Source organism: Myotis yumanensis, unplaced genomic scaffold (assembly GCF_028538775.1).
Source record: "Myotis yumanensis isolate MYYU_CA2020_CCGP unplaced genomic scaffold, mMyoYum1.0.hap1 SCAF_4, whole genome shotgun sequence".
Classification (NCBI taxonomy): domain Eukaryota; kingdom Metazoa; phylum Chordata; class Mammalia; order Chiroptera; family Vespertilionidae; genus Myotis; species Myotis yumanensis.
The window spans coordinates 87104676-87248854 of NW_027223755.1; the positions used below are offsets into that span (position 1 = coordinate 87104676).

Sequence of the window (144179 nt, forward strand, 5' to 3'; positions counted from 1 at the left end):
ACATCCACACAGCCAATGAGCGGCGTCTCAAGGTATGACCCATCCTCTCTCCTCTCTCTCCCACCCCCTGCCCCCGCCTTCCCTCTCCACTTGCCCTGGGCCACTTTGAGCATAAGCACCAAATGTCTGTTCACTTGTCATTGGCAGAGTTTGGGCGGGACTTCAGAACAGAAGGCCTTGGCAGAGAGGGCAGAGACTAGGGCGGGACCCGGGGCCGCTGGGGCAGGGAGGGAGGACTCCAGGGCAGGGAGGAAGCATGACCACCTGGGTGGACCCCACTGGGCGTGAGCAGCAGACCCTGACCCATGCCTCCTCCACCCCTAGGAGCTCATTGGTGAAACTGCAGGGAAACTGCACACAGGACGAAGTCGGAACGACCAGGTGCCGCCAGCCCCTCCACCTCCACCCTGTGCTGCGCAAACTTGGGGAGCTCAGACAGCAGCGTTGGGGCTCAGCAGCTGTCCTGGCTCCCCAGGGGAGTCACCCATCAGTCTCCCTGAGTGCCGCCTCCCCTCCACAGGTGGTCACAGATCTCAGGCTGTGGATGCGGCAGAACTGCTCGACGCTCTCTGCCCTCCTCCGGGAGCTCATCAGAACCATGGTGGACCGGGCAGAGGCGTGAGTCCCCTGGGGACGCCTAGGTGCAGAGAAGGGCATGAAGGCAGCCAGGTCTTCTTCTCCCCTGAGACAGGCAGCTTGAATACCAGCCCTAGGAGGCAGGGGTGAAGAGGGTAGGGGAGCCAGGCCTTGGGGCGCAGGGGGTCCCAGAGCTCCTGGACTGAGTGAGCAGAGCAGCAGGAGTGGGGTGTTTCTTGCAGTATGCTTTACCCCACGGCAGGCGGGGCAAGCTCACGCGGCAAGCTCACGCTTTGAGGCTTCACAAGCAGGAAGCTAAAGCACTGGGCAGATGCCCTGAAGCCCGAGGAAGGGGGCTGGCTGTGCCTGGGGCAGACAGAGCCGCTCCCCAGCTGCCTGTGCCCCTCGTCCCCATTTCTGCCCAGCACGCTGGCAAAGGACAGAGCCAAAGGCTGCCTCCCACCGGCCTCATCCCCAAGCTTTGGCTTCTGTGCCTTGGCTACTGAGAAGTCCCTATTTGGTGTCAGGGACAGGGTTGACCCCTCCTTTTCCCCAACTCCCTGTGACCTCTGTTTCACAGACCGCATCACCTGGGGGCACACCAGGGCACAAGCACCATCACCCTTGGGGGCCGGAGGAGTAAAGAGGGCCTGCTGAGGAGCGCTGGCCTTCTCTTTTGGGGTAGTGAAAGGTTCTAAGATTGATGTGGTGATGGTTGTACACTTCAAATGAGAGGATTGTATGTGAGTCATCACCTCAGTAATGTTTACTAAAAAAAACAAACCAGAACCAGCGCCCACAGCACTCGGCCTCTGTCCCGCCCACTCTGAAGGGCCCCCGGCTCTCTGGGCTCCTGGGGAGCTTCTCACTCACAGACATGGCTCCCACTGCCAGGTGGTACCCGCTGTGCTGTGAGTAGCAAAGACCCGAGCTGAGGGTCTAATCCACGCTTGGTCTTGGGTCTGTTCCCTTACAATGATTTATCCCCAGGAGGTCACTCGACTCCTCGTGCAGGGAGGTCCCGGTAGACCTGCCCTGCTGTTTTCTGGAGGGGCCAGGCCGGCAGGCCCTCAGGCACCCTGCCCCTACTCTTCCCCCACAGGGAACGGGACATCCTCTTCCCAGGGTACACACACCTGCAGAGGGCTCAGCCCATCCGCTGGAGCCACTGGATCCTGAGGTGAGTGGGACAGTGATCGAGGGGCCATGATGGAGGGGAGGCCCCCTGGCTGCCCTGACCTTCCGTTCCCTGGCTTCCCACAGCCACGCCGTGGCACTGACCAGAGACTCTGAGAGGCTGCTGGAGGTGCAGAAGCGGATCAATGTCCTGCCCCTGGGGAGGTGAGTGAGGTCCCAGTGCTCCGAGGGTGGGGACAGGGCTGCTGCCACATAGTTAGCATGGCCATTGGGGACTGACAGAAGAGGAGGAGCCAGCAAGGACCGAGGGGACTGGCCTTCCCATCCAGAGTTCTTCCTACATAGGCAGGCGGGATCTTGCAGGGACACCCAGTTCTCTCAGGGTGTGGACAACCAAGCTAGCAAGTGTGTCAGGGCAGGGCCAGAGCTCTCCAGAGAAGCCCCTGAGAGCCAGCCAGTTACCCACAGCCTGCCATTCCCTGCCCGGGGACAAGTGTCAGGCACCAAGCTGACTGGCCGTAGCCCTGGCAACCAGGACGCAACTCTGGGTGTGTATGTGCCAGGGCCTGCTTTCCAGGAGCCCTGGTCACTCAGAATCCCCTGCCCCTGCAGTGGGGCCATTGCAGGCAATCCTCTGGGTGTGGACCGGGAGCTGCTCCGAACAGGTAAGCCCTCCGCCCACCCTCAGGAGATCACCATCAGCTTCTGCCGGGGTCTTGCAGAGAGAGGGCAGGGGTCTGGGTGACTCCTGTTACCTACGGACACTGAAGTTAGAGAGGCAAGAGAAGGCCTGTGACAGAGGTGCATGGCCCTGGGTACACTCAGGGCTCCTGCCTCCCTCTGGGACCCGTACAAGAGGCCCTCCTCACCTCCCGTCCCTCCCTACTCCTCCCCTCTGAAAGGGGGCCACGGGGAGGTGGCTGGGCAGCCTGGTTTAGGGTGGAGGAAGCCCATCCTTGTCCACTAGCCCAGCCCTATTGCCTTCCCCTTCTCCCCCTTGTCCAGAACTCAAATTTGGGGCCATCACTCTCAACAGCATGGATGCTACCAGTGAGCGAGACTTTGTGGGTGAGTCCTGGGGGCCAGCCCACTCATCCCCTGCACGGTGCCCCGCCTCTGTGCCCCAGACCCCGTCCTCTCCAGCTGCCGCCCCCTCCCATATGGTCCACCTGAAGCTTCTCCAGGCGGGTGGAGAGCAAGGGAGGCCTGGTGACCCGAGAGCCTGCCTTCCCTCCCCTCCCACAAGCCGAGTTCCTGTTCTGGGCCTCGCTGTGCATGACCCATCTCAGCAGGATGGCTGAGGATCTCATCCTCTACGGCACCAAGGAATTCAGCTTTGTGCAGCTCTCCGATGCCTACAGGTAAGGCCACGCGCTGCCCTGCCCCGCTCTGCGCCCCCACATGCCTTCCTTCCTCTCCGCCCCAGCCAGCAGAGCAGCCTGGGGCAGAGGAGCCCCTTCAGCCCCAGCATCTCTGTCCCTAGCACTGGAAGCAGCCTGATGCCCCAGAAGAAAAACCCAGACAGCCTGGAGCTGATCCGGAGCAAGGCGGGCCGAGTGTTTGGACGGGTGAGACGGGCAGGGAGCAGGGCAAAGCCTCTGGCTGACCCGGGGGGGGGGGGGGGGGGGGGGGGGTGTCCTGGGGAAGCTTCCAGGGCGGGCTCCAAGGTCCCGCCTCCTGACCCTCACTCTGCCCTCAGTGTGCTGGGCTCCTGATGACCCTCAAGGGACTTCCGAGCACCTACAACAAGGACTTACAGGTGTGAGGCTGCGGGCGGTGGGGGAGGGGCCCCTCTGCATATACGCCACGTACCGGTTCGCAGCGCCCTGGCACTTCCAGGCAGGGGCCCCACAGAATTGCCACGCTCCATCCCGTGCTCCCAGACCCTGACCACCCTGAGAGCTCTCTCCTCTCCCTCGGTGTGGGGTGTAGGGGGTGCTGAGTGGTCCCAGTGGAAAGCAGTGGGGACGCCTCCGTGAGGGACGGGGCTGCTGAGCCCTCACCTCCTGCCACGTGCCTCCCTCTCAGGAGGACAAGGAAGCCGTGTTTGAAGTGTCAGACACCATGGGTGCCGTCCTCCAGGTGGCCACTGGCGTCATCTCTACGTTGCAGGTAAGACACGCATCTTCTCTCCCGGTCCCTAAACTCTGGGATGGGCAGAGGGTGATCATGAGAGGAGGCTAGGGTGGGTGGTCCAGAAGCCCTGGGGCAGGGGGAGGGGGCATGTGTTTGGTCCTGCCTTTGAGGGGCAAAACTATGGAAGTAGTTAGACTCAAGGAGTCCCATCACCTGGCCTGACCAGATTTCTTTTTATTATGGGAAATTCCATTATGCAACGGTTGGGAACATGTGTATGAACCCCTGTGTACCAACACCCGGCTTTAGCAATAACCACCTCATGGCCATTCTTGATTTGGCAGCTATCTTCACCCCACCCCCTTATTTGAACCAGATCCCCATCTGCGTATCATTTCAATCCTAACTAGTTCAGGATGTGTCTAAAGCAGTGGTTCTGGGACCAGCAGTGTCTGCATCACCTGGGAACTTGAGAGAGTGCAATTCTGGGCCTCATTCCAGTAACACTGGATCCGACTCCAGAGGTGGGGCCTGGCGGTCTGTATTTGTAATAAATCCTGCAGGTGATTCTGCTGTGCACTAAAGATAAGGACTCTGGAAACATAACAGCAACCCCTATAGCACACCTAAAAATTATCAATAATTATGAAAAGACAGCTCGAGCCGGAGAGAGCAAACAGGGTGGGAAAGAGTGGATATGCCCAGGGCAGGAGACATACTGGCTGAGGGGTAAGCTTGGAGCTGGCAGCTTCAGGCCTGGGGTCCCCAGGGCCCCAAGACTCACCACTTCCCCACCCACATCCCCAGATTCACCGTGAGAACATGGTGCAGGCTCTTAGTCCTGACATGCTGGCCACTGACCTCGCCTACTACCTGGTCCGCAAAGGGGTGAGTGTGGGGCGGCTGGGGTGGAGGGCCAGGGGTAGGGGTGGTTAGGGTGGCACAGGTACCCACAGCAGGGCAAGGAGCCAGGAAGCCTGCTTCAGTGCTGCCCTCTGCTCGGCACCTGCAGATGCCATTCCGCCAGGCCCACGAGGCCTCTGGGAAAGCAGTGTTCATGGCGGAGACCAAGGGGGTCGCCCTCAACCAGCTGTCGCTGCAGGAGCTACAGACCATCAGGTGCGGCCCCCTCCCCTCCCTCTGCTGCCTCCCAGGTCCCTGAGGCTGCGTGGCTGGGCTGCGCTAGCCCATCTCCTTCCTTTCCCCAGCCACCTGTTCTCGGGCGACGTGAGCCAGGTGTGGGACTACGGGCACAGCGTGGAGCAGTATTCTGCCCTGGGTGGCACCGCCCGCTCCAGCGTCGACTGGCAGATCAGCCAGGTGCGAGCGCTGCTTCGAGCCCAGCAGGCCTAGGTCCCCCACCCCGCTCCCCAATAAAGTTCGCCTCGAGGAGGCTGCTGCCTGTCTCCTGCTGAGCCTGACTCCTTCCCTGGGGCATGCTGGGGTCTGTTGGGAGGCAGTGGAGGTCATCAAGGAGGTGAAGAAACTGGACAAGGATGGCGAGTCACGGTGGGCATTGCATCTCATCAGAGCCTCTGCCCTGCTCAGACCCCTCTTCCCTTCACTGGGCAGGGCGGGTGGGGTGGGGGCATCACAGTGACCTCCTGTCCTGGGTGTCTTGGCAGGACTGGCCTCTCTGGAGCCCTGTTGGGACCTGAGGGCTTCATTCACCAGTCAGTCCCTGTCTATCTCCTTCCTTCCAGGGTCCCCGAGGCCCCCCTACTCCCATTCTTCCCGCTTAACCCACCTCCCCTGGGCCATCAGGCACAATTGCAGGGTATCGTTGTCCTGAGGGATAGTTGGTGTACGATGCCTGGCACTAGGTAAGCTTCAGACACAGGTTATAAGAAGGCACCTCCTCCAATGGGCAGAGATACTCTAGTCAATAAATGGTATTGGGAAAATTGGACAGATACATGCAAAAAAAATGTAATTAAAGCACCTTCTCACAGCATATACAAGAAAAAAACTCAAAATGGATTAGAGCTGTAAATGTAAGACCTGAAACCATGAAACTTCTAGAAGAAAACATAGGCAGTAAACTCTCACATTGCTCTTACTAATATTTTTTTCTGATCTATCTCCTGGGTTAAGGAGAACAAAAGAAAAAAACAAACAAATGGGACTACATCAAACTAAAAAGTTTTTGCACAGCAAAGGGAACCATCAACAAAACAAGAAGACAACCTACTGAGTGGGAGACTATATTCACCAACGATACATCTGATAAGGGGTGAACTGAATTTGGAGGGGACACCATTCAGCGCACTACACTGGGCTTTCGATTCCTTGACCAACATTTTTCCTTCCATTTCTAATCTGAAGAGCATGCTCCCCGGACAGTGGAGATGGGATTAAAACAAGCAGCAGGCATCTCGTCACTGTGTCCTTATTTCAAACCCAACTTCAGAAACTTATCATTTTAGCTCCTTTATGTGTTTTTCCTCTCCTGCCCTCTTCCTATAAGCCAGGTCTTCGTTTGATACTGGACCTTCGTTCCTGCCTCCTCTCTGCTCCCGCTCAGCCAGAGCACGTCCTCCCAACCCTCTGAACTCACTTAAAATTGTCCAAGGAGAATGTGGAGGTTTCCAGAGCCATCCTCTAACTTAGAGCATGAGGGGGGGGGGTGAAAGTTTACGATTGACACTACAACAGCTGCTCGCTTCTGGGTCAGGTCCTAGAGTTGTATGAGTCCCACCCAATATTTGAGACAAAGGATTTTTGCTGGGGAAAGGGATTCCTGGGAAAGTGGTTGGCCTCTAGATGTGAACTCAGAAGGAGTAGGTCAGGTTGACAAGCTTCCTCCTTCGGGTCAGACCCAAGGTAGAGCTTCCACATACCACCTTAGCAGATGCCTGTCCTGTGGCTGACCTTGCAGAATATCCCCACCTGAAGTACCTGTGGCTCCCTAGGCAGCCTCAAGAGCTTGCCTGGCCTGTTGGCAAGTGCCTCATCTATAGTAATAAAAGGGTAACATGCTAATTAGACCGGGTCAACCGGCCATCTTCCGGATGTCCGACTTCCTTCTGGACAAAGCCACGGTAGTGGAGGCCAAGGCAGAAGCAGTTAGGGGTGAGATCAGGTTGGCAGAGGAGAGCAATTAGGGGCAAGATCAGGCTGGCAGAGGGTTAGGGGCGATCAGGTCGGCAGTGTAGGGCAGTTGGGGGCAAGATCAGGCCGGCAGTGTAGGGCAGTTGGGGGCAAGATCAGGCCAGCAGTGTAGGGAAGTCGGGGGTGAGATCAGGCTGGCAGAGGAGAGCATTTGAGGGCGACCAGGCCAGCAGGGGAGGGCAGTTGGGGGCATTAGTGAGGCAGGCAGGTGAGTGGTTAGGAGCCAGTGGTCCTGGATTGCAGGATCGGTTTATGGGCCTAAACCGGCAGTCAGACATCCCCTGAGGGGTCCCAGATTGGAGAGGGTATAGGCCGGGCTGAGGGACCACCCCCCCGCTCATGAATTTCACCCCTCTCATGAATTTCATTCATATATACATATATATATATATATGAATTTTTTAAATTGATTTCAGAGAGGAAGGGAGAGGGGGAGATAGAAACATCAATGATGATAGAGAATCATTGATTGGCTGCCTCCTGCATGCCCCACACAGGATCAAGCCCACATGTGCCCTGACAGAGAATCAAACCATGACCTGGTTCATAGGTTGGTGTTCAACCACTGAGCCACACCAGCCAAGCAAATGCCTCATCTTTAGCCCTTGCTCCAATAACTGCTGCTTCCTCTAGCAGATGGGACATTCCTCTCTTTTCTTCACTCTTGCCCCTTTGAGTGACCTCTGGGTGTCCTCAGGCATCTTTCCTACTGACAGGGCAGCTCCACAGTCTGGAAATGGGCAGGAGACAGCCCTGACCCATCCGTCGCCCAGCCTTTTTCATCTCAAAGGTGAGCTCAGACCCCAGGGCAGGCAGGACCTGGGGATCAGGGGCCTAGATGGTAAAATCTTCAATAAAAGGTCCAAATGCCCTAACTCCCTCGGTGGCTATTTGTACTCCTTTTCATTTTGTTTCCTTGAGAAATAGAGCCTCTGGGCTTCTCTTTGGGGAAGGGGTGATAAAATTTAACTCTGGATTTGCTGTAATGTTCTGCTAATCTTTAAAAACGTATAAAATCACAGGGCTAAAAACACTGATTCCAACTAATTGTGGTACAAAGCAAAATTACAATGTAAACACACTTAATTTCAAAATATGTAAGAGGTGCCCTGACCGGTTTGGCTCAGTGGATAGAGCGTCGGCCTGCGGACTGAAGGGTCTCAGGTTCGATTCCAGTCAAGGGCATGTACCTTGGTTGCGGGCACATCCCCAGTGGGGGGTGTGCAGGAGGCAGCTGATCGATGTTTCTCTCTCATCGATGTTTCTAGCTCTCTATCCCTCTCTCTTCCTCTCTGTAAAAAATCAATAAAATATTTTTAAAAAAATATGTAAGAGGTAAGAGACCACATATTATATAATTTATTTATGTGAAACATCCATAAATGGCAAATTTATGCAGATAAAAAGATTAGTGGCTGCTTAGGGCTGGGTGTGAGGGATAGAAAGATAGCTAGTAGGTACAGAGTGGGGTTTTTTTTATCCTTATTGAGGAGTGAGAATATTTTTTTCATTGATTTTTGTAGCGTGGAAGGGAGGGAGAGGGGGGGAGAGAGAAACATCATTGGTTACCTCCCGCTTGTGCCCTGACCAGGGCCCGGGATGGAACCTGCAACCAAGGTGTGAGGTACGTACGTGCCCTTGACTGGGAATCAAACCCTCAGCCCTCCAAGGGTTGGTGCTCTAACCACTGCTCAACTGGCTTGGGCGGGTACAGAGTTCCTTGATGAGATCATTCTGCAAGGGACTTGGTCAATGTAGAACTCCGCCTCCTTGGAAATAAAAGGAAGAGGCTCCGAGTTGACAAACAGTGGGGAAGAGAAAGAAACTGGCCATAATTCACACAGTCTGGAGTCAAGGCACATGGTTGAGGGTGCTCCACTGGGCCTCCTTTACAGGATGAGGTCGGTGAATGCTCACTTCCGTATCAACGTCTCTGTTCAGGAGAGTGGGGCTCTTATTGAAATCTGATCATTTTTGTATAAAAAAAAAATCTACCTGTAGTGTTCATATGGGGCCAAACATTGTTCGTTCAATATCTCAAGTCCAGAAAGTTAGTGAAGTTAGTGGCATCGAACTTGTATCAAACTCAGCTGCTTAGATTCAACAAGCCACAGCAGTTAAACACAAGGATATCAGAAAAATGTTAGATGTTATCTATGTCTCTGAAAAAGAAACCAATCAGCTAGCCCATGAATAAGATCTAAGAGTTGTCTAGCTACAAAGAAGATGGTAGATGACCCTCAACCCCTACCTGTCATACTTTAAAAATGCAATAACATTTATCTATTGGGGGAAAAGTGTAAAAGGAAGTCTAAACTCGTCTTCCGATCAGCTGAGCGTCCTGTGACTTGCTTGTGCTCAAGGCAGTAACCCTCTCATCTTTGCCGGGACATTGTGTGTTGCTGCATCCCTCCACCAGGGGGAGCATAGTCTATTATTTCCTGTCCTAGACATCAGAAGGTCCTTTGAATGCAGGGCAATGTGGGAGAAGGAGTGATGTGCCATCAACAATGGTAAATGTAGTTTTGCATGTGTTACCTTAAGCAAGTCACTCCACCTCTCTAAGTTTCCTCATCTGTAGCAGAGGACGAATAACTCCATTGTATAGTCTTGGAGCTGTAAGAATCCCTTAGTACATGCTAGCTAATGCGGGCTACTGTTATTATTGTCATCAAGCAGTAGAAATCCAGTTGGCGCATCCACGTGCCCCAGATCACCTATACCCAAGTGATACCTTGTAGGGTGAGGGCCCACATCATTGTGGTTAGAGAACAAGGAGGTAGATCCGATGCCAGAGAGTCACAGTTTGGCTCAGGCCAGGCAGCCAGGATTCCAGCTCAGGCCCCTGCTACAAATATAGTAACAGCTGCTGAACCAGGAGGATGGAGAAGGGAGAGGTTCCTTCTGACTGAGGAAACAAAGAGCTGGCATCTGAACTAAGCTTAGAAAGATGGCTCAGAGAACGGGAGAAAGAGCATGGCAGCCTCCAAGATAAGCCTGGGAAAGTATTTCTGGGCCAGAGGAGCAGGTGCGCCAGTTAGAACCCCACTGAGGGATGGGGAAAGTATAGAGAAAAGTAGCTTAAGACAGACTTATATTGACATTAAGAACGTCCAAACCTGTAGAGAATTTGAACCAAAACTGATGACAATTGCCAGGAAGCAGGATCCCCAAAGCTCCAGGGAATGACAGTTTCGCAGTTTCTTCTATGCATTTGAAATTAAGGATGGAATGTAAGGAAAATTACATGAAGGTGGGAGAAGGCAAGAAGGAGATTGGATGACAGGATAATTAACAATTATGTGCTCTCTTGAGGGTGGTTATACTTATTTCAAAGGCGCGTTAGCCTACATGCACAAAACAATGGACAGGGCTTGCTTAAGGCAAAGATGAACCTTTTATTAAAAGTTGCATGCCTGGGGTGTGACTACCCACCATGACCTGGGTAGTTAGGAATTTATGATCAGATCACTTTGTGAGGTTACTTCCCATAGAACCTTGTTCCCATCCACACTTACTTAGAGTCAAATAGCAGCAAAGTGACTCCATCCTTCAAATCTCTCTATATAAATCTCTCTATATAAAAGGCTAATATGCTGTGTCCGACTGTCCAACCTTCCGCTATGATGCACACTGACCACCAGGGGGCAGACGCTCAACACAGGAGCTGCCATGACATGCACTGGCCCACAAAGCAACATTCAGCTTCCCCCAAGTGGGACAAAGGCCCCGCCACCACCCTGGAGCGACAGCCCACTAAATTGCAGCTGACGCTGACAAGACCCCATGGTGCAAACTGTGGCCCACAGCCCAGTCCAGCCTGGACACAGTGGCTGTGGACACCGGGTAATGATGTCACGTAGCAACACTTGGCTTCCTCTCCCTAGTGACTACCTCCTTGGAGTTTCTACAGCCCAGGAATATGACTTGCTTTATAGCCAGGTGGAAACATTTTACACTTTAACCAAATGTCTGTGAAGCATTTTCCCATGCCTCATCTCATTTGATTATCACAGAAGTCCTGGAGTAGGTAGATCGGAGACTCGGTGGAATCCTATTTTCTTTTCATTAGCTGGAAAATGAAGATTTAGAAAACTTAGAAACTTGACCTGACTGAAAAGAAGTAAGAAATGGTGGAACTTGAAAATCACTTCAGGTTTTCTCACTGCACAGAATATAGTCAAACACTGCTACAGTTAAATATTTTACCCTTTGTTCTCCTTGCGTGATCTACAATAATAATCTGCTTCGTGTTGATATTTACTGCTGTGTTGCTGACAATTACCTGAAAGAAAAGTTGGGGTGCTTCACTGGGCTGGAAGAAGTTTAGCTACATCAGAAAGCAGGTCTAATTAAGCAAGTTTACTCTCTCTATATAAAAGGCTATATATAAAAGGCTCCAACCAAAAGACATCGAGTGGCTGGATGGATAAAAAAAAACCTGACCCATACATTTGCTGTCTACAAGAGACCCAATCAGAAGAAGGGACTCACACAGACTGAAAGTGAAGGGATGGAAAAATCTTTCAGGCAAATGGAAATGAAAAAAAAAAGCTGGGGTAGCAATACTTATATCGGACAAAATAGACCTCAAAGTGAAGGCCAAAACAAGAGATAAGGAAGGCCACTTCATAATACTAAAGGGATCAATACAACAAGAAGATATAACCCTGATAAACATATATGCACCCAATGCAGGAGCACCCAAATACATAAAAAAAACTCCTGGAAGATATCAAAGGAGAGATCGACAACAATACAATCATAGTAGGGGACTTTAATACACCACTGACATCACTGGATAAATTCTCTAGACAAACAATCAGCAAAGAAACAGCAATCCTAAATGACTCACTAGATCAGATGAACTTAATTGACATCTTCAGAACACTTCACCCCAAAGCCACGGAATATACATTCTTCTCAAGGGCTCATGGAACATATTCAAAAATAGACCACACATTGGGTCACAAACAAAGTCTCCCCAAATTCAAGAAGATTGAAATCATACCAAGCATCTTCTCAGACCACAATGGCATAATATTAGAAATAAACTACAATAAATACAACCCAAAATACTAAAAAAAACCCACAAAAACAAATCAACAAACGACAAGTGCTGGAGAGGATGTAGAGAAAAAGGAACACTCCTGCACTGCTGGTGGGAATGCAGACTGGTGCAGCCACTATGGAAGACAGTATGAAGTTTCCTCAAAAAACTAAAAATGGAACTCCCATTTGACCCCGTGATCCCACTTCTAGGAATATATCCCAAGAAAAAAGAACACCAATCAGAAAGGATATATGAACCCCTATGTTCATAGCAGCACAATTCACCATAGCTAAGATCTGGAAACAGCCTAAGTGCCCACCAGTAGATGAGTGGATTAGAAAACTGTGGTACATCTACACGATGGAATACTATGCTGCTGTAAAAAAGAAGGAATGCTTACCATTTGCAAAAGGATGGATGGAACTGGAGAGCATTATGCTAAGTGAAATAAGCCAGTCAATGAAGAAAAAATACCACATGATCTCACTCATTTATGGATAATAAAGACCATTATAAACTTATGAACAAAAATAGATACAGAGGCAGAGCAGCCTCAAACACATAGTAAAATTACAGTGGGAAGGCCAGGGAGGGTTGGGGAGGGGGGTAAGAGATCAAGCGAAGGACTTGTATGCATGCATATAAGCATAACCAATGGACATAAGATACTGGGTGGTAGGGGAGGACAGGGGATTATCAAGGGTGGGGGAGGGGAAGGAGACATATGTAATACTCTTTGTAATTCTTTAAGCAATAAAACAATTAGAAAAACAAAAACAAATGACAAGTGCTGGAAAGGATGTGGAATAAAAGGAACCCTCTTGCACTGTTGGTGGGAATGGAGACTGGTGCAGCCACTGTGGAAAACAGTATGAAATTTCCTCAAAAAGTTAAAAATGGAAGTCCCATTAGACCCAGTGATCACACTTCTAGGACTATATCCCAAGACACCAGAAACACCAATCAGAAAGGATATATGCACTGCTATGTTCATAGCAGCACAATTTATAATAACTAAGATTTGGAAGCAACCTAAGTGCCCATCAGCAGATGATTGGATTAAAAAACTATGGTACATCTACACAATGGAATACTATGCCACAATAAAAAAAAGAAGGAACTTTTACCATTTGCAACAGCATGGATGGAACTGGAGAGCATTATGCTAAGCGAAATAAGCCAGTTGGAGAAAGGTAAATATCACATGATCTCACTCATATGTGGGATATAATGATCAACATAATTTGATGAATAAGAATAGATCCAGAGATAAATGGCAGGGGAGGGGGCTGTTAAAGAGCAACCAAAGGACTTGTATGCATGCATATTAGCATAACCAATGGACACAGACCCTAGGGCAGTGGGAGCTTGCCTGGGGTGGGAATGGTTGGGGCCTGGGGGGGGGGGGGGGGGGCGAGGTCAAACAGGAAAAAGGATACATATGTAAAACTTTAGACAATAAATAAATTTTTTTTAAAAAGAGAGAAAAGCAGATAGTTACCTACAAGGGAGTTTCCATAACACTGTCAGCTGATTTCTCACAGAAACTTTGCAGGCCAGCCGAAACCGGTTTGGCTCAGTGGATAGAGCGTCGGCCTGGGGACTGAAAGGTCCCAGGTTCGATTCCGGTCAAGGGCATGTACCTGGGTTGCAGGCACGTCCCCAGTAGGGGATGTGCAGGAGGCAGCTGATCGATGTTTCTCTCTCATCGATGTTTCTAACTCTCTATCTCTCTCCCTTCCTTTCTGTGGAAAATCAATAAAATATATTTAAAAAAAAAAAAAAAAAAAAAGAAACTTTGCAGGCCAAAAGGGATTGGCAATAAATATTCAAAGTGATGAAAAGGCAGGACCAACAACCAAGATCACTCTATCCAGCAAAGCTACCATTAGAATCAAAGGACAGATAAAAAGCTTCCCAGACAAAAAAAAAAAAAAAAAAAAGCTAAAGGAGTTCATCACCATCAAACCAGTATTATATGAAATGTTAAAGTGTCATTTTTAGAAGAAGAAGGCCCGCCCTGGCCAGGTAGTTCAGTTGGTTGCAGCGCCGGTCTAATAAACCAAAATTGTGGGTTCGATCCCTGATCTGGGGACAGCAGGAATCAACCACTGAATGCATGAATAGGTGGAAAAACAAATCAGTGTTTCTTTCGCCCTCTCTCTCTCTCTTTCTCTCTCTCTCTCTCTCTCTCTCTCTCTCTCTTTCTCTCTCCGCTTCTACTGTCTCTAAAGATAAATAAATAAGGGTTAAAATAAAGAAGAGCCCTAACTGGTTTGGCTCAGTGGATAGAGCGTTGGTCTGTGAACTGAAAGGTCCCAGATTCGATTCAGGTCAGGGGCATGTACCTTGGATGGGGGCACATCCCCAGTGGGGGGTGTGCAGGAGGCAGCTGATCGATGTTTCTCTCTCATTGATGTTTATAACTCTCTATCCCTCTCCCTTCCTCTCTGTAAAAAAATCAATAAAATATATTTTTAAAATAAAAAATATATAAAAAGAAGAAAAGGTAAGAAATATTAACAATAAAATGGCAATAAGTACATATCTATCAACAATTGAATTGAAAAAACAAAATAAAAGAACAAGCAGAACAGAAACAGACTCATAGTTATGGAGAATATTTTGACGGCTGCCAGATGGGAGGGTGTATTGGGAGATGGATGTAAAAGGTGAAGGGATTAAGAAGTACAAATTGGCGCTGACGGGTTTGGCTCAGTGGATAGAGTGTCGGCTTGCAGACTGAATGGTCCCAGGTTCGATTCCAGTCAAGGGCATGTACCTTGGTTGTGGGCACATCCCCAGTGGGGGGCGTGCAGGAGGCAGCTGATCGATGTTTCTCTCTCATCGATGTTTCTAGCTCTCTATCAATAAAATTAATAAAATATATTTAAAAAAAGAATTACAAATTGGTTGTCACAGAATAGTCAGGGTGATGTAATGTACCGCATGGGGAATATAGTCAATACTATTCTAATAATTATGCATGGCATCAAATGGGTGTGAGATTTATCAGGATGATCACTTAGTATTATAAGGTCTAATCAGTGGGTGTACACCTGAAACTAATACAGTAGTGTATATCAACGGTAATTGAACATTTAAAAAAAAGAGAGAGAGTTGAGGAAACTTCCAGGTGTGTATGTAATATGATCGATTCTAAATATCCTTCCCAGGACATTAAATTCCAGGTGACCCCACCCCAAGACAATAAACATCTTACCCACCTTTCTGTTCCCCAGCCTGGCCTGACATACTCAATCCGCTCCTTCCCACGTTTCCCCCTTTCTGTCAGTGCAGGTTATCCAGACCCTGCAGTTCTTTCATCGAGGGAGCTGTTTCCTCAGAGGGGGTCCTGTAGTCCCCTGTGCACGCTGTGCTGAGTCCTGGCCCAGTTTTTAATCTGGAGGAGAGGTGAGGAGGCGAGTTTGGATCTGGAGGAGGACATCTTTGTGAGCCAGCGTCCTCAGGTGACATCTTCACCTGTGGTTTCTGTCAAAAGGAGGCTACTTCCAAGGAGGTAGAGCGTCTTTAACACATCAGAGGATTCAGGTAAATCTGGGAGTTCAAAGTGTTCAGGTAGAACCATCAAATGTCCACATCCCAGTTCCTAGATCCGCACTCTAGCGGAACCGGCACCTTACGGTTCAGAGTACTTGACCCCATTTTCAATATGTCCTCCTGCAACTGCAGGATATGAATCTCTTTAAACAGTGCCAAGGAGCTGTTTGGTTTTGGCCGCAGAAGTGAGATAAGATAGGGACCATCATCATTCAGAAAGCATTGCAATAAGACACGTGTGTTGTGCCGCTGGTGTGGCCCTAACACCTACCCCCTTCAGAAGTCTCCCTGTGCCAAAGTGGCTACCCTGCCAATCAGAAGAGAAAGTATAGCCTTTGATCTGGTTGTTCAACATGCCCCTAGGCTTCCATGACCTTAGATGCTTTTGAATTTCCTACTACCTTATGAGTGCCAAGGCTAGAGATGAAATACCACCAGGACTGGTCAAATGAGGCACCTAAAAATTGTACACCGCAGATTCGGGCATGGATTCCACGAAGGAACAACACCTAAACCTGTAGGCAGCTGTTGCATCACCCAGTTCATCTTAGGATTTCAATGATTAGTCCTGCAATAAATGTTCTGATTTAAAAAACCAAAGAAGCCCTAGCCCGTTTGGCTCAGTGTATAGAGCGTTAGCCTGCGGACTGGAGGGTCCCAGGTTCAATTCTGGCCAAGGGCACATGCCCGGGTTGTGAGCTCGATCCCCAGTAGGGGGCGTTCAGGAGGCAGCCGATCAATGATTCTCTCTCATCATTGATGTTTCTGTCTCTCTCTCTCTCTCTCTCCCTCTCCCTTCCTCTCTGAAATCAATAAAAAACCAAAGAGACAACTCTAGCCTGTATGGCTCAGTGGATAGAGCATCGGCCTGTGGACTCCTCAAGGGTCTCAGGTTCAATTCCGGTCAAGGGCACATGCCTGGGGTTGCAGAGGCTTTTGCATATGAATGACCTGGCCCTTTGCAATCTGAAAATTACCTAACAAACTGCAGCTGGGTCGGAGAGACCCAGAACTTCCAAGAGAAGGCCCAAGGCAAAGGGAGCCGGGGAGCGTCTTGCGCTGCAGTTGTCGCTGCAACCCCAGTGCGGAGGTCGGGACTCTCTGGCCTGCTCTGGGCCGCCGCCTGCCTGGCGGTGCTGTGTGTGCTGATCGCGGCTCAGAACACCACCCGGCCCATCCCAGCGCCGCAGTAAGTCGCGCCGCTCACCACTGTCGTACCAGAAATCTGTGGAAAACACAACAGCTGTGTCTCCTGTGTTAATGCTAGCAATGATATCGCTAATATTTCCTTCTTTTGAATCAGTTTCACCTCCTCTCTTGATTTCTATCTTGAGGAGGAGCAAGAACCCCTTCGCGGGTGACATTTTCATCTGTTGTCTGCTTGCCTTCCTTCTTTCATCCATTCTCAATGCTGACAACTCCCACATTTACATCTCCAGACGCACATATTTGTACACAGCTGCAAACTCAGGTGGGGAAGGAAACTGGCTGGTGGACTTTACCCACCAGGGTCTGGTTTTCAGGTTCATAATTTTGGAAACTATTATATCAGTGCTCTATTCTCCTCCTCCCCCTTAGGCAGTAGTGTGGAACGAGCTCAGAAAGAGTCTGGAGGCTTTGGCTTGAAATACATGATAACGGTTTGTCAAGGGTTTAGGGTTTGTAAACCAGAAACACAACCAGGCAATACCCAGAGTGCTTTGAAGAAGAAAGAAAAGCCAAGAGTTCTTATAATAAAAAGTACATTCTTGAGAAGAATCAGTCCTCCATTCTTAGCCTCCAGATTGGTCTGGATCCTGGGTATCAGGTGGTCTGCATATGTGAATATTCGTTCCTCAGTCCAGGGGGGTAATCAGAGAGGTACCTGGAGGTCTTCTGTACATCCAGGCATTGACAGGACTGGAAAGTTCAAAAGTTTAAGTTCCCAGGCTAGTTAAAAAATCATCTTTAAAAAAAAATCATCTTGCACAGCCCTGGCTGGTTTGGCTCAGTGGGTGGAGTGTCGGCCTGTGGACTGGAGTGTCATCACAGGTTCTATTCTGGTCAAGGGCATGTACTTCAGTTGCAGGCTCTTTCCCTGGCCCCAGTTGAGGTGTGTGCAGATGCAACCAATCTATGCTTCTCTCTCTCTGTGTTGCTCCCCCTCCCTTCCTTCTACTCTCTCTAAAAGATCAACAACAACAACAAAATAAAATCAGCTTGTACAAACTAAATCTATAAAGGCTTGTGGGTAAATGAAAAATTAATTTATTCATATATAGGGACAGATAGACCTTTATTGGTTTATTTTGCCTATTTGTGGTTTTTAAATACCTATTGGCTTGATTCTGATTATGAAAATAATGCATGTTAGGTGCATTCTCTCTCCTGGGAGCATGCCCTTGCTCTTTCCTCCCAGCTCCTCTTCCCCCACAGGCGTGGATCCCCTAAACTCCAAGGGACCCCAAGAGACTTGCAACCAGGGGAGCAATGGGAAGTGGCAGCTCTCCGGGACTAACCCCCTGAGCCTGTCTTCAGGGCCCCCTTTTCTCTGACTTTCCAGTGAGCTGACAGCAGCCCAGCCTTGGCTGGCTTCTTTCTCTGTGACGTTTCTCAGTGAGCCCAAGCAGCCCCCCAGGCTCTCTCCTGTTGCTTCTCCTATCCTACGCCCTGTCCTGTCTTCCTTGTTTCACTGTCCCCAGATTTAATAAACATTCTCTCAAAATAATAATAGCCCAGCTGGCGTGGCTCAGTGGTTGAGCACCGACCTATGAACCAGGAGGTCACAGTTTGATTCCCAGTCAGGGCACATGCCCAGGTTGCGGGCTTGATTCCCAGTCGGGGGCTCACAGGAGGCAGCCAATCAATGATTCTCTCATCACTGATGTTTCTATCCCTCTCTCCCTCTCTTCCTTCCTCTCTCTGAAATCAGTAATAATGATGATGATGATGCATGTTCATTATAGATTTTAAGAAATCAGGAAAGTATGAAGAACAACATGGAAATAACCTATAAAACTTCAATAATAACCGATAATAACACTTCACATCTGTATTTGTGTGGGGACCATGCTGCATATACTTTTGCATCCTACTTTCTCTTATTTTTATATTGTAAGCATTTGGGGGAAAGCCTTTACATTTTGGCAGTTCCTAGAATATATTTTATTTTTACTGCCCTGGGATTCCATTTCTAGTATCAAGGTCCACTATCAGAAACTTGCTTAGGTAAGCATGAAATCAGAGCAAAAATGAAAAATATTTTTTAAAAAAGTCAGGTAATTGTAGGAGCAATGATATCCAGACTGGGCTCCTGGGGCCATCAGTCCCCTATCCTTGCAGTCTGGGCCCCCAGGGTAGGCCTATTTCCCTGGACTGGTGTCCCGGGGGCAGGACCCCACCAGGCACAATGAAGACTTCTTCTGGGCCCACTGGTGTCCAGTGAGCAGGCAAAAGCAATGGCGTCGCAGGCCGGCCTCTGAAGAAACAGATCCGGTGGGAGTTGGCGGAACCCCGCCTTTTTCCGGGGTCTCGCTCTGGCCTGCAGCCCTGGACCGGCCACCGGGGGCGGAGCAGTCCGGGAGGGCGGGGAGCAGGCAGTGTCCCCAGGAAGGTGGGGAGGGGTGGGGGGTGCGGGACGGACACCCTTCGAGGTTGGAGGCTCGGGGTCCCTCTTCCCTAGAGTCCAGCCTCGGGGTCCCCGCAGCCCTCGGGCAGACGGGGCGAGTCCACCGCAGCGGCCCGCTCGCCGGTCTCCTCCAGGCCGAGCACCACCTTAAGCCAAAACCCAAAACCGCGCCGGAGGCTGCAGGCGGGACCCGTGGCCCCGCCCCACAGGCCCCGCCCCCGGCCCATACAGGCCCCGCCCCCGGCCATACAGGCCCCGCCCCTACAGGCCCCGCCCCGCCCAGCCTCTCACGCAGCGGCCCGCCCGCCGGTCTCCTCCAGACCCGGCACCGCCTTAAGCCAAAATCCCGCCGGAGGCTGCGGGCGGGACCCGTGGCCCCGCCCATCCGGCCCCGGCCCCGCCTCCCACGCAGCGGCCCCTAAAGCCGCCCGCGAGCGGCTGGAGGGCGCGGAGACCATGTCGGGGCGGGCGGTCGCCGGGGCCGTGCTGGGGGCGCTCCTCTGGGGCTGCGGGCTGGCGCTGCAGGGCGGGATGCTGTACCCCCGGGAGAGCGCGTCGCGGGAGCGCAAGGACCTCGATGGCCTCTGGAAGTTCCGCGCCGACTTCTCCGAAAATCGGCGCCGGGGCTTCGAGCAGCAGTGGTACCGGTCGCCGCTGCGGGAGGTGCGGGAGCCGCGGGGCGGGAGGGGGCTGGGTGGCAAGTCCCTAGGAGTCCCGAGGGGTTGAAGGGGACCGGCTTGGCGGCGTGGGGGGCTCTGCTGTCGCGGAAGGAGCTGCCAAGCAGAGGGCGGATCAGGAACCGAAAGTCTGTGTGTGTCGGGGGTGGGGTAGGGGGGCGCCCACCCTCCCGGGCGGGGGAAGGGCCCTGGTGGAGCCCGGTCCGTGGGGTGGGCCGAGCGGGGCAGGAGCGGGAGGAGGGCGGGCGGCGGACCCCTCGGGGCCAGCTCTGCCCTGGCAGGCAGGACCGTGGGTCCCCGGTTCAGGTCGAGGCCCAGCCAGGGACCCCCAGGTCTCCCCTCTGCCTGGAGCCGGGGCTGGGACGGGCCTGTGTGCCATGCGCCGCTCGCCTCTCCCAGATGCTGTTTGGGGGGTTGCTGCCCAGCAGTCAGCAGGGGAGGAAAAAAGGAAGTGGTGGTGGGTGGGGTGCGGGTGCCGGGCATGTGCCGGACTCACAGTTTCCCCGGCCAAGCAGCCCCTGCGTGGCCCGCCTTCCTCCTGGGGCAGCCCGGCCACTATCTTCCTCTTCGTCTCTGGGCTCTGCCGATCGTCCCCTCCTGCTTTCATTCGGGCTGCGTGTGGCCCTCCCTGGGCTCACCTCTTTCCCTGGTGCCGGAGACCCTGGGCTGGTTGCCTTGAGAAAGAACTGGCCCGCCAGTCCTTGGACATAAACCATCCTAGCAGTCGATCCCTCATCTGCAAGTTACCCATCCATTCAGCCAGTATTTATCGGGTTCCAGGGCTTGTGTCAGACCCTGGGGATAGAGCTGTGAAAGACAGAGGAAATCCCCTCCTTACAGGTGCCACCTCCCCGCCCAGGCTCGCTGAGCGCTCTGCCTCACCCCTGCCCTGCCTTGGACCTGAGGTGTTCAGGAGATTCCCTGCCCGGCTCAGGTTCACCCAATTCTGCCAGGTTGGGCTGAGGCAGCATCCCATGGCCCTGGCCCTGGCCCCCAAAGACCTTCCCTGACTCCTGAGATAGTCCCCTGCCCCTATCGGCACAGAGGCCTGTTCACCGTTTACTCCTCGTGCCCAGAACAACATTGCAGGTGTTCCCTGCACTGTCCATTGAACGAGTGAGTGACTGATGTCTACATCATGGAGTTGTGCGAATTAAATGAACTCCATAGACATTGGCCAGTTGCTGGCAAAGAATTACAATGGGGAGGTGGCCTAGACCTCCAGGGTCTGGCGAAGGCTTCCTGAAGGCAGGGTTGCAGGGGAACCTAGCCTCTGGGGAAGGGGGCTGCCTGGGGCCTGGTCTTAGATTCCCAGGTGGTCTGGACCTGATCCTGGCCTTTCTTTCCCCAGTCGGGTCCCACCTTGGACATGCCTGTTCCCTCCAGCTTCAATGATGTGGGCCAGGATGGGCAGCTGCGTGGCTTTGTCGGCTGGGTGTGGTATGAACGAGAGGCAACACTGCCCCAGCGATGGACCCAGGACCTGAGCACAAGAGTGGTGCTGAGGATTGGCAGCGCCCACTACTATGCCATTGTGGTCAGTACAGCGAGCAGCAGGCAGGGCGAGCGGGCAGGTGCGGCTGCTGAGCACGCGTGGGTCTTCCTTGGGGTGCCTGGCTCCCAGCTGTCACCTGACAGCCTGCCTTCTGGGGTGGGTGGGGGGAAGAGCTCATGCCCCACACTGGGAAGGGCTGTCTAATTTCCATGGAGCTCCATTCCTCCCATCAGGCCGGTGAGGCAGGTAGAAGCTGTCAGGGCACCTCTGTGTGAGGGAGTACCTGAGATGTCAGTGGCCCTTCCTCATGCTCTGGCCCCCTCCCCTTATTTTCCTGTGTCTGCAGTGGGTGAATGGGGTCCATGTGGCAGAGCATGAGGGGGGCCACCTTCCGTTCGAGGCTGACATCAGCAAGCTGGTCCAGAGTGGGCCCCTGTCCTCCTGCCGCATCACCATCGCCATCAACAACACACTCGCCCCCCACACCCTGCCGCCAGGGACCATCCTCTACCGGACGGATACCTCCATGTGAGCAGAACCTGCTCCCCCATTCCAGTCCCCACCCTGCCCATGGTCTTCCCACCTGCCTTAGCAGCGGTGAGGTGAAGGCCGCAGGGCAAGACCCCAGTTGGCCACTGTCCTCCCTCTCTAGGTACCCCAACCATTACTTTGTCCAGAACACAAACTTTGACTTCTTCAACTACGCGGGGCTGCACCGGCCGGTGGTCCTCTATACCACGCCCACCACCTACATTGATGACATCGACGTCACCACCAGCGTGGACCAAAACACTGGTGAGGGCTCCCGGCAGGATCTTCCCTCCGCCAGGCCCAGAGTGGCTCTGTTCCCAGTTTTGAAAGATGCTCCAGGAGAAAGGCTCTCCCAGCATTTCTTAACCCTCACAGGTTCCCATTTACCTGAGGAGCTAAAATCCAGCCTGTGTAAGCTGGGAAGGGCCTCTGAAATACCCATCTGGTCTGACCACCTTTTGTGAGGAAATAAAGCCCAATGAGAAATGGGGCTTGTCTAAAATCATATCACTCAGGATACATGGGGATCCCATGTCCCTTCCGCACTGTGCTGCCCTCAATCCCCTCACTGCAGGTCAAGCTCAAAAAATAAACAGTTGTTGGCTGGAGTCTCAGGGCCTAAGAGGACTCCTCAGTGGTGGCTTCGGGGTCCCCTCATCTGTGTGACCCAGGTCACATCCTTCCTTCTCTCTTCTCTGATCTCTTGTCTCCCACAGGGCTGGTGCACTACCAGATTTCCATCCAGGGCAGTGAACACTTCCAACTGGAAGTGTACCTTCAGGATGAGGAAGGCAATATTGTGGCCCGGGGGACTGGAGGCCGCGGCCAGCTGCAGGTGCCCAATGCCCACTTCTGGTGGCCATACCTGATGCATGAGCACCCTGCCTACCTGTACTCATTGGAGGTAATGGTGGTTAAGACTGGGGCTGTGGGAGGCCTTTTGCCCCCTTCCAGCAACCCTACCTGGCTTTAGCAGGTGGACAGGCAGGCATGGGCCTCTGAGCTTCCTAGTCAATTGGATTGAAGCATTCCCAGCCCGAGTTTTTCTGGGCTGGGTGGGGCAGCCCAGATTTGAAGAGCAGGCTCGAGTGGCAGGGTGGGGAAAGTTTCCTCCTTGCTAACGGCAGAAGCCTGTAATTTCTCAATCTCTCTGCTTGTGTCCCAGAGGTAGGCTGCTGTGGTTTACACGGGGCCGTCCTGCTGCTGGGCGGCTGTGTGGGACTCAGGCCATTAAGGATGCCTCACTCCAGTGCTTGGCTTTCCTAGGTGAGGCTGACTGTTCAGACGGCAGCCGGGTCCATGTCTGACTTCTACACTCTCCCGGTGGGGATTCGCACCGTGGCTGTCACAAAGAACCAGTTCCTCATTAACGGGAAACCTTTCTATTTCCATGGGGTCAACAAGCATGAGGATTCAGACGTGAGTTGGGGCTCCTGGGTCTCTGTGGGGGCTGTTTCTCATCCTTACCTTCCCCATACCCCCTGCAGTGGCTGCGGGCAGCTCAGAGCAGTGAAGCAAACTGCTCAAAACTGCTGCCTGATGGGGTCCGTGCTTGGCTGGATAGAGGGCTGATGGGTCCAGCTCTAGAAGGAAGTGCATCAGGGACAGGGGGCAGGGGTCACTCTAGTCTGCTGTCCCCTAGATCCGAGGGAGGGGCTTCGACTGGCCACTGCTGATGAAGGACTTCAACTTGCTTCTCTGGCTTGGTGCCAACGCCTTCCGTACCAGCCACTACCCCTATGCGGAGGAGGTGATGCAGCTCTGTGACCAGTATGGGATCGTGGTCATTGATGAGAGCCCTGGCGTGGGCATCAAGCTAAGGTGAGTGCCCACTGCCCATGCTGCCCATGCTGCCCAACCTGTCAGGTGATGACACACTCCCTTTTCTTTCCACCCATAGCCAGAGCTACAGCAACCAGTCTCTGCAGCACCACCTTGAGGTGATGGAGGAGCTGGTGCGCAGGGACAAGAATCACCCAGCTGTTGTGATGTGGTCTGTGGCCAATGAGCCCACTTCCTTCCTGGAACCTGCAGGTTACTACTTCAAGTGAGTGCCCTCCTCTGCCCTGGCCTGGGCCGGGGGAGGGACCCTGCCTTCCAGCTCCCAGCCCAGACTTGAGTGCATCCAGACTTGGTTAGTTCAGGGGACCAGATCCATACCCACCTGTTGTAATTTCAACCCAGTGAGACTCAGTCTGCTTTTCACACCTGAAATGAAATCCAGAGGTAACTTAACCTACTTATACATATAACTTCAAGTTAAAAAAAAATAGTGGCATGGCCTGACTGTGATATCAAGGAGAGTCATTTATAAAATAATACATGAATACATGGGCCTGACTCCCCAGAAGACCCAGTGAAGGGGTCGATGCTTACTCCCTGATACAGAATTCCCTGAAAGCATAACTCCAAAAGCAAACAGTAGTGGTACCATGTTGGCACTGGTACCATGAGCAGTTCCCTTCAGTGCCATGCATTTCCAAAATGGTGAACCACTCCAGGTAAAGTTACACACAAAACCAAGTATAATCTTCCCTTACTTAAAAAAAAAAAAAAAAATATATATATATATATATATATATATATATATATATATATATACATACTTTATTGATTTCTGAGAGGAAGGGAGAAATAAAAACATCAGTGATGAGAGAGAATCATTGCTTGGCTGCCTCCTGCACGCCCCACACTGGGGATGGAGCCCGCAACCCCAGGCATATGCCCTTGACCGGAACCGAACCGGGGACCCTTCAGTCCACAGGCTGATGCTGTCCAAACAGGCTAGGGCTAATCTACCCTCACTTTTAATGGTGTCTCCATTCCTGGGAAATTTGGTGTGTGTTAAAACTCCAAAAAACCCAAACCCACTTTGTGATGTTTTGTGTTCATCTATGAAGTGGAGGTAGACTTCATTAAACCAGCTTAACTGCCCACATAATTATAAACAGGCTTTTCAACAACATGCATACTCTGAGTATTCTAAAGTTACATTTGGATAGGACCAGGCCATCTGGTTCATGGTTCCAGTAGCTCCTCCCTCCCTGCTCCCCTCTCCCTGCATTGCAATGGAAAGAACCACCACTTGGGGGCAGTGTTTCCTCAGTGGGAGGGGTCCTCTCCCCGTGTTCCTTGGTTCTGTCTCTCTTTTTAATCTTTATTGTTGAGGGTATTATAGATGTCCCCCTTTTTTCCCATTGTCACCTTCCACCCAGTTCCCACCCCACCCCAGACCTTCACTGCCCTGTTGTCTGTGTCCATAGGTAATGAATATATGTGTGTAAGATCTTTGGCTAATCTCCTCCCCGCCCCCACCCACCAGCTTCCCTCTGAGATTTGTCAGTTTGTTCCATGTTTCCATGCCTCTGATTCTATTTTATTCATCAGTTTATTTTGTTCATTAGATTTCTTGTTCATTTATTTTGACTTTTAGATTCAATTGTTGGTAGATATGTATTTATTGCCATTTGATTATTCAGATTTTTTATCTTTTTTTCTTATTCTTCCTCTTCATAAAGAATACCCTTTAAAATTTCATGTAGCCCTAACTGGTTTGGCTCAGTGGATAGAGCATCAGCCTGCGGACTCAAGGGTCCCAGGTTCGATTCCAGTCAAGGGCATGCTGTTCCTCTCTAGCACTAGCTAGAGAGGAACAGCAAATCCCCGGTGGGGAATGTGCAGGAGGCAGCTGATCGATGTTTCTCTCTCATCGATGTTTCTAACTCTCTGTCCCTCTCCCTTCCTCTCTGTAAAAATCAATAAAATATATATTTTAAAAAAAATTTCATGTAATACTGGTTTGGTGGGTGATGAACTCATTTAGGTATTTCTTGTATGTGAAGTTCTATATCTGACTTTCAGTTCTAAATGACTAGAGCAGCCGTGGGCAAACTACAGCCCGCGGGCCGGATCCGGCCCATTTGAAATGAATAAAACTTAAAAAAAAAAAGGCCGTACCCTTTTATGTAATGCTGTTTACTTTGAATTTATATTAGTTCACACAAACACTCCATCCATGCTTTTGTTCCGGCCCTCCGGTTCAGTTTAAGAACCCATTGTGGCCCTCAAGTCAAAAAGTTTGCCCACCCCTGGACTAGAGGCTCGGTGCACGAATCCGTGCACCAGTGTGGTCCCTCAGAATGGCCTGCGGGATCGAGCTGAAACCGGCTCTCCGACATCCCTGGAGGAGTCCCAGATTGTGAGAGGGCGCAGCACAACAGTGCTGGGGAGAGACGCAGGAGGTTGGCCAGCTGGGGAGGGACCTCGAGAGGGCTCCAGGGCATGTCCGGCCCATCTAGCTCAGTCCCAGATCGGCCAGACCCCAGCAGCAAGCTAACCTACCAGTTGGAGTGTCTGCCCCCTGGTGGTCAGTGCACGTCATAGTGAGTGGTTGAGCAGCCTTAGCAAATCATTAGCATATTACACTTTGGTTGAACGGACTACCAGATGACTGGACACTTAGCATATTAAGCTTTTATTATATAGAATAGCTTTGTTGTATAGAGTAGCTCCTTGCTATTCATCACTCTGAATATTTCTTGCCACTTCCTCTGGCCTGCAAAGTTTCTGTTGAGAAATCAGTTGACAAGTGTATGGGTGCTTCCTTGTAGTTGGGTAACTGCTTTTCTCTTGCTGCTTTTAAGATTCTCTCTTTGTCTTTCGCATTTTAATTATGATGTGTCTTGGTGGGGGCCTCTGGGTTCCTCTTGTTTGGGACTCTGTACTTCCTGGACTTGTAAGTCTATTTCTTTCACCAGGTAGGAGAAGTTTTCTGTCATTATTTCTTCAAATAGGTTTTCAGTATCTTCCTCTCTCTTCTCCTTCTGGCACCCCCATAATGCAAATGTTGGTATGCTTGACATCATCCCAAAGGCTTACACAATCTTCATATTTTTGGATTTTTCTTCTTCTGTTCTTTTGATTAGGTGTTTTTTGCTTCCTCATATTCCAAATCATTGATTGTATTCTCAGAATTCTCTACTCTACTGTTGAATCCCTGTAAATTATTCTTTATTTCAATTAGTATAGGCTTAACTTCTGACCAGTCCCTTTTCATGTCTTTGACATTCTCATTAAGATACTTAAAAGTCTCACTAAGTCCCTTGAAGTACTCTTTGAGTCCCTTGAAGGTCTCATTAAGATCCTTGAGTAACCTTAAAACCATGGTTTTGAACTCTGTATCCAGTAGTTTGCTTGCTTCCATTTCTTTTATTGGTGACATGTTTATTTGTTTCTACATTTTCGCTGCTTCCCTGTGTTTGTTTCTATGTATTGGGTAGAGCTGCTATGTCTCCTGGAATTGGTAGAGCGGCCTTGTGTAGTAGGTGTCCTGTAGGGCCCAGTGGCTCAGCCTCCCTAGTAACCTGAGCTGGGCACTCTAGGTGAGCCCTGATTGCTATTGGTGTCACTGGGAGGACTTGACCTCCAGCCCAATTGGCCATGAAGTCCAGCTACGACTACAGTGGAAGAGCAGCTGAGCAGATTTCCCTAGGAAGCAAGACTTGGCTTCAGTGGGGCTTTGGTGCTCACTGAGTCTCCCCTTGAGTGTGTCACTTGTGAATGTGCAGAATTGTAATCTGGTATAGGCTGAAGCTGCTCACCTGGTGCACTGGCTCTGGAGCCTCCCAGGAGGTGCAAAGTCAGCCACTGCCTGGGGCCACCTGGCAGGAGCTACAGAGAGATCTGTAGATGGCTGCTACTTGTATTGGGCTTGTGAAGTGCCCAGGCGAGGCCCAGCTGTGAAGCAAGGCAGGCTGGTGCTAGTGCCAGGACTTGGGTTCCTTCTCTTTCTTACATTCCTGCCGGTTACAACTTTGCCTGCACAGGAAAATTATTTCACTTGCTGCAAGAGGCTATCAAAACACTCCCTGAGGCACACTGCACGCCAGTTTCATGGATTGCTCTCAGCTGAGCCACATTGGAGAAGGCTCTGAGGAGTGACCCACCTGGGCAAGATGACTCACTGCTCTGAACACCAGGCCCTGCGTGCATGGGGCCCCGTGGTGTGTTGAGGCAGGGCTGGCGGACAGAATTTTTGTTGTGAGTGCGAAAGGATAGGCTCCCAGGAACGGGTGCCTAAAGTTCCAGATGGGCTTTTTTGGAGGTGGGAAGAGGGAGATGCATGATTTTTGGAGCAGCAGGATGGGGCAGGGTGTGGATAGAGCTGCCTGGGCTGGAGGAGCTCAGCTAGGCTTTGAACCTTCCCAGGTGACAAACAGGCCATTTCGGAGTGTGGATTTGAGGCTTGAGGGTAAGGGGTACAGTTCTGGCCTGTGGAAACCACAGCCTTCAAATGAGAAACGCAGTTATGGGGAGAGGGTGTAAAGGAAAGGAAAGCTGTGAGGAAAGAGTAGAGGAACATAGGCTTAAACAGTGAGGGCAGGTGACCTGCCCTGGGAGACCTGACAGGTTCCCCTGTTGGGAAGCCTCTCCTTGCCATTCAGCATTAATGCCATTTCTTCAGTTAGGCCGACACTGACCCCCACTGTCAGCATGTGCCCTGGGATTGTCTCCTAGCCCTCTTTCCTGCTACCGCTTGTAGTTGCAATTTCTCACACCTGCAAGTGCCCCTCTCCCACTGCTCCCCAAAGCGATGGCACAGCTGTGAGGTCCCCGTGAGTGCCCCGCACACAGCACACACCCTGCGTCCTAGCGCCACTCCCTAATTATTTGTTAAATTAACAGCCATCCAGTCCTGTTGTCAAGAGCTTTTTCAGAGATTCCAAACCCAGTTTGTGGCAGTGCCCAGCCCAAGGACCCAGCTCTCCCTGCGAGGTGGCCTCTTTGGAGGAGGGGAAGCTTGGATTTGGGGAGGGAGAAGGAATGATGTCAGGGAACATGATCTCAGACTAGCGGAACATGTTTGCATACCTAAAATACACTTAGAAGAAGGAGGGGAGCGGTGGGTTTGGCGGGGGGCAGGGGATGGGAGGGAGGGGTTGAGAGGTGGCTGATAGCCCTTCCCAGTTGACAGCAGCCCTGTCTTCTGCCCTCCACGACAGGACGCTGATTGCTCACACCAAAGCCTTGGACCCCTCCCGGCCCGTGACCTTTGTGACCAACTCCAAATATGACACAGACCTCGGGGTGAGCATGGGGGTTCCCCACACCTCTCATTTCCTCTGTCCTGTCCTCTAGTCCTTCCTCCTGATGTGGGCCCAGGTCATTAGGGGAACACCTTGTACAGCAGAATCCTTGAGGTTGGAGGGGGGCTCCTGGGCCACGTGAGCAGAAGAACCACGAACCGCCAGTCCAGCATTTTCATAGACAGGCTGTAGGTCAAAGATAACTACCTGCTATTCACTGGGCAGTGTGGCTTCCTACGTCCAAGGAGGCTGGGCCCAGGGAGATTTAATTTGTTCTCAGTCCAGAGTCTAGGTGCCTCAGTTTAGTTGTATGCACCTCAGTTCACTGTGCTCATACAACGGCAAAGGTTTAAGGGAACCTAAAGTCATCATTGTCCATTGTTTCTCAAACCTGGCTGATTAGCAGAACCACTAAGGTGTCTGGATGTTGAGATTGTGATTGAGTCAGTCCAGGGTGGGAATCTGAGTTGTAAAAAGCTCTGCAGTGAACTCCGGTCGTCAGCCAGCTTTGCGAACCATTAGCTAGATCTAGATTGAGGATCGAAGGGCAGGCTCCCACAGCTGGCTGGCCCAATGGCCTCCCTCACTGTGCCCAGCCACAAAGAAAATACTCCCCTGGAGAGCTGAAGGCCAGTACTTAGGAGGGAAGTGCTATAGAAAGAGAAATCATCTAAAGAAAGAATGGGTGGGAAAACACTCTATAGAAATGTAGATTGTGTTCACCATGGAAAGAAGCTCGGAGCCCTGGTGCTCCCCTGCCATCTGTCGAGACAACGCCCTTCCGAGAAGCACCAGCAGGGCCTCCTCTGGCTGCCAGACTCTCTGGTGGGATGTGTGATCCTTGTACATGTGTCCACCCAGCGGCCCCCAGCTTCCACTTCCTCTGCATTTCCCACCACAGTTTGGAAAGAGGCCATGGTCACTTGGGAAAAACAGGCCATACCAGTCCCGGTGCAGGGTCTGGAGGTGAGCTGGGCATTAGAGACTCGACAATGGGCTGTCTAGTCTTTTTTTTATTTTTTTTTTTTATTTTTATTTTTTTAAAAAATATATTTTATTGATTTTTTACAGAGAGGAAGGGAGAGAGATAGAGAGTCAGAAACATCGATGAGAGAGAAACATCGGTCAGCTGCCTCCTGCACATCTCCCACTGGGGATGTGCCCGCAACCCAGGTACATGCCCTTGACCGGAATCGAACCCGGGACCTTTCAGTCCACAGGCCGACGCTCTATCCACTGAGCCAAACCGGTTTCGGCTAGTCTTTTTTTTAAATATATATTTTATTGATTTTTTACAGAGAGGAAGGGAGAGGGATAGAGAGTTAGAAATATCGATGAGAGAGAAACATCGATCAGCTGCCTCCTGCACACTCCCTACTGGGGATTAGCCCGCAACCAAGATGCATGCCCTTGATCAGAATCGAACCCGGGACCCTTGAGTCCGCAGGCCGATGCTCTATCCACTGAGCCAAACCGGCCAGGGCGGGCTGTCTAGTCTTTGCTGCTGACTCCTGAGCTCTGTGTGGATTAGACTCCAGGCTGTTTCACTCCATCATCTTGGCTACCCTCCTAGGAGGGAATCTTCTAACCACTTTAAGGCCCACAGTACAAGCTCAGAAACAGTACGGGGAAAACGGCATCTCGGTTGGGAACATTTCTCCAGGGCCAGATGGGGGAGGACTAGTGACAGGAGCACTAGCTAGAGAGGAACAGAATCCAGTTGGATAGGCCCTGGGCTTCCACTGAGGGCAGCTCCCTGGGCGCCTGCTCAGCCTCAGCCCTCGCCAGAACCTTAGCCAGGTCAGGAGCGTCCGTTCGGGTCACTCCTTGACTACACATGTAAGCATCCAGCTCATTTTTCGTGTCCCCTTTTTACCTGCTCTGTCATAATGGCCCCCGACTGGTGCAGGGACTAGCTTTCATGCTCTTGTCCTAGGCACCGTACGTGGATGTCATCTGTGTGAACAGCTACTTGTCCTGGTATCATGACTACGGGCACCTGGAGGTGATTCAGCTGCAGCTGGCCACCCAGTTTGAGAACTGGTACAGGACCTATCAGAAGCCGATTATTCAGAGCGAGTATGGGGCGGGAGCCATCGCAGGGCTTCACCAGGTAAGTAGTGCAGAACATTCTGTTCCTTCTTCTCTGTTTTGGGCAGTGATGTCACTCATTGCCCCAGGTTAGAAATCATCTCCTTCCCGCCCTCACCTGTTCTGACGACCTCCCTGCAGTTCTCCAGCCTCACCCAGCCTGCCCTCCGCACGGCACGCACACTGCCCACCACGAAGGCCTCCCCTCACTTGGTCCTCAGACTCAGCCTCTTTAAAGCTATTGGCCTCCTTCTGCCTGGAATGCCCTTGTTAGCATCACAATCGCCAACCAGTGCATTCTTACCCTATGTTCAAGTCTCAGCTGAGATGTTCCCTCTTCAGTGGCCTGTACCCCATCTGCCGGCTGGTTTCCGTCTTGCTGTCTGTCACTGTGCACTATCATCATTTCTTTGGCTCTGCCTTGACCAGACTGTGAGCTCTAGGAGGGAGACTGAACCCTATTTATTGTTGCTTTGCCAGCACTAAGCAGTGGTCAGCACACCATGGGTGCTAACCACTGTTTGTTAAGGAAATGCATGAAATCTTGGAGCAAGTTTTTTATTTTTTTAATGTTTTTTTTTTTTTTTTTTTCGCTAAAAGTATTACAAAGGGTATTACATAAGTGTCCTTTTTTCCCCCCCACCCTTGACAAGCCCCTGCCCTCCCTTACCCCCCAGTGTCTTATGTCCATTAGTTATGGTTATATGGATGCATACAAGTCCTTCGGTTGATCTCTTACTAGCCTCCCTCCTGTCCCCCAACCCTCCCTGGCCTTACCACTGAAGTCCGACAATCGGTTTGAGGCAGCTCTGCCACTGTATTTATTATTGTTCAAAAGTTTGTAATGGTCTTAATTATCCAATGGAGCAAGTTTTTATCACTAGCTCTTTTCTCATTGTTTTGTCCATTTCCTCACCAGAGATATGCTGCTTTGTCTTGTGGGGACTTTCTTCATAGGGATTCTTGAACCACAGCCAGCCCTTCGTCTCCACCCTGGCCACCTCACACTCACATCACAGCTACTGGGAATCTATTGCCACACAATCCTTAGTAGGCTGATTCATGGTGTGTCGAACAGCTACCCATATGAACTGTATTATTCTGTTCACACCCTTAAATTCATCTTGCTTACACAGAATGCCACTTCTGCAAACTGGCAAAGGAGGGAACTAGCTCATGAAGACAGTGTCTATGCACATTTGTCCTCCCTCTTTGAAAAGGTGCCAACTCTGAATTTTTAGGAAACTCAGAGAGCCTAGGTTAGCACTGTCTGCTAGAGCCTTGGCAGCAATGGAAGTGTTCTGTATCTGCACTGCCCACAAGGGCAGCCATAGCCACACCTGGCCTTTGAGGACCTGAAATGTGACTAATTTGCCCGAGTTGATTTGGTTTAATTTAGATTTAAATTTAAATAGCCACGTGTGAGTAGTACTAGACGATGCAAGGTCATTTCCATTAAAGCAAAGTAAGAAAATCTACATCTTGCCCTGCCCTCAAATTCAACTTTGGACCTGAAACCAAACTGTGCCTCAGTTGTACAGTTGTATTTTCAGTGCTGCTTCTACAGCATTTTAATCCTTCTCACTGGAAGAGAAAGGCAAAGCCAGCAGGGCTTTGTTCTCTCACAAATGACTGGACTCCGCACCCCTCAGCATCTACCAGTGAGACTAGAGCCTCCCACCCCGGCCCCGACTGCCCACCGGCCCGGGTTCCCATGAGATGAAAACTCAGACCCAGGAACACCTGAAAGATCTCTATCTTAGGACAGGACACACAGGAGCTCTTCACCGAGGTTGGATGGCTCTGTGGACGTGGCCTTCTCCTCACCCGGCAGGTCTTGGCTTCAGTGTTCCCCAGGGAGCTCTCTGTGGCCCCTGAGTCCATTAGCTCCTTCAGCCAAACATCCCGGCTCCTTTGCTCTCCCCGCTCGCTCACCTCCTTACATTTCCCTGTGTCTTTCTTGCTGGATTGGAAAGCCTGTGAGGGCGGGGCCGCTTATCTTTCTTGCTTATCACTTTATCTCCAATGCCTGCCATATAAGCAGATACTAAATGATTATTTGTTGAATGGATGAATGTGCTAAACAGTGGCTACTTACCCAGACGAGATAAAGGTGAGTCTGAGGTGAGTAAACCTGAGTGAGTCACACTAGTTCTCAAATTATACGGTGGCAGCTGCTGAAGACTTGAGCTTTAAATTAGTCAAAGACATTTTTACTTCCAGTGTAGTTCAGCTGGTGAATAGAAATGGAAAAGATAAAGCAAGTATCAAATCCTGTTGATAAATAAAGTGGTTACTGATTAAGGGGTTGTTTTTTTTTGTTATTTTTAAATCTCTTTTTACTCTAGGCTCATCATACCCTGGCTGTCTCTACTCCGCCAGCGGCCCACCCTGAGGACAGATATTTTGGTCATCATCACATGGATCTTTATTTTTATCTGACATTTACAATTCTGCCAGTTCCGATTCTTAAGTTCTCTCTTTGCCTTGAATTCCAGGATCCACCTCTGATGTTCAGTGAAGAGTACCAGAAAAGTCTGCTCGAGCAGTATCATTTGGTTCTGGATCAAAAACGCAAAGAATATGTGGTTGGAGAGCTCATCTGGAATTTTGCCGATTTTATGACTGACCAATGTAGGTGGCAATTGGGTTTACGGAATGTACTGGTTCTTAATTTTTTCAGGTGGGCCTTTCAGTTCAGGGCATTTGGTGGTAGGAACACTGGAAACGAGAGGGGGAAAGCGGGTCTAATCCATGTAGGCCTCACAGAGCATTTCCTAGGAAAAGTAAGTTGCCTTTAGCAAGCAATAATTGCTTGCTTGCTTCCCCATTTTACAGTAAAAAAGCAAATGGGAGAGCCTACTCTCTTGAGGTAGAATGGCTAACTTGCCATGTCTATTTCAGAACAGTGTGAGGAAAAGTGGGCATTGTGGAATACATTCATTATTCCGGAGTACGGTACAAAGCCTGAGAAATTTAAGATGTTACTCACTTGTATGAGGCAGGTTGGCCAAATACAGGGAAGGGTCCAAGCATTTTTTTAAAAAATACATTCTTATTGATTTCAGAGATGAAGGGAGAGAGAGAGAGGGATAGAAACATCAGTGATGAAAGTGAATCATCGATCAGCTGCCTCCTGCACGCCCCACACTGGGATTGAGCCCACAGCTGGCATGTGCCCTGACTGGGAATTGAACTGTGACTTCCTGGTTCATTGGTTGACGCTCAACCACTGAGCCACGCCGGCCGGGCATGTCCAAGCATTTTGAGTGTGGGAGTGTTCAAACGTCTTCCAGAGAATACATCTGTACTCCTTTCACAAGTGGGACACATAGGGCTGCTCCAGACCATAAACTTAGGATGGCAGTTTGGGGGTGGAAAGGGTTTGGTAGTAGTGGGAATTACAGTGCATTACTTAAGGGGAAAGACAGGTCTTTGGAAGGTTAAAGTTTAATTAAAAGTTAGAATGGGAAGAGGCAAACAGAAGAATGAGAACATGAGCCTCTACTCTGCTTGGCTGATGAGATGAACGGCTTCTGGAAATACCCTGCGTGGCAGTCTGGTTTCCCGAGCAGGTGCCCCGGCTTCGTGTAGTGAGAGTGACCTTGGACAAGTTACCTAGTTTCATAAACCTGCACAGTGGGTCAGTGCCCAGCACTTTGCAGGTTGATGTAGGGATCCATTTGATGACGTGCTTGGTACAGTGCCTGCCATTTGCTTACTGTGTTAGAGATCCCTGTTGTTTGAACTTCTTGGTGGGAAAGATCTACTTTGGTTTTACGGAAACTGGTTTCACAAGGAGTGGAGAGGAGGTGTGCTGAGAGCGCAGCCCCGACTGGCTGTTGCCAGCTCCGCTCCCTTCCCAGCTTCAGCTCTGGCAGACCAGCCACCAGGAGAGGGAGCCCAGCTGGAAGGCGCCTGGAGGACATCTGCTAGGAGGTCCCACCCAGGCACCTGAGGCTGGTCAGGACTCTGGCTCCCACTAGGGAAGGGTAACTTTTCACCTCAGCTCCCTCCAGTTGGGTACCTTAATGTTTTAGACCTTAGTTTGCAAGTAAAAGATAAACAATTTTGGATAGTTTCCCCTAATAGATGAAAAATTGACACCGGTGAGCTAAGGTATTTTGGGGAGCAGTAGTAAATCTTTAACCCATTAAGTGGCCACATCAGACCAAACAACCCTGAACTATAAGGCTATTTCTTAGTGCCCAGTTGGGCTCCAGCTTGGCCCATTGGAGTCATCTGAAACATCTCTTGCTTGTTTTTAGCACCGGCGAGAGTAATAGGAAATAAAAAGGGGATCTTCACTCGCCAGAGACAACCAAAAGGTGCAGCATTCCTCTTGCGAGAGAGATACTGGAAACTTGCCAATGAGACTGGGTACCACCCGGCAGCTGAGAAGCCACCGTATCTGGTAAAGAGCCCGTTTACCTGGTAACGCAAGAACTGTCTCTTGGCTGACACCAGCTGTCAGCCCCTCCTTCCCAGGTGAGGGCAGTGGCTACCGCCGACAGACAAAGTGCCTCCTGGCCTATGTGTGGCATCAGGAGAGTTTCTGGTCTGGATTTTGTAGTCATTTGCTAGAAGGGAACATTAGAGGTGAAAATAAAGGATTTTCTAATACTGGGATTTAGAGTTGGCTCAGAAGTGACTATTCCATAAATTGAATGACGATCTGTACCGCTGAAAAGCATCTGAAGTTATTTTTGTGTCAAGCTGTTTACATAGCCTTAACTGGGTATAGACCAGGGGTGGGCAAACTTTTTGACTCGAGGGCCACAATGGGTTCTTAAACTGGACCGGAGGGCCGGAACAAAAGCATGGATGGAGTGTTTGTGTGAACTAATATAAATTCAAAGTAAACATCATTACATATAAGGGTACGGTCTTTTTTTTTTTAGTTTTATTCATTTCAAACGGGCCGGATCCGGCCCGCGGGCCGTAGTTTGCCCACGGCTGGTATAGACTTTTGAGAAACCTTTGCTTCAACACTCACACAAGTTCAGAGTTGCTGGTTACAGACTGCTTCGCAGGAGTAGCTCCCCTGCCTTAGGGCCGCCCTGCTCACCCTGTAAAACTCCACAGCTGAGCTGCAATCCTCACAGATTTACAGCAAGTGATATGCTGGAATAATGAACACGCATACTAGTTGCCACAGATAAGAGTTAAGGAATGTCAGAATTAGAAGGGAGCTCAGAAGTAACCAGCTGTTCCAGGACATTGCTCCACCCTGTCGAGGTTTTTTGTTTTTTGTTTTTTTAAGAACACTAGCGAGGTGGCTAACTTTGATCTGCATCTTTCTTCCCCTGGTAGAAAATTATGGCTCTGGAATTTCAGGGGTGCCCTCCCCCAGGACTGCTCAGATTGGGGCAAGAGGCTAACACATAAAACAGCCTTGTACCAAACCCCCAATCATTTACAGTGGACGAAATACCTACCTAGTTATGGTGGGGTTACAATACCCAGCACAGTGCCTTCTTGGTAAGAAACGTTTAATCGTAAATGAATGCCTGGCTGCTTTGCCAGCCTGGTATTCCACCGTTTTGTACCAAAGGAATAAAATTGCATACCTGATATTTGTTGCCTCTCAGGGATTTTTCTGTCTTTAACAAAAATAAAGGCAAAATAATGAATTAGATCTTTAAATCTTGTTGTTTTCTAAAAGCCCAAACAGACCATTACCCTTTGACTTTTGTCCTTTAGCACTGCCATTCACTGTCAATTCTCCCCATGTTATTCCTATTGTTGAGAGTGTCCACTTCCTCATACACCTGGTAGAACATTATTTTCATTCAAGGATGCCTCCAAATTACAGACAGGGCATGCCATTTTTTGTTTTCCTGCAGGCAGATCATTACATTTAGGTAAATTCTTGATATACTTCAATTCTTGGACCAAAGTATTTTTATCTTCCCCAAGCTAGGTGTCCCATTCACTTTTGATGCCTTATCACCATCACTTCTAATCAGAGTTTTAAGGTTCATTTTACTTTGGGGCTTTTAGTCATCCTTTATTTTGTATTTTCTGAAATGAATATCCAAATTGGGTCAAAGGAAACGCGTACATTTTGAAAAGATGGTTCTGGTTTTCAGACTATAATTCCCACACTGCCTTTCATGTAGAAGGGAATGTATCCTCACAAAGAACATTTCAATGATCAACACAAATGATCTGTCTGTCAGGCCCATTTCTTAAGTCCTAAGGTTCTAGCACAGAACGCATTTGTTCTAGTGACCCGTGGTCAGCAAACCGTGGCTCTCGAGCCACATGCGGCTCTTTGGCCCCTTGAGTGTGGCTCTTCCACAAAATACCATGTGCGGGCGCGCACGTACAGTGCGATTGAAACTTCGTGGCCCATGCGCAGAAGTTGGTATTTTGTGGAAGAGCCACACTCAAGGGGCCAAAGAGCCGCGGTTTGCCGAGCCGTAGTTTGCCGACCACTGTTCTAGTCAATAAAATATGGCTAAACTGTATTTCAAATTGATTCATCCTTCTTGCAGATGTGACTTTTAGATAATTGTAAAAATGGAGTATTCAAGGTGAACTAAAGTAGAGCAGTGGGAAAACAGTTGGCTCATACATTCTTTGTGCTTCTGGAACTTGCTAATGAGACAGGGTACCACCCACCAGCTGAGAAGCCATAGTATCTGGTAAAGAGCCTGTTTACCTGGTAAAGCAAGAACTACCACTTGGCTGTAACACCTTTTTCATTCTTAACCACATAAATTATAAACCTACAGAAATTCTAGGAACTAGAATCTCTAAGAATTCTGCTTGTGTATTCTGTAAGTTACATATCATTTACGAGAGAAAAAATCAACTCAGTACACCTGTACATGTGAGGTTCCAGTATGAGGTTACCTTAAGAGTTTATGAGTGGATTCGTTTCTGCTTCTTTTTTGACCTGTAATACTGCAGCATAAGAATGATGGCAGCACAACTTCCACAGGTAACTTCTACATTTATTTTATACCAAAAGAGTTATGTGCAACAAATAAACATTCTTACATATTTACATTTGTTTTTTTACCAGTTAACAAAACTGTCCTAAATCTCTGATAAAGAATATTCCTATCTAATATTAAAGGGGTATCTGCGCAGTGAACTCCATTTTAAATGAATGTTTACTCTGGAGTTTAAAGCACTAGTAATGAATATTTTTGATGGGACATACTATACAGATCATATACCTCATACTTCGGCCATGCTTAATAGTTTTATAAGAAAACATTTCATCTTTTCTGGGCTAATTTGTCAAAAACATGTTTACCCACATGGCCTGGGCTCCCACCACACCACACCCCTTTTGTTTTATTGAAGGGTAGTTCTCACAAATGAGGCGTCACAGTGCTGCCTAACATGTCTGAGTAGCAAGAGATTTTTCCAGTGTTTACATATTAGGTGCTCCTTCCCAAATAGGTTACCAAAAAAGGTAGTGGGTTTCTTGTTGGCATCTGTTTAATACTGATTTTCAAGATCTGTCAGCATTCCCTGGTGTCAGGTAGAGATACCAATCTAAGTCATGAAGTAAGTGCTGAAGGTAACCTTGCACTTTTGCTGATAGTCTTAAAAGGAAATATAAGCAAACTAAAGGCAACAAATCATTTTCATTTCACTATAGTCTTGGTCCTCTAACCTACCTCGTTGGTCCAAAGAACTTTGTGCCAAAAGATCTTTGTTGCTTAGAATGCAAATAGTCACTGCTTTCACCTCTTTAAAAGTAACGGATTTCAGGAGAGGCTACATACATCAAGTAAAAGTAATCCCCGGCACACAGCTAGTTAAACCTGAGTCATTTCACCAAAAGTTTACCCTTAGTGACAGCACCTAGCTGTAATGAAACACCAAATGAGGTTCTCCAAACCACCTAGCTTCCCTAATGTATCATCTAACCACAACTTCTCTTATTTCTTCAAATGATGTGACTGTCAAGTTAATAAGAGGCTGCATTTACAAGTCATTTAAAAAACCAAGAAGCCAAAAACAGGAATTCAGTTTTTTCCCCTACTCTGTTCTTCAATGTCGGTGGCTAGTACTTTTAAAATAGTCATAACAATACTGGAATTTTAAAACGTGGTATCTTTCTTCCCCCTCTTCCGGGGTGACATAGAGGATGTAGAGGGAGCCCACACTCTTCCAGGGCACAAGTACCCAATAGCACCCAGCAGGGCCCTGTTGCTTACTGAGACGTCGGCAGGCATTATGAGCTGTAGTGCAGGCAGCACGTGTTTATCTCTCAGTGAGAAAAAGGTGATTAGTTCTGGGTCATAGGAATGTGGCCATTTTTTAATACAACTGAACCAGTGGTGTTTCCCCCCAGGCGTAGGGCAACAAAGGAAAAACTTGAAGGGTCTGGCTGAACATTTTTACATTTTCTCTTTGAGTTGAAGACAAATATTTTCAAGAGGGCAATATCAAGACAAGCTTTAACTATACTCTGCTGATTGATACAAAATATGACGGTAAAAAAACCCACCACATTTTAAATTGGGACACGAGGAACTTTAGCACGACCAGTGTTGTATATACCACAGAAGTCTTAACCGTTGAGCCATTGCTACTGTAGCTGGGAAAAGAGAAGCAGTAAACGGCTCGTAGAACTGGAAGCACTGTGACGTGACCTCATTGTACAGTTCATTTCAATGTCAGGACTTGTTTCTCCATCCACACGAGGCAATGCTTTAACTACAGAAATAAGAACAATACATACATAATAAAACAGGCATTGAAATATTCACATTCATGGGAAAACATCAGCCTGGATGAAATCTGAATTAAGCTCTCTTTTTACAAAACTGGTTTAAATTCAATAGTTCATTACAATTCAGATTTTATACCTGCCTTGGACCAGAATACATTGCATCAATTATGACAGTTAGTTGGAAACAGTTGCTGACTCTACACATACGTTTACAGAGCAGAGCCTGTCCCCTCCTTCAAAAAGGCAAATACAGCACTTAAATTACTGGTCTATTTTTAATATAATGATTAATCAAATTGAAAGCAAAATTATTGCTACTAATTCTCAATCTAAGGACTAAAATGATCATACAGAACCTGTATATTGAATGCAAGTTATCTACTTCATGCTAAGAAAGGAAGGAAGGACACTTCTGCCCAAGTTCAACAGAAAATATTTGGTTTGCGATTTAAGACAGAAGGCACTTTTAACGTTTCGATATGTTAACCTTAGAAGCATACTGTCACAATTTTATTTGGGTTTATTCAAATCACTTTAAAAAATTCTGCCCTTGTATAGTTATTAGAAAGAGTAGTGACAACATTAGTATTTCACCTTCAGGTATTTCTACCTGAAGTACTCCCGATTAAGCAAACTGAGCAGCATATCAGCCCTAAAGTTTACATATCCAATATTTTACTCAAAAACAATTAAGTTAGAAATCCGATTAGTTAGTGCAGAAAGAAACAGGAAACACACAGAGCTACCCAAGAGCAATCCTACTCTGGAGCGACTGGGCTTATACTGATTATTTCAAAGCCATAATACTGTTTGGTTGGCACCAATGTTAAGGAAAAAGATCTAAATAAAATTCAACTGTTGTAAGAGACTTTACCTTAAAATTCCATATATTTCCAGCTTTTCTCCAAAGAAATGTACCCATTTCCCCATCTTTAGTGTCCTGAAGGCCTTGGACTTGATGGTTTGGTCACATGACTCACTCTGTAAGGTAGAACTGATCCAGTTTTATGACTAGACACAAGTTTGACTTGAATGTCCAAGGAGTTTCTTCCTTGAAGAGGAAGGAGATAAAAGGGAACCAACTACCCTATTATTTTTGCTGTCAATCCTGGACCCACAGCTCTCAGTACTTTTCACAAGACTCTGTATGCACTTAACTATTTTCACTTTTTCTTCAGTCAGTGTTGAGCTGACAACTCTTCGTGGTTACACTTCAACTCAACTGTACAGCAAGTTCTGCAGGGATGGATCCAATATTTCTACCTTTATTTACAAATATCACAGAAATGAATTCTAGTTGAATCTACATGTTTAAATCCATTGACTAAAAACATATTACATATTGTAAACATGGCAATACTTAATACAGTATCTATTCTAAAATATTTTCATGTCATGATCACATTTGTTATACCTGAAATTGAATTTATACACATTGTAGAGTTATTAGCAATGGTTGCTCACTTTACAACGGAGGGCTACATTTAATTATTTCAGAAACATCTTCAAAGTAAAGTTAAAGCTTGTCTTTGATTGGCTCGGCGTATGCTTTTTTTTGTATCCATATTTAAAATGAAGATTGACACAGAAAATACCCTTCTAATTTACAAGATTTTAAAAAATCAGTTTAAGATTCTTAGGGAAAGTGTCTGTTGTGAAGAATAAAAAAAATGCTGCGAAATTAACTTAATGGAAAAAGGGACTTGGGACTGTCAGGTAAGAGTTCATCAGGCTGTCAGTCCTGCTTGGGCTGCAGTTGCCGTTTCCAGGCCTCGTTCAAGTAAACTAGTCGTTTATAGTTGATGATAAGAAGAATGAAGTTCAGCACATATGTGATGACGCAGATGATGCAAAACTCCTTCAGCACAAAGTACAGAATGTAGGCCAGGTACAAAGACCCTACTACAGACACGATGGAGGATGTCATGAGGATTAAAGCTGCAACTGCACTTGCTGTCATGCCTGCAAGAGAGAGAGAGACCCTTGGCTCAATCAGACCTTGACAATGGAGAGAAAGGTTCTGAGTTAAAAGGTAACCTTTTGTGATTTGCTACTGTTGAAAATATTGATCTTACAGAAAACACTATGAAATTTGAGAACACTACCAGCCTATTTTGTGAAGATCATGCAGGCTGACTTTGCATAACATGGTAGCAGTTTTATAGCTGCAATGTTTTTGACTTGTCAATATTCTAGATCAGCGGTTGCCAACCTTTCAGACCTCACAGACCACCAGCGGACCGCTGGTTGGCGACCACTGTTCTAGATGACATGTTACTATTTCACAAATAAGCCTTAGTTATGGCACACAAAGAAAATATGTAATCTTGCAATCACATGCAATGAAGCTGACCTGTGAAACCACAGTGTCACCTTTCTTAATGAATAAAGTAACCTTAGGACCACAACCTTTCTTCCTAGCAGGACACATTTTCCCTGGCCTTCTCACTACACTCCTCATATGTGGGAAATAAAATTTGCTTTCCCATGTTTAGACCAAATTTATAAAAAATCCATAATGGGAGATAATTACACCAGCATGCTGAAGAAGGAAAAAAAAACATGCAGAAAGGGCTCAACCTGGAGGATAAGGAAACCACATTTGGCCAGTTGACCACATGTGGGTCAAACCAGATCAAGAAAAAAGGCAGTTACGTGTGCTAGGCTGGGGCCCTCCTGACAAAACCTTGCCTGAATTCTTGATGCCATCAGACATCTTTACATGTACTATTTTGTAATTTCCTATATCCAACAGTACTGAAAACATGTGCATTTATTTTTAAAGAAATAGCACAGAATATTAAACTACCCTCTTACCCAACAACTAATGAGTCAGAATAACAGAAACAGAAAAAACAAAAAAAGTGGTGGTAGGTTTGAAGAAGTTAGTTAAGGAGCTAAAATCCATGCTGCCTGTTAAAGAGAAGTGGCCTGTGGAACGCAGCCTAGCCACAGGGGCCTGACTTGCCCATGCCACCAGTTAGTACTAAAATATGACACTTGAAGAAGGCTCTTCAAGCCCTGGCCGGGGTGGTTCAGTTGGTTGAGCATTGCCCTGTGCACTGAAAGGTCGCCGGGTAGATTCCTGGTCAGGGTACATGCCCAGGTTGCAGGCTCAATCCCCAGTAGGGGTGGGTGCACGAGAAGCAGCCAATCAGTGTTTCTCTAAAATCAATAATATTTATCTATCTATCTATCTATCTATCTATCTATCTATCTATCTATTTATTTATTTGGAGCATTGTCACATATACCAAAAAGGTTGTGAGTTCAATCCCTGGTCAGAGCATGTACGGGAGGCAACAGTTCAATCTTTCTCTCTAAAATCAATAAACAATCCTTGGGTAAGCTTTTTTTTTTTTTTTTTTTATAAGGGGAAGCTTGCCCTAGCTGGTTTGGCTCAGTGGATAGAGTGTCAGCCTGCAAACTGAAGGGACCCAGTTTGATTCCAGTCAAGGGCACATGCTCGGGTGTTCAGGAGGCAGCCAATCAATGATTCTCTCTCATCATTGATGTTTCGATCTCTCTCTCTACTTTCCTCCCTGAAATCAATAGAAATATATTTTTAAAAAATAAAATAAGGGAAGCTTTCAGGACCAAGATGCTGTTGGATTATTTATGCCAGGGACTAGCAAATCTGACTGGCCACTTGATTTTGTAAATAAAGATTTACTGGAACCCTACTACACTAACTGATTGATGTAATGCCTAGTGCTGTTTTCACACTATAGTAGCTGAGTTGAGTAGTTGTGACAGTTAGCAAAGCCTCAATTATTTTCTTTTTTAATGTTTTTATTTATTTCAGAGGGAAGAAGGGAGAAGGAGAGAGAGAGAGAAAAACATCAGTGATGAGAGAGAATCATCAATTGGCTGCCTCTTGCACAACCCCCACTGGGGATCAAGCCCGCAACCCAGCCATAGCCCTGAGAATCATATCAGGATCTCCTGGTTCATGGGTCAGTGCTCAACCACTGAGCCACATGGGGCCAGGCGCCTCAATTATTTTCTTCCAGCTCTACGCTAAAAGAGTTTGGTATCTCATCTATACTAAACATCTAAAACTTCAAAAATTATGCTGCCACTTAATTTTAACCTAAGGAAGTTAGTTTCAAATAACATGGACAAGTTATTTTCTCCATGCCAATCGTTTCCTTACCTGTAAAATTGGGATAATAATCACGACTACATCCTAATATCATTGTGCAGATTAAAAGAGCTAATAAGTATAAATACTTAGAATTCGTTATAAACACTAGCTATTAGTTAAATACTATTGTACCAAACTTGTTCTAATGTAATGTATCGGTGGTTTGGGATAAACTCCCAGTGGAATTAAAATGTGCTGTAGCTCTAAATAGAGGATTGTACAATCAAGCAATGGAATATTCTGCAGCTGTGAAAAACAATGAAGACTTAATATTCTGCTATGGAAAGATCACCATGATATGTCGGTCAAGCAAAACAAAAAGTATGTAAAACAGTGTGTATAGTATTTGCCTTTTAAAAAGAAAATTAAGATTATATATCTGTATTTTCTTGTACCATATGGCTAAAGAAATTTTCTAACAACTGCAACAAGAAGCTACCAGTCAGGGATGAGAGGCAGTGGGAAGTGGGCAGAGGGGGAAAGGGTGAGACAGACTTTTCACTGTGTAGAATTTTATACATTTTTAAAAAAAACTTTTGAACCATGTGATTGCCTATGAATACATTACATTTAAAATGTTGTATCTCAAACAACTTAGAAGTGAAAATGATGTGCTCTGGAAACTGTAGATGAGTTCAAATGTGCCTCCAATGGTAAAGACCCTGACATTTAAAATGCATAAAATGTTGTCCTGGCCGGTGTTGCTAAATGGTTAGAGTGTCGGTCCCGCACCGAAACGTGGCAGGTTTGATTCCTGGTCAAGGACATTTACCTGTGTTACAAGTTCGTTCCCAGGCCCTGGTTGGGGTGTGTGCGAGAGGCAACAATTCATTGTGTCTTTTATATCGATATGTCTCTCTCCCTCCCTCCCCCTCTCTTTCCCTCCTCCCCTTCCATTCCTCCCCTTCCACTCTCACTAAAAATCAATGGGAAAAATATCCTTGGGTGAGGATTAAACAAACAAACAAACATAAAATGTGAATAGAAAAAAATACATATAATACATGATTTGAAATATCTATACATAATGATATTAAATATAATAAATAGAAATGTTCCACCTCTATCTCCAAAAACATTTCTTAGGCTATTTTAATTTGGGCTTAGAAATCCAAACAAAACCAATAAATGGAATAAAAAGTGAAAGTCTCAACCCTGACCCTTATGCATTTATATGTGTGTGTGCGTGTGTGTATAAACATTATACCACAGTTTGCTTTTTTCACTAAACTATGCCTTTATCTTTTCTCATATAGACCTACTTTCTCTACTTTCTCTTTTAATGGTTACACTGTTTTCTAGTATGGATGTAACTTAATTTATTCAACCATTATGTTTTGCTTAGCTGCTTCCAATTCTTTGCTATTTTAAACTATACTGCAATGAATATTCTTTTTTTAAAAATATATTTGATTGATTTTTTACAGAGAGGAAGGGAAAAGATAGAGAGTTAGATGAGAGGGAAAAGATAGAGAGTTGATGAGAGAGAAACATCAATCGGCTGCCTCCTGCACACCCCACTGGGGATATGCCCGCAACCAAGGTACATGCCCCTGACCGGAATCAAACCTGGGACCCCTGAGTCCGCAGGCTGACGCTCTATCCACTGAGCCAAACCGGTTAGGGCAGCAATGAATATTCTTGTGCATGTTTTTCTATTTCTACAGGATATATAAGTATGGAATTGAAAAACTTACTAGGACATTGAGAAAACTTTAGATTCACAATTTGCCTCATAACAAATCAACTTCAGTTAGAAGAGCACAGAAGAGCTGGCAGATAATAGGATGAAATAATAACAATTGAAATGCAAAGGCAAAAATAAAGGAATTTAACTTTAAACGTATGAAAACTTTTATACAATCAAAATTCACAAAGCTAAGATAAAAAAGGATAAAGAACAGGTTAAATATTTGTAACAACTATGAAAATGGGCTATAATCAGGATCCCAATAACTAAATTGAAAATAAAAGAAAGTTAAAATATAGTTAAAATAAAAATAATAGCTACTAATATGTAACTTATATTAGGTATTTTACAGAAAACAGTTTCTTAAAATGAAGGTGATGGAGCTTCTGGGAAACCTGACAATTGAGGGAAAAGCAGTTTGTTAATACCTATTAAACTCCATTTAAAAATCTTGTTTTTGACTTATTCATCCCACGTTTGGAAATTTATCCATGGAAATAATTCAAAAAAGGAAGGTAGTGTGTGTGTGTGTGTGTGTGTGTGTGTGGCGGGGGTAGGGTGGGGTGGGGAGGGGAGGCGGGGGGGGGGGGAGGGGAATGGGACTTAAAGTTGATCTGTGTTATTTAGACATAAAAAACTTTGAAACCTGATGTCAACAATAACAACATTTAAGAGGGTAGACAATATAAGAGTCTGTATAAAAATAAGTGAAAAAATCAGAAGACAATGGAAAATAGTGGGTAAGGTGGTATAATTATGAATATCATTAACCATCAATGTTTTCCCAAAGCATAGATTTAAAAATAGCTAACAAGTATATAAAATAGTAAGGAGAAAGGTTTAGAGGGAAGGCTGGAGTAATAATTTCTCTAAATAGGACTCGTTTTTACAGACAACATGGGATGTCACTATCCCTGACTAAATACCAACAGATACCAAGTTCAGCATTAGCTTCATCAAAATCATAGTGAACCAAGTCTCACAACACAAAATTGTGAAACTATAGGTTCTATCATTAACGTATGCTTTTATTTAAGATAAAGACACACACATCAGAGCAAAGACACAAAGTACTAAGAGGAATATAAATAAAAAACTTATTTTTGTATTGCTGTATAATACTTACCAAGTAATAACTGTAGTATATAAAATATAAGTCCAAAGACACTGTTTGGCTGGTTTAATGCACCATCCTTTCCAAAAATGGAACCCAAAAGACCAAATCCTCGGCCCCATCTGTAAAATAAGGAAAACCAGTAACCCTGTATTTGAATTTTCCTATTTTAAAAAGTGTGAAATTATTTGAGAATGTTATGCCAATATACCCATCCGAATCTCTAAATTGCCAGTTTCTATATAGCCTCTTTTCTAAAAGGTAGGACAAAGTATTCTTTTTCTGATGGCATTAGTATTTACAGAAGTACTCTCTCAAAAAATTGTTTTTATTTATTGATTTGAGAGACAGTGACACATTGATTTGATGTTCACTTATTTATGCACATTGGCTGATTCTTGTATGTGTCATGACCAAGGATGGAACCCTGCAACCTTGGCATTTTGGGATGACACTCTAACCAACTGAGCTACTCAACCAGGGCCCAGCTCTCTCAATTTCAGCTAGGGTTTCTTAGCAGTGGCACCATTGACATTTTGGACTAATTCTTTGTGGTAGGGGCAGTTCAGTGTACCACAGGGTGCTTAGCAACCATGGCCAAATGTCCTCTGGAGCAAAATATCCCCCAACTGAAAGCCATTAATGTAAGTTGTCCTATTTGTTCATTCAAAGTATGTAGACAGAGAGGCAGATCCAAAATGGTGGCATAGGAGGATGCTGAGCTTGCCCCTCCCAAGAACACATCCAACGTACACCTATATTTAGAGAAATTCCTCCTGAGAGACAACAGAACAGCTTCGGCACAACAAACAATAGAGACCACATGGAGAAGGTTGGGGAAACACAAGAACTCTTCAGAAGTTGCAGGAACCCTCCAGGAACAGAGAAGTCATCAGAGCCATTGTTTACTTTCCCTTGCACGTGGACAGCAGGTGGGAACTCTATCCAGGTTCTCTGGCCAACCTGCAGGGCTGTCTTGGCATGTACCCAGCAAGCTCTCCCAGAGCTAGCTCCAGCACAAGAGGGCAATGGAGCATTCATACAAGGAGCCCCACTACCCAGATTGAGCCAGCGGGTATGGCAGAGAGAGTGCAGAGCTAGCAAAATGCTGTGGTACCTGCTGCCTGTCCAAAGAAACTGCAGAGACAGTGGGGCACTGCTGCTCATGCATATGTCGTTGCCGCACTGGGAGAAAGTGTGCAGGTAGCAAAGACTTATGGTACGAGTGGGCACTGCTGCACACATGGGACTGCTCCATCCCGAGAAAGCTTGAAGCTAGTAGGACAATCTGATACACTCACTCAGAGTAGCCCTGCCCAGACCCAATCGGACTACAGACAAAACAATTCAGGCCCATACCAGACAGCCCACCCCTAAACCCACTCCTGGCCAGGCCACACATGAGGCACCACCCCCACCCCCCACTACAACCAGCCTGCCAAAACCAACTGGTATGCAGTCTACACTGAGGCTACTTTTCAGGACTGAGAGAGAAAGCTATTTTATCTAATTCATAGGAATAAACCCAGAGAGTAAAACAAAACAGGGAGACAGAGAACATACCCTGAAATTCATCCAATGAGGAGTTGATATCCAAAATACATAAGGAACTCATTTAAGAGAATAACCAAAAATATATAAACAATCCTATAAAAAATAGGCAGAAGACATACAGTTGACCAACAAACATATGAAAAGATACTAAACATGTTATATGTTGACATTTTGATAATAGCCATTCTGACTGGTGTGGGTGATTTGCATTTCCCTGATAATTAGTGATGTATAGAACCTATTTTTAATTTTTGGAGGAATCTCCATATTGTGTTCCATAGTGGCTGCACCAGGTTGCTCAACCACTGAGCCACACTGGCCAGCTGAATGAGTGTGTTTTTTAAAATACCAAAAAGAAAACCAGTCATCGTTTTAAGTCCATTACAAAGCACCCAATAAAACCCAAAATTTGCTTCTGAAGATAAACTACCTCCAAGAACAAGGATAAATGATTATTAGTCACACTATTTTAATAGTACTCAGTGTCCAAGAAATAGAGTGAAACCTCTTCATAAATGATATTGAGAGATCAGAATAACCTCACTTTTACAAGCAAGAGCCATGAATATTTTTATTGTACAGAAATATACATTTCAAGTAACACAGAATATCTCCACCATATTCACGTATTCTTTTGCACATCGAATACTTATTGAGAATGTTCTAGGTGCAGATAGAGTCAGGTGCTAGGGTCTAGGAGTGTACAAGTCAGACAAGGTAGTGCCCCTGCAAAGCTGGTTTCATTTGGGGAGAATAAACAGGTAAACAAATGACTAAGTTACCTTCAGAAACTGAGGAGCCTATTAGCAGATATGCAAAATGCTCTCAGGTGATGCTCATGCTTCTGGTCTGAGAACCACATGCAGCACCACTGCTCTGGATGGAGGAGTGGAGGGGGCTACTCTAGCTAGGTGGTCAGGTAAGGACTTTTAAAGGAATTAAGTCCTGAATGATGAAAAGCAGCCAGTCTCAGGAGGAATGGCAAGTTGAGGCAGGATTGAACTATGAGTGTGCAAAAGAAGGGCATTAAGGCTACCACAATGATGAGGAGACAGTGACAAAAGACTGGGCAGGAGCCCAATTATTTACATTATCTATGGCCTTATTTGTAGGCCATGATGAAGAGTTTGAAATTTATTCTAATTGTAATGGGAAGAGATTAAGTGGCTTTTAAATAGGAGAGTAACATAAGCTAGTCTATGATCACTCTTGACTACTGTGTAAAGAACAAACTGCAGGAGGGCAAGGTTACAGACAGAGTGAAATTATGAAATCAAACTGCTTAGCCTTAATCATCTGAAGTAGGAATTCAAATGTAAATCACCACCTGTGACAATGAAAATATAATTGGGCATACTGCCAAAATTATCATGGATAAACAGAATATTTACATATTCCAAGCACTGGTCTATGACTATTCACATAGGATCATGTGGATATTTTCCTCGAAAACAATGCAGTGATCCACAGAATGAATACATCATTTATCAAAGTAATACATGCATAACGTTTAAAAATCAAGTAACACTGAAAGCCTTATAAAACAAAACAGACTTTCCCTACTCTAGCCCTCTCCACACTCAGCTCTAATCGCCAGAGGCACACTGTATTTGCCTCCTATTTACTTCATTTCTAAATATGCTTTGCATTGCTAGTTCTTGATTTATTATTTCTATACTAGAGACCCGGTACACAAAAATTTGTGCACTTGGGGGTGGGGGGGAGTCCCTCAGCCCAGCCTGTGCCCTCTCATAGTCTGGGACCCCTTGGGGGATGAGCACCTGCTGGCTTAGGCCTTCTCCCCGGGGGATTGGGCCTAAGCTGGCAATCAGACATCCCTCTGGCAGCCCGGCAGCCGTCGGGGGATGTCCACTTGCCAGTGGGGAGCAGACCTAAGCTGCAGTTGGACATCCTTAGCGCTGCTGAGGAGGCCGGAGAGGCTCCCACCACCACCACTGTACTGGCAGCCATCAGCCTGGCTTGTGGCTGAGCAGAGCTCCCCCATGTGGGAGTGCACTGAACACCAGAGGGCAGCTCCTGCATTGAGCATCTGCCCCCTGGTGGTCAGTGTGTGTCATAGTGACCAATCATTCCCAGTCTTTCTGCTGTTAGGGTCAGTTTGCATATTACCCTTTTACTATATAGGATAGAGGCCTGGTGCATGGGTGGGGGCCAGCTGGTTTGCCCTGAAGGGTGTCCAGGATCAGGGTGGGGGTCCCGCTGGGGTGCCTGGCCAGCCTGGGTGAGGGGCTGATGGCTATTTGTAGGCTGGTCCCACCCCCTTCAGGGTGGGGGTCCCCACTGGGGTGCCTGGCCAGCCTGGGTGAGGGGCTGATGGCTATTTGTAGGCTGGTCCCACTCCCTTCAGGGTGGGGGTCCCCACTGGGGTGCCTGGCCAGCCTGGGTGAGGGGCTGAGGGCCATTTTCAGGCTGGCCAAGCCCCCCTGCGATGGAAACTCCCAGCCTCTCTTTTTTTTTAATTCTGGGATTTATTTACTTCTATAATGGAAACTTTGTGGCCTTGAGTGGAGCTCAGAGCCAGCCAGGGCGGGGTGGGAAGCTTGGCTTCCTCCATCACCAGGGGCAACCCAAGCCTCCTGCTCACTCCAGCTCCGTGGCCATGGCTGGCTGAAAACAGGTATCTGGGGTTTATTTATCTTCTATAATTGAAACTTTGTTGCCTTGAGTGGAGCTCAGAGCTGGCCGTGGCAGGAGGGAAGCTTGGCTTCCTCCATCACTAGGGCAACCAAGCCTCCTGCTCGCTTCAGCTCCGTGGCTGCTGGCCGCCATCTTGGTTGGGTTAATTTGCATATAGTCACTCTGATTGCCTGGTGGATGTGACTTAAGGCATAGCGAAGGCACGGTCAATTTGCATGTTTGTCTTTTTTTTTTTTAAAAATATTTTATTGATTTTTTACAGAGAAGAAGGGAGAGGGATAGAGAGTTAGAAACATCAATGAGAGAGATCTATCTGCTGCCTCCTGCACACCCCCTACTGGGGATGTGCCTGCAACCAAGGTACATGCCCTTGACCGGAATCGAACCTGGGACCCTTGAGTCCGCAGGCCGATGCTCTATCCACTGAGCCAAACCGGTTTGGCATGTTTGTCTTTTATTAGTGTAGATATCATATTTTGTCTTTCTAATATGGTAGACCAGAATGTCACTTAAAAAACAAACAAAAGAAAACCCACCACATTTTATTATGGAAGGCTTCAAATGTACGTATACGAAGTTGGAGGTATTACATGCCCAGATTTCAAACTATACTACAACTGTAACAATCAAACCAGTGTGATACTGCCCAGCTGATGTGGCTCAGTGATTGAGCATTGATCTATAAATCAGGAGGTCACGGTTCGATTCCAGTCAGAGCACATGCCTGGGTTAAAGGCTCAATCCCCAGTGTGGGGCATGCAGGAAGCAGCCAATCCATGATTCTCTCTCATCACTGATGTTTCTCTCTCTCTCTCTCCCTCCCTCCCTCCCTCCATCTCTGAAATCAATAAAAAAAAACAACAACAACCCAGTATGGTACTGTTTTGAACAGTGTTAATAATCTTATGTACCTATCACTCAGCTTAAAAGCTATGCCCTTCTTGTTTCATCTCCACCTCTATCCACTCACCACTAAATTATTTTTATTTTCTAAGGTAAAATGTACATACATTTAATGCACCTATCTTAACCGTATATTTTTTGACCACTGGAATACCTGAGTAATCCTAATACAGGCATACCTTGGAGCCACTGTAGGTCTGATTCCAGTCTACCAAAATAAAGCAAATATCGCCATCAAGTGAAACACATGAAGTTTTTGGTTCCCTAGTACATATAAGTGATTTCACTATGTAATATATTAAGTATGCACAGCATTGTCTAAAAAAAAGCAATGTACATACCTTAATTTAAAAACACTTAATTGCTAAAAAGATGCTAACCATCATCTGTTGGAAAAATGGCACTGACAGATTTGCTCGAAGCTGGATTACCACAAACCTTCAATTTATTAAAAACAAGCATTATCTGTGATGTGCAATAAAAGGAGATATAGTAATTGTGATCCATATATACTAATTCTGGAATACTTAGCAAGTGTGAAAGGAGAATTTAAGTACCTTTCACAAACAAACCCATTCCAACACCAGATTACAGTTCTTCTACCTCCCAAGTCAAAATCTGTTAATCACTTCCCACCAGTCCACACTCCCCTCCACCCAGGAGCAAGAAGTACGTGGCTGGCCAAGCCTGTAGGAATCCAGCCACAGAACCAAAGCTAGATCTCTCTGGTCTCCTGGGTTGCAGTGCTATACTCTTTCCTTCACATTGTTATGAAATGCAAATTCTAGCATTTTTTTAACAATATATTTTATTGATTTTTTTTTTAAAGAGAGAAAGGGAGAGGGATAGAGAGTTAGAGACATTGATGAGAGAGAAACATGGATCAGCTGCCTCCTGCACACCCACTACTGGGGATGTGCCCACAACCAAGGTACATGCCCTTGACTGGAATCAAACCTGGGACCCTTCAGTCCATAGGCCGACGCTCTATCCACTGAGCAACACCGGTCAGGGCAAATTCTAGCATTTTTAACCATCAGAATAATCACTTAATTCTTAATAAATATAATAAAGCATTAAAAGTTTAATAAACTTTGATAAAGTTGATGTAATAAGTGTTAACAAGTTAATTCACAAGTAAACTGAACTGGTATTACACATACAAGATTATTTTCCTTGGAAAGGTGAATAAGCAGATTTTCAAAAATGGCACTGTACTTTAAAATTGCTAAGGATGAGGTAATCCTATCGAATAAAGACGGAATCTGCAAATTGCCCATCACTTCTCGACAACGATGGCAGCGCCCACAGCCAATGAGGGAATATGCAAATTGATGTGACAAAGATGGCGGTGGCCAGGTCAGGACGCCTGCATTGTCGCCATGGCAACGAGGCAGGCGTTCCACCCCACCCCGGCCACTCTGGGCCTCTGGGCAGCTCACAAAGATGGAAGGTGGCTCCGGGCCAGAGCAAAGGTGGAAAGGCGGCTCCGGCCGGAGCAAAAGCAGTGCCAGCAGCCAGGGGAAGGAAGGCCTAGTCTTGCACGGATCTTCATGCATCAGGTCTCTAGTCTATATAATAAAAGACCAACGACCATTACAGTGGATGCTCTGGCCGCAGGGGCTGCCACCAGCACCACTGCCGACCCCAAGGGCTCCAGGGCCAGTTGCGGGGCTGGAGCCGGGGCTGCCAACGTGCTGGTAAAGAAGAACGAGAAGGTGGCCAGCGTGAGCGTGCAGCTTGAGATGAGGGCTCTGTGGGACAAATTCAATCAGCTGGGCACCAAGATGATCGTCACCAAGGTTAGCAGGTCAGGGCGACCCTCTCCCCACTGCAACCCTCCCCACATGGCTCCAATCTCGGGCAGCGGGCTTTGGCTGGATCCACGCAAGCGAGACTGAGACTGAGAAGCGAGGTGGGGGGCGCAGACTGGCCACCTGCGGGTCCCTCTCTGCACAGGCCAGCTCCTTCGCTCTCCAAGTCCTGGCTCTAGCAACAGCCTCCTGGTACGCGGGGCCAGAGGGTACTGCTAGGGATGCCAGGTAGGCAGTAGAGAGGAACCCTGTGGACCTGCTGCCTAACCAGCAGCCAAGGACCTGGCACCGCCAGAAACGGACCGGCTCAGAGCACACCGAGCTTGGGGGTAATGCAGCCACCTGTGAGGGGCCTTGCCACCAGCCAGCTCCCAGTGGATCCCATCTCAAAGGAAACTCGGGTCTTTGGTTCCTTAGATTAGTTTATCCCGTCTAAAGAGGAGCAGCTGGGCACATTTTAGGGGAGGATTAAGACTCTAAAACAGTGTGTTCTGTTCCATGGAGATTGCTACCAGTTAGTTGTCTTAGGCCTAAATTCCAGGTGATTGTGAGGCCTGGCTCTGTCACTGGAGCCCGCATCTTCCAATAGGCCTGTATTTGTTGTAAGGGCCCAAAGAGAAGGGAAACAAGTTTTTCGATGCAATGGATTTGACCAACAGACAAAGGCGAGTGCTGGGCTGTGTCTAATGTACACACAGAGACACCAGCTCTGAGTCTGCCTGGCCAAAGGGAGCTCAGGGCCTGTTTGCAGAGCCTTCTGGTGCTTTCTGTTTCTTTGCTGAGGCCATCCTCCCTGGGAAGCCTGAGACCCATGCTTAGCTCCAGCTCAGTGGGTCTTCTCCAGGTCCCTTCCCACTGGCAGGCCCCACCCCCAATTGCCTCCCCCCCGCCCTTCTCACGACCCCTACTCCCTAGCCTGCTCAGCCAATCGGCCCCAATCTGAGCAGGCCAGCCAGACCCCACCCATGCATGAATTGTGCACCGGGCCTCTAGTTTAAAATCATTTCAATAATTTTTTTTTCCGCATTGGAATATTTGTAAACACTGTAGTTTTCTCCCATTTCTAAAACCTATATGGAACTATATGGAATATACTAGAGGCCCGATGCACAAAATTCATGCAAGGGGCATGGCCCTTGCAGCCCCAGCTTTGTCTGGAAGGTCGTCTGGAAGGAAGTCTGGTCTAATTAGCATATTATGCTTTTATTATTATAGATTAGTAGCCCTGCGCACGAATCCGTGCACCAGTAGCTCTCTGCGGGACCTGGCTGCTCCGCGCCCGCTGCCCAGGGGCTCTCCACGGCCCAGAGGTGCAGAATGCTTTCCTTGTCACTGGGGCAACAACACAAGCGTTCTCCCCCACCCTGCCCGCTACCCAGAGGCCCTCCACAGCTGGGGTGGAACGCTCCTGCTTTACAGCCACCAGGGTGGAAGCATTCCGCCAGGCCGCTCACGCTGTCCACTCTCAGCGGCCGCTCCCCCCCCCCCCGGGCCCCAGGACGTGGGGACTCCGGCGGGGCTGAGAGGACTGGGCGCTGCCATCTTTGTGATAGAATGACAGTTAATTTGCATATTAACCTTTTATTAGATAGGATTTTATGTGCTACCTTTATGCCTGGCTTTATCTTAGTTTCTAACCATTTTCTTCTTGTCCCATCTGTATTAACCAATTGAGCAAAAAGAAATGTTTTCTTAAAATTGACATTATATAGATGTTTATTTTGCTTCAGTATAGTAACATCAATGAAGTGATTATACAAAAGAATTTCTTTTTCATCTTTGATTCTTAAAAAAGGTTCATCTTTGACCCAAATAGTACTTTCCTTGAATATTTTGTATTTGGGGGCACAAACAACCAACTCCACTTCCCTAAGGTATGAATGAGAAATTGTTAAAAGTTCACTCCTAATTTTGCCAGAAACAAATCATAAAACCAACATTTCTCCAACTCTGATCTCCTAGGTCCCAGAGAATAAATCTAAGACATTATTTGCCTCTTTCACTCCTATTCTCTCAGAAGTGCATAAGGAAGTTTCCCGAAGGCTACATGGATGACATGTGATAATGAGGATCTGATGTGAGAATACAACAGCCTTCTATTATGGCGGAAGTTAGAGAGATTTGTGCAAAGAGAAAATTATTCACCTTTTCATTATTTTGTATGTGTATGTGTTTGGGAAAAGTTATTTTTCATATTTCTGTTTTTAATTTCTAGTACAGTAAATACCAAAGATATAACACACATAAATACAAACTTTTATAGTATTTGTTCCTACAGTTTGTTCCTCTAGAAATATTAAAGGTATAAAGGGGTCCTGAGATCCAAAAGTTTGAAAATCACTGTTTTCAACCAATTTGCCCCCAAAGAACACATCAAACCACTTTTAAATATTGGGGAGGGATAAAGTAAGCAGAACATTTAAAAATAATTAACACATATGTGTTATAATAAATTATATTTTTAAAAGATTTCATGGCTGTAATATTATTTTTTAAAAGAACACAGAATAACAAAAGCTGGTGAGGATGTGGAGATATTGGAACCCTTGTACATTGCTGATGGGTAAAATGGTGCATTGCTGTGGAAAACAATTTAGTGGTTTCTCAAAAAGTTAAACATAGAATTACCATATGACCCAGCAATTGCACTCCTTGGTGTGTGCCCAAAAGAGCTGAAAGCAGGTATTCAAGCAAGTACAAATACTTGTTCACAGCAACATAATTCACAATAGGCAAAAGATGGAAACAACTCAGTATCCATCAACTGAAGAATGGATTAAGGAAATGTCACACACCAATACAACGCAATATTACTCAGCCATAAAAATGAAGTACTGATACATGACTGAACCTTGAAAACATTATGCTGAAATAAGCCAGACACAAAAGGTCACACACATCCTATGATTCCATTGATATGAAATGTCCGTAAGAGGCAAACCCAGAGACAGAAAGTAGATTAGTGGTTGCCAGGGGGTATGGAGGGGGAGTGAGGAGTGACTGCTTAGTGGGTACAGTATCACCTTTGGGGGTAATGCAAATACTTTGGAAATACACAGAGCAACAATGGTTGCAAGACACTGCAAGTGTACTACTAAATGGCACTGAATGTAAACTTTAAAATGTTTAATTTTCTAACAAATTTCTTTTAAGAAAAGGATCTGTGTAATGGGAGAACCGGTAATTTTTATTTTCATTATTGAACTTTTATATATTTTCTTAATTTTCTACGAAAGACATGTGTAACTAAGTAATCAGAAAAAAAGAATAAATTACTTTAAAGAAGAAAATAAATCCTATAAAATATCAATATTTTCTGAATGGTGGCTAAGAGTTTTCTTTGTTATATTTTGTAAATTTTCTTTAATGACAAAATATTACTTTTATAATTACAGCAGCAAAAAAGAATGCCTTATCAAGTTCATCAATCAGTTTAAATTAATTAATAATGACCCTTAATGTTTTCCCAACTCAACTCTCTTCCCCCTCAACCAAATTTAAATTTTACCGAAATCTGTTTCCTCATGGGAAAGCTACTACGGCCCTAATATCATGACTAAAACATTCAGGAATACAATATTAGTGAAGACAAGTTAATAATAATAGAGTTCTCTTGATATTTTCCTACTCGAAGGAAAAATTTATTGGGATGCTGGCTCATATATACCACTTACAAATATTCTTTTCACTTACAAATACATGTAAGATTGTTGGATTCTTTTTTTTTTCTTTTTTTAAAAAATATATATTTTATTGATTTTTTACAGAGAGGAAGGGAAAGAGATACAGAGTTAGAAACATTGATGAGAGAGAAACATCGATCAGCTGCCTCCTGCACGCGCTCCCCCCCCCCCCCCCAGGGATGTGCCTGCAACCAAGGCACATGCCCCCGACCGGAATCGAACCCGGGACCCTTGAGTCTGCAGGCCGATGCTCTATCCACTGAGCCAAATCAGTCAGGGCTACTGTTGGATTCTTAATTCTCTCTTTTTTCCCCCCTGTTAAGTTCAAACTTGGTCAAGAAAATACATTTTGCCTATAATTTTCTAATTTTGGATGAGCATTTTGTAATGGCCTACTGATATAATAAATTATTCAAACATTACTTTAAATCACATTGTGTTTAAAGATTATAAAATTCTGTGGAGTCCATTTTACTGAATAAGCAAACACACCTAAGTAAACTGCAATACAAATAAAGATCCAGTTGGCTTCCAAAGTTTGTTGGGGCATTTTAAAGGGGCCTACTAGATATGACAAAAAGTTTGACATCTTCAAGAAAAATACTAACCATGTAAATTACACAAAGGAAATGGCTACCCACCATGGACCATAGTTTCCTGCCATACAGAAACCCCAGTGCTAGAAGTGGTATGGGCTTAGAGTCAGACAATCTTAGTTCTGTTATTAACAGGCTGTGTGACTTGATCTTGGATTATGAATCCTCTCATTTGTAAAATGGAGACGATTATGGCACCTAATTCACAGTAGTGTTGTGAGAAATCACTGTTAAGAATAATGTAGTGATTTACTATAAAAATATAAGTAGCATGTATACACAAGACTGGCTATCTGGCATTCTCTCTTCAAGGCCCAATGGTTATGAAATAGCATACCTTTATATAAAGCTTTTTTTTTCTTTCACAAACATTTGTACACTTTATAAAAACACTAGAGTCCTGGTGCATGAAATTCGTACACTGGGAGGAGGAGGGTGGTGTCCCTCAGCCCAGCCTGTGCCCTCTCACAGTCCAGGACCCCTCAGGGGATAGCCAGCAGTCAGACGTCCCTCTCGCAGTCCCGGACCCCTTGCTCCTTAGCACTGCCTTGGAGGAGAGAGGGGCTCCCACCACTGCCACTGCACTCACCAGCCATGAGCCCGGCTTCTAGCTGAGCGGGACTCCCCCTGTGGGAGCACATTGACCACCAGGGGGGCAGCTCTTGCATTGAGCATCTGCCCCCTGGTGGTCAGTGCGCATCATAGTGACCAATTGTTCCGCCATGATGGTTGCTTATGCTTTTATTATATAGATTTTAAATTTGATCCTAAATGTTGTATTATGTTTTATACTTTATACTTTATAGAAATACTACAACTAACTGAAGATATTATTGGTGAATATTAGGCTGTTTCTATTTCTCATGATTATAAAGTAGGTGTGGGAAACCTTTTTTTCTGTCAAGAGCCATTTGAATATTTATAACATCAATCACGGGTCATACAAAATTATTAAATTAAAGTAGTCTGCTATATTTGGTCAAACATTTAATTAACTCACTTCTAATGCCTTGGCAGGGCCAGAATGAATGATTTCACAGGCCTCATACGGCCCATGAGCTGTACGTCCCCCACCCGTTATAAAGCATTAAATGAACATAGTGTGCAAAAGTCTGCTTGCATATTACACTATTCCCATAAGATGCATTACAAAAAGAGAAATGACCTGATCAACTGTCATAATCATCTTAAAAACTATTGTTAGAGTGCCCCTTCGGAACCGGAGCCGGCTGGGCCACAGCGCAAGATGGTGGACTACAGCGTGTGGGACCACATCGCGGTGTCTGACGATGAAGATGAGACGCACCCCAACATCGACACGGCCAGTTTCTTCCGCTGGCGGCACCAGGTAGAGCGCGCGTGCCCAGCACCTTCCCCCCTCCCAGGACTCCGCTCCAGAGTTCTGATCCCCTATACCTCTGGGGACCTGCCATTGACACCTGGGATCCCACCGCACAGTCTGGGCTTTTAATATCTTCCAGGGCTCAACTTCGTGACCCCAGAATTGCCAGGACCCCTAGGGCACCTTCCTCATAGTCTAGACTCCCAAGACAAGCTTTGGGGGTGCCCCTAGCCCTGTCTGGGACCTTCGACTTATATCCAGAACTCTGCCACAGAGTCTGGACCCTGAGCCTATTCCGGTACCCACTTCTGATCTTGGATATCCCATTCGCCCCTCCGCTCCCCAGTTCCTAGAGTCCCTAATCCTTGAATGAATCTATTCTGTGATATGACTCCCTGGGTTTGAGGATGATTCCCATTCAGATCCAGAGATCCCAGGCCTCAAAATAGAACAAGGAACTCTGCTTCCCCTGGGATTTCTGTTCCTGGCCTGGACACCAACCCATACCGGGGTCCTCAGTCCCACCTAAGACTGGAGTTTGGGAACCCGGTTCCCCTCCAGACCGAATTACCAGCTCTACCCTGATGGAGCCTCCAATTCTGTCTGCTCCGCTTTAGTCTCACCTGCTGTAGACCGCATATCCCACGACATCAGGAAACCCTACCTTAGTAGCTTCCCTCCTAGAGCCCCTGCTGCTTGCTTGGTATTGCAGACCCAGGCACCACCCACACCCCAAGACCAGATTCCTGTAGCACCTCTGCCAGCATTGGAACACCTCATCCAAACCCACCTGTCTTCCTCCTAACCCCAGCGTGGTCTGCTGCTCTCAGACACCCAAATTGTCTCTACTCTCACCAGGAACCCTCCCCCAGCCTGATTCCAATTTTATCTATTTGCCCCTAAATCCAAATCCCAGAATCCCAAGTCTGAGAGTACCCCTGCCTCTCTCCCTGTCCAACAGTGCTCACAGACCAATAGAATAGCTCTCATAAGACCTAATGTTCTAGCCCTAGCTGGTGGCTCAGTGGATAGAGCATCGGCCCGCAGACTGAAGGGTCCCAGGTTCAATTCCGGTCAAGGGCACATGCCTGGGTTTCGGGCTCCATTCCCAGTGGGGGGCATGCAGGAGGCAGCCAATCAATGATTCTCTCTCATCATTGATGTTTCTCTCTCTCCCTCTCCCTTCCACTCTGAAACAATAAAATCATATTTAAAAATGAAAAAAAAACTATTGTTATTGTGCAAAAAGTTATACCAATTTTTTTCTATTATCAGTCCCTGAAATGTCTTCTTTAACAATATAGCTACCTAACAAATGGTAAACCTGCTTTTACACTTAAATAGAAAAATATGCTCACAAGTTTATTTTTAATATAGTTTTATTGATTCTAGAAAGGAAGAGGGAGAGATAGAAGAAACATCAATGATGAGAGATAATCATTGATCAACTACCTCCTACATGCCCCCTACCAGGGACTGAGTCCACAACCTGGGCATGTGCTCTTGACCAGAATCGAATCCAGGAACCTTCAGTCCACAGGCTGACACTCTATCCGCTGAACCAAACCAGCTAGGGCTATGTTCATAAGTTTAAACTTCTGATTACCTTATTTTTTATTTATATTTTGGAAATCACATGCTTTTTGCCTTTGGCATTTAAGTTTTTGTTACCAATAAATGTATAGTTATCTTACTTTTACTGTTGGAAGCTAACCATTGTCCTCACTATCAGAGAAGTGTAAACAAGGAGCCCGGAAAGCTGGTGAACCTTGAGCCCTGGCAAGGGCCAGAGCTGTGCACTAATTGTTTAGTCGAGAATGGTAGCTCAAGCAATTTCCTGACCAAATAGTCTCAGAATAAATCTTTACCAACCTTCAAGATAGTCTGTTACCGAATTTCCTGCCTGACTAAGGGCTATATGTGTATCCAAAATTGAATAAACGGTTGGCAAGGCCTGGGCACCAGTGGAAGTCCTTCCCCTTGCGTTGGGCTTCCCGCCTGGCCCCCAATATTTCCAAATATTATTTCTTGTCTCATCTCTGTCATTTGCACGCAGCCCTTCTCCAGATCCTGAACTCTGAACCATGTGGGACGTGGCTCACACAAAGTTTTTACCAATAAATGTATAGTTATCCTACTTTTATTATTATATTTTAACATTATCAATATTTAGTCTTTGATAACAAAATAATTTTTAAATTTTTCTATATACACAAATATTTAAATTTTATGTGTGTATGTGTATAGTATTCCCTATTCCTCAAATTTTCATGTGGAGAGACCTTCCTTTGAACAATATCCCTAGCCTCTTTTCCTTCCCATTCACTTACTCCTCCCTAGGCCAATAGCAAAAACTTATTTGGTTAATCAATTTACAAGAAGGAACTGAGCATCTGTGGATAAGACTCTTCTCTAGTCCTCCTTTGGGATCTATCTGCCTAAATAAAGCTGCACTCTTAAGTAAACTTTTTTTTAAGTGTGGTTAAAATACATCAAATTTATCATGTTAACCATTTTTAAGTGTACAGTTCAAGAATATTAAATGTATTGTATTGTATTGTTGTGAAACAGGTCTCCAGAACCTCTCATTTTGCGAAACTGAAACTCTATACCCATTTTAAAAAACTTCTGTCCTGGCCAGTGTTGCTCGCTGGTTAGCACATCATTCTGTGCACTCAAGGGTTGCTAGTTTGATTTCTGGTCAGGGCAATTACCCAGGTTCTATCTATCCACAGTCAGAGTGGGTGCATGAGTCAACCAATTGATGTTTCTCTCGCTCTCTTTCTCTTGAATCAGTGAAAAACATATCCTTGGGTAAGGATTCTAAAAAAACAAAAAAATTCCCTTTTCTCCTGGTGTCCATCCCCTGATAAGCACCTTTTCATAATTTTCTGTTTCTATGAATTTGACTACTTTATTTTAGACACCTCTCATAAGTGGAATCATACACTTATCTTTTCTTTTTAAGTTTTTATTGATTTTAGAGGGAGAGATAAAAGGAGAGAGAGAGAGAGAGAGAGAGAGAGAGAGAGAGAGAGAGAGAGAAACATCGCTCGGTTGACTCCTGCACACCCTTTACTGGGAATCGAGCCCACAACCTGATTGGGAATAGAATGGTAACTTTAAAGCAAAGGCGATAACAAGAGACAACGAAGACCCAGCAATTTACAATGAAATGTGTGATTCAACCATAAAAAAGAAAAGAAACCTTGCCCTGGCCAGCATAGTTCAGCGGTTAGAGCATCAGCTTACTCACTGCAGGATCATGGGTTCAATTCCCAGTCAAGGGCATGTACCTGGGTTGCAGGTATGATGCGTAGCCCAAGTAGGGGCGAATGCAGGAGGCAACCTATTGATTTGTGTATCTCTCTCTGTATGTGTCTTTCCTCTCTCTTCTCTCTCCTTTCTCTCTCCCTTCCACTCTCTCTGAAAAATCAATGGAAAAAATAACCTCAGGTGAGGATTAACAACAACAAAAAAAGATACCTTGCCATATGCAACAACATGGGTGGACCTAGAGAATATTATGCTGAGTAAAATAAGCGAGACAGAGAAAACAAATGCCTTATGATTTCACTTTATGTGGAATCTAAAAAACAAAATAAACAAACAGGTAGGGCAGAAACAGACTTATAGGTATAATGACCATTTTGATGGTTGCCAGATGGGAGAGGTGTTCGGGAAATGTGTTAAAAAGGTGAAGGGATTAAGAAGTACAAATTGGTAGTTACAGAATCGTCATGGGAATGTAGAGAATGTAGAGAATAAGTTTTTGCTATTGGCATAGGGAATATAGTCAATAACTTAAAAGAATGGGTAGACATAGCTGTCAGTAACCACCTACAAAATTCATAAATAAAACTAAGCATTTGAATATTTGTCCGTTATAACATTTGCAAAAATTGCTAGACAGATTTACACAAAATGTGAAGATTATGTGGCATACAAAAAATTTACTATGAAGAACATTGTCAAAGTCTGGCAATTCCAGTGAAAAATACTCTGGAGGTTTTATTTGACCAGAGGTTGATAAACTACAATCCATGGGCCAAATTCCACTCACTGTCTGTTTCTATAAATAAAGTTTAATTGAAGCATGGCCACTCTCATTCACATTGTTTCTGGCTGCTGCCATACTATAATAGTATTGCCAAGTTAGTTGGGACAGAGATCATATGGCCTGCAAAACTAAAATATTTGGTATCTGGCCCTTTAAGAAAAAGTCAGCCAACACCTGTATCTAACCAGAATAAGGACACTATTGATAAAGGGTATGCAGTCACAGGATATAAAGACCGAGTGTCCAGATTAACAGAGGATAAAGACTAAGCCCCAAGCCACATTACTGCCCCCCCACCCCCGATTTTAGCTTGGTGCATTTACCATGGTCTAGCATTGAGCTGTAAAATCTCAAAAATTTAATAAAAACACAACAAAAAGTCTATGGGACATAGCAAAAGTAGTCCTAAGAGGAAAATTCATAGCCTTACAGGCCTACCTTAAGAAACAAGAAAAATCTCAAATAAACAATTTAACCTTACACTTAATGAGAAAAAGAACAAAGACCAAAGTGAGTACAGTAAATCCTTGATTTTACAGACACTGATTTAACAAATTTCAGATATAATGGACAAAATTTCCAGTCTGTATGTCATATGTGAAAAATAACACCTTGTTCATTTTTAAATGCTTTTAACCAAGATTTGCTTATAATTAATGAACAGGGGTTTTTTGGTATTAATTCACTATTAACTTTAAATTTTAGAAAATAAACCATATGCTGGAAAAAACACTGTAGTATTTTCGTCGACATAAATAAGTATTACATATCTACAACTACAGTCTACGTATTTAAATTCAAGTGTCACTGTTCATAAATAACATTTGGCGAATGATTAGCATGTGATCACACTGTATCATGCACGGTAATTAGTTCTGTTGTCCCATGGTGTAACTTTCTGCAGCAGTTTTTTTGTTGCTGTTTTGTTTTGTTCTTTTAGAGAGAGTAGAAGGGAGGGGAAGAGACAGAGAGAGAGAAAGATCGATGTGAGAGAGACACATGAATTGGTTGCCTCCGCATATACCCTGACCACCAGGGCTGGGGATGGAGCCTGCAACCGCCTTTGGACAAAACTGAGACTCTTCGGTCCACAGGCCAACACTCTGAGCCAGGGGCCCTCAAACTACGGCCCGCAGGCCACATGTAAATACAAATATTGTATTTGTTCCTGTTTTGTTTTTTTTACTTCAAAATAAGATATGTGCAGTGTGCATAGGAATTTGTTCATAGTTTGTTTTTTTTTAAACTATAGCCCGGCCCTCCAACGGTCTGAGGGACAGTGAACTGGCCCCCTATTTAAAAAGTTTGAGGACCCCTGCGTCTAAGCCAAACCAGCTAGAGCTCTGCAGTGGTTGATGTTTCAATGAGCACTAAGTCACACTCCACCCGTGTGCATTTGTTTATTCATGGTGACTGGTGAAGGAACACATTTCGATCTATTCAATATGAATTAAAAATTACAGTAATACATATAGAAAACATTTCTGTGAAATTAAACTTTTCATACATGCTTAATTTTAATTACACAAGTGTGTCTACAAAAACAAGTTAACTAATTTATCGAATTTTTAACATACGCATTCAGAAAACCTACTTTATTCTATAATGAACTTTTGGCTTTAACAGACAACCTCTCACCCGAATTAGTGTGTTATATCAAGGTTTTACTATAGAAAGAAGGAAATAAAGATAAGAGTGGAAATAAACAAAATAGAGTCTTAAAAAAAAAAAAGCCCTAGCCTGCAGACTGAAGGGTCCCTAGTTTGATTCCAGTCCACGCACATGCCTGGGTTGCAGGCTTGATCCCCAGTAGCGGGTGTGCAGGACACAGCTGATCAATGATCTCTCTCCCTCTCCCTTCCTCTCTGAAATCAATTTTTAAAAAAATCTATATAATAAAAGCCTAAGCGACCGTTATGGCAGAATGATCAGAACAACTAGTCGCTATGATGCGCACTGACCACCAGGGGGCAGACGCTCAACGCAGGAGCTGCCCCCTGGTGGCCACTGTGCTCCCACAGGGGGAGCACTGCTCAGCCAGAAGTTGGGCTCACCACTGGTGAGCACAGCGGCAGTGGCGGGAGCCTCTCCTGCATCCGCAGCAGTGCTAAGGAGCAGTGAGCTGAGCAGTAAGGAGCAAGCAGGTGGGCGGTAAGGAGCAAGGGATCCCAGATTGCGAGAGGAATGTCCGACTGTCCTAAGCCGGCAGTCGGACATCCCCTGAGGGGTCCTGGACTACGAGAGGGCACAGGCCGGGCTGAGGGACCCCCTTACCCCCAGTGCATGAATTTCATGTACAGCGCCTCTAGTAATAAAATAACAAAGCAAAAGATCAATGAAACCAAGAGTTGGTTCTTTAAAAAGATAAACAAGATTGATAAACATTTAACCGACTCATAAAGAGAGAGAGGACTCAAGTAAATAAGACATGAAAAAGGAGAAATAACAACTGATACCACAGAAATACAAAGGGTTACAATAAAATATTATAAACAACTATATGCCAACAAATTGGACAACCTAGAATGGATAAATTCCTAGAAACATACAATCTTCTAAAACTGAATCAAGAAGAAACAAAATCTAAACATACTAATTACAATGAACAAAATCGAAGTAGCAAATAAAAAAAAACTCCCAACAAACAAGTCCTAGACCAGATGACTTCACAGGTTAATTTTACCAAACATTCAAAGAAAAAATAACACCTATACTTCTCAAACTACTCCACAAAATTCAAAGAAGGGAAGATTCCCAAACTCATTTTATGAGACCAGCTTTATCCTAATTCCAAAACCAGACAAAACACTACAAAGAAAGAAAACAATAGACCAATATCCCTGATGAACCCAGATGCAAAAGTTCTCAACAAAATATCAGCAAAATCTACTATTAGCCTGATGCTCTGCAGTACTCAATTCCACCATGGAATGGAAACTCTGGACACTGGCTTTGCTTTTAGTTCTGCTGAAGCCCCAGCTGCACATTTTCCAGGATTGACTTAAGGGAAATGGGACTTTGGAAACCAAGGAATATAATTTCATGCAAATACACCTTTCTACGACACACACAAATAAAAAAAAATCGGCAAAGCGCATTCAGCAATACATTAAAAACATCATAGCCCTAACTGGTTTGGCTCAGTGGCTAGAGCGTCGGCCTGCAGACTGAAGGGCCCCAGGTTTGATTCTGGTCAAGGGCATGTACCTTGGTTGCAGGAGGCAGCTGATCGATGTTTCTCTCTCATTGATGTTTCTAACTCTCTATACCTCTCCCTTCCTCTTTGTAAAAAATCAATAAAAATATATATTTTTTTAAAAAAACACATCATATACCGTGACCAAATGGAAATTATTCTTGGTATGCAAGGTGGTGTAATATCCGCAAATCCATTAATATGATACACCACATAAACAAAATCAAGGATAAAAATCATATGATCATATCGATTTTCATATCAATGTGAAAAAAAGCCTTTCACAAAATCCTGCATCTATTTATGATAAAAACTCTCAGCAATGTGGAAATAGAGGAAACATATGTCAACAACATAAAGGCAATACCTGAGAAACCCAAGTCATAGTCATTGGGGAAAAACTAAAAGCATTTTCCTTAAGATAAGAAATAGGACAGGGATGTCCACTTTCACTTTTATTCTACATTGCATTGGAAATTCTAGCCACAACAAGACAAGAAGAAATAAAAGGCAAGGCATCCAAATTGGAAATAAATAAGTAAAACTGTCCATTATTTACAGACGACATGATATGGTATATAGAGAACCCTAAAGATTCCACCAAAAAACTGCTAGAACTGATAAATGAATTCAGTAAAGTAGTAGGATACAAAATAAATATTCAGAAGTGAGTTGCATTATTTTTACACTACTAATGAATTATCAGAAAGAAAAATTAAGGAAACAATCCATTTACAATTGTAGAAAAAATTAAAAATAAAGAAATTTAACCAAAGAGGTAAAACACCGTACTTGGAAAATTATAATACTAAAAAAAGAAACTGAGGATACAAATATATAGAAGCACATATGGTGCTCATGAATAGGAAGAATTAACATCATTAAAATGTCCATACTACCCAAAACAATCTCTATCAAAATACCAATGATGTATTTCACAGAACTAGAATAAATAATCCTAAAATGTATATAGAACCACAAAAGACCCTAAATAGTGACATCAATCTTGAAAAAGAACAAAGTTAAAGGTTTCTGGTTACCAGATATCAAACTATACTACCAGGGTATAGTAATCAAAACAGCATGATATTAGCATAAAAACAGAACATATAGGTCAATGAAAAATAATAGAGCCTAGAAGTAAACCTTTGTCTGTATGGCCAATTAATATATGATGAAGGAGGCAACAGGGTAAAAACAGTCTATTCAATAAATGGTGCTGAGAAAACTGAACAGATAAATGCAAAAATAATGAAACTAGACCACCTTCTTACACCATCTATATATATATATAACCTATATATCAGTATATATAAAAGCCTAAGCGACCATTTGACTGGTAGCTATGATGCAAACTGACCACCAGGGGGCAGATGCTCAATGCACAGGCAAGGAAACATGGAACAGACTGATGAATCTTAGAGGGAGGGAGAGTGAGGAGAGGGCAGGAAGTGATTAACCAAAGATCTTATATGCATACTAGAGGCCCAAAGCACGGATTTGTGCCTGCTGGGGTCCCTTGGCCTGGCCTGCGGGGATTGGGCGAAAGCGGCAGTCTAACATCCCCCGAGGGGTCCTGGATTGCAAGAGGGTGCAGGCCAGGCCAAGGGACCCCACCAGTGCACAAATCTGTGTACCGGGCCTCTAGTATACAAGAAAAAACTAAAAATAGATTGAAGACTTAAATGGAAACCCAAGATCTTAAGACTCCTAGGAAAAAATATAGGCAGTGAGAGGAGAAACCAAGATGGCGGCATAGGTATACACCTGAAATTGCTGCTTTGCACAATCACTTCAAAAATACAACTAAAAGACAAAACGGACATCATCCAGAACCACAGGAAGGCTGGCTGAGTGGAAATTCTACAACTAGAAGGAAAGAGAAAAGCACACTGAGACTCAGAGGAGGTGCGGAAGTAAAGTGCAGAGGTGCAGAGGTGCAGAGGCGCACTCGGAAAGGGCTGGCAACTGAGGATGCGGTTGTCTTTTTCAATTGGGAGGGAGTCTCAAGCTCCCGACTGCTCTACTCCAGTTCCGGGTGAGTCTCTGGGGACCCAGACTCATACGGGGGAGAAACTGGACTGTCTGGCATCAGTCGGAACTCAAGGGCGGCTTTCTCTCAGAGGTGCTTGCAGTGATTACCGCAGGACACTGAGATGTGGGGCCTCTTAGGGTAGGACTGAGGAGCAGCCATAGCTTTTTTTTTTCTTTTCAGTTCTAAACAATAGTTTATTACATAAAGTGCTGACTCTCAGTGTGAAAGTGAGGTCACCAAAGCAGCCCACCGTGACATCTCATCTATGGACCAAAGGAGCTTTAAAGATGTCTCTGGAAGTTTCCTAGCAAAATTCTGCAATGCAGTCCATGTGGCTGGAAGTCGTTGCAATGGGAGGTGATAAACAAATGAAATGAATTTCCAAACTACTACTAGTGAAGAATATTTTGACTTTTCCAATTGCCAAGGGGGCGTTTTTAAATGTAAAGGAAATAAGTAAAAAGCAGTATACCCTGTAAGACTAAAGAAATTACAAAGGGTGTTTATTTTTTAAGTTATCACGTTAAGAAAACATGATGGACAGATATAAGACAGATAATTGAAAATTACTAATTGTCACAGTGTCTGCATCCTAATGGTCTAAGAGGACAGTAATGGACGCTTTCAAAGTCCCCGCTGGAGTTCCAACTTGAGTCATGTCCCTTGAGAGTTGACGGTTGGCGCAGAGCTCCAGGGCTTGGACATGCGCATGGCCGGGCAGAGGCCGCCTGCTTCCAGGAACCAGTGTCCAGTCCGCTCACTTGATCTCCATGGCAGGGCTGCTCTGCAGACTCTCCTGCGCGGGACACATTGCCAGGGAGTCTGGTCTGGTCAACTTTAGCCTCCTGCCAGTTTTACCGCAAAACACACTCTCAAATTCCTTCTTAAGAAAATCTCCATGGCACTCCTGAATGTACTTTAGGAATGCAGTGGTCCACTGCAGGGTCGTGGCCTTATCTGTCTTGGCGTTGCAGAACGGGACCAAAAGATTGGTCAACCAAACCTGTTGATCCCCTGAGACCCCACCCCACCCAAGCTGTGCACAGAGGCTTTTGTATATAAAAGGCCTGGCCCTTTGCAATCTAAAATTACCTAACTAACTGCAGCTGGGTCAGAAAGACCCAGAACTTCCAAAAGAAGGCCCAAGGGCCCACAGCAGCTTGCATTGCTTCACAGCTGGGCCTCATCTGGGCACCTACGAACCCCAAACAAAGAAGAGGAATCTGCAGATCTCTCCATAGCTCCTGTTAGGTAGCCTCAGGCAGAGGCTAAATTAGCACCTCCTTAGAGATCCAAGAGCCAGTGTACCCAGTGGTCAGAGTGGGACCATCCAGATTACAACTCCTCAGATCCATAAGGGACACACTCAGGGGGCAGACTCAGTGAGCATCAAAGCCTCACTGAAGCAAGTCTTGCCCCATAAGGGGGTCTCCAGTAAAGAAGTTCTCCCACTGCAAACACAGCTGATTCTCACAGCCAATTGGCCTGGAGGTCAATTCATCCCAGTGATACCTACAACAATCAAGGCTTAACTACAACAAAACTGTGCACAAAGCCCACAAAGGGGTGCACCAAGAGTGTCCACCTCAGGTAATTGGGGAGGCTGAGCCACCCAGCACAGAAAGCCACTCTATCAACACAGGGAAGCATAAAAAATGCGGGGACAAAGAAACAGGTCACAAATGGCAGAAATGGAGGAAAGCAAACTACTGGATATAGAATTCAAAACCACACTTTTAAGGTTTTTCAAGAATTTTCTAGAAACCGCCGATAAATGTAGTGAGACCCTCGAGGATATGAACACGGACCAACTAGAAAGTAAGCATACACTGACTGAAATAAAGAATATTATACAGACTCCCAACAGCAGACTAGAGGATCGCAAGAATCAAGTCAAAGATTTGAAATACGAAGAAGCAAAAATCACCCAACCAGAAAAACAAAAAGAAAAAAGAATCCAAAAATATGAAGATAGTGTAAGGAGCCTCTGGGACAACTTCAAGCGTACCAACATCCGAATTATGGGGGTGCCAGAAGATGAGAGAGAGCAAGATATTGAAAACCTATTTGAAGAAATAATGACAGAAAACTTCCCCTACCTGGTGAAAGAAATAGACTTGCAAGTCCAGGAAGCACAGAGAACCCCAAACAAAAGGAATCCAAAGAGGACCATACCAAGAAACATCATAATTAAAATGCCAAGAGCAAAAGACAAAGAGAGAATCCTAAAAGCAGCAAGAGAAAGAAAATCAGTTACCTACAAGGGAGTACCCATAAGATTGTCAGCTGATTTCTCAACAAACTTTGCAGGCCAGAAGGGAGTGGCAAGAAATATTCAAAGTGAAGAATAGCAAGAACTTACAACCTAGATTACTTTATCCAGCAAAGCTATCATTCAGAATTGAAGGTCAGATAAAGAGCTTCACAAGTAAGAAAAAGCTAAAGGAGTTCATCACCACCAAACCTGTATTATATGAAATGTTGAAAGGTATTCTTTAAGAAGAGGAAGAAGAAGAAAAAGGTAAAGATACAAATTATGAACAACAAATACACATCTATCAACAAGTGATTCTAAAAATCAAGTGAATAAATAATCTGATGAACAGAATAAACTGGTGAATATAATAGAATCAGGGGCATAGAAAGGAAGTGGACTGACTATTCTCGGGGGTGGAGGGAAAGGGTGTGGGGGGGGTGCGGGAAGAAACTGGACAAAAATCATACACCTATGGATGAGGACAGTGGGGGGCGGGGGGTAAGGGCAGAGGGTGGGGTGGGAACCGGGTGAAGGGGAGCTATGGGGGGAAAAAGAGGAACAACTGTAATAATCTGAACAATAAAGATTTAATTTAAACAGCAAAAATAAATAAAAATATAGGTAGTGAACTCTCTGACATTGCTCTTAGTTATATATATTTTTATGTACCTCTTCAGGCAAGAGAAACAAAAGAAAAAAATAAACAAATGGGACTACAAAGACAATCCTCCTCAAGGGGAGATATTAGCTAATAATACATTTGATAAGAGGTTAATATCCAAATTTTATAAAAAGTCATACGACTTAACATAAAAGAAACCCCACACCGAACAATCCAATTAAAAAAATAAAGAGGACCTAAATATAGTTCTCCAAAGAGGACATACAGATGGCCAATAGACATGAAAACATGCTCAATGTCACTTATCATCAGAGAGATTAAAATTAAAACTACAATGAGGTACCACCTTACACCTGCCAAAATGGCTACCATCTATAAATCAACAAACAACAAGTGCTGGCAAGGATATAGAGAAAAGGGAACCCCATCACACTGCTGATGGAATGCAGATTGGTATAGCCATTGTGGAAAACAGTATTGTTTCCTAAAAAATTTAAAAATATGACTGCCATTTCACTCAACAATCCCACTTCTGAGAATACACTGAAGAATCCTGAAACACCAATCAGAAAGAATATATGCACCCCTTCGTTCACAGCAGTGTTACTACAATAGCTAAGATCTGGAAACAGCCCAAGTGCCCATCAGAAGGTGAGTGAATAAAAAAAGCTGTGGTACATTTATATAATGGAATACTATATGCCTGTAAAAAAGGAGCTCTTACCCTTTGCAACAACAAGTATGGACCTGAAAATTATTATTCTAAGCAAAATAAGCCAGTTAGAGAAAGAGGAATATCACATGATCTCACCTGTATGTGGAATCTGATGAAAATAAAGTAATGAACAAATTAGGTCCAGAGGCATGGATGCATGGAACAAATGACAGATCTCAGAGGGAGGGAAGGTGGGGGTATAGGAAGAGATTAACCAAAGAATATATGCATATATGCATAGTCCAATAACACAGACAATAGTATGGTGAAGGTCTGAGGTGGGACAGAAGCTGTTTGGTGGGGGCAAATGGGGAAAAAATGGGGGACATCTGTAATACTGTCAACAATAAATTATAAAAAACTATCTAGCTTTTGATTAACAAACAAAAATATTGTCTTTGGAATATCAAAATGTTCTGATTATAACCTCAGACTTTCTGAAGTTCAAGTAAATTTAAACTTGAGAAATTATTAAACACATGGCTCAGAAATTAGCCTAGCTAATATCAATGAAATATTAGATCTTTCTTCCATGGCTAAACAAAACCAGTATTATTCACAGTAGCATATATTGCTAATCAAAATAGAACTCTGAGAGGTCTTCTGTGGGTAATTTTGAAATGTGAAATTCTACGCCGCTCTTTTTCAAAACAGTAATGTGCTGGTAGGAGGGGCGGAGACATGAAACAGGCTGGTACCACACCCATGTGTGATGGTTAAAAATTGGGAGGAATATCTTCCATGCAGGGGTCCCCCTGAGGAACAAGGGGTCCCAGCTCTTCACCAGGCTCCCCAGCCCAGGGCTCCAGGCCCAAAAGAGAAATCCCCATAACTTCTGGCTGTGAAAACTGGTGAGATCGTGGCGGAGTGAGATGTGGGACTTCTGGTGACCGAGGCATTCCTGTTAGAGGACCAACACATGGACTTCCTCATTAATAGACTCACTTGCTCTGCGCTCCAGTCCTAGGGAAGCAGCTGGGAAAACACCAGGGACACATAGGAAGGAACTGAACTGTCTGGCTTTAGGGCGAGGATTGGAGGGGCAGCTTTCTCCCAGACTGGCAGAAGCCATTGCTCCTCCTCCTACCTAGCCTGCAGGCACAGGCAGGTATCAGGTCTGAGTCTTCATCAACTTGTCTAACACCATTCTCCTAGCTCTAGTGATTCTGAGGTCCTATCCCAACCAACTTGCTGGCTCACCCAAGCCACTTTCAGTGGCTTTTCCACACAAATGGCCTGTCTCGGCTCATGCTGCAGACTTTACTACTGTCTCTCAAAGGTTCACAAACCCCAAAAGAGCAGCGCCTAGCCTTGGCGTGCCCGTACCCCTTCATAAGCAGCCCCAAGCCTAGCACCAGTGGCAGCCAGTCTTGGCTTAGAGTTCAGCCCTCTACCAGGCACGCCCAACCCCAGCACAAGAGGCAACCATCTGCAAATCACTTTGTAGCTCATTAACAGTTGGCCCTTGGCAGGGCACAAACAGCGGCTGACCTTGGCTTACACCAGAGCCCCTCCCAAGAGGCCCCAGAACCAACCCAAAGGCCAGCTTCAGATTACACCAAACACTACCCAACCATCTCCACAAATGACACATCCATAGGGCAAATTCAGCAGGCACCAGAGCCCTGCTTAAGTGAATCCTATTCCTGGGTCAGTCCCTGCACAAAAGCATTTTGGCTATAATCAAAGCCAATCAGCCCGAGTCAATCCCTCCCATTGATGCCCCAGTAGCAATCAAGGCTCAACTACAACAGGAGGGCTCATAGAACCTACACAAGGGACACACCTGGAGGACCTGGATCAGGTCACCAGGAAGACAGTGCCACTGGGTCCCACAGCACACCTATTACATAAGGCCACTCTACTAAGACTAGTGGACATAGCAGCTCTACCTAATATACAGAAACAAACAACAGAGAGGCAGACAATGTGCAGAGACAAATATGTCCCAAATAAAAGAACAAAACTCCAGAAAAAATAATTAAACAAAATGGAGACAAGCAATCTACCAGATGCAGAGTTCAAAACACTGGTTATAAGGATGCTCAATGAACTTAGGGGAAGAGTAAATCAACCCAATGAGAACTACAGAGACAGGAAATAACAGGAAAATGGAGGTAGAAAACATAAAAATAAAACAACCAATCAGAAGTGAAGAATACAATAACTGAAATGAAAAATACAACGCAGGAAATCAACAGTAGATTCTATAAAGCAGAGGATCAAATTACTGATTTGAAAGACAAGAGAGTCAAAAACACCCAATCAGAACAGTAAAAAGAAAAAAGAATTTAAAAAAAAATGAGGATAGTTTAAGGGGCCTCTGGGACAACATCAAGCATACCAATATTTGGATCATAGGAGTACCAGAAGGAAAAGAGAGAGAGAGTAAAGATTTGAAAACCTACTTGAAAAAATGACTGAAAACTAACCCTAACCCTAACCTTGCAAAGATAATAAACATACAAGCCCAGCCCTGACCGGTTTGGCTCAGTGGATAGAGCGTCAGCCTGCGGACTTAAGGGTCCCAGGTTCAATTCCAGTCAAGGGCATGTACCTTGGTTGCGGGCACATACCCAGTGGGGAGTGTGCAGAAGGCAGCTGATTGATGTTTCTCTCTCATTGATGTTTATAATGCTCTATCCCTCTCCCTTCCTCTCTGTAAAAAATCAATAAAATATATATTTTTAAAAAATCTATAAACAGGAGGAACCAAAATGGCAGCATAGGCAAACACCAGAGATTGCTGCCTTGAGCAACCACTTCAAAAATACAACTAAAAGACGGAAAGGACATCATCCAGAACCACAGGAAGGCTGGCTGAGTGGAAATTCTACAACTAGAAGGAAAGAGAAAAGCATACCAAAACTCAGAGGAGGCGCAGTGCGGAAGTAAAATACTAAGGTGCAGAGTGCATGCGGAGCGGGCTGGCGGCTGAGGGCGCGGTTGTCGTTTTCAATTGGGAGGGAATCTCAGGCTCTGAGCTCCAGTTCCGGGTGAGTCTCTAGGGACTCAGACTCATACGGGAGAAGCGGGACTGTCTGGCATCGGTCGGAACCTGAGGACAGCTTTCTCTCCGAGGGGCTTGCAGCGATTACCGGGACACTGAGAAACAGAGCCTCTGGGGGCAAGACTGAGAGCAGCCATAATTGCTAGCCCTGCCCTGTTGATCCTGTGGGACCTGCCCCGCCCAAGCCCTGCAGGGAGGCTTTTGCTGGATAGCCCCAGGCAAAGGCTAAATTAGCACCTCCCTAGAGATCCAGGAGCCAGGAAGCCCAGAGGTCAGAGTGGGACCATCCAGTTTGCAGCTCCATGAAACCATAAAAGACACACTCAGGGGGCAGACTCAGTGAGCACCAAAGCCCCATTGAAGCAAGTCTTGCCCCAGAGGGGTGTCTCCAGCACAGAAGTTCTCCCACTGCAGACACAGCTGATTCTCACAGCCAATTGGCCTGGAGGTCAATTCCTCACAATGATAACTACAACAATCAAGGCTTAATTACAACAAGACTGCACAAAGCCCACAAGGGGGTGCACCGAGAGTGTCTACCTCAGGTTATTGGGGAGGCTGAGCCACTGGGTCCTATAGGACACTTAGCCCAGAGAGCCACTCTATCGACACAGCGAAGCATAAAAAATGTCAAGACAAAGAAACAGGACACAAATGACAGAAATGGAGGAAAGGAAACTGCTGGATATAGAGTTCAAAACCACACTTTTATGGTCTTGAAAGAACTGTCTAGAAGCCACTGATAAATTTAGTAAGACCCTCAAAAAGACAGGTGAGATCGCCAATAAATGTAGTGAGGTCTTCAAGAAATCTAGTGAGACCCTTGATGTTGTGATAAAGAACCAACTAGAAATTAAGCATACACTGACTGAAATAAAGAATATTATACAGACTCCCAACAGCAGACTAGAGGATCGCAAGAATCAAGTCAAAGATTTGAAATACGAAGAAGCAAAAAACACCGAACCAGAAAAGCAAATGAAAAAAGAATCCAAAAATATGAAGGTAGTGTAAGGAGCCTCTGGGACAGCTTCAAGCATACCAACATCCGAATTATAGGGGTACCAGAAGAAGAGAGAGAGCAAGATATTGAAAACCTATTTGAAGAAATAATGACAGAAAACTTCCCCCGCCTGGTGAAAGAAATAGACTTGCAAGTCCAGGAAGCACAGAGAACCCCAAACAAAAGGAATCCAAAGAGGACCATACCAAGAAACATCATAATTAAAATGCCAAGAGCAAAAGACAAAGAGAGAATCCTAAAAGCAGTAAGAGAAAGAAAATCAGTTACCTACAAGGGAGTACCCATATGACTGTCAGCTGATTTCTCAACAGAAACTTTGCAGGCCAGAAGGGAGTGGCAAGAAATATTCAAAGTGATGAATACCAAGAACCTACAACCAAGACTACTTTATCCAGCAAAGCTATCATTCAGAATTGAAGGTCAGATAAAGAGCTTCACAGATAAGAAAAAGCTAAAGGAGTTCATCACCACCAAACCAGTATTATATGAAATGCTGAAAGGTATCCTTTAAGAAGAGGAAGAAGAAGAAAAAGGTAAAGATAAAAATTATGAACAACAAATACACATCTATCAACAAGTGAATCTAAAAATCAAGTGAATAAATAATCTGATGAACAGTATGAACTGGTGATTGTAATAGAATCAGAGACATAGAAAGGGAATGGACTATCTATTCTTGAGGGGAAAGGGGTGTGGGGGGTGTGGGAAGAGATTGGACAATAATCATGCACCTATGGATGAGGACAGTGGGTGGGGAGTGAGGGTGGAGGGTGGGGTGGGAACTGGGTGGAGGGGAGTTATGGTGGGAAAAAAGAGGAACCAATGTAATCAATGTAATAATCCGAACAATAAAGATTTAATTTAAAAAAATCTATAAACATACAAGCCCAGGAAGCACAGAGAATCCCAAACAAGATGAACCCAAAGAGGTCCACATCAAGACACATCATAATTAAACTGCAAAAAGTTAAAGACAAAGAGAGAATCTTATAAGCAGCAAAAGGAAAGCAATTAGTTACCTACAAGGGAATTTCCATAAAACTATCAGCTGATTTCTCAACAGAAACTTTACAGGCTAGAAGGGACTGGCATGAAACATTCAAAGTGATAAAAGAAAGGACCTGTAACCAAGATTACTGTACCAGCAAAGTTATCATTTAGAATCGAAGGGTAAAGAGCTTTCCACACAAGAAAATGCTAAAGTAGTTCATGACCACAAAACCAGTATTGTAAGAAATGTTAAAGGGACTTCTTTAAAAAGAAAAAGATCAAAAGTAAAAATAAAATGGCAATAACTACATACCTATCAATAATTACTTTAAATGAATACTCCAATCCCAATACATAGTGTGACTGAAGGAATAAAAAAAAGACCCATACATATGCTGCATATGAGAGATCCACTTTAAAAGAAAACAAATAGATTGCAAGTAAAGGGATGGAAAAAGATATTTCATGAAAATGGAAACAAAATAGCTGGAATAGCAATACTTATATCAAACAAAACAGACTTTAAAACAAAGACTATAACTTAAAGGGACAATGAAGTACCTAGCAATTCCACTTCTGGGCATTTATCCGAAGAAACCCGAAACACTAACTCAAAATTCCATATGCATCCCTATGTTCACTTCAGCATTATTTACAATGGCCAAGATATGAAAGCAACCTAAGTATCCAATGATAGACAAATGGATAAAAAATATGTGGTACATATATGTAATGGAATATTAATCAACCATAAAAAAGAATGAAATCTTGCTACCTGCAACATAGATGGATCCAGAGGGTATTATGCTAAGTGAAATGGGTCAGAGAAAAACAAATGCCAAGTGATTTCACTTACATGTAAATTCTAAAAACAAAATAAATGAACAAACAAAACAGGAACTCATAGATACAGAAAACATTTATCTATTTTATTTATTTATTTTTGGTTGTTAATCCTCACCCAAGGATATTTTTCCATTGATTTTTAGGGAAAGTGGGAGAGGGAAAGACAAAGAGAAACATCCATGTAAGAGAAACACACTAATTGGTTGCCTCTTGCACGAGCCCAACCAGGGCCTGGTCAGGGAGGAACCTACAACCAAGGTACATGCCCTTGACTAGAGTTCAACCTGGGACCCTTTGGCCCACAGGACAACACTATACACTGAGCCAAACTGCCTAGGGCTAGAAAACATTTTGATGGTTGCCAGAGAGAAGGGGGTTGGGCAGGTAGAAAAGGGAAAGGTATTAAGATGTTCAAATTGCCAGTTATAAATGTTTGCAGGGATGTAACGTACAGCTTGGGGTTAGAGCATCGGCCAGTGGACCAAAGGGTCTCAGGTTCGATTCCCAGTCAAGAGCATGTACTTCAGTTGCAGCAACCAATCAGTGTGTCTCTTTCATGTCCATTGATGTTGATGTCTCTCTCTCCCCCTCTCTGTCTCTCAACTTCTCAAACTCCCCCACCCCTTCTCCCTCCCTTCCACTCTCTAAAAATCAAGGGGAAAAAACAAACAAAACAAAACAAACAATCCTTGGTCAAGGATTAAAAACAAACAAAAAACAGGTAAAACTCATCCATAGATAGAGATCAGAAAAGTGGTTACCATTGGAGGAGAAGGTATTGACTAGGAAGAGGATAGGAGTAATTTGGGGGTGATGGATATAATCTATATCTTGACCTTTGTGGTGGATACTTTGTGGATATATATACATAATTTATTGAATTGGATCCTCAAAATATGTGTACTTTCCTGTGAACTGCATCTCAATAAAAGTTGTATTTTTTTTTAAGTGAGATAACAAGCTATCTTTCTTTTTTCCCAAATGGCTACCCAGTTGACCCAGTACTATTTATTAAAGAATTATTTTTATCTTTATCACAAACAACATTTCTATAAATGAGGCTACTTCAATACACTCAACTCTGTTCCAGTGGTACCTTGTCTACTCTGGTGCTCTTAATTACTTTGGCTTTAATACAGACTTAATAGTACTAATCTCCCTTCATGAATATTAATTTTCAAAGAATTTTTATTAAAAATTCTACTTTTGTTCTTTTATATAAATGTTGGAATTGAGTTTTTAAAAGCCTGTTGAGAAATTAATTGGGATTACACTGATTTACAGATTACATTTTATCAATTTCAAGATACCTTTAATGTAAATGTATACAGTAATTATTTTACATAGTGCTAAAAAAGACATTGCCATACTATGACATAATGCTGCCTTATGACTGAGGATTTTTATTTTATGCCTATTGAAGGAGCTCTTTTTTTGACTAAAATACTAGTTTGTCTTTATATCATATATAAAGACACATGAGTTACACTTATGATGAAAGGAAAATAAGTAAAATAAATTGGTTATGTCCCTAAAATTTCTTCACAACTACCACATGGCCAGAAGTGATTGGAAGATGCCATAAATTTTATGGCATATCAGAATTTTAGACTTTATAAAATGCAAAAGTTTATCTAATAATACCAAATATGGCAATTTAGAGGGGACACTGCTATCTTCCCAATGTGAGTTACCCTATCCAAGAATAAATTATGTTACAGCATTTATTCAATTCTTTTATGTCCCTTGGTAAAATTTCACAATATTTTTCAAAGATATCTTTCAGTTTCTTGTTAAATTTTTTTCTATGTAGACCTTTATTTTTTCTTTAAAAACTCTGCTGAAAAGATGTAGAAAACCTCTATTTAGAAATCTATAAAACATTATTGAGAAAAAAATTAAAGAAGACCAAAACACATGAAGAGATAATGTTCATAAATTGGGAGACTCGCTTGTACAAAGATTTCAATTATCCCCTAAACTTTTTCAATGCAATTCCCATCAAAATCCTAATAGCGTATTCTTGTGGAACCTCAACAAGCTGATTCTAAAATGTATAGGCAAGTGCAGGGGGTAAAAAAATAACCAATACTTATTTAGTGGGCATCAAGATTTATAAAACTAGAGTAGTAATTCTTAAACTTTTGTTTTGAGTAATTCTCAAACTCCGACAAATTATTAAGACTCTAAAGAGCTTTAGTTTATGTGAGTTTATCTGTTATATTTATCACATTCCAAACTAAAACAGAAAAATTTTTCTAAATGTACTCATTTTAAAATAAGGAACTCATTACATACTAATAGAAACAACATTTCTTATAAAAAACTATTTTTCAAATAAAAAAATGTAGTTAGGCCTGACTGGTTTGGCTCACTGGATAGAGCATCGGCCTGGGGACTGAAGGGTCCCGGGTTCGATTCCGGTCAAGGGCATGTACCTTGGTTGCAGGCACACCCCCAGTCGGGGATGTGAAGGAGGCAGCTGATCGATGCTTCTCTCTCATCGATGTTTCTAACTCTCTGTCTCTCTCCCTTCCTCTCTGCAAAAATCAATAAAATATATTTTAATTAAAAAAAATGTAGTTAGAAGAGAAGAACTATTTTACACTTTTGTAAATCTTTTTAATATCTGGCTTAATAGTAGATAGCTGGATTCTCATATTTGCTTCTGGAGTCAATCTCTTTCAGTATCACATATCATGCAGCCCCTGGAAAACCTATTGCTCACTCATGAAATAATGAGAGTAAATAAGGCAAATAACATCTTATTATTGGTATGAAAATAGTTTTGACCTCAAAAAACCTCTAAAAGGATCTCTGGAGAACTACTGAAATAGAGAATTTAAGACAGTGGCACATTGGCACATGGATGGTCAAACAGAAGAATGGAACAGGGAGCCCAGACAAATCCTTGCATATATACAATCAGCTGATATATAACTAAAGTGACTCTACAGAGAAAAGGAGAATGGTCTTTTCAATAAGTGGTGGTGCCAAAATAACTGGATAGTCATATAAGAAAACAATTAAATTGACCCGTCTCACACCATTAAAATTCCACATAGGATATATCTTTATCACCAGGATACAAAATGTTCTAATTATAAAGAAAACGATTTGACATATTTTCCTTCATTAAAATTAAGAATTTCTGTTAATCAAAAGATACATTCAAGAAAATGAAAGGCAAGGCAAGCCACAGTGGAAAAGGATGTCTGTAATACAAATGAATAAGACAAAGACAGAGCACCAAGGTAGAAAAATGGGCAAAAGATTTTCATGAGACTTTAATAAACCTTTCAAAGGCTAATAAATATATGACATGCAGCTCAACACCACCAGTAAACAGGAAATGCAAATTAAAAACAAAGAGGAATGTTAAATAGTACAACCATTTTTGGGAAATTGTTCTGTAGTTACAAATAAAATTAAACGCCTACCCTATGACCTAAAAAACCACTCCTCAATATACACCCAAGAGAACTGAGTACACACACACACACACACACACACACACATCTATATTAATAAAAAGGTAATATGCTAATTAGGCTGGGAGATCTGCCGCACATCCTTCTGGACAAAGCCATGGTGGCGGGGCCGAGGGGGGGGGGGGGGAGTTGGGGGTGAGCAGGCCAGCGGGGGGGGGGGGGGGGGGGGGTCAGTTTAAGGCACGCGGGGGGGGGGGGATGGGGGTGATCAGCCCGGCGGGGGGGGCAGTAGGGGGGTGATCAGGCTGGCGGGGGGGCAGTTGGGGGTGATCAGGCCGGTGGGGGGGGGCAGTTGGGGGTGATCAGGCTGGTAGGCAGAGTGGTTAGGGGTGATCAGGTAGGCAGGCAGGCGAGTGGTTAGGAGCCAGCTGTCCCGGATTGCGAGAGGGCGCAGGCCGCGCTGAGGGACCGCCCCCCCACACACACCATGCACGAATTTCGTGCACCGGGCCACTAGTATATGTATATATATCTACACACACATATTTGCATGACACTATTTATAGCAGCTTAAATCATAATAGCCAAAACCTAGAAATACTCAAAAGAAAATGACAACCACACAATGGAACTAAGCAATGATAAAGTAATTGCCAGGCCGGTGTGGCTCAGCGGTTGAGCATAGACCCAGGAACCAGGAGCTTGCTGGTTCAATTCCTGGTCAAGGCACATGCCTGGCTGCGGCTCAATCCCCAGTGGGGGTGCATGCAGGAGACAGCCAAATAATGATGTTCCTCCTTCATCAGTGTTTCCATCTCCCTTCCTCTCTAAGGAAAATAAAAAATAAAAAAATAACATATTTTAAAAACTAAATAGCCGAAACAGGTTTGGCTCAGTGGATAGAGCGTCGGCCTGCGGACTGAGGGGTCCCGGGTTCGATTCCGGTCGGGGGCACATACCTTAGTTGCGGGCACATCCCCAGTGGGGAGTGTGCAGGAGGCAGCTGATCAATGTTTCTCTCTCATCGATGTTTCTGACTCTCTATCTCTCTCCCTTCCTCTCTGTAAAAAATCAATAAAATATATATATTTTTAAAAAACTAAATAAAAGAATAACTGATAAAACCAATAACTTGGATGCACTGCAAAAACAAACAAAACCATTATGCTGAGCAAAAAGAGCCAGACACAAAAGAGCACACGTTCTTATGAGCCCATTTTCAAGAAGTCCAAGAATAGGCAAAACAAATTTATAGAGGTGGAAGTCAAAATAGTATGTCAAGCCCTGACTGGTGTGGCCCAGTGGTACAGCATTGGCCCTTGCACCAAAGAATTGCAGGTTTGATTCCCAGTCAAGGCATACCTGAGTTGCAGGTTCATTCCTGGGGCACTCAGGGCGTGTGTGGAGGCAACCAAATGATATCTCTATCTCACACTGATGTTTTTCTCACTCTCCCTCCCTCCCTTCCAACTTCCTTTCCACTCTAAAAAATAAAAATAAAAATCAATAATCAATGGAAAAAATATCCTCAGGTGAGGATTAACAACAACAACAAAAGAGTATGCCAGAATAACAATTTCTGATTAGAAAGAAGTATGAGTGAACTTTCTGGGATGATGGCAATGTTCTCTATCTTCATCTGGGTAACAGTAATGTATATGTAAAAAAGTCATCAACCTATATATTTTAAGATTTTTGCACTGTACTGTATATAAAAATATACCCCAATTACACATAAAAATCCATTATATATATATATATATATATATATATATATATATATATCAGGAGATTAATAAAATTTGACAGATTGACAATTCTAATGCTTGGCAATGAGGCAGAAAAACAGGAATTTTTATAGTACATTGCTAGCAGGAATCTAAACTAGTGCAACCACTTTGGAAAACAGTCTGGCATTACCAACAAAAACTGAAGATACACAAAAATGTTCAGAGTAGCATTATTCATAATTGCTGCAAAGTGAAAACAAGTTAAATGTCCATCTGAAAAAAAAGAATGAATTGATATACTCATATAATAGAATATTCAGCAATGACAAACTACAGCTCCATAAAACATGAATAAATTTCACAAAATAATGTTGAGTGAAAGGAGCCAGAGTAAAGGATATAAACTACATGGTTCCATTTATATAAAGTTGAAAAAGCAGGCAAAATTAAACTAACAAATTTGGATGCAACCTTAGGTAGAAAAATAAGAAAGTAAATTATCATAAAATTCAAGACACAGGTTACTTTTAAAAAGGAGAAGGGAATTTAAGGAGGGCTTTCTGGAGTCTTGACAATCACCTATTTGATGACCTGAATGTTGGTTGCAAGGGTTATGCTTTGTAATTAGTTCAGCAAAAATTTAAAAAATGTGTGTGTGTGTGTGTGTACACACACACACACACACACATATGCAAAGCTCAATTTTTCTGTATGTGTGTTACAAATCAGAACAAAAAAGGTTAAAAAAATCTATTGGAACTGGTGACTGGTTGGATTTGGTGGGGGTAGGGGAGGGTTAAGAAACAACCAAGGACAACTCCCAAGTGTCTGACTTGCACAATTGCTTGGGTGATTATGCTTTTCACTTGAGATAGAAAACATCTTGGATATGTTAAATTTATAGTACTTTTGAGACACCCAAATAGAAATGTCCGGGTGGCAATTAGATACGCAGAACTAGAGCTAAAAGACATCCAGGCTTGAATATAAATTTTTAATTCATCCATAAGTGAATCCATCAATGTGAATGTGACTAGGAAAGAAGACTGTCAAAAGTGTAGGGCTGATTCCAAGTACATCATCAACATTTAATGGGCAGGTATAGGAGGATAAGCCAGTAAAGAAAACTGATGCCAAACCGGTTTGGCTCAGAGGATAGAGCATCGGCCTGCAGACTGAAAGGTCCCAGGTTCGATTCCAGTCAAGGGCATGTACCTTGGTTGCGGGCACATCCCCAGTAGAAGGTGTGCAGGAGGCAGCTGGTCGATGTTTCTCTCTCATCGATGTTTCTAACTCTCTGTTCCTCTCCCTTCCTCTCTGTAAAAAAATCAATAAAATATATTTAAAAAAAAAAAAAAAAGAAAACTGAGAAGGAACAAAGTGGTAGGAGGAAAATTAAGAACTTGTCATGAACCATTAAGCAAGGGAAGAATTGTCTCATGAGCAATAAGTTATTCACTGCAGGGTTATGCATAGTTAAGAAAAAATATGGGTTATGTGCAATACTCAACAAGCCAGTTTTTACTCCACCTCTTTCTGGTTAATTTGAGACAAGCAACAACCCAAGAGAGAATACTTCTGAGAATGGCTGAAACTTTTTGTAGTCTTGAGAAGTGAGAAATCAAAACCCCAGAAGAGGACAGATTTGAGAAGACTTATTGGATCTGTGTGCTACTGGGCAGAATCATCACTAAAAGGTTAGCACACAGGCCCAGGCTCACTTTTCTGCTCCTTTCCTGTGACTGAAATGGTATGAGAAGCCTTCAAGAGAGGGCTTTTCCCTCTCCAAGTGAGAGCCAGGGCCAAACCTACTACTTGGACAGAAAAGGCCTGAGGCAGGTGGCCAAGGCCAGATCAGCAGTCAGCCAGAGCAAATGGGTTCTCTCTGGTTACATGGCCCTGAGCACTGATAGAAATTAATTAGAGCAGGCGTTGTTCACATCACAAGGAAAGATCTAGTTGTTTGAGAATTGGGGAGGTGTAGGGGTCCCATCTCATAGCCTGTTACAGTTTGAAACAAATTAAGCTTCACTACATTTTAAAAAGACCATCTCCACATGAGCAACTGGGCTCATTCTAGCCTTCATCTTAAAAGAGTTTGGTACCCAACACCTAATTAAGAATAAAATGCAAAGCATTTGGGGTTTTCATTTGTCAGTACAATTTTAAATACAAATCTCTCTCTCAGGGACTCTACAGAATTGAAAATACGTGGCTGTTGACTGAAGAGACTTCTAATATTCCTCGGATCCCCAACTGAAATACCATCATAAAATTTCTCAATTTCTAGCACTACATAAATCACATGCAAAATAAAACCACAATGGGCATACAGATTAAAATCGCATCAGATTAGCAACTCCAAAATAAATAGAAATATACAAGATTTTTGTTCCTTAATGGGAAGATTTAGGTGAAGAGTAACTCCTTCCAAAATTCATTTATAAATTCAGTACAATTCTAATGAAAATCTCATGGGGTTTTTTCAGAACTCATTAAAATAAATTTTAAAATTCTCCTGAAACAGTAAATACATGAAAATAGCCAGGGAATTTTTGAAAATGAGAATATTTGCCCTATCCGATATCAAACTTACTATATAAAGCCACAGGGGAGGAGACGGTGGTCATGGAATTGTATGGAAACATAAACAATTATCAGTGGAACAGAACTGATAATCCAGCAAGAGGCCCTAGGTATATAAGGAAATGCTTATGGCATTTCAAATATGGCCAAGTCAATAAATGGAAATAGGCAAAAACCTATCAATTTAGAAAAAAAAAAACAAGATCCCTACCTCACACTAGATACAAAAGTAAATCCCACACAAATTAAAAGAGATATGAAAACAAATTTTAATACCTTTAAAACAACGGTATGTTTTGCACAAGATTAAACACACACACACACACTCACACACACACACCCAAAAGCTACAAATAAATCAAAGATAGAACCACATAATGTTTAAACTATATGGGGTCAAAATGGTGGTGTAGATAAGTAAGGTACTGGAGTCTTCTCATAAGCACATCAAAATTGCAACTACAGAACCATTATTCAGAGCCACCTGAAATCTAACTGAATGGAAGTCCTACAACTAGGGATTTAAAGAAGCCACATCAAGACTGGTAGAGTCAGAGACAGAAACCAGCTGGTCCCACACCTACGTGTGGCAGTTTAAAATTGAGAGCGATATCTTGGCTGTGGAGGTCCCCGCTGAGAAAGAAGCAAGAGTGCCCAGCTCCATACCAGGCCTCCCAGCCCGGAGATCTAGAACCAGTAAGAGAAGTCCCCATAACTTCTTTTTTTTTTTTTTTTTTTTTTTAATATATTTTATTGATTTTTTACAGAGAGGAAGGGAGAGAGATAGAGAGTTAGAAACATCGATGAGAGAGAAACATCAATCAGCTGCCTCCTGCACATCTCCTCCTGGGGATGTGCCCACAACCAAGGTACATGCCCTTGACCGGAATCGAACCTGGGACCCTTCAGTCCGCAGACCGACGCTCTATCCACTGAGCCAAACCGGTTTCGGCAGTCCCCATAACTTCTGACTATAAAAACCAGCAGGAATTCTGGCTGAGACTGAGGGCTGCTGGCGTCCCAGTCAGTTCTTCTTAAAGGGCTCGTGCAAGGACTTAAGACTCACTCCGTTGGAGCTCCAGCACTGGCTCAGCAGCCTGAAAGGAACTAGACACATATGGGGAGAAACTGAATTGTCTGCCATCAGAGAGCTGGGGGCACAGCTTTAAGCCAGAAAAAGTGCTGGCAGAGGCCATTATTCCTTTCCTGAGATCCTATCCCTGCCGGCAGGCAGGCTCCATATCTGAGTCTCCATCAACCTGGCTCACACTGTTCGTACCACCCTGGTGATTCCCTGAGACTGCCCCACCCAACATGGGGGCCCACCCAAGCTGTTTTCAGTAGCTTTTCCATCCAAATGACCTCTCTCACCTCATGCCTTGAATTTTCCTAAAATCTCTCAAATAAGCAGTATTTGGCCTCTGTATACCCCATACCTCTTGCTAAGTGACTCCAGGCCTGACACTAGCAGCAGCCAGACTTGGTTCGTAGCATGGCCTCTCCTGGGCACCTCCAAACCCAGCACAAGAAATAGCCATCTGCAGATACCTCTGTAGCTCAAGTCCAGTAGCCCCAGGCAAGGCACAGGTGGTGGCTGACCTTGCAACTCCCAGGAGGCCCCAGAACCAGCACAGCTTCAGACCATGCTTGATCACAACCCTAACACCTACAAGAGCAACACACTCAACAGGTGGGCTCAGTGAGCACCAAAGCCCCACTGAAGAAAGTCCTACTCCGTAGGGTCAGTCCCTATACAGCAACTCCTGTGCTGTAGTCGCAGCAGGTTCTCGAAACCAATTAGCCTGGGGGACAATCCCTCACAGTGACACCACCAGCAATTAAAGCTTAACTACAACAGGACAGGGCACACAGCTCACACAGGAGTACACCAGGAGTGCCCAGCTTAGGTGACTGGGGAGAATGTACCACTGGGTCATACAAGAGACCTACTACATACGGCCACTCTACCTAGACTGGGAAACAGCAGCACTACCTAATACATAGAAGCACAGAAATGTGGAGGCAAAGAAACAGGTCTCAAAGTAAAGAACAGGAGAAATTTCCAGGAAAAAAACTAAATGAAATGGAAGCACACAAACTACCAGATACAGAATTTAAAACAATTGCTATAAGGATGCTCAAGGAACTTAGTGAGAACTTCAACAACATAAAAAATCAGTCAGAATGAAGGTTACACTAATTGAAATTAAGAATAATTTATAAGGAATTAACAGTAGAGTAGATGAAGCTAAGAATCAAATTGGCAATTTGGAATATAAGGAAGCAAAAACACCCAACCAGAACTGCAAAATGAAAAAAGTATCCAAAAATATAAAGATAGTGTAAGAGGCCTCTGAGACAACTTCAAGCATACAACATTCGAATCATGTGGGTACAAGGAGAAGAGAGAAAGAAAAACTAAAAATCTATTTGAAGAAATAATGACAGAAAACTTCCCTTACCTAGTGAAAGAAATTGACATATAAGCCCAAGAAGTACAGAGTCCCAAACAAGAGAAACCCAAAGAGGCCCATCATAATTAAAATGCAAAAGGTTAAAGACAAAGAGAGACTCTTATAAATAGCAAGAGAAAAAAACAGTTACCTACTAGGAAACTCCCATAAGACTGTCAGCTGATTTCTCAACAGAAACTTTGCAGGCCAGAAGGGTGTGGCAAGAAATATTCAAAACGATGAGCACGACCAGAATGGCTCAGTGATTGAGCATCAACCCATGAACCAGGTCTTGGTTTGAGTTCCGGTCAGGGCACATGCCTGGGTTGCAGGCTCGATCCCCATTGGGGAGTGCGGGTGGGGAGGAACATGCTGAAGGCAGCCAATCAATGATTCTCTCTCATCACTGTTATTTCTCTCTCTCTCTCTCTCTGCCCCTCCCTCTCTGAAATTAATAAAAACGTATTTTTAAAAAACTATTCAAAGTGATGAAAAGCAAGGACCTACAACCAATATTACTCTACCCAGCAAAGTTATCATTTAGAATAGTAGGACAGATAAAGAGCTTCCCACACACCGCCCACGTTCCCTGAGGCGGCTTCAGAGGAATCTGCTAGGCCTTGGGGTGGTTCCTGGTGACTATGGCCTTCACCCTGTACTCGCTGCTGCAGGTGGCCCTGCTCTGCGTCAACACCATCGCCAGCTGCAGGAGGAGCGTTTCCTCAAGAACACTGGCTGGGGAACAGACCAGGGAATTGCGGGTTTGGAGAGGAGCCAAGAATTAAATATCAGCTAATGAACCTTATTCGATCTGTAAGAACCGTAATGAGTGCCATTGATAATAGTAAACTCAGTTGCAATTGTATTTCTTTTACTATTTAGGTAAAGGTCAATGGAGGAAATGGAGACTCAGAAGAGCTGCCAGCAGAAGTTATCACTTTGATCTTTATTGGAATATACATATCTTAGCTGGCTGTCCCTGGACTTGACAAAAATGTAAATATGATAATAAAACCAGAGTCCCTATTTATCTGATTCTTAAAAATGTTGCACCCGCCGAAACCGGTTTGGCTCAGTGGATAGAGCGTTGGCCTGCGGACTGAAAGGTCCCAGGTTCGATTCCGGTCAAGGGCATGTACCTTGGTTGTGGGCACATTCCCAGTGGGAGATGGGCAGGAGGCAGCTGATTGATGTTTCTCTCTCATCGATGTTTCTAACTCTATCTCTCTCCCTTCCTCTCTGTAAAAAATCAATAAAATATATATTAAAAAAATGTTGCACTTATAGTTTCATTATAAAAAGATCAGATCACCAGAGGCAGCAATTATCCAGGATTGGAATACATTTGATTGCTGACTGTTAATAAAAGTTTGTGCTATGGTAAAGATTGTTCAAAGGGTGCAGGACTGTCACTTCTGTGTTTTTAGAGCTTTTTCTCTCACTTCTCAGGGATGATTTTTATTTATTTATTTACTTATTTATTTAATTTTTTTTCTGGTGCCCTTGATTGGAATTGAACCTGGGGCCCCTCAGTCTGCAGGCCAATGCTCTATCCACTGAGTCAAACCAGTCAGGGCAGGGATGATTTTTTTTTAACTTTTGAAGTTCCTTGTGACTTAGTTATGTTTCTCGGAAAGTGATTATCCTCCTAGATAAAACTTAAAGGATTTAAAAAAGTAATTACTACATATAAAGTGATAAATAGGTAATTGGGATGAATTTATTTTGAACTCCTTGATTAAATATTTTGTCTATATTGTCTTGGCTATGAAAAATTCAAATTTATAGTAACTATCAAGGAGCAATACAGTCTGACTTTAGGAAGATTTATAATTTTGTAAGTCAGATAGTCACATGGCAATTGTGTTTTTGTTTTAAATTATTTTCATGCATTTACTATTTTAGTAAATAATAAGACCAGATCAGTATCTACATATTTTCATTGGTAAAAAAGTCTATACCCTTTTACCATGACTTATTTTTTGAAATCAGCATAAACATTAGCCTCTAAGAACAATCCTAAACAATCACAATTATAAACTATACTATGTAATAAGACTTATCAAGGTAAGACTTTATTGTGAAGCATTTACCTGTCCCACAAGTATCACGTTTCCATTTCTTGGAGTACTACATTAAGGAGTGTGAGTCTTTTTTTTTTTTTAAATATGTTTTATTGATTTTCTACAGAGAGGAAGGGAGAGGGATAGAGTCAGAAACATCGATGAGAGAGAAACATCGATCAGCCGCCTCCTGCACACTCCTCACTGGGGATGTGCCCGCAACCAAGGTACATGCCCTTGACCGGAATCGAACCTGGGACCCTTGAGTCCGCAGGGCTGAAGCTCTATCCACTGAGCCAAACCGGTTCTGGCAGGAGTGTGAGTCTTAATTTTATTTCCATTTGTCACTAGGGCATTCATGCTGGGTAAGTTTTGTTTTGTCTTGTTTTTATGTCTTAGACCAGTGGTCGGCAAACTGCGGCTCGCGAGCCGTATGCAGCTCTTTGGCCCCTTGGGTGTGGCTCTTCCACAAAATACCGACTTCTGCACATGGGCCACGAAGTTTCAATCGCACTGTACGTGTGCACCCGCACGTGGTATTTTGTGGGAGAGCCACACTCAAGGGGCCAAAGAGCCGCATGTGGCTCGTGAGCCGCAGTTTGCCGACCACTGTCTTAGATCATTCTGTATTTTACTCATCCCATAATACAGTTGGTTTTTTTTAAAATATATTTTATTGATTTTAGAGAGGAAAGGAGAGGCGGAGAGAGAAACATCAATGATGAGAGAGAATCATTGATTGGCTGCCTCCTGCATGCCCCCCACTGGGGATTGAGCCCACAACCCAGGCATGTGCCCTTGGCCAGAATCAAACCCGGGAACCCTCAGTCTACAGGCCAATGCTCTATCCATTGAGCCAAACCAGCTAGGACCCATAGTACAGTTTTATGCAGAAAGATTAAAACTATATAAATGTGTTCTGTTTTTTTCGAGAAATTATGGATTATAATATTTAAAAGGGGTAGAATTACATCTTTGTTTATAGCACAATGTTTGTAAAGTAAAATTTCCAAGTCAAAAAAAAAAAAAAAGCTTCCCACACAAGAAAAAGCTAAAGGAGTTCATCATCACCAAACCAGTATTACATGAAATGTTAAAGGGCCTTCTTTAAAAAGAAGAAAAAAAAAGATTAACAAGATGGCAGTAAATGCATATCTATAAATGCATATCTATCAACAATTCAATCTAAAAAAACAACAACAAAAGGATGAAGCAGAACAGAAACAGACTCATGGATGCAGAGAACATTTGACAGTTGCCAGATGGGAGGGGGTTTGAGGAAATGGGTGGAAAAGGTAAGAGGATTAAAAAGTACAAACTGTTGTTACAGAATAATCACAGAGATATAAAGTACAGCACAGGCAACATAGTCAATGCTATTCTCATAACTATGTATGGTGTCAGGTGGATACAAAGTTTATCCAGATGATCACTTAGTAAGATATACAATGTCTAATCACTGTTGCACACGTGACACTAATATACTATTTTATGTCAACTATAATTGAAAAATAAAAAAAGGGGAGACCAAGATGGCGGCGTAGGTAAACACCGGAGACCGCTGCCGCAAACAACCATTTCAAAAATACAACTAAAAGACTGAACGGACATCACCCAGAACCACAGGAAGGCTGGCTGAAGAGAGACTCTACAACTAGAAGGAAAGAGAACAGCAAATCGAGGCTCAGAGGCGGCGCAGTGTGGAAAATACAAAGGTACCGAGGTGCGCGCGCAAAGCGGGCTGGTGGCTGAGGGCGCGGTTGTCGTTTTCTGTCGGGAGTGAGTCTCAGACTCTGGGCTCCAGATCCGGGCGAGTCTCTAGGGACCCAGACTCAAACGGGAGAAGCGGGATCATCCGGCATCAGTTGGAACCTGAGGGCAGCTTTCTCTCCGAAGTTTGCAGCGGCTGCCGGGGTTCTGAGAAGCAGAGCCTCTGGGAACGGGACTGAGCGTGGCCATAACTGCTCCATCCGCCCGCCCTGTTGATCCCGCCCCGCCCAAACCCTGCGCACAGCCATTTGCCGATCGCCTCAGGCAAAGGCTGGATTAGCGCCTCCCCAGAAGGCAGACGTTTTCCATACAGCTGATTCCTATAGCCAGTCAGCCTGGTGGTCAAACCCCTCTAGTGTTAACTACAACAATTAAGGCTTGGCTAGAACAAGACTGCGCACAGAGACCACAAGGGGGTGCACCAAGAAAGCATAAAAGATGCGGAGACAAAAAAACATGACAGAAATGGAGGATATGGAGCTAAGAATCGCAATTTTGAGGGCTTGCCATAAATTTGTGCAGAACCTCACGAAAACTAATGAGACCCTCGATGCTACGATAAAGAAATTAGAAAGTAAGCATACACGGACTGAAATAAAGAATATTATACCCAATAGCAGACCAGAGGAGCACAATAATCAAGCAAAAGATTCGACAAAAAACACCCAATTGGAAAAGCAAAATGAAAAAAGAATCCGAAAGTGTGAAGATAGTGTAAGGAGCCTCTGGGACAGCTTTAAGCGGACTAATATCAGAGTCATTGGAGTGCCAGAAGATGAGAGACAGCAAGATATTGAAAACCTATTTCAAGAAATAATGGCAGAAAACTTCCCCCACCTGGAGAAAGAAATGGACTTACAGGTCCAAGAAGCGCAGAGAACCCCAAACAAAAGGAATCCAAAGAGGACCACACCAAGACACATCATCATTAAAATGCCAAGAGCAAAAGACAAAGAGAAAATCTTAAAAGCAGCAAGAGAAAGAGGCTCAATTACCTACAAGGGAATACCCATACGACTGTCAGCTGATTTCTCAACAGAAACTTTGCAGGCCAGAAGGGAATGGCAAGAAATATTCAAAGTGCTGAATACCAAGAACCTACAACCAAGATTACTTTATCCAACAAAGCTATCATTCAGAATTGAAGGTCAGATAAAGAGCTTCACAGATAAGGAAAAGCTAAAGGAGTTCATCACCGCCAAACCAGTATTATATGAAATGCTGAAAGGTATCCTTTAAGAAGAGGAAGAAGAAGAAAAAGGTAAAGATACAAATTATGAACAACAAACATGCATCTATCAACAAATGAATCTAAGAATCAAGTGAATAAATAACCTGATGTACAGAATGAACTGGTGATTATAATAGAATCAGGGACATAGAAAGGGAATAGACTGACTATTCTTGGGGGGAAACGGGGTGTGGGAGATGCGGGAAGTGACTGGACAAAAATCATGCACCTATGGATGAACACAGTGGGTGGGGAGTGAGGGTGGAGGGTGGGGTGGGAGCTGGAAGGAGGGGAGTTATGGGGGGAAAAAAGAGGAACAAATGTAATAATCTGAACAATAAAGATTTAATTAAAAAAAAAAAAAAGAAAAATAAAAAAAGACTTTAATGTGTTTTTTTAAGTTTAACCTATATGAATAAAGATAAAAATTAAAAGAAAAGTGAGATACTAGGAGAAAATATGTATAACACATATAACAAAGAATTAACTAATGTATCTAAAATCCTCTTACTCAGTCAAGATGGGGGCATAGTTAAACAGGCACTAACATCCTCCCACAACCACATTATAAAATACAACTAACCACAGAACAACCATCATTTAGAACTGCCTGAAATCTGGCTGAATGGAAGCCCTACACCTAGAGAATTAAAGAAGTAACCACACTGAGACTGGTAGGAGGGGTGGAGGCACGGAACAGGCTGGTCCAAAATCCACATGTGGCGTTTTTTAAGGGAAGGATACCTTGGCTGAGTAGGTTTCCTGTGAAGAGCAAGTGTGGTCCCAGCCCCACACTAAAACCACCAGCCCAGGATGCCAATGTCAGGAAGAGAGATCTCCCTAAGTTCAGGCTGTAAAAACCAGCAAGAATTGTAGCTGAATGGACACAGAGGCTGCGGAAGTCCAAGGTGTTCCACTTAAAGGGCTGAAGCATGGACTTCCTTGGACTCACTCCCTCCGAACTCCAGTGCTAGGGCAGCAGCTTAAAAGGATCCAGGGACATAGGGGGAGTAACCACCTTGTCTGGCATCAGGATAAGAACTTGGGGGCAGCTTTCTCCCAGACAAAAGTGCTGGCAAACGTCACTGTCCTATGCTGAGACCTCCCGTGACAAAGAACCGACTGACAGGTGCCATATCCAAGTTTCCATCAACCTGTCTCACACTGTTCACCTGGCCTTAGTGACTCCCTGAGACCTCACCCCACCCAAGCTGTTTGCAGTGGTCTTTCCATATGAACAGCTTGTCCTGGCTCAGGCTTCAGACTTTTTAAAAATCTCTCAAACAAGTAGCAGCTGGCCTCAGCATGTCATATAACTCTCAATAAGAGGCCCCAGGCCTAGTAGCAGCCTGCCTTGGCCTCTCCTGGGCACCTCCAAACGCCACACAAGCAGTAGCCATCTGCAGATCACTCTGTAGCTCATGCCAGGTGGCCCCAGGCAGGGCTCAGGCAATAGCTGACTTTACAACCTCCAGGAGGCCCCAAAGCCAGTGCACCCCATGGTCAGCTTCAGAGCACACCTGATTACAACCCTACCACATCCACTACCAACACATGCTCAAGAGGCAGGCTTGCAGAGCACCAAAGCCCCACTGAAGCAAGTCCTGCTCCATAGGGGTGTCTCCTGCACAGCAATTCTCCCATTGTAGTAGCTGCTGGTCCACACAGCCAACTGGCCTGGGGGTCAATCCCTCCCAGTGAGGCCAACAGCAAGCAAGGGTCAACTACAGTGGGAGAGTACACACCTAGAGTGCCCAGCTCAGGTGACTGGGGAGGCTGAGCCACTAGGGAGGCCGTACAGGACACCTACTACACAAGGCCACTCTACCAATTCCAGGAGACACAGCAGCTCTACCTAATACATCGAAATAAACACAGGGAACAACCAAAATGTGGAGACAAAGAAAAATGTGCCAAACGAAAGAACAGAAGAAATCTCCAGAAAAAGAACTAAGTGAAATGAAAACAAGCAAACTACCAAATACAGAGATTAAAACAATAGTTATAAGGATGCTCAAGCTTCAAGGAATTTAGTAACATTTCAAGGAACTTAATGACAACATCAAGGAACTTAGAACATCAATGACATAAAAAAGGACCAGTCAGAAATGAAGTATACACTATCTGAAATGAAGAATAATTTACAGGGAATCAACAGTAGAGTAGAGGACACAAAGAATCAAATCAGCAATTTGGAATATGAGGAAGCAAAAAACCCCCACCCAAACAGCAAAAAGAAAAAAGCATCCAAAAATATGAAGATAGTGTAAGGAGCCTCTGGGACAACTTCAAGCATACCAACATTTGCATCATAGGGGTGCCAGAAGAAGAAGAGAGGGAGCAAGAAATTGAAAACCTATTTGAAGAAATAATGACAGAAAACTTCCCTTACCTGGTGGAAGAAACAGATAATACAAGTCCAGGGAGCACAGAGAGTACCAAACAAGAGAAACTCATATAATTAAAATGCAAAAGGTTAAAGGCAAAGAGAGAATCTTATAAGTAGCAAGAGAAACGCAGTTAGTTACCTACAGAAGGGCACCCATAGGACTGTCGGCTCATTTCTCAACAGAAACTTTGCAGGCCAAATAAGAAGGTGGCAAGAAATATTCAAAGTGATGAAAAGGCAGGACCTACAACCAACATTACTCTACCCAGCAAAGCTATCATTTAGAAATAAAGGTCAGATAAAGAGCATCACAGACAAGCAAAAGCTAAAGGAGTTCATTACCACCAAACCAGTATTACATGAAATGTTAAAAGGTCTTCTTTAAGAAGAAAAAAACAAACAATAAAATGCAATAAATACATATCTATCAACAATTGAATCATAACCCATGAAAATAGACAATGGGATGGTGAAGGCCTGGGATTGGGCGGGATCTGTGTGGAGGGGTGCAATTGCAGGGAATAATCAGGACAAGAACTGGGTTATGGTGGGGGTGGGGGGCATCTTTCTTCCAGACAAAAGTGCTGGCAAATGTCACTGTCCTATGCTGAGACCTTCCTCACCAAAAAAACTGATAGACACCATATCTCTGAGTTTCCATCAACCTGGCTCACACTTTTCGCCTGGCCCTAGTGATTCTCTGAGACCCCACCCCACCCAAGCTGTTTTACTGTACATCTGTAATACTCTCAACAATAAAGATTTTAAAATAAAATAAAATTCTCCTGCTACCAATAAGGTAAAAAAAAGACAACCCAGAAGGCAGAAAACATGAAAGTATAAACAAGTAATATCCAGAATACAAATATTCATTAAACATAGATTTGTACAAAAATTAGGTTACAGACTCATCTAATGTAGATATACACTACATTCTAGATCAGTGATGGTGAACCTTTAGAGCCTGGCGTGTCAGCATTTTTAAACCCTAACTTAATTCTGGTGCCGTGTCACATATGGAAATTTTTTGATATTTGCAACCATAGTAAAACAAAGATTTATATTGTTGGTATTTATTTTATATATTTAAATGCCATTTAACAGAGAAAAATCAACCAAAAAAATGAGTTCGCGTGTCACCTCTGACACGTGTGTCATAGGTTCGCCATCACTGTTCTAGATGATTAAAGAATTTTTTTCAAAACTAAAAGAAATTAGAAATACACATTCATCTGCTATCAGAATGAGAAATGCTCTTATAAACTTAAAACATATTAAAAATTTACAAAGAAAATAAATTTTTATATACTTAAAAAAAACATATACACTACAAAAATTAATAAAACAGAACTAAAATTGCAAAAATATTAGCATCAAATGTAAGATATTCCTATCCTTTAAGATACAAAGCATTTATCTATATCAACATAAAAAATTCTAAGATATATACAGGCAAGACTCAAGAGAAGAAATGCAAACAGTTACAAATGTGAAAACCATTAAACCTTGCTTATGGTTGGAGAGAAAATGCAAAACAAAACAATGAGATGACATTTTCATGTATCAAACTGATAAAGGTCTAAAACAATGAGTATGCCCAATAGTGGCAAAGATACAGGACACTTGACATAGTTACATTAATGGTAGAGTTATGACATAAGAAAATAGTTGTGACATGTGTTTTTTAAGATATTCTTATTGATTTCAGAGAGGAAGGAAGAGGGAGATAGAAACTTCAATGATGAGAATCATTGATCGGCTGCCTCCTGCACGCCCCCTACTGAGCGTGCAACCTGGGCATGTACCCTGACCAGGAAGTGAACCATGACCTCCTGTTTCATAGGTCAACGCTCAATCACTGAGCCACGTCACCTGGGCAGTTGTAACATGTTAAGTGAGGGGGAAAGATATCATCTCAACCATTGGTTTTTTTTTAATCCTCACAAACGACATGTTTAGAGAGAGAGAGGGAGAGAGAAAAACATCAATGTGAGAAACACCGATAGGTTGCCTTCCACATAAGCTCCAACTGGAGATCAAACCCGCAACCCACGTACGTCCCCTGACCAAGATCCTACCGGCATTCTTTCTGTGCACAGGACAACACTCAACCAACTAAGCCACTACAGCTGGGCTCAGCCTTGCTTTAAAATAATAAGTTTTATGAGCACTTACTTTTGTGACAGGCACTGTGCTAAATTGTTTACAGAAATTGGTACAATGGTGCACTTTATATTCATAGTAATCCTAAATTAGACACTATTATTTTCCTCATTTTATGGAGGAAACTAAAACAAAGGAGATCAAGTTATAGAGCCAAGATTTCAACCCAAGGTATTCTTGCTCTACAGTCTGTGATCTTAACTCTTAGCACGATGCACAGGAAGAAATAAATAAAACTCTTAAAACACAGTGTGTAGTTGAGTATACTCAACTTCATTAATCTTCCACTATTTTACTTCTCAAATACAATGATTGCTTTTAAAAAGGTCAATAGTCAAACAGCAACAACAGCATCCTTGAAATTTCTTTTTTGTTAAAGAAATGTTATAGATCATAATACATGGCTTAAAATACTTTTTTAGCAGAAGAACATTTTTCTAAATGAAATTTTATGTAAATCTGCAATATGAGAAACAGATTAAAGCAGTATTTTATTCTATCAATGTATTTTAAAAGTTCAAATTCATAACATTTACAATGAAGCTCTTCTGATGAACACAAACTTTAAATCATGGAAGACTGGGGCAGTCAAATTAGTTTTGTTTTGATTGCACAATATCAAGAAAAACCTGATTCACAGATATTAGCAGTGGCAAATAAAAGGGTTTTTTGTTTGTTTTAAATAGTATATTAATTATATCTAATAATTTTATTATACCTCTCAAGGTATAATAAAGTAGAACAATTCTAAGTTAAATCTCTAATAAAATTAAGAAATGAGAATACTTGGAAATACACAAATATTTTGGGGAAAAATGAAAAATCATGACCAGTCGGTGTGGCTCAGTAATTGAGCATTGATTGACCTATGAACCAGGAGGTCATCGGTTCAATTCCCGGTTCGATTCCTGATCAGGGCACATGTCTGTGTTGTGGGCTTGATTCCTAGTAGGGGGCATGTAGGAGGCAGCCAATCGATGATTCTCTCTCATTACTGATGTTTCTATCTCTCTCTCCCTCTCCCTTAAATAAATAACAATATATTTTAATAATAATAAATAAAAATCTTAAAGACACTATGACATCAGGATATTATGCATAAGGCAATCACATGTTATTACATAATGTAGTGTGTGCTCTACAGCAGTGAATTTGCTTATATACTTTTACATTGGCAAACAAGTACTAGCCTGAATTTTTAAAATACCAATATAAAGCTACAATCCTTCAAATCAATAGAATTGTTTAAAATTCAAGTACATGCACAAAAAAAGCAAGAAACTCTATTACAACAGTTCTCAACCTGTGGGTCGAGACCCTTTGTGGGTCAAACGACCCTTCCACAGGGGTTGCCTAAGACTATCAGAAAACACGTATATAATTACATATTGTTTTTGTGATTAATCACTATGCTTTAATTATGTTCAATTTGTAACAATGAAATTGGGGGTCACCACAACATGAGGAACTGCATTTTTTTTAATATATTTTTATTGATTTTAGAGAGGAAGGCAGAGGGAGAGAGAGAGAAACATCAATGATGAGAGAGAATCATTGATTGGCTGCCTCCTGCGCACCCCACACTGGGGATGGAGCCCACAATCTGGGCATGGTGCTCTTAGCAAGAATTGAACCTGGGAACCTGCCGGAAGCCGGTCCATCCTTGCTGCTTGACACAGTCGCTGCAGGAAAGAAACATCTGCACAGCATATGTTTCAATGGACCTGGCGTATATAGCATACTGTTCTTAATATGTTTGCTCCCTTTAGCGCCATGTGTTTTAACCAAGGTCACCTCTCCGAGAAAGATTGTTTCCCCAGGTGGGGATTTTGCCCTGAGGTTAGGGAGGGGATGCAACCCCTTAATTAAGTGCCAGGCGGGTAGTTAAGCTACATAATCTTTACTCCCTGGAATGGAGATAAGAAACGCCCTAACCTTTGAAATAGAAATTGACAGGATTAAAATGGGCTGGTATAAATACGGATGTAACAAGACAATAATCATCAGATCCTCATCAGATCCTCATCAGTTCCTAACCAGAACTCCGACCAGAACTTTGGCTGGAGATCCTGGCTATAGGTCCTGACTAGGCTGCTGATCAACTGAAGGCTGTCTTCGTGTCATTCCTTCTTCCCCGACTTCGTCCACACCTTTGGGGACCCCTGGACCCGCTGGGATTGAACCCCAGCAGGAACCTTCAGTATGCAGGCCAACACTCTATCCACTGAGCCAAACCAGCTAGGGCGCGGAACTGTATTAAAGTGTTGCGGCATTAGGAAGGTTGAGAACCACTGCTCTATTACAAGGATTGTCATCCTGGGTGTTGGCATTATGGATAATTTTAACTTTTAGTTTTGCTCAATTTCCCTCCAATATTCTAACTACATTGTATTGTCTTTTTTTTGTCTTTTTACTTTTTATTTTAAAACTAGAGGCACAATGCACAAAAATTTGTGCACTTGAGGGGGTCCTTCAGCCCGGCCTGTGCTCTCTCGCAGTCTGGGACCCCTCGGGGGATGTCCACCTGCTGGCTTAGGCCTGCTTCCCAGGAGATTGGGCCTAAGCTGGCAGTCAGACATCCCTCTGGCAGCCTTGGGGCCCTCGGGGGAAGTCCACTTGCCAGCGGGGAGCAGGCCTAAGCTGCAGTTGGACATCCTTAGCGCTGCTGAGGCAGGAGAGGCTCCCACCACCACCACTGTGCTGGCAGCCATCAGCCTGGCTTGTGGCTGAGCAGAGCTCCCCCTGTGGGAGTGCACTGACCACCAGGGGGCAGCTCCTGCATTAAGCGTCTGCCCCCTGGTGGTCAGTGTCTGTCATAGTGACCAGTCATTCCCAGTCGTTCTGCTGTTAGGGTCAATTTGAAATTACCCTTTTATTATATAGGAGAGATGCCTGGTGCACGGGTGGGGGCTGGCTGGTTTGCCCTGAAGGGTATCCTGGATCAGGGTGGGGGTCCTGCTAGGGTGCCTGCCCAGCATGGGTGAGGGGCTGAGGGTCGTTTTCAGGCTGGCCACACCCCCTTCAGGGTGGAGGTCCCCACTGGGGTGCCTGGCCACCCTGGTTGAGGGGCTGATGGCTGTTTGCAGGCTGGCCAAACCCCACAGCGGGGACCCTCACCCCATGGGGGTGTGGCCAGCCTGGGTGCTGGGCTGAGGGCTGTTTTCAGGCTGGCCACACCCCCTTCAGGGTGGAGGTCCCCGCTGGGGTGCCTGGCCAGCCTGGGTGAGGGGCTGATGGCCGTTTTCAGGCTGGTCATGCCCCCCGGCGACCCAAGCTCCCAGCCTCTCCTTTTTTTTTTTTTCAGCGCCTCCTTGAGCGGAGGCCACGGCTGGCTGGAAGCAGGTATCTGGGATTTACTTATCTTCTATAATTGAAACTCTGTAGCCTTGAGCAGAGCCCAGGGCCAGCCAGGGCAGGCGGGAAGCTTGGCTTCCTCCATCACCGGGGGCAACCCAACCCTCCTGCTCGCTCCAGCTCCGTGGCCACCGCCATCTTAGTTGGGTTAATTTGCATATGCGCTCCTGACTGGCTGGTGGGCGTGGCTTGTGGGAGTGGCAGAGTGATGGTTAATTTGCATCTTTCTCTTTTATTAGTGTAGACTAGAGGCCTGGTGCACAAAAATTTGTGCACTCGGGGGGGGCGGGGGGTTCCTCAGCCCAGCCTGTGCCCTCTCACAGTCTGGGACCCCTCAGGGGAGGACCACCTGCTGGCTTAGGCCCACTCCCTGGGGGATTGGGCCTAAGATGGCAATCAGTCATCCCTCTGGCAGCTCAGCAGCCTTCAGGGGATGTTCACTTGCCAGCGAGAAGCAGGCCTAAACTGCAGTTGGACATCCTTAGCGCTGCTGAGGAGGCAGGAGAGGCTCCCACCACCACTGCTGTACTGGCAGCCATCAGCCTGACTTGTGGCTGAGCAGAGCTCCTCCCATGTGAGAGCACCCTGACCACCACAGGGCAGCTCCTGCATTGAGCGTCTGCCCCCTGGTGGTCAGTGTGTGTCATAGTGACCAGTCATTCCCAGTCCTTCTGCTGTTAGGGTCATTTTGCATATTACCCTTTTACTATATAGGATAGAGGCCTGGTGCACGGGTGGGGGCCGGCTGGTTTGCCCTGAAGGGTGTCCCGGATCAGGGTGGGTGTCCCGCTTGGGTGCCTGGCCAGCCTGGATGAGGGGATGATGGCTGTTTGCAGCTGGTCACACCCCCTTCAGGGTGAGGATCCCCACTGGGGTGCCTGGCCAGTCTGGCTGAGGGGCTGAGGGCCGTTTTCAGGCTGGCGGGTGACTGAAGCTCCCACCTCTCCTTTTTTTCTTTTTTTATTCTGGGATTTATTTATCTTCTATGGCTGTCACTGAAACTGAGAGCCGGCTTTAGCTCTGAGGCTCGGCTCCAGCTCTGAGACCTCGGCTGCTGAAAGCAGGTATCTGGGTTTGTTTGGCTTCTATAATTGAAACACTGTTGCAGCTCCAGCTCCAAGGCCAGCTGGCTGAAAGAGGGTTTCTGGGGTTTGTTTAGCTTCTATAATTGCAACATTGTTTCTTAGAGTATAGCTCAGAGGCCGGCAGCGGCAGGCGGGGAACCTTGGCTTCCTCCATCACTGGAGCAAGCAAGCTTCCTGTTCACTTCAGCTGCCTGGCTGCCGGCTGCCATCTTGGTTGGCAGTTAATTTGCATATCGCCCTGATTAGCCAATGGGAAGTGTGTGGGAGGTATGGTTAATTACTATGTTTGTCTATTATTAGATAGGATAATTACAGCGCTAGTCGGTTTGGCTCAGTGGGTAGAGCATCAAACTGTAGACCAAAGGGTTCTTGGTTCAATTCCGGTCAATGGCACATACCTTGGTTGCAAGCTCCTCCCCAGCCTGAGCCCTGGTCAGGGCGCATGCAGGAGGCAACCAATCAATGTGTCTCACGTCAATGTTTCTCTCTGTCTCTCCCACTCCCTTCCACTCTCTCTAAAAATCAATGGAAAAATATCCTTGTGTGAGGATTAACAAAAAATATATACATATAAATAAATAAATAAATAAATAAATGAATGAAATAATTACCTAAGCACCATTCACCTAACCTTTCCTAGTGGTAACATCTTCCATTAAGTCTAGTACAATAATATCACAACCAAAAAACTGACAGTGTACAATCCAGAGTTTACTCCAATTTCACCAATTTTACATGCACTGTGTATGTGTGCGTGTTCGTGCATCTATGTGCGCATGTGAGTAGTTCTACAAAATCTTTGTAGCCTCGAGTAACCACAACTGAAATGCAGAACTATTCCCTCCCCACAAGGTTCCCTCATACTATCTCCATAACCACATTCCCTCTTCCCCCATTCCTAACTCCTGGTGACCACTAATCTGTGTTTATACTGTTTTAAGTTTAAAATATTAAAATGTTTATCACACCTGGCCAGCATGGCTCAGTGGTTGAGTGTCAACCTATGAACCGGGAGGCCATGGCTCAGTTCCAGTCAGGGCACATGTTCGAGTTGCAGGCTCGGTTCCGTGTGAGGTGTGCGGGAGGCAACCAATCAGTGATTCTCGCTCATCACTGATGTTTCTCTCTCTATTTTTCGCCCTTCCTCTCTGAAATCAGTAAAAATACATATTTAAAAATAAATAAAATGTTAAAATGTGAATCAAATGCTTATGAAATCCCTGTTATACCACCACAGAGTTAGGACTTTGGGGAAAAAACCTTAAAAACTGGTAACTTACTACAAGTCTAGTGCAGTCTAGTACAAATACTATATAGAAAAGAAACCCAAGGCTCAGTGCTTATAACTCTTATCTGTGTTTTAAAGAACATGTGATTTGTAAAAATAGCTAGTTCTTCATTTTTCTGGGCAAACTATAGATTCCAGTCCTTTCCCAACCCAGATGGATCTGTGTTACATTCAAATATGATCACCTGATATTCCCCCAAATGGCCACTCTTTTCTGCTTTTCCTCATGCTGTTTCCTAGAGTTCTTCTGAATGATCAAGGAAATGAATCCCTCTTAAATTCCTAGTTCTGAATATTGTGTAGCCAGCACCACACCCTAGGTCTAACTCTCCTATCTCTGTGCAGTAGGTCCATATGACTCAACACCTCTCACAGAAAGGGCTACCCCACCCTAGTACATATTCAAATTAACTCATTTTTTTCTCCTCCCCCTCCCCCACTTCATATGCCTAGATCCACTTTATTTTTCTTCTCTTGGCTTTTCTGATAAGTCTTCCTGATAATTCACTCTACTATATATCTGTTCTCTAACTAGGTGTTACAAATGCCATATCTCCCTAAGTTAAGGCTTAGAAGGTAAATACTCCAGGAACTTACTTCCTGAACACCATGCCTTCACAATAATGTCCTTGCTTTAAAATCACTCTAAAGCCCTTCTGGGGTGGCTCAGTGGTTGAGCATCAACCTATGAACCAAGAGGTCACAGTTCGATTCCCAGTCAGGGCACATGCCCGGGTTGCAGGCTCGATCCTTAGTGTGGGTGGGGCATGCAGGGGGCAGCTGATCAGTGATTCTCTCTCACCATTGATGTTTCTCTCTCTCCCTCTCCCTTCCTCTCTGAAATCAATAAAAATATATTTTAAAAAATATAAATCAAATAAAATTGCTCTAAACACATAAAAACTATAATACAAACTCAGTGTTTTGGCAAACAGAAGTAAAAAATAATAATAAATGGCACCAATGTTTGCATTTTTAATTTTTTTTGTTAATCCTCATCAGGGTATATTTTTTCCATTGAGTTTTAGAGAGTGGAAAGGAGGGAGGGAGCAGCATCAGTGTGAGACACATCAGTTGGTTGCCTCTCGCACACTCGCAGACCAGCGCCAGGGATCAAACCTACAACCCAGGAATGTGCCCTTGACAGGGAATCAAACCCACAATCCTTCAGTGAGCAAGCCTGTGCTCTAACCACTTAGAAACACCAGCTAGGGCAATATTTGTCAAATTTTTAAAAATGCGGGTGTCACTGTATCAATATTAGACCTAAATAGAATCTATAGAGCTTGGACTCTTGAGCCAGATTACCTATACATGTTACCTAGTGTGTATTTCAGTTACATTCTGTTACTCAGTTTTGTCATCTGTAAAATGGTTATAAAAAAGACCATTGTGGGAAAAATAATATACGTAAAGAATTTAGAACACAGTAAGTATTATTTAAATATTAAGTTATCTTTAATACATGGCAGCCCAGCTTCACCTCTTTGTGATCTCTATTCCTCCTGATCTCTTTGAGTTCATACTGCTTCTGAAATTTCCATACCAAGAATAATGATAACATAAGCATACCTTATTTATTCAATTCTTCTTACTCAAAACTAACTATCAGAAAACTCTCTGACATCATTTTTAGTAATATTTTTGTGAATGTTTCCTCAGGCATGGGAAACAAAAGAAAATATAAATAAATGGGACTATATCTAACTAAAGGGTTTTTGCACAGTGAAGGAAACCATCAACAAAATGAAGACATTCTACTGCCCTAGCTGGTTTGGTTCAGTGGATAGAGTGTCCGCCTGTGGACTGCAGGCTCCCAGGTTTAATTCCAGTTAAGGGTACGTACCTCGATTACAGGCTTGATCCCCTACCCTGGTTGGGGCTCATGTGGGAGGCAACCAAATGATGTTTCTCTCTGTCTCTCCCCCTCCCTTCCACTCTCTTTAGAAATCAATGGAAAAATATCGAGTAAGGATTAACACAACAACAAAAAAGACAACCTACTGAATGGAAGAAGACATTTGCCAATGATATATCTGATAACGGGACTAATATTCCAAACATACAGGCAACTCATACAACTTCTTTTTAATTGGTTTTTGTTAATTTTAGAGAGAGTGGAAGAGGGAGAGGGAAAGGGAGAAACATCAATGTGAGAGAGAAACATCGATCAGTTGCCTCCTGTACACACCCCGACCCACCAGGGACCAAATCTGCAACCCAAGCATATGCTGTAACTGGGAATCGAGCCCAAAACTTTTTGTTGTTTGGGATGATGCTCAACCAACAGAGCCACACCAGCCACGGCCAACTCATACAACTTAACACCAAAATAAATAAATAAATAAATACATAAATAAATAATCAATCAATCCAACGTAAAAGTGGACAGAGGACCTAAATAGACATTTCTCCAAAGAGTACATACAGATAGCCAGTAGATATGTGAAAAGATGCTCAACATCACCAATCATCAGGGAAATGCAGATTAAAACCACAGTGAGATATTACCTCACACTTTATCTATATAAAAGGCTAAGTGACTGGCTGACCGACAGGTAGGTATGATACCCACTGACTACCAGGGGGCAGACACTCAACGCAGGAGCTGCCGAGCGACAGCAACTTTGCAGAGTGCCCTCTCGCACTCCGGGACCCCTCAGGGGATGTCGAACTGCCGGCCCAAACCCCACAGGCCAGGCTGAGGAACCCCATCTGCTGGAGGGACCCCATTCACTCCACAGACGCCCTTCAAGCCCCAGTGCCACCCCAGGTGCAGCCGCCCTGGGAGGGATCACGGGAAGGACCATGGGAGGTTGGCTCCAGGGTGTGTCTGACCCATCTCGCCCAGTCCCACCCCGCCGGCCACCTTCTAATTAATTTCCTTTCAATGTGCACGAATCCATGCAGTGGGCCTCTAGTCTATACTAATAATAGAGAAATATGCAAATTGTCTGGGACGCTGTCACAGTAATGACAAACAGCAGGCTGTGTGGGGCAACCAGGCTGTCAGGGGGGTTAGTGAGGGACGACCAAACGACTGAACGGCAGGCTACATGGGGTGACCAAGCCAGCAGGGGGGGGCAGCTGGGGGCGACCAGGCCAGCGGGAGGGGGGGGGGCAGCTGGGGGCAACCAGGCCGGCAAGGGGGTGGGGGGACAGTTAGGGGCGATCAGGCAGGCAGGCAGGTGAACTTTTAGGAGCCAGCAGTCCCAGATTGTGAGAGGCCTAAACCGGCAGTCGGACATCCCCTGAAGGGTCCCAGATTGGAGAGGGAGCAGGCTGGGCTGAGAAGACCCCCTCCCCCCATGCACAAATTTCGTGCACTGGGCCTCTAGTGTATAATAATAAAATTGTAATGTGCTAATTAGACTGGGCATCCTTCCGGACGACCTTCTGGATGAAACCAGGGCTGCGAGGGAAGCCCGGGTCCCAGGTGCCAGCAGTCGGAGGGAAGCCCGGGTCCCGGGTGCCAGAAGGAAGCCGGTGCCGATAGCCAGAGGAAGAAAGGCCTACTCTTGCACGAATTTTGTGCATCGAGCCTCTAGTCAACAAATAAAAAAGTATTGGTGAGGATGTGGAGGAAAGGAAACCTGTGTGCACTGTTAGTAGGATTGTAAACTGGTGTAGCCCCCATGGAAAGCAGAACTACCATATGACCCAGAAATTCCACTTCTGGGTATTTATCTGAAGAAATCCAAAACACGAATCCAAAATGATGTGTCCACTCCCTGTGTTCACTGTAACATTACTTGCAATAGCCAAGATATAAAAGCAACCAAGTGTCCATTGAGAAACAAAAGGGTAAAGATGTGGTACATACAGGGTGGGGCTAGAAGAGGTTTACAACTGTTCAAATAGAAGATAATACAATCCTATCTAATAAAGAGGGAATATGCTAATTGACTGTCACACCCTCACAAGATGGCGGCACCCAGTCCCCTCAGCCCTGCCTCAACCAGCCGGAGTCCCCAGTCTCCTCAGCCCCACCTCATCCAGCCTTAGTCCCCCAGTCCCCTCAGCCCCACAGGGGAAGGCAGTTGGGGGCAATAGGGCCAGCAGTTGGAGGCTATCGGGCCAGCAAAGAAGGGCAGTTGGGGACGATTATGCCGGCAGGGAAGCAGTTAGGCATCAATCAGGCTGGCAGGGGAGCGGTTTAGGGGGCTATCAGGCTGGCATGCAGAGTGGTTAGGGGCAATCAGGCAGGCAGGCAGTGGTTAGGAGCCAGTAGTCCCGGATTGTGAGAGGGATGTCTGACTGCCGGATGTCTACAGGGATCAGGCCTAAACCGGCAGTTGGACATCCCCCAAGGGGTCCCAGATTGAAGAGGGTGCAGGCTGGGCTGAGGGACACCTCCCCACCCCCAAACGAATTTCATGCAACAGGCCTCTAGTAATAAATAATAATAAAAGAATAAACTCTGTGTTTTGCATACTCACAACTGTAAACCTCCTTTTGCCCCACTTTGTATATATCACGGAATATAGCTCAGCCATAAAAAAGAATGAAATCTTGCCATCTGCAACAACATGAATGGACCTAGAGGGAATTAATGCTTAGTGAAATGTCAGAGGAGGACAAATACCATATGATTTCACTTATATGTAGAATCTAAAAAACAAAAGAAATGAACAAGCAGAACAGAAACAGACTCATAGATACTGAAAACAAGCTGATGGTTGCCAGAAGGGAGGGGGATTGAAGGGTTAGTGAAAAAAGGGTAGTTATTAAGTACAAATTGCCAGTTACAAAAACAAAACAAAACATGGGGATGTAAAATACAGCATAGGAATATAGTCAGTCAACAATATTATAATAGCTATGTATGGTGTCAGATGAGTACTAGACTTATCAGGGTGACCAGGTCATAAGTTATATAAGTGACTAATAAGTATGGTGTACACCTGAAACCGATATAATATTGCAGGTCAGCTGTAATTTTTTAAAAATTTAATTATTAAAAAAACAACTAGAACAGCCCTAGATGGTTTGGCTCAGTGGATAGAGCATCAGCCTGCAGACTAAAGGGTTCCAGGTTCAATCCTGGTCAAGAGCACATACCTCAGTTGCAGGCTGGATCCACATGGGGCGCATGTGGGAGGCAACCAATCAAAGTGTCTCTCACATCAATGTTTCTCTCTGTCTCTCCCCTTTTCTTCCACTCTAAAAATCAATGGGAAAACATCCTCAGGTGAGGATTAACAACAACAAAAAGCCTACTAGAACAAATTTTCTTTTACATACTAGCAGTTATTAACATTCCACCAAATATGAAGGTAATAAGCACTTAATAATATGGTGGTGTCCTAGCCCGTTTGGCTCAGTGGATAGAGCATTGGCCTGCAGACTGAACAGTCCTGGGTTCGATTGTGGTCAAGGGCACATGCCGGGGTTGCAGGCTCGATCCCCAGTGAGAGGTGTGCAGGAGGCAGCCAATCAATGATTCTCTCATCACTGATGTTTCTATCTCTCTCTCCCTCTCCCTTCCTCTCTGAAATCAGTAAAAATAATAATAATATGGTGGTGATGGAAATGCTAGCAAAAATAAAGTACAGATCAGAATATGTAATTTCATGTTTATAAAATGGGGAGAATATGACCATATTTACACTTGTATAGGCATGAAACAGCTCTGGAAAGTTTCATGGATGCTTATGAAGAGGGAGAACTACATTTTTTTGGGAATGGGTATGAAGGAGTCTGTTCCCTATATATACTTTAGTATCTTTTTTTAATTGGGAGCAATGAATGTATTACTTATACAAGAATTTAACTGAAAAAATGCAGGCAGAGGGAGACTCTAAACAAGACTCTGGAAGCCAGACTTCTAGCCCCAATCTGGCACTAACTGTGTTACCTTGGGCAACTGAACAAATTCTAAAAATGTATGATCTCAATGGGAAGGGGAGGTAGTAAATATATGGTACTAATTTTTTTTTAAAGACAGATGAGAGGTACTAGTCCAACATTTTGCAAACTAAGGCAGCTTTTTGAGGACTTGATGGTTTTCTTTTTCTTTTTTTTTTTTTTAAATATATTTTATTGATTTTTTTACAGAGAGGAAGGGAGAGAGATAGAGAGTCAGAAACATCGATGAGAGAGAAACATCGATCAGCTGCCTCCTGCACATCTCCCACTGGGGATGTGCCCGCAACCCAGGTACATGCCCTTGACCGGAATCAAACCTGGGACCCTTCAGTCCGCAGGCCGACGCTCTATCCACTGAGCCAAACCGGTTTAGGCTTGATGGTTTTCAAATACTATTATTACCATTTAAATGTTGGGAGTTTGTGGGTGTGTGTTTTTAACCCTCACCCAAGGATATTTTTCCCATTGACTTTTAGAGCAAGTAAAAGGGAGGGAGGAGAGAAAGAGAGAGAGAGAGAAAAAAAAAACAGCAACGTGAGAGAGACACTTTGACTGGTTGCCTCCCACACAAGGGCCAGGGATCCAAGGAACCTGCAACCAAGGTACATAGGTGCCCTTGACCGGGAATAGAACCCTCAACCCTTCAGGCAAGAGGACAACGCTCTAGCCATTGAATCAAGCCAGGCAGGACAAATACTATTATTACCACTTACAAACTGTAGTATGGCCCAGCAAGTGTAGCTCAGTGGTTGAACACTTACCTATGAACCAGGAGGTCATGGTTCAATTCCCAGTCAGGACACATGCCGGGTTGAGGGCTCCCCGCCAGTGGAGGGTGTGCAAGAGGCAGCCAATCCATGATTCTCTCTCATTATTGATGTTTCTATCTCTCCCTGTCTCTTCCTCTCTGAAATCAATATATATATATTTTAAACTGTAGAATGGTCAAGTCTATTAATCTTTTGAGGTCATTTGTACTATTTTTACATAGAAACCTTTCTTAGAAGGGGTCTAATGTAATTTAAAGGAAATACCTATAAGGAATAGTCTGCACATTATTTTCTCTTGCCACACTTTTAAAATAGTTTTAGATAGATTTTCAGTCTTTATAGTCTGTCATGGAGTGAGCAATAAACACTAAGACAACTGACATTTAAAATACATAAATGACTAAACTTTAAACAAGAACTTACACTACTTAGTGTTTAATATCAGACACCAAAAAAACACCTCCAATCTAGTTAGCAGCTATAACTCAGCTATACCTGAGTACATACTTTATTCCAGGTTTTGATACCATGTATCATCTTTAACCCTACCATTCATCCAGTAAAGCAAGTTTTAAAACTCCCATTTAACACATGAACCAAGGAGGCTGTAGGAAGATAAGTAACTAGCTTGAGACCACATCAGGAGGTACTTAATTTCAGCTGGCAGGCTTGTGCAGGTTTGCCAGTTTTTACTAATTTATACTAAAATGAGCACAAATAAAGAAAAGAAAGTAAACTTTTTAATAAAATTAAATTATTCTATTTAAAGGGCTTTTATTCTGAGATACTGTTCTTTCAAATTGAGTTAAAATATCCTTTATTTTTATTTTTTAAAAATATGTATTTTTATTGATTTCAGAGAGGAAAGGAGAGGGAGAGATAGAAACATCAAAGATGAAGAGAGAATCATTGATCGGCTGCCTCCTGTATGCCCCCACACTGGGGATCCAGCCCACACCCTAGGCATGTGCTCTGACCGGAATTCATGACCTAGGTCGATGCTCAACCACTAAGTCACGCTGTCCAGGCAAAATACCCCCTTTTTTAACTGAAATTCTGGTGGCAGTAAATACTGGTGGGTTATTATTGCTGTTTTTATTGGCTATACCTGGCAGGACAAAAAACTGTCAACTCTATTACAGTGTCCCAATTTTGGGGGGAAATATTTCTTTTGAAATCCAAAAGTCTGGGAACTATCCTCTTAGTGTTGCTTTCCAAAACACTACAAGACTTTACACACATATACACACACACAGACACTCATGATTCTCATCAATCTCTACTTCATTCTATTTAAATTAGGACACTTAAGAACTGATGAAATGAAAATAACATGAGTTTCAACAAGTCACATGAATTAACGCTGGATTCTAGTAGAAGACTTTCCTCAGGATTCCTTTCATCGGTTAATTTTTCTCATCCTTTATCTTCAATTCTACTCACTCAAACCTTAGCTCAAACTTACTTTTCCTAAAATAGTCATGTTTTTAACTATTACTGCTAAATGGCAATCAATACTTAAGTAGAATTTTTAAGACTACTTGCAGTCTCCAATAACCTGCTTTTACTTAAAGCCTTTTTCACTTTAGCAAAATAAAAACTTTCAATGACGTTTATTCTATCCAATTCCAAAAGAAAACTGGCCTATAAATCAGACTCAAGTCACTTTAATTTATAAATTTCTGTATCTCCATTAAATAGATGAAGTTTGTAAATAGTTACAGACTAACTCCAATGCTAGCTTGTTCCTGTAATCACTAATATGTAGGGCAAAGTAAAACAGGTAAGCTTATACAATTGTCTACCTAGCAATTTACAGGAGGGGAAGAAACTGTTCAAAGGTAACTACAGTTAACATTAGGCATAGTATGTCTCTATTAAAATTGTAACCTATCAACTTTGAAACCATTTCTTTCACTTTTGCTACTTTTTAAAACGAATCTTCCTAAATTAAAAAAAAAAAGCAACCAACCACTTTTAAGATGTAAATTCCTCTTTTATTAAGTAATCTGTCTAGGTAAATCTAATGCAGAAAATAAAATATAATAGGTAAATCAACCACATCATTTTTTAAAACAAACCAATAAGCTGGCCAATACCTCCAGTTTAGCAATGCATGTACTTTTAATCTTCTGTGGCGATCCTATTATACTAACCAACAACGTTTAAAAGTCACCCCAATGCCCAAAGCAGCACTACACATGACATACTCATATTAAGCTTAAGCTAGCTAGACCCAAACTCGGACCATTTCCCCATCCCTAGAACACTGAACTAGACGAGGGGAAATCCAAAAAATCAGGTAGGTTAAGTGCTGGTGTCTTCTTCCAGAGTAGGGTCAAATTCGTGTTTGCCCGCAAATGTCAGCGGCTCAGTAAGCGCCAATTCTCATGAGCGCTACCGAGTACAAAGAGGCCTGACCGCGGAAACACCTGTCCTGGCCCCGGGACCACAGTGGGCAGTGCAGCCCGAGCCTGCCTGCCCACAGCCCCGGCTGCAGCGACCCCAGACCACGGTGGGCTCCGACTTCACGGCTCCGCGGCAGGTCCGACACTCCGACCCGCCTCTCGGCGGCTACGAGATCTGTCAAGCCCGCCGGACCCACTCTCCGCGAAGCCCTCTCGCTCCTTCCCACCCGGCCCCCTCCGGCCCAACTGCTCCCGGTCCGCGCCGGCCTCCCGGCTGCACTCTGCCACCTCATCCCTCCTCGCCGGTCTCGGCCCCGCCACCTCCGCCCCGGCGGCCTGCTCGTGGGCCGCCCCAGGACCCGAGCCCCAGGCCGCCGCCCCCTACCCACACCGGCCCGCCGGGGGTTCCTCCGCGGCCCGGTCCCCACCAACCCCCAGGCCCGAGCTCCCGCCACGCGCTCCCCACCCCCGGCCCCCGCCCTCACCCCACTCGGCCGTTCCCGGCTCGCTCCCCTCAGCCAGGCTACCTAGAGGCAAGGGCGGCGGAGCACTTCACCCAGGGCCCTAGGTCGCAGAGGGCCCGGTGCTCGGGGTCCCGCTCCTTCTCCCGCTCCACGTGGTAGGCGTAGATGGAAAGCAGGATCCCGGCGGCACACACTGCATACCGGGCCGCCCGCTCCCACCGCGGCACGGACACTCTCAGCAGGACGGGCGCCGCCATCTTCCCCCCTCCGCCGCCGCCGCCTCCTTCGCCGCCGCCGCCGCCGCCGCCGCCTCCCTCCGCCTCCACCTCAGCAGCCGCCGCCCGTCGGGGCCCGACCCAGCCACCGCCACTACCGCCACCGCCTCCGCGGCCGCCGCCACCGCCGCCGCCGCCGCCGCGCCCCATTGGCTCCACCGCCTCCTCCAGGCCCCGCCCCCACGGGCGCGCGGCCCAACCGCCCCGAAAGGAGGGAGCCTAGCGAGGCGGTAAGGCGCGCGCGGGCGGAGGGAGGAGCGGAGCGCGCAACCGTCCCGGAGGCCTGGCCGCCAGGCGGAGGTAGAAGGCGCGGCGCGCGCGCGCATCGAGAGGGCGAGGGCGGAGGAGGGGCCAGAGGGAGGGAGGGGCGGGTTCCCGGGAGGGAAGGGTGGGCGGGGTGTCGTGGGAGGGCCTTGGGGACTCGGGGCAATGAATAAATTTCAAAGATATTACTCTGTGTGACTTGGTAAACCCTTGGCCCCTCCCCCTGGGAGTGGTGATCAATTGCCATCCTTTTTCTTTTTTTCATAATCACTTGCTATTTTCTGACCTAATCCAAATTAACCCTGGCCAAATGCCCGTTCTTGAGGCACGCTTGCATTACCTGATCTTCCCCACCACCGCCTCCAGACACCTCCTGTTCAACAGGTGTGAAGTTAAACTATTTTTTAAAAAGTATTTCTGAATGCCTTGCATCTCTGTAAACTGAATTTGAGATGGCTTAACATAATTCATATAATATAGAAAAATATAAAAATGAACTAAAAAATCAGGATTAAAAATAATAATAAAACAAATTGGGATGAAGAACCAAGCAAGTCAGAATAAAAGAAAAGACCAGGAGTAAGAACACACAAATAGGCCATAAGGTCTTGCATGATTATTACAACTGGGCCATAAATTTGGCTCTGATGGTCCTGGTGGCCAAAACCAAAAGGAAAACATACGTATATTATTCTCTCTGTCTCTAAGAAGAAATAAACCATTCTTGGAAATGGTTAGCTTTTTCCTGGTCACAGCTCTCGAAGATATTTCAGAAGCTTTATATAGTGATTTTGAGTAATCACTGTCCTTTGATTATCTATTGTTGGGTAACAGATTACCCCATACTTAGCAGCTTAACACAAAACAAAACCCCTTATTTTCTCACAGTTCCTGTGGGTCAGAAATTTGAGTGCCCTGTAACTCTGGCTCAGGATCTCTCACAAGACTAGGTATTGGCAAGCCTGAAGGCATTTCAAGATTGGAGAATCCTTTTCTAAGCTCACCTACATAGCCAGCCTTTCTTCCAGCCAAGCTCAACTATGTGTTTAAGCTTTTTTCCTTAGAATATTTTACCTGGTATTTCTATATTTGTATTTTCTGTGTTGGCTCAATCCACCATGCCAGAAACATACACAAAAGATTTCTATGAGCTCATTCATTATCCCAGACTTGCTTTGCTGGGTTAGAATGCTGTACTCTACATTTTTCTGCCAAAGTTTTAGAAAAGGTCACAGCAAGATACAGCAGTATCCTTGAGGTGTGGCAGTAGCTGGCCAGAAATTTTTCTATAGCAGAATCGGTGAAAGCCCAGGCCTCCCAAGGTCCTTCAGGAAAACACCATTCAAAGTGAATGTCCTATTGAGAGGGGATGGATGTCTCATTTTCTCATTCAATGGGTAATGGATTCTGATATTATTTCATTATTGTGAGTACAGAGGAAATGCTCATTTTTAAACACTGCATGAGGAGTAGACCAGTAAACATTCTATGACAGAGATGACCTGCTGACTTACCCAGTGAAAAGGTGATTCAATGAGCATCTATCGACATACTAGACACTGTCAGCCTCTTGATATGTTATATATAAATTTTATAAGCTCTGTACAAGATAGGTATCATTACCCCCAGTTTTCATGAGAAAAAAGTAAGTCTCAGAGGATTAAATAACTTGCCCAATTACCATAAGAGGTAGAGCTTCATTTACTATCCAGGCCTGTGCTATTCAAGTGTGACTCCTATTTACACCAGCCTATGTAGCTTCCCTCTGAGAAACCACCCCTCAATTTGACATGGATGCTCTATTTGTTCCCAGAATGTAATGAATGAATTACTCAGCAACCTAAGCTTGGTCCCAAAGCTCCAGTAGGAACCCTGAAGCCCGTGACTTTCCCCACCGGGCCTCAAGTCCTAACTTCTTTACCTGTATTAACTCATTTAATCCTGACAACTTTTGCTGAAGGAACCATTATTTTCTATGTTTTACAGATGAGGAAACTGAGGTTCAGAGAGGCTAAGTAACCTGCCAAAAATCACATCCTATAATAAAAGGCTAATATGCAAATTGACTGAACAGTGGAACGACCAGTTGCTGGGATGCGCACTGACCACCAGGGGGAAGACGCTCAATGCAGGAGCTGCCCCCTGATGGTCAGTGTGCTCCCACAGGGTGAGCGCTGCTCAGCCAGAGCCGGGCTCATGGCTGGTGAGAGCAGCGGCAGTGGCAGGAGCCTCTCCAGCCTCCACAGCAGTGCTAAGGCCCGCTCTCTGAGGGCTCCCGGACTGCAAGAGGGCACAGGCTAGGCTGAGGGAGCCCCCCAAGTGTACAAATTTCATGCACCAGGCCTCTAGTAATTAATAAGTTGCAGTACTGGAATCTAAGCTCCAGCAGTCTGGTTCGGAGATCCATGCTCTTAACTCCTGTGATATGAGCTAAAATGCACATAGAATTAGAGTTATGGTCAAGATGACAGAGTAAGTAAATGCAGTGCTGGCATCCTCCCACAACCACATTAAAATTACAACCAAACTACAGAACAACCATCATTGAGAACTACCTGAAATCTAGCTGAGCAGAAGTCCTATAACTATGGATACACAGAAGCCACTTTGAGACTGGTAAGAGTAGCAGAACAAGCTGGTCTCACACTCACATCTGGTGGTTAAAAATCAGGAGGGTAATCTTCCCTGCAGAGATACCCACTTAGGAGCAAAGAGTCCCAGCCGCACACGAGCCACCACCCCAGCCCCCACTCCCTGCCAGACCAGGGTTCCAGTGCCAGGAAGAGAAGTCCCCATAACATCTAGCTGTGAAAACCAGCAGGGATTGTGGCTGAGTGAGATGAAGGGCTGCTGGAGTCCCAGGTGTTCCCTTAAAGGGCCCAAGCACAGACTTAATCACTAGTGGACTGACTCACTGTGAGCTCCAGTGCTGGGGCACCAGCTCAAATGGCACCATGGACATATGGAGAAGGACCCAACTGTCTGGCTTTGGGGTGAGAGCTGAAGGGGAGGCTTTCTCCAGACACATGGAGGCTAAATAGCATCTTATTAAACAATAAATGGGTTACCAACGAGATCAAGAAAGAAATAAAAAAATTCCTGGAAACAAATTAAAATGAACACACAACAACCCCAAATCTCTGGGACACAACAAATGCAGGCCTGAGAGGGAAGTTCATAGCACTATAGGCATACCTCAAAAAACAAGAAAAATCAGCAATAAACTATTTAACCCTACAACTTAAAGAACTAGAAAGAGAACAACAAGAAAAGCCCAGAGTAAGAAGAAGAAAGAAATAATAAAGATTAGAGCAGAAATAAATAACATAGAGACTAAAAAAAAATACAAAATATCAATGAAAAAAAGAGCTGGTTTTTTGAAAGGATAAACAAAATTGATAAACCATTAGCCAGACTCATCAAGAAACAAAGAGAGAGGACCCAAATAAATAAAATCAGAAATGAAAATGGAGAATTAACCATGGACACAAAAGAAATACAAAGGATTGTAAGAAAATACTATGAACAACTATATGCCAACAAGCTGGGTAATGTGGATGAAATAGACAAATTCCTAGAAAAATACAATCTCCCAAAACTGAATCAGGAAGAATCAAAAAACCTAAATAGCCCAATAACATCTGGTGAAATAGAAGCAGGAATTAAAAAACTCCTCCCAGACAAAAGCCCAGGTCTGACAGCTTTACAGGGGAGCTTTTCCAAACATTCAAAGAAGAACTAACACCTATACTCCTCAAACTATTTCAGAAAATCCAAGAGGAAGGAACACTTCCAAACTCTTTTTATGAGGTCGACATTATCCTAATTCCAAAACCAGATAAAGACACTACAAAGAAAGAGAATTGCAGGCCAATATCCCTGATGAACATAGATGCTAAAATCCTCAACAAAATATTAGCAGATTGCATCCATCAATATATTAAAAAGGTCATACACCTTCATCAAGTGGGCTTTATTCCAGGGATGCAAGGCTGGTACAAAATTCGCAAATCAATAAATATGATACATCACATAAACAAATTGCAAGACAAAAATCCCATGATCATATCAATAGACACAGAAAAAGCATTCAACAAAATCCAACACCCATTTTTGATAAAAACTCTCAACAAAGTTGGAATAGAGGGAGCATATCCCAACATGATAAAGACCAACATCATACTCAATGGGCAAAAACTAAAATCATTTCCCCTAAGAACAGGAACAAGACAGAAATGCCCACTTTCACCACTCCTGTTTAACATAGTACTGGAAGTGCTAGCCATGGCAATCAGACAAGAAGAAAAAATAAGAGGCATTCAAATTGGAAAAGAAGAAGTAAAACTTATGTTCATGGATTGGTAGAATTAACATCATTAAAATGTCCATACTACCCAAAGCAATCTATAGATTCAATGCAATCCCAATTAAGATACCAATGGAATATTTCACAGACCAAGAACAAACTCTCCAAAAATTCATCTGGAATAATAAAAGACCTGGAAGAGAAACCAAGATGGCGGCATAAGTAAACACCTGAAATTGCTGCCTCGCACAATCACTTCAAAAATACAACTAAAAGACAAAACAGACATCATCCAGAACCACAGGAAGGCTGGCTGAGTGGAAATTCTACAACTAGAAGGAAAGAGAAAAGCACACTGAGACTCAGAGGAGGTGCAGAAGTAAAGTGCAGAGGTACAGAGGCGCATGCGGAAAGGGCCGGCAACTGAGGACACGGTTGTCTTTTTCAATCAGGAGGGAGTCACAAGCTCCCGACTGCTCTGGACTCCAGTTATGGGCAAGTCTCTGGGGACCCAGACTCATACGGGGAGAAATTGGACTGTCTGGCATCAGGCAGAACTCAAGGGTGGGTTTCTCTCAGAGGTGCTTGCAGCGATTACCACAGGACACTGAAACCCGGGGCCTCTTAGGGCAGGGCTGAGGATCAGCCATAGCTGTTTGCTCCGCCCTGTTGATTCTCTGAGACCCCGCCCCACCCAAGCTGTGTGCAGAGGCTTTTGCATATGAATGGCCTGGCCCTTTGCAATCTAAAATTACCTAACTAACTGCAGCTGGGTCAGAGAGACCCAGAACATTCAAAAGAAGGCCCAAGACCCCACAGCAGCTTGCATTGCTTCACAGCTGGGCCTCATCTGGGCACCTCCAAATCCCAAACAAAGAAGAGGAATCTTCAGATCTCTCCATAGCTCCTGTTAGGTAGCCTCAGGCAGAGGCTAAATTAGCACCTCCTTAGAGATCCAAGAGCCAGTGTACCCAGTGGTCAGAGTGGGATCATCCAGATACAACTCCTCAGATCCATAAGGGACACACTCAGGGGACAGACTCAGTGAGCACCAAAGCCCCACTCAAGCAAGTCTTGCCCCATAAGGGTGTCTCCAACACAGAAGTTTTCCCACCATAGACACAGCTGAATCTCACAGCCAATTGGCCTGGAGGTCAATTCCTCCCAATGACACCAACAACAATCAAGGCTTAACTACAACAAGACCGTGCACAAAGCCCACAAAGGGGTGCACCAAGAGTGTCCACCTCAGGTAATTGGGGAGGCTGAGCCACTGGGCCCTATAGGACACCTACCACACATAGCCACTCTATCAACACAGGGAAGCGTAAAAAATGCGGGGACAAAGAAACAGGTCACAAATGACAGAAATGGAGGAAAGCAAACTACTGGATATAGAGTTCAAAACCACGGTTATAAGGTTTTTCAAGTATTTTCTAGAAACCGCCGATAAATGTAGTGAGACACTCAAGAAATCTAGTGAGACCCTCAAGGATATGAACAAGGACCAACTAGAAATTAAGCATAGGAGGAAACCAAGATGGCGGCATAGGTAAACGCCAGAGACTGCTGCCGCAAACAACCACTTCAAAAATACAACTAAAAGACGGAACGGACATCACCCAGAAACACAGGAAACCTGGCTGAGGAGAGATTCTTCAACTAGAAGGAAAGAGAACAGCATACCGAGGCTCAGAGGAGGCGCAGTGTGGAAAATACAAAGGTGCGGAGGTGCGCGCACAAAGCGGGCTGGTGGCTGAGGGCACGGTTGTCGTTTTCAATCAGGAGGGAGTCTCAGACTCTGAGCTCCAAATCCGGGTGAGTCTCTAGAGACTCAGACTCAGGCGGGAGAAGCGGGATTGTCTGGCATCAGTTGGAACCTGAGGGCAGCTTTCTCTCCGAGGTTTGCAGCGGTTGCTGGGGTTCTGAGAAGCAGAGCCTCTGGGAACGGGACTGAGAGCAGCCATAACCACTCCCTCCACCCACCCTGTTGATCCCACCCCGCCCAAGCCCTGCGCAGAGCCATTTGCCAGATAGCCTCAGGCAAAGGCTAGATTAGCACCTCTCCAGAGGACAGAAGTTTTCCCACTGCAGCAGACACAGCTGATTCTCACAGCCAGTCGGCCTGGTGGTCAAATCCCTCTAGTATTAACTACAACAATCAAGGCTTAACTAGAACAAGACTGCGCACAAAGACCACAAGGGGGTGCACCAAGAAAGCATAAAAAATGCGGAGACAAAAAAACATGACAGAAATGGAGGATATAGAGCTAAAAAACGCAATTTTGAGGGCTTGCAATAATGTGCTAGAAGCTGCCAATAAACTTGATGAGAGCCTCATGAAATCTAATGAGACCCTCGATGTTGTGATAAAGAACCAACCAGAAATTAAGCATACACTGACTGAAATAAAGGATATTATACAGACACCCAATAGCAGACCAGAGGAGTGCAAGAATCAAGTCAAAGATTTGAAATGCGCCGAAACCGGTTTGGCTCAGTGGATAGAGCGTCGGCCTGCGGACTGAAAGGTCCCAGGTTCGATTCCGGTCAAGGGCATGTACCTGGGTTGCGGACACATCCCCAGTAGGAGATGTGCAGGAGGCAGCTGATCGATGTTTCTAACTCTCTATCTCTCTCCCTTCCTCTCTGTAAAAAATCAATAAAATATATTTAAAAAAAAAAAAAGATTTGAAATGCGAAGAAGCAAAAAACACCCAACCGGAAAAGCAAAATGAAAAAAGAATCCAAAAATATGAAGATAGTGTAAGGAGCCTCTGGGACAGTTTCAAACGCACCAACATCAGAATTATAGGCGTACCAGAAGATGAGAGACAGCAAGATATTGAAAACCTATTTGAAGAAATAATGACAGAAAACTTCCCCCACCTGGTGAAAGAAATGGACTTACAGGTCCAAGAAGCACAGAGAACCCCAAACAAAAGGAATCCAAAGAGGACCACACCAAGACACATCATAATTAAAATGCCAAGAGCAAAAGACAAAGAGAGAATCTTAAAAGCAGCAAGAGAAAGAGACTCAATTACCTACAAGGGAATACCCATACGACTGTCAGCTGATTTCTCAACAGAAACTTTGCAGGCCAGAAGAGAATGGCAAGAAATATTCAAAGTGATGAATAGCAAGAACCTACAACCAAGATTACTTTATCCAGCAAAGCTATCATTCAGAATTGAAGGTCAGATAAAGAGCTTCACAGATAAGGAAAAGCTAAAGGAGTTCATCACCACTAAACTAGTATTATACGAAATGCTGAAAGTTATCCTTTAAGAAGAGGAAGAAGAAAAAGATAAAGGTACAAATTATGAACAACAAACATGCATCTATCAACAAGTGAATCTAAGAATCAAGTGAATAAATAATCTGATGTACAGAATGAACTGGTGATTATAATGAATCAGGGACATAGAAAGGGAATGGACTGACTATTCTTGGGGGGGAAGGGGAGTGGGAGATGCGGGAAGAGACTGGACAAAAATCGTGCACCTATGGATGAGGACAGTGGGTGGGGAGTGAGGGCGGAGGGTGGGGCCGGAACTGGGAGGAGGGGAGTTATGGGGGGAAAAAAAGAGGAACAAATGTAATCTGAACAATAAAGATTTAATAAAAAATAAATAAAAATAAATAAAAATAAAAATAAAAAAAATTAAAAAAAAGAAATTAAGCATACACTGACTGAAATAAAGAATATTATACAGAGTTCCAACAGCAGACTAGAGGATCGCAAGAATCAAGTCAAAGATTTGAAATACGAAGAAGCAAAAAACACCCAACCAGAAAAGCAAAAAGAAAAAAGAATCCAAAAATCTGAAGATAGTGTAAGAGGCATACCTTGAAGTTGGGACAACTTCAAGCATACCAACATCTGAATTATGGGGGTGCCAGAAGAAGAGAGAGAGCAAGATATTGAAAACCTATTGAAGAAATAATGACAGAAAACTTCCCCTACCTGGTAAAAGAAATAGACTTACAAGTCCAGGAAGCACAGAGAACCCAAACAAAAGGAATCCAAAGAGGACCACACCAAGACACATCATAATTAAAATGCCAAGAGCAAAAGACAAAAAGAGAATCTTAAAAGCAGCAAGAGAAAAACAGTTGGTTACCTACAAGGGAGTACCCATAAGATTGTCAGCTGATTTCTCAACAGAAACTATGCAGGCCAGAAGGGAGTGGCAAGAAATATTCTAAGTGATGAATAGCAAGAACCTACAATCAAGATTACTTTACCAAGAAAAGCTATCATTCAGAATTGAAGGTCAGATAAAGAGCTTCACAGATAAGAAAAATCTAAAGGAGTTCATCACCACCAAACCAGTATTATATGAAATGCTGAAAGGTATTCTTTAAGAAGAGAAAGAAGAAGAAAAAGGTAAAAATAAAAATTATGAACAACAAATACGTATCTATCAACAAGTGAATCTAAAAATCAAGTGAATAAAAAATCTGATGAACAGAATAAACTGGTGAATATAATAGAATCAGGGGCATAGAAAGGGAGTGGGACACTCAATTCTTGGGTGGAAAAAGGGGTGTGGGGGGTGCGGGAAGACACTGAACAAAAATCGTACAGCTATGGATGAGGACATGGGGGGGGCTGGGGTAGAGGCAGGGTGGGGTGGGAACTGGGTGGAGAGGAGCTATGGGGGGAAAGAAGAGGAACAACTGTAATAATCTGAACAATAAAGATTTAATTTTTTTAAAAAAGACCCGGAATAGCTGTAGCAATCCTGATAAACAAGAACAAAGTTGGAGGGATCTCAATACCAAATGTCAAGATATATTACAAAGCCACTGTTCTCAAAACTGCCTGGTATTGGCACAAGAATAGACATACAGACCAATGGAACCAAACAGAGAACCCAGAAATTGACCCAAACCATTATGCTGAATTAATATTTGACAAAGGAGGCAAGAACATATGATGGAGATAAGACAGTCACTTCAATAAATGATGTTTGGAAAACTGGACAGATACATGCAAAAAAATGAAACTAGATCACCAACTTACACCATACACAAAAATAAACTCAAAATGGATAAAGGACTTAAATGTACGACGGGAAACCATAAAAATCTTAGAAAAATCCATAGGCAGCAAAATATCAGACATATGTCATAGTAATATCTTTATTGATACAGCTCCTAGGGCAATGGAAACTAAAGAGAAAATAAACAAATGGGACTACATCAAAATAAAAAGCTTCTGCACAGCAAAAGAAACCATCAACAAAACAACAAGAAAGCCCACTGCATGGGAGAACATATTTGCCAATGTTATCTCCGATAAGGGTTTAATCTCCAACATTTACAGGGAATTCATACAATTTAACAAAAGGAAGATAAACAATCCAATCAAAAAATGGACATAGTACCTAAATAGACACTTTTCAAAAGAGGAAATAAAGAAGGCCAAGAGATATATGAAAACATGTTCAAAGTCACTAATCATCTGAGAGATGCAAATCAAAACGACAATGAGGTACCATCTCACACTTGTCAGAATGGCTATCATCAACAAATCCACAAACAACAACGTGCTAGCGAGGATGTGGAGAAAAAGGAACCCTCGTGCACTGCTGGTGGGAATGCAGACTGGTGCGGCCACTGTGGAAAACAATATGGAGTTTCCTCAAAAAACTAAAAATGGAACTCCCATTTGACCCAATAATCCCACTTTTAGGAATATATCCAAAGAAATCAGAAAGGATATATGCACCCCTATGTTCATAGCAGCACAATTTACAATAGCTAAGATCTGGAAACAGCCTAAGTGCCCAGCAGCAGATGAGTGGATTAAAAGACTGTGGTGCATCTATACAATGGAATACTATGCTGCTATAAAATAGAAGGAACTCTTACCATTTGCAACAGCATGGATGGACCTGGAGAGCATCATGCTAAGGCGGTTCTCAACCTGTGGGTCACGACCCCTTTGGGGGTCGAACGACCCTTTCACAGGGGTCGCCTAAATACATCCTGCATATCAGATATTTACATTACGATTCATAACAGTAGCAAAATTACAGTTATGAATTAGCAACTAAAATAATTTTATGGTTGGGGGTCACCACAACAAGAGGAACTGTATTAAAGGGTTGCGGCATTAAGAAGGTTGAGAACCACTGTGCTAAGCGAAATCAGCCAGTCGGAGAAAGATAAATATCACATGTTCTCACTCATTTGTGGAATATAATGAACATAAACTGATGAACAAAAATAGAGCCAGAGGGGAAAAATAATATTTTAGAATATAATAGAAGTAATCCTATTATTTGCAGATTTTTAATATTTCCTACAACTTTTGTGATATCATACTATGTTAGTACAGTTTTGGTAATATTATTATACTTAAAATCCTTTTTTTCTTAAAATATTAATGTTTAGTGCATGTAATATTATATTTAAGATCGTTTTTCTGGAATAATTGGTGTTTACTGCATGTAACATTGTATTTAAAATTGTTTTTCTTGAGATATTAATGTTTATTGCATGTAACATTATTATATTTAAAATCATTTTTCTTAAAATAAAAAATGTTCCCATTTGAAAAAAATAAAAATAAAATGCATTTCCTGAGGATATATTTAAAAAAACAACCCATAATATGTAGTATAGTACTTTTTTAAAAATCTCTTTTATGTTTGTCTTTCCCACAGAAGTTAAGCACCACAAGGGCAGAGATCTTTGTCTCCTTTGTTAACTCCTGTATCATCATCTAGAATAGGACTTGACCACAGAGTAAGTATCCAGTAAGTACAGTTTAAGTGAATTAATGAATGAGCACTAAAAAAAAAATGTTAACTATTAATACCTTTACACAAACTATAGGCCCACAACAAAATCTTTTCCCAAATCAAAAGACAAGTGGTCCTCACAGAGATTAGTTTTTTCACCATCCCAGAACAAAAGGCAAAAAACTCAGAAAGGTTTTACAATAGCAGTTGCCGTCTCTACCTTCACTACACCTCTCTCAAGTCTTCTGCTTTCCTGAGGATGTCAGTGCCATACAATGGCCATTCAATTCCCCTGACTCATCATCCCATATCTTCCTCAACTCTGATGACCTTTGCTTCCATTCCACGTAAGCTGCCCACAGGAATGGCCCTTGTGATCCTCTTTAAAGGGCCATATTTCTGAAACCTTAAACTCTAATCTTCTGCTCTTTGTACTTACCCTCTACGGAAGACTGCATTTTCCAAGATGGCTGCAACAAGATCTCCCATCCTACATGCTCTTCTGCATTGTGAAGTTGGCCTCTGCTCCTATGTAGAGGTCAGGTCGATGTTCCTTCCCCTTGAATCCACAAGGGTCTGTGACTGTGGCAAAAATGATGCTCTGTACTTTCCAAGACTGTATCATAAAAGATAATATCACTTCTCTGTGTCTTCTTGGGATGCTTGCTCTTTGAAACCAGCTGCCATGCTGCTAGGAAGCCCATACCACACAGAGAGGCTGCATATAGCTCTTCCAGCCAACAGCCCCAGGTCTTAGCTGACAGCCAACAACAGTTGCCAGTCGTAGGACTGAAGAAGCCTTTGAGATAACTCCAGCCCTGGCCTTGGCAACAGCACAAGAGACCTGGGTGAAAACCACCTAGCTGAATCCAGTCAACTCCCAGAATCATGGGAAGAAAAATAGATTGTTGTTTTAAGCCTCTAAAATTTTGCCGAAACCGGTTTGGCTCAGTGGATAGAGCGTCGGCCTGCGGACTGAAAGGTCCCAGGTTCGATTCCGGTCAAGGGCATGTACCTGGGTTGCGGGCACATCCCCAGTAGGAGATGTGCAGGAGGCAGCTGGTCGATGTTTCTCTCTCATTGATGTTTCTAACTATCTCTCTCTCCCTTCCTCTCTGTAAAAAAATCAATAAAATATATTTTAAAAAAAAATTTTGGGGTTATACATTATGCAGCAAGAGTAACTAAAACACCCTTCTTTCCTTCTAGTTCTCTAGTTGTTGTTTTTTGTTTTTGTTTTAATCCTCACCCGAGGATTTATTATTATTATTTATTTTTTTATTATTATTTTTACTATATAAACGTTAGCTATCAGGATAGTTTTCCATTGATTTTTAGAGAGAAATATCGATGTGAGAGAAACACATTAATTGGTTGCCTCCTGCATGTGGCCCAGGCCGGGGAGGAGCTTGCAACCGAGGCATATGTCCTCGATCGGAATTGAACCCAGGACCCTTCAGTTCGAAGGCTGACACTCTATCCACTGAGCAAAAATGGCTAGGGTGCTCTCTAGTTTTCTTACTCACCAAACCTAGTCTCTCTCTGGAAGCCAGTTGTGCCTTAACCAATGTTTTCTCCATATCCCAACAAGAGACAGGCCAGGGCATCTCCCAGCTCTTCATAGCTATTTCCAGACTATTTTTCATCCTGCTTGGGTAACCTAAATGTCTCTGTATCTCCTGTATTCTATCACATTAAATACTCAGTTGATGTGACTGCAGCAAGTCCTGACTTTATGGGATTCCCTCCCTAATAATTTTATAGATTCTCTGCAGAGGCTCATATGTCACCTATAAAGAGGTGAGTTAATTTGCTCACAGTTTACACTTCAGCAAGCAGTGAAGCCAAATACCAGCTATGCCTGGCTTTATCTAGACACCATACTTTCCTTTCTAAATTTTTTTTTAATGTATTGATAAGAGTGAGAGAGAAAAAAACACCGACCCACTGCTCCACCCATCAGTTGACTCTTGTATGTGCCCTGACTGGGGATCAAATTCACAACTTTGGTGTATCGGGATGATGCTCTAACCAACTGAGATACCCGACCAGGGCCACACTTGCTTTTCTTGCATGCATTTTCTTTACTATGTGAAGACAAGAACACTTTTGAGCTAATCAATTGCATGCTTTCTGTTTAAAGTAAAAACATATAATAAATAAACCCCTGCCCAAATGCTGAATTCCTAGTGGGATTATGTGTTAAAAACAGTTGTCTTCCAATATAACGCCTATGAATGTGTCATTTTCTTTATTTTAAAACTTCCTAGAGACTTCCCAAGACTCTCTATGAACTCCTCAACAAGTCACAGGAAACCCAAGAATAAATTATTCAAAAATAATTAACAAAAGGCTTTGCCTTCCTTCATAATTTAGTAGTAACCTGAGAACCAAGATGGCGGCGTAGGGAGCGGACCTGTGTGTGCTGCTCTCTCACAGCATCATTGAAACTATCAACTATGAAGTAAACAACCGCCACTCAGAACCATGGGGAAGTTGGCCCAGTGGGAGATCTACAACTGGAGGAAAAGAAAGAAGCGCAGTGAGACTGAGTGGGAGCTACGGAGGCACCAAAACCAGAGATTCGCAGTCACACGCCACGCGGGCTGCAAATGGATTCTCGGTTTTTTACGAACCCTCGAATCCTCTGGGCTTGCTCGGGGCGGGTCTCTGAGGCCCCAGATCCCACAGGGAGAGGCGGCCACGGCCTTGCAGTGGTCGGAGAGCGAGGGAAGCTCTGATACGCGGCTGCTCGCCGGCACCGAGGGACAAGAAGTCCTGGTGTCCCGGAGAGGCGAGGGGCGCGGAGACGCCGCCATCGCTATTTCCTCCACGCTGGTGACTCCCTGTGACCCCGCCCTACCCTCAGGGCTGTGCCAGAGGCACAGGAGGGAATGACTGTGCTTTTACAAACTCTCAAATCCACTGAGCTGGTTCGGGTGGGTCTCTGAGGCCCCAGGCCCCAAGGCGAGAGACGGCACGGCCTTCCAGCGGTCAGAAAGCGAGGGAGGCTCTGGCGCTCGGCTGCTCGCCGGCACTGGGGGACGCAAAGTCCTGGTGTCCTGGATAGGCAAGGGGCCACTGAGTCTCCGCCCCGGCGACTCCCTGTGATCCCGCCCTACGAAATTTACATTCCCATCTGGGCTGTGCCAGACCCACAAGTAGAAGCGCCTTCTTCTGCAAACTTTCAAATCCACTGAGCTGGTTCAGGCGGGATCATGAAGCACCAGACCCTACGGGGAGAGGCAGCACGGCCTTGCAGCCATCAGAAAGCGAGGGAGACTCTGTTGCACAGCTGCTCGCCGGCACTGGGGGACACAAAGCCCTGGCAGAGAGTCAAGGGGCCGCGGAGACTCAGCCAGTGCTATTTGCTCCGCCATGGCGACTCCCTGAGTCTCAGCCTTAATCAATTTACATCCCCATCCAAGCTGTGCCAGGTGCACAAAAAGACCCACCTGCGCTTTTGCAGCCTATCCCAACAAATTGCAGACTTCAACTGCTCGCAGCCATGAGAGACACACTCAAGAAGCAGACCCAGGAGAACCAGGATGGCGGCATAAGGAAGAGACCTGTGCGTGCTACCTCGCACAACAACATCGAAACTACCAAATATCAGACAAACACCTATCATACAGAACCATGGGAAACTTGGCCCAGTGGAAGCTCTACAACTGGAAGGAGAGAAAGAACATTGAGACTGAGTAGGATGTGACACCAAGTACAGAGCCCAACCCAACAAACTGCAGATTTCAACTCCTCGCATAGAAAGAAGCGCATAGAGACTGAGTAGGATGTGCTGAAGCACCAAGTACAGAGCCCATCCCAGCAGGCTGCAGATTTCAGCTCCTTGCATCTGGGAGGGACGCAATCGGGGGGCAGAGTCGGGTCCGGGGCTGGCCAGGGCTGGGCTTGACTCGGCCGGCACTGTGGAACTGCTGTACCAGCAAGCGCACAAACATGCCCACTGGTCCCAGTCTCTGGTGGGGCGCTGCGGGACAGCAGACAGGCAGTCTGTGCACTTGGTGGAGGGCAGGAGCGCTGGATGTGCAACCACCAGGAACGCCTGGAGATTTTGTCTAGTGGGGAGCCGCCGGCATGGGACAGAAGGCCAAACTTCCTGTTTCCCCGGTAAGGCTGGGATGGCCCCGGTGAGGTTGAAACGGCCCCGGTGTGGTAGGGACGACCCCGGCGAGGTTGAAACAGCCCCCGTGAGGTAGGGACGACCCCAGTCAGGTCGAAACAGCCCCGGTGTGGTAGGGACAACCCCGGTGAGGTTGAAACGGCCCCCGTGAGGTAGGGACGACCCCAGTCAGGTCGAAACGGCCCCGGTGTGGTAGGGACGACCCCGGTGAGGTTGAAACAGCCCCCGTGAGGTAGGGACGACCCCAGTCAGGTCGAAACGGCCCCGGCGTGGTAGGGACAACCCCAGTCAGGTTGAAACGGCCCCCGTGAGGTAGGGACGACCCCGGTGAGGTTGAAACAGCCCCCGTGAGGTAGGGACGACCCCAGTCAGGTCGAAACGGCCCCGGCGTGGTAGGGACAACCCCGGTCAGGTTGAAACGGCCCCGGTGTGGTAGGGACAACCCCGGTCAGGTTGTAACAGCCCCGGTGTGGTAGGGACAACCCCGGTGAGGTTGAAACAGCCCCCGTGAGGTAGGGACGACCCCAGTCAGGTCGAAACAGCCCCGGTGTGGTAGGGACAACCCCGGTGAGGTTGAAACAGCCCCCGTGAGGTAGGGACGACCCCAGTCAGGTCGAAACAGCCCCGGTGTGGTAGGGACAACCCCGGTGAGGTTGAAACAGCCCCCGTGAGGTAGGGACGACCCCAGTCAGGTCGAAACGGCCCCGGTGTGGTAGGGACGACCCCGGTGAGGTTGAAACAGCCCCCGTGAGGTAGGGACGACCCCAGTCAGGTCGAAACGGCCCCGGCGTGGTAGGGACAACCCCGGTCAGGTTGAAACGGCCCCGGTGTGGTAGGGACAACCCCGGTCAGGTTGTAACAGCCCCGGTGTGGTAGGGACAACCCCGGTGAGGTTGAAACAGCCCCCGTGAGGTAGGGACGACCCCAGTCAGGTCGAAACGGCCCCGGTGTGGTAGGGACGACCCCGGTGAGGTTGAAACAGCCCCCGTGAGGTAGGGACGACCCCAGTCAGGTCGAAACGGCCCCGGCGTGGTAGGGACAACCCCGGTGAGGTTGAAACGGCCCCCGTGAGGTAGGGACGACCCCAGTCAGGTCGAAACGGCCCCGGTGTGGTAGGGACGACCCCGGTGAGGTTGAAACAGCCCCCGTGAGGTAGGGACGACCCCAGTCAGGTCGAAACGGCCCCGGCGTGGTAGGGACAACCCCAGTCAGGTTGAAACGGCCCCCGTGAGGTAGGGACGACCCCAGTGAGGTTGAAACAGCCCGCGCGAGGTAGGGACGACCCCAGTCAGGTCGAAACGGCCCCGGCGTGGTAGGGACAACCCCGGTCAGGTTGAAACGGCCCCCGTGAGGTAGGGACGACCCCAGTCAGGTTGAAACGGCCCCGGTGTGGTAGGGACAACTCCAGTCAGGTTGAAACAGCCCCGGTGTGGTAGGGACAACCCCGGTGAGGTTGAAACGGCCCCCGTGAGGTAGGGACGACCCCAGTCAGGTCGAAACGGCCCCGGCGTGGTAGGGACAACCCCGGTCAGGTTGAAACGGCCCCCGTGAGGTAGGGACGACCCCGGTGAGGTTGAAACAGCCCCCGTGAGGTAGGGACGACCCCAGTCAGGTCGAAACGGCCCCGGCGTGGTAGGGACAACCCCGGTCAGGTTGAAACAGCCCCCGTGAGGTAGGGACGACCCCAGTCAGGTCGAAACGGCCCCGGCGTGGTAGGGACAACCCCGGTGAGGTTGAAACGGCCCCCGTGAGGTAGGGACGACCCCGGTGAGGTTGAAACGGCCCTGGTGAGGCTCAGACGGCCCTGGTGAGGTTGAGACTGCTCCAGTGAGGCTGGGACAAATAAAGGGGACCAGTATGGACTGATGAACAGGTGTAGATACAGAAGCAGAGCAACATTGAACAGAATGTTAAACTACAATGGGGAGCCTGGGGAGGGTTGCGGGGGGGATTAAGAGACCAACTGAAGGACCTATATGCATGCATATAAGATTAACCAATGGACACAAGACACGGGACGGGGGGGGGGGGGCGGGGGGTAGGGGCCGAGGGAATGTCATGGGGGGGAAAAAGGAGACATATGTAACACTCTTTGTAATACTTTAAGAAATAAAAATTATTATAAAAAAAAAAAAAAAAAAAAAAAAAAAAAGAGAAAAAAAAAAAAAAAAAATTTAGTAGTAACCTTTTCTATGCCTTGCTGGCATAGAAAATATCTTGTTGAAGAGGCTTCTGTGTGTTAGGAATCATCTAGCAACATTTTGGCCATGAGTTGTACACAGCACAAGCTAAGCCTAATCTTTTACATAAGAAATACATTTCACAAAAACATATTACATGAAGGTATCGAGGAACCGGTCTGGACTAAGGGCAGAGAGGAGTATTGCGCTGGGTTAGAACATGGGTTGGAAAGCAGCTCTGCCTCTTTACTGGCTGCATTTGCCTGCAAAGATACGTAACCTCCCTCTGCTTCAGTATCTTCATCTATAAAATGGAGATGGCAATAGTACCCGCCTCAGAGGGTTTGGGGAGGATTAAATACATGGTGCTTGGCACAGAGTAAGTGTTCAGTAAGTGCTAACAATTGTTATCTCAATCTTTGTTTAATATTGGGTAAAAGAAAAGACCAGCATTTCGTGAAAACAAATTCTTCCAGAAGCAATTAATTAAAATAAAGTGCTATTTGAAAACTAAAATGATCATATTGGGTAAATGCTATTTAAAATTTAATTTTGGATCTATATCCTAATAACTCCATGAAACACATTAGAAGAACATTTATCAACTAATTTTAAAATGTAGACCTCACCAACTTATAGGTACAAGCAAGATCACATTAAAGTTATAACTGAATCTTGTGAATTTTAAACACCAGATGATTATGCAAGAATTCAGTTCCCCTCCCCAGGTATATCTGGAGATCTCAGAAAAAAAAAAGTGTCTTCATGTGTGCATGTATTTGTCGTTTGGTTCACCATACTGATGGTTCAAATCTCAGCTCTTCCATGGACAAGCTATGGGCAAGTTACCTGTTACTTATCTATTGCTGCATTACAAATTATTCTAAAACTTGGTGGCTTAAAACAGCAAATGTCACTTTATTATTTCTCATGGTTTCTGTGGGTTGGGAGTTTTGAAAGAGCTTGGTTGGCTCAGTATCTCTCATGTGGCTGAAATCAGACAGCGGTTGGAACAAGAACATGGGAGTAGCTGGGCTGGCTGGGCATCTCTTTCTCCCTCTTCATGTAGTTTCAGAACCTCCCTGTGTGGTCACTCCATGTGGGTTAGTTTGAGCTTCCTCACAGCATGGCTGCCTCAGGGCAGTCAGACTTCTTCCATGGCAACTCAGGGCTCCAGGGTAAGTATTCCAGTAAACAGGTGAAGAGTGCATTTCCTTTTCTGGCCTACCCTGAAAGTCGTTCTGCCTTATTTCTGCTGCATTCTATAGGTTACAAAAGAGCCAGAAGCCTGCACAGATTCAAGTGGAGAGGAACAGAGCCATCTCTCAGTGGTAGAAGGATCAAGGTTACATTGTAGAATACCATGTGAGTTAGGTGATATGGCAGCCAACTCTGGAAAAAACAATCTGCCACATAACAACTTATCCAAACCTAAGTTTCTCATCTGTAAAAGGTGGTTAATAATAATATCTACCTAATAGGGTTATAGTGATAACTAGGTGAATAAACACACGGAAAGCACTTAGAATAGTACCTGGCTTGCTCCATAAATACTAGCTATTATTATCACCATCATCATCAATCTTTTCATTGCTCACTTAACCAAGATTGTGCAGTCACAGCCCCTACAGGGCCTTAGAAATGTCTCTCTGAGCTGAAGTACATCACTGTCTCTGACCTCTATTTCCCTGAATCACAGTCACTGTCTGTAAATCTTCTACCATCGCTAGTGTCCCTGCTGCCTGAGCCAAGTCGCTGCAGCTGTTTGTCCCCACAGCTTCTCTGAGATGCCAGTGAGTAGATCCCACACTGACTATTTGCAATCCCCTGCTGCCATTTGCCTCAGTGTAATTATTGCTACCAAGTCCAAACTCTGGCAGGCAAGCCAACATTTCCACAGAGGAGCCACCTCTGAACTGACCTCCCCCCATATCCTGCTGTTACCTCACCCCTGAAGGGCAAAGGTCCTGCCGGTTCCCCCAGCCATGAATGTCTATGAACACAATCAAACAAATAAGCTAACAACTCTCTCCCTCAGCATTATGCTCAGTTGTGGAGGCTGTTGTCTGGGCCCCAAAATGAAGAATTGTGTAGTAAAATCATTTTCTCTACTGTCTCTCTTCCTAAGCCAAAACACTTCCAGATAGGATCTGACGTCAGAATCGGTGCCATTCCCTCTGTACTCCTACTCCTCTCTCCTCGCCCTGGCTCAGGTTGGATATCTGGCTAGCACAGCAGGTGCCATTAGGAATATGGTAGATTCCACAGTCTGCTTCCACTGGGTCCTGACAAGTCCTTCCTACATATTCATATAGTTCTCAATGGTGAGCAGGGTTGAAGTTGGTTTTCCCCCATAGCCCCCCATTTAGGTCAGTAGATGCTGATGGGTACTTAAGATAAAGGTAGCCATTTTGGCGCAGACATTGAATGTTTAAGTCCCAGCTCCTGCCTGCTAGGATACCCTGTTATCCCTACCAGAACCCCCGTGATCACTTCCCTGTTCCGGAGGTGGCCATGTATTTGGGAGAGAGTTTTCATGATTTCTTTGATTTCTGATGTGGTGGGAGAACTGTTACCCTGGACAGATGAGATGGCCCCACCAGGAACAGATTTCAGTAGGTGTTTTGAAGGAGGTGAGGAGGAGCATGAAAAGCTAGCTCACTCAGAATCAGATTCGACCCTGGGGAAGGAGGGACCACAGCTGGAGGTTGAAGGAGCAGTTGTCACAAGTACTTCTGTGAGCTCTGGGGCCCACACCATGCGTGTTGATGTGGTTTAGAGGTGGGTGGGGGGCTCAGAGTATGGATGGCATGCAGTGGACATCTGGTTCTCTCCTACATTTGATCAATCTCCATCTGAGGAGCAGAGCCCACCTCCCACTGAAAGAGCTGAAAACACCGACACTTGCTTCTCCCAGCACTGCTGGAGGTAGAATGTGGGGAGACCCACAGGCCTTGTGTTAGGGAGGGCAGGATCTATGTCTAGTTTCTGAAGGTGACAGTGACAGGGTTCTGGTGGCTGTGGGGGAAGGCCGGTGTCCAACCAGGGGATTAGGGAGAGGTGTCAACCAGAGCAGCTTTCAGATGGGATCTGGACCTTGATTGCTGTCTACAGAGCTTCCCATCTTTTCCCTGACCATCCAGGGATTTTACCAAGTATCCAATAACTTTTTTAAAAATATATTAAATTGATTTTGAGAGAGAGAGAGAGAGAGAGAGAGAGAGATTTGTTGTTCCACTTATTTATGCATTCATTAGTTGATTCTTATATGTGCCCTGACCAGGGATCAAACCCACAACCTTGGCATATTTGGTGTGTCAGGACAATGCTCTAACCAACTGAGCTACTAGGCCAGGGCTATCCAATATCCTTTATATATATATATTTTATTGATTTTAGAGAGGGAGAGAAACATCAATGATGAGAGAGAATCATTGATTGGCTGCCTCTTGCACGCCCCCTACTGGGGATCGAGTCTGCAACCCAGGCACGTGCCCTTGGCCAGAATTGAACCCATGACCCTTCAGTCCGCAGACCGATGATCTATCCATTGAGCCAAACCAGCTAGGGCTATCCTATTCAATATCCTTTTAATACTTTTTTTCTTCTTTTTAAATTAGCCAGAGTTGATTGTGATGCTTGCCCATAGAACCTTTACTAATACTGACACGAAGCATTTTTTAACTCCAGAAACTTCAGAGCACAGTGCCTTCAGCAAGGACACCAGTATCTATAACAGTGGTTCTCAACCTTCCTAATGCCGCGACCCTTTAATACAGTTCCTCATGTTGTGGTGACCCCCAACCATAAAATTATTTTCGTTGCTACTTCATAACTGTAATTTTGCTACTGTTATGAATCGTAATGTAAATATCTGATATGCAGGATGTATTTTCATTGTTACAAATTGAACATAATTAAAGCATAGTGATTAATCACAAAAACAGTATGTACTTATATGTTTTCCGATGGTCTTAGGCGACCCCTGTGAAAAGGTGGTTCAACCCCCAAAGGGGTCACGACCCACAGGTTGAGAACCGCCGGTCTATAAGAATGCTGCTGGCCCAGCAGGGGTAAGGCCTGCTAAGGGGTTATGGATGTCAACCAAAGAAGCCAGAGCAGGGGCAAGAATATGACCCATGATCTGGAGTGGCACACCTGCAAGTTCTCAGGAATACCAGTTGAAGATTCCCTTCAAGGGTGGAAGATGTCGTAATAGCAAGGAGAGGGTGAGACCCAGAAACATTTGGAATTTCATGACTATTGACATGACCTTCCATTTACTCATGCAGCCTCAGGAAGCTTGTTACTCCACAACAATTTCCACTATATAGCAGAGAACCTGTTGGGCTGGCCCTGGCTACAGACTGTAACCTCAAAATTGGGCCCATCAAGTTTGTTAGAATGCCTGGAGCTGAGAGAGAAAGAATTCTGAAATTTTTTCTTTAAATTTTCAATTAAGGACTATCAATCTTTTTTAAAAAAGCTCTTTTAATGCCCTTACCTATAGCAGGTGATATAAGAAGGTGGTAAGAAGAGAGGAAGAAAGGGACAGAAAGTAGGGAAAATAGAAAGAAAAACAAAGGCAGAAAATAGTTTAAAGCTGACAGTCTCACTTTCATACAACTCTAAAGAATTTCAGCAGCTATGAAATGTCCAAGTCAAGGAATTCAGGGTGTGCTGGTAGCATCATCACCATTAGAAGGGAGGCCTAAAGTTCATTTCCCAGTGAAGGAACTTCAAAGTTAGGGATGTCCTGGCATATGGAGGGAGGAGTCCAGAGTCTGGCCATGGGTGGGCCACTTACCTTGTCTTTGCCTCAATGCCCTTAAAAGAAAAATGGAATTTATTTACCATAAATTCAAATGTTCTTGTAAAAGAAACAAGAAAGTAACCCCAGCCCTAACTGGTTTTGCTCAGTGGATAGAGCGTCGGCCTGTGGACCCAAGGGTCCCAGGTTTGATTCCAGTCAAGGGCACATGCCTGGGTTATGGGCTTGGTCCAATGTGCAGGAGGCAGCCAATCAATGGTTCCCTCTCATCATTGATGTTTCTATCTCTCTCTTCCTCTCCCTTCCTCTCTGAAATCAATAATAAAAAAAAAAAAGTAGCCCCAGAAGTATCTACACTAATAAAAGAGAAACATGGTAATTAGCGTACGACCGCTACCCTTCCCATTGGCTAATCAGCATATCCTTATGCAAATTAACTGTCAGCCAAGATGGCAGCCGGCAGCCAGGCAGCTGGAAGTGAACATGAGGCTTGCTTGCTCCAGGGACTGCAGACTCCAATGTTCCCCGCCTGACTTGCGGGCCTCTGAGCTGGCAGTTTGAAACATTCTAACAAATATAGAAGCTAAACAAAACCCCAGAAACCAGCTTTCAGCGGGCCGGGATCTCAGAGCTGGAGTTATACATTGTTTCGATTATAGAATGCAAACAAACCAGCGGAAGCCTCAGAGCTAGAGCCAGAGTTAAAGCTGGCCCAGAATAAAATTTAAAAAAGAGAAAAAAAAGGAGCGGTTGGGAGCTTCAGTCAACAACCACCAGCCTGAAAGCAGTCCTCAGCCCCTCACCCAGACTGGCCAGGCACCCCAGTGGGGACTCCCACCCTGAAGGGTGTGTGACCAGCTGCAAACAGACATCATCCCCTCATCCAAGCTGGCCAGGCACCCCAGTGGGGACCCCCACCCTGATCCAGGACACCCTTCAGGGCAAACCAGCCGGCCCCCAGGCCTCTATCCTATATAGTAAAAGGGTAATATGCCTCCCAGCACCGGGATCAGCGGAGCCGCGAGGCCTCCTGGCACCGGATCAGCGTGACAGAGGGCAGCGCTCAAACCCCCTGATCGCCCTGCGGCTCTGTGTGTGACAGGGTGCGGCGTCCCAACCCCCTGATCGGCCCTGCTCTGTGTGTGACAGGGTGCAGCGCCCCAATCCCCCCCCCCCCCCACACACACACACACACAGGCCCTGCTCTGTGTGTGACAGGGTAGAGCCATAACCTCCCCATCAGCCCTGCCCTGAGTGTGACAGTGGCGGCGCCCCAACCCCCTGATCTGCCCTGCTCTGTGTGTGACAGGGGGCAGTGCCCTAACTCCCTTATCGGCCCTACTCTGTGCATGACAGGGGTGAGCTCCCCAACCCCCTGATGGGCCCTGCTCTGTGCATGACAGGGGCAGCACCCCAACCCCCTGATTGGCCCTGCTCTGTGCGTGATAGGGGGTGGCGCCGCAACCTCCCCATCGACCCTGCCTTGAGTGTGACAGGGGGCAGTGCCCCAACCCCCCAATCGGCCCCACCCTGAGCGTGACTGAGGGTGGCATCGCAACCTCCCAATCCACCCTGCTCTGTGCATGACAGGGGGCGGCGCCCCAACTCCCCAATCAGCCCTGCTCTGAGCCCGACCAGGGGCTGCACCTAGGGATTGGGCCTGCCCTCTGCCACCCAGGAGCAGGCCTAAGCCAGCAGGTCGTTATCTCCTGAGGGGTCCCAGACTGCGAGAGGGCACAGGCCAGGCTGAGGGACCCCCCCCCCCACCCACCCCCCGAGTGCACAAATTTTTGTGCACCGGGCCTCTAGTCTTTAATAATGCCCCATGATAGGACCCACAATAAGAACAAACTATAGCCCTAGCCGGTTTGGCTCAGCAGATAGAGCTTCGGCCTGCGGACTCAAGGGTCCCGGGTTTGATTCCAGTCAACAGCACGTACCTTGGTTGCAGGCACATCCCCAGTGGGGGGCGTGCAGGAGGCAGCTGATCGATGTTTCTCTCTCATTGATGTTTCTAGCTCTCTGACCCTCTCCCCTCCTCTCTGTAAAAAATCAATAAAATATATTTTAAAAAAAATAAAAGAACAAACTGTATTTGAGTCAGAGCTCACTCAGAATGGGAGAGGGAGGAGGTGCTGGGGAGCTTGTAGGGGTCACAGCTGCACACTCTGCCCCTGAGTCTGCTTACACCAGCAGCCCTCTGCACAGCCAGCCAGTCAGTCTTGTGCCAGCAACTGCAGTCACCGGCCAAGGCTTTATCATGATTTTAGAGTGTACTCTTTCTACTTGTTAAAAAAAAAAAAGTTTGCCCTGGCAGGTGTGGCTCACTTGGTTGGAGTGTCTTCCTGTTCATCAAGGGGTCTTGGGTTCGATTCCCAATCAGGACAGGTGCCCAGGTTGCAGTGCGATCCCCAATCAGGCATGTGCAAGAAGCAATCCATGTTTTTCTTTCACATTGATGTTTCTCTCTCTCTCTCTCCCTCTTTCTCTCTTTGGAATCTATAAAAGCATGTCTTTGGGTGAGGATTAAAAAAAAAAAGATTACTATAAAATAGTATGCCAGCAACAGCCTCATACATCTCATGTTTACCTCATTTCTTGATTACATCATCTCCTCTTGTGTTGTCTTTACAGTAACATGCTGTGCATGCTTGTAGCTTAGGAGCAATAGTCTATACCACATAGCCTAGGTGTGTAGTAGACTATACTGTCTAGGTTTGTGTAAAGACACTCCATGATATTCACACAATGAAAAAAATCACCTAATGATGCACTTCTGTTGCTAAGGGACATATGGCTGTATTTTATTCCTTAGAAGCAAGTCACCAGGTCCAACCCACACTTAAGAGGAATGTGTTATACAAGGGAGTGAATACCAGAAGGCGGGGTTATTGGGAGCAATGTCAACCAGCTGCTTATCACAGATGGTGTGCAGAAGGTAGGGAAAGGGTCAGAATCATAAAATTGTAGGATTTTCTGGTTGAAAAGAAAAGGCCCTATAAATCTAGCCACCCACATTATGCCTGAGTTCTTGAAATAGCCCCCTCCCAAGAGATTTTCATTCTATCTGCAAAATGACATGGTTATAAATGTTACCCTAGTTATACTGGGCTAGAAAACATCAGCCTGTAACATTTACCCATGCCCATGCAGGCACCCTATGACCTATGAAAATGGTGAAAAAGTCAGAAGATTCCATTCTCTTAAACAATGGTTAACTGCTTTGATGAAAACTGAAAAGTGAATTGTAAATAAAAAATTGGTCGAGCCCTAACCGGTTTGGCTCAGTGGATAGAGTGTCGGCCTGCGGACTCAAGGGTCCCGGGTTCGATTCCGGCCAAGAGCATGTACCTTGGTTGCGGGCACATACCCAGTGGGGAGTGTGCAGGAGGCAGCTGATTGATGTTTCTCTCTCTCTCATCGATGTTTCTAACTCTCTATCCCTCTCCCTTCCTCTCTGTAAAAAATCAATATATTTTTTTTTAAAAATTGGTCGAATTTTTAAAGCAACCTGGAACATGTAGAATGTTTCTGCAATTAGTCATCCACATATTTTGATATATAAAACACCAATGAGCTCCCTAAAGAGCTAGACAAATCAGCAAGTTCTAAAGAAAAGAGTAGTAGGAGTGTCTGGTATAACCAAAACCAGAGATCAGTTGAAAGTTCAGCAGTTAAAAATCCCAGAACTAAGAAAAACAATTTATAAGAAAGGGAAGCCCTGACCGGTTTGGCTCAGTGGATAGAGCGTTGGCCTGCGGACTGAAAGGTCCCAGGTTTGATTCTGGTCAAGGGCATGTACCTTGGTTGCGGGCACATCCCCAGTAAGGGGTGTGCAGGAGGCAGCTGATTGATGTTTCTCTCTCATCGATGTTTCTAACCCTCTATCCCTCTCCCTTCCTCTCTGTAAGAAATCAATAAAAAGTATTTTAAAAAAAAAATAAAGAAAGGAAGGCCCTAGTACTTTACTCCTTTAATATTAGGATGTTTTTCATATGCAATTGTGAATTTGGCAAGAAGTGTGAACTGTGGCCCAGTGCTGGCAGCCAGCATTTTAGAGTTCACAGCATACTCTCTGGGTAACTGTTGGCATCAAAGCTGTGGTATCATGCTTGATCACTCACTTATTCACCAGGCCTGGCTCAAATGGCTGTTTTTATAAAAGTCAACGCTACCCTCAAAGACTGTAGAAGGTAATTTAGGCTATAAAAAAGCAATGAAGGTAGGAAGGAAGGAAGCGGGAAAAAGGAAGGAAGGCAGGAAGGCCCTCCATTCCTCAAATACTCCCTCATTTGGGGTGAGTACAAGACTATAGAAATATATGTATGGTCTACCTTGAGGACTACAGCACTATTTTGGGTATGTGCTTATTGGGAAACAAATCTTAACTCAAAGAACAGCCAAGATGAAAGGATCTTAGGGAAAATGTATTCTTACCCCTAATTTTAAAAATAAGGAAACTGGCCTTGCTGGTTTGGTTCAGTGGATAGAGCGTTAGCCTGCATACTGAAAGGTCCCCGATTTGATTCCAGTCAAGGGCACATGCCCAGGATTCGGGCTCAGTCCCCAGTGGGGGCATGCAGGAGGCAGCCGATCAATGATTCTCTCTCATCATTGATGTTTCTATCTCTCTCTCCCTCTCCCTTCCTCTCTGAAATCAATAAAAAATATATATTTTTAAAAATTATCACTATTCTTAAAAAAAAAAAACGAGGAAGTGGAAAATCTTTTTTCATTTCCACTTTGCTTAAGTTGCTCCCTGGCATCCTTATTTTCCAAAGGAACTAAGTAACTTACCAAGTAGAGAAGAGCAACTCTTAGGCCAGGCATTCCCACAAGGGATCCAATATGGAACAGCTAAAGCCGACACAGTAATGTCTCTACTTCAGGAAAGAACCAGTTCGTCCTTTGCTTTTGCATCTGCTCCAGTAAGCAGTATTTCTCAACTCTGTGTTTGTGCAAACTCTTGAGCAGCACAAACTCCTGAACTAAGAGACACTCCACTCTGTTTGCAATTGAGGGCAAAGGCTGGGATGGTTTGGCCCTGCTTTCCCAGATGCCTAAGGTGACCGAAAAAAAACCAACTCTTTTTTTCTTTTTTCCTAGTTGAGAAGAGATCAGGCTCATCAAGTAGAAGTAAAAGTTACTTTACTCTTGAAGAAAAGAAAGAAAGAAAGAAAGAAAGAAAGAAAGAAAGAAAGAAAGAAAGAAAGAAAGAAAGAAAGAGGGTGGGAGGGAGGGAGAAAAGTAAAGGCATTTAAACTTGAGGAAAGCGTTGCGTGATTACACTCTGTATAACACTTCACAACTGGTCAAATGGCAGGGGATAAATCCAAAAACATATTTGATGTTAATGCTAGTAGAGATTGAAATAATTTGCCCGCTTTTCTGTATATTTTCCTTCAGCCCAAACGAAACTACTTTTAGCCCCAGATGTAAAATAAAAAACATGGAAATGCAAGATAGCATATTGAAAACACCAGGAGGAAAGTTGTATCTAGAGGCATTCAATGAAATTCAACACTAAGAGATAAGGAAAGGGAAAAGTAGAGGGTGAAGAGGACATTTTCAGAGTTGATCAGGTATTTCTTTCAGAAATGGTGTTTATTGGCCTCTCCTCCATTAAAATATTACCCCTGGAAACATGATCAATATTTATTTCCCTATGGACCCCAGAATACCAAAAAAGGAGGGGAGAAAAAGACAGGGGGAGGAGAGAGAAAAAGAAGGAGGATTTGAGCAAAAACTGGGGAAATCACCAAGAAAGTTAAGGGCAAGGCAAGCCCTTGCTTCACTGTTCTCCCCTCCAATTCTACTTTGCATAAGAAAGGATTTCAAGCCCTATTTTGGCTCTCTCTCATGTTTCTAAGTCCATGCCTGTTCCTCATGTAATTAGTTAGGGAGGAAGGCTGTGAGCTAATACAATCTGCTCCCCCATCACTTCTGGAATTTTCCCTGTGGGAATAAACACAATGAAGTCAGACAATGCAAACATTCACTGCGGGGCAGCCAAGGATGCCTTTGTTCTGATGAACCAGAACAAGGCTTAACTAGATGTGCCAGGGAGCGACTTAAGCAAAGTGGAAATGAAAAATGATTTTCCACTTCTAGATATAGTCAAATGCATTAGCAATAGCTTTGGGTCTAAGAAAATCCAGTAAGTAACAAGGGATCATTTTCATTATGGTCTAGTGAGATCATGGTTGAAATAAGTGAATAATGATTAAAGTTAATGAAAAAGGTACCTACCTACATATTTTGTTTTTGTTTTTTTTTAAGTTGTATCCTCCATACTTTATTAAGGTATGATTGACAGATAAAATCTGTATACATTTAATATGCAATACATTTTGAATAAAATTGTGTCCTTTTTAGATCATATGGTAATTAAATGCTTACACATTTTAGATATACAAGAATGCTACCTGGATCATTTGAAGGGCAGTGTGATAATACCAGCACGTGTCTAAATTTAGCTGTTTTGAAGAGAGCTCTAACTTTGATTCAAATAGTGAGTTTAAAAGACTACAACTAAATATAGCAGAAAATGGCGGAGGCTTAGACGGACGTGTTGGTCCTTCGTCCCGGAGCAGATAGGGGCGAGCAGCTGAAACGGGTAACAACCAGCCCGATCAAGCTGGGGAGGTTCAGCTGAGAGACAGTCTGCAGCCAGGAAAGACAGAGAACTCCTGAAAAATGCGGATGGTTAGAGATTGAGGCTGAAACTTCCCCCTGGGCGCCAGCGCAGCGGCGAGACCACGCCATCTTGGGAAGCGGTTACCTACCGGCATCCAGAGATCGGCTACTAACCCAGCGGCTACTAACCCGGAGGCGGCGACTTGCGGGCGGCGCGACTGCGGGAGCCCAGAGGAGGCCTGCACCCCTCCACGGAGGGGCGGACACTCCTGGGCGGCCAGCAGAGGCACAGCGACCACGCCATCTTGGGAAACAGAGCTGCTTGAGACTAGGATCCTGGCCTCAGCACCACCCAGTCTGATCTCAGACGCATACCAGGACCCTGCAGCCACTGGGGACAGAGACCTGTGACCACAGCTACAGACCTGCAGACACGGAAAGTTCGGAGATCCCTGCTGCAGATCCGTGAGTAGCAGAGCCCATCCCCCCTTCCCCCAGGATCGCGGGCAGTGCCAGAGTAACTAACTGATAGACCTACCCCTTGCCGGGGCCTCAGCGCTGCAGAAACTTTGGCCTGAAAGTGCGCGAGCACCTTAGAACTGATCCTATGCGCACTTCGGGCTTCAGAGCCCTGGGCTGGGAGCAAAAACGCGCACAGCACCAGGAACTAATCCTGTGCACACTGCTGGCATCAGAGCCCTGGGCTGGGAGCAAAAACGCGCACAGCACCAGGAACTAATCCTGTGCGCACTGCTGGCATCAGAGCCCTGGGCTGGGAGCAAAAACGCGCACAGCACCAGGAACTAATCCTGCGTGCACTGCTGGCATCAGAGCCCTGGGCTGGGAGCAATCGCGCGAACGGGAGTTTGTCCGCCTAGCACAGGCCCAGAAACCCCGTTTCTCAGGGCAGGAGGCAGCACCAAGCACCAGTGACTTGACTGTGTTTCTTATCACCTGCGCCTGAGATCCTGATTTCCTGTGCATTCATACTAAGAGCCAGTGAATCCAATTCCTGGTGCAAGGGCACACAGGGACCCTGATTCTCAAGGTGAGGTTGCGCGAAGCAACAGAGACTCTGATACTGAACTCTTGGGGAACTCTGACTCCTGGCGCAAGCTAGGGGGCTCTGCCCTGGTGCTAAACACGCGTCAGGGGGGCCTCTATTTCAGCACAGTGCAGGCAGGGTCCCTAATTCTAAGGGCACGCGCGAGGCCACATTGAGTGTTGGCAACACTGACACAGAGCGAGCCTGGTTCCCACCAACCAACAACAACCACACATCTTAGTGTCAGAGCTCTTCAGTGACACTAGGGTGGTGGGAGCCTCCCACTGCGCACGGCCCAGGCCCACGCAACTCAACCTTTGAACCATCAGGAGATAATCAGAATGAAGAGACGACACAATACCCAGAGGAAAGACAATGAAGAATCACCAAGAAAGGAAATTAATGAAGCTGAAGCGTGCAACATGACAGAAAAAGAATTCAGAATGATTGTTGTACAATTCATTCACCGGATGGATGAGAAAATCAACAACCTATGCAAGAATCAGGAAGAAATGAAAAGTGATATAGCTACAATCAAAAACACCATGGAAAGTTTCAACAGCAGACTAGAAGAAGCAGAAGACCGAATTAGTGAGTTAGAAGATAAGGCAGAGAAACAAGCTCAATCTGAACAGCAACTGGAGAAAAGAATTAAAAAACAGGAGGAGAGCCTAAGGGAGCTTCAGGACAACATGAAACGAAGTAACATACGCATAATAGGGCTGCAAGAAGGACAAGAAGAGCAGCAAGGATTAGAAAATCTATTTGAAGAAATAATGACAGAAAACTTCCC

General features: G+C 44.9%; 3 protein-coding genes and 1 pseudogene across 6 annotated transcripts in view; 3 read left to right on the forward strand and 1 right to left on the reverse strand.

The window, feature by feature from the left end:
• Positions 1–5195, forward strand: part of ASL (argininosuccinate lyase) — a 9205-nt gene extending 4010 nt beyond the window's left edge. For both annotated transcript variants that reach the window (XM_070412864.1, XM_070412863.1), the window contains 14 exons: positions 1–32; positions 325–381; positions 521–618; positions 1679–1756; positions 1840–1917; positions 2326–2378; positions 2719–2781; positions 2960–3074; positions 3197–3281; positions 3413–3472; positions 3742–3825; positions 4597–4677; positions 4802–4908; positions 4998–5195. The exon at positions 1–32 is cut by the window's left edge and continues 52 nt beyond it. In XM_070412864.1, coding sequence (XP_070268965.1) covers positions 1–32; positions 325–381; positions 521–618; positions 1679–1756; positions 1840–1917; positions 2326–2378; positions 2719–2781; positions 2960–3074; positions 3197–3281; positions 3413–3472; positions 3742–3825; positions 4597–4677; positions 4802–4908; positions 4998–5142 — 1136 coding nt within the window. In that variant the 3' untranslated portion in view covers positions 5143–5195. The remainder of the gene's footprint in view (positions 33–324; positions 382–520; positions 619–1678; positions 1757–1839; positions 1918–2325; positions 2379–2718; positions 2782–2959; positions 3075–3196; positions 3282–3412; positions 3473–3741; positions 3826–4596; positions 4678–4801; positions 4909–4997) is intronic.
• Positions 5196–19542: 14347 nt separating this feature from the next.
• GUSB (glucuronidase beta) lies at positions 19543–36620 on the forward strand. Of its 2 annotated transcripts, XM_070412865.1 has the most exons (12): positions 19543–19784; positions 21150–21335; positions 21640–21821; positions 21946–22088; positions 22541–22728; positions 23091–23243; positions 23467–23645; positions 23725–23871; positions 28826–28910; positions 30846–31022; positions 33499–33634; positions 35269–36620. In XM_070412865.1, the coding sequence occupies exons 1-12, from the start codon at positions 19578–19580 to the stop codon at positions 35436–35438; spliced, it is 1953 nt and encodes a 650-aa protein (XP_070268966.1). In that variant the 5' UTR covers positions 19543–19577; the 3' UTR covers positions 35439–36620. The 2 variants fall into 2 exon arrangements, with proteins under 2 accessions (XP_070268966.1, XP_070268968.1); XM_070412867.1 differs by lacking the exons at positions 19543–19784; positions 21640–21821; positions 21946–22088 and having other exon boundaries at positions 21177–21335; positions 35269–36619.
• A 1325-nt stretch (positions 36621–37945) lies between these two features.
• Positions 37946–113288, reverse strand: VKORC1L1 (vitamin K epoxide reductase complex subunit 1 like 1). 2 transcript variants are annotated; one of them, XR_011471237.1, is made up of 4 exons: positions 113074–113288; positions 46665–46774; positions 40576–41663; positions 39266–39685 (listed from the first exon to the last, which is right to left on the reverse strand). XR_011471237.1 is itself a non-coding variant. In XM_070412868.1 (3 exons), the coding sequence occupies exons 1-3, from the start codon at positions 113265–113267 to the stop codon at positions 41437–41439; spliced, it is 531 nt and encodes a 176-aa protein (XP_070268969.1). In that variant the 5' UTR covers positions 113268–113288; the 3' UTR covers positions 37946–41436. The 2 variants fall into 2 exon arrangements, 1 of the variants encoding a protein (XP_070268969.1); XM_070412868.1 differs by having other exon boundaries at positions 37946–41663.
• On the forward strand, positions 88799–89043 carry LOC139008389 (immediate early response 3-interacting protein 1 pseudogene; annotated as a pseudogene).
• Positions 113289–144179: the final 30891 nt, after the last annotated feature.

Coding starts and splice junctions, on each gene's coding strand:
- GUSB (XM_070412865.1), top strand. CDS start 19,578: ATGTCGGGGCGGGCGGTCGCCGGGGCCGTGCTGGGGGCGCTCCTCTGG. Junction 21,336..21,639: donor CCCACTACTATGCCATTGTG/GTCAGTACAGCG, acceptor CTGTGTCTGCAG/TGGGTGAATGGGGTCCATGT. Junction 23,244..23,466: donor ACAAGCATGAGGATTCAGAC/GTGAGTTGGGGC, acceptor GCTGTCCCCTAG/ATCCGAGGGAGGGGCTTCGA.
- VKORC1L1 (XM_070412868.1), bottom strand. CDS start 113,267: ATGGCGGCGCCCGTCCTGCTGAGAGTGTCCGTGCCGCGGTGGGAGCGG. Junction 46,775..113,073: donor TCCGCCGCCCTTGCCTCTAG/GTAGCCTGGCTG, acceptor CTTATTTTACAG/ATGGGGCCGAGGATTTGGTC. Junction 41,664..46,664: donor TATACTACAGTTATTACTTG/GTAAGTATTATA, acceptor TCTCTCTTGCAG/GCATGACAGCAAGTGCAGTT.